Source organism: Eurosta solidaginis, chromosome 2 (genome assembly GCF_040869045.1).
Source record: "Eurosta solidaginis isolate ZX-2024a chromosome 2, ASM4086904v1, whole genome shotgun sequence".
Lineage (NCBI taxonomy): Eukaryota > Metazoa > Arthropoda > Insecta > Diptera > Tephritidae > Eurosta > Eurosta solidaginis.
Genome location: NC_090320.1, coordinates 33021871 through 33149682, shown reverse-complemented (window position 1 = coordinate 33149682; position 127812 = coordinate 33021871). Strand labels below are relative to the sequence as shown.

General features: G+C 35.6%; 6 protein-coding genes across 15 annotated transcripts; 4 read left to right on the top strand and 2 right to left on the bottom strand.

Annotated features, from left to right (window-relative positions):
- The first annotated feature begins 1231 nt into the window (after positions 1 to 1231).
- Positions 1232 to 3073, top strand: LOC137242044 (uncharacterized). Of its 2 annotated transcripts, none has more exons than XM_067769409.1 (4): positions 1232 to 1405; positions 1495 to 1702; positions 1771 to 2691; positions 2758 to 3073. In XM_067769409.1, the coding sequence occupies exons 1-3, from the start codon at positions 1382 to 1384 to the stop codon at positions 2460 to 2462; spliced, it is 924 nt and encodes a 307-aa protein (XP_067625510.1). In that variant the 5' UTR covers positions 1232 to 1381; the 3' UTR covers positions 2463 to 2691; positions 2758 to 3073. The 2 variants fall into 2 exon arrangements, with proteins under 2 accessions (XP_067625510.1, XP_067625509.1); XM_067769408.1 differs by having other exon boundaries at positions 1237 to 1405; positions 1468 to 1702.
- Positions 3074 to 4503: 1430 nt separating this feature from the next.
- Positions 4504 to 9672, bottom strand: LOC137242043 (protein transport protein Sec24C-like). Of its 7 annotated transcripts, none has more exons than XR_010950066.1 (7): positions 9426 to 9672; positions 9136 to 9357; positions 8786 to 9075; positions 8309 to 8732; positions 8070 to 8253; positions 7881 to 8015; positions 4504 to 5480 (listed from the first exon to the last, which is right to left on the bottom strand). XR_010950066.1 is itself a non-coding variant. In XM_067769407.1 (4 exons), exons 1-3 carry the CDS (start codon positions 9633 to 9635, stop codon positions 8823 to 8825), a joined length of 537 nt encoding a protein of 178 aa, XP_067625508.1. In that variant the 5' UTR covers positions 9636 to 9672; the 3' UTR covers positions 8267 to 8732; positions 8786 to 8822. The 7 variants fall into 7 exon arrangements, 1 of the variants encoding a protein (XP_067625508.1); XR_010950061.1 differs by having other exon boundaries at positions 9136 to 9209; XR_010950063.1 differs by having other exon boundaries at positions 8070 to 8243; positions 9136 to 9209.
- A 6573-nt stretch (positions 9673 to 16245) lies between these two features.
- eEF2 (eukaryotic translation elongation factor 2) lies at positions 16246 to 20611 on the top strand. The gene is made up of 6 exons (XM_067764898.1): positions 16246 to 16375; positions 16786 to 16899; positions 17039 to 17139; positions 17213 to 17740; positions 18473 to 19169; positions 19368 to 20611. The coding sequence occupies exons 1-6, from the start codon at positions 16373 to 16375 to the stop codon at positions 20457 to 20459; spliced, it is 2535 nt and encodes an 844-aa protein (XP_067620999.1). The 5' UTR covers positions 16246 to 16372; the 3' UTR covers positions 20460 to 20611.
- Positions 20612 to 30130: 9519 nt separating this feature from the next.
- Positions 30131 to 36642, top strand: TTLL3B (Tubulin tyrosine ligase-like 3B). The gene is made up of 3 exons (XM_067764900.1): positions 30131 to 31426; positions 34306 to 35087; positions 36401 to 36642. The coding sequence occupies exons 1-3, from the start codon at positions 30181 to 30183 to the stop codon at positions 36497 to 36499; spliced, it is 2127 nt and encodes a 708-aa protein (XP_067621001.1). The 5' UTR covers positions 30131 to 30180; the 3' UTR covers positions 36500 to 36642.
- On the bottom strand, positions 33699 to 44955 carry TTLL3A (Tubulin tyrosine ligase-like 3A). Of its 2 annotated transcripts, XR_010949401.1 has the most exons (4): positions 43598 to 44955; positions 39544 to 40056; positions 36393 to 37996; positions 33699 to 34142 (listed from the first exon to the last, which is right to left on the bottom strand). XR_010949401.1 is itself a non-coding variant. In XM_067764896.1 (3 exons), the coding sequence occupies exons 1-3, from the start codon at positions 44949 to 44951 to the stop codon at positions 36777 to 36779; spliced, it is 3087 nt and encodes a 1028-aa protein (XP_067620997.1). In that variant the 5' UTR covers positions 44952 to 44955; the 3' UTR covers positions 35393 to 36776. The 2 variants fall into 2 exon arrangements, 1 of the variants encoding a protein (XP_067620997.1); XM_067764896.1 differs by lacking the exon at positions 33699 to 34142 and having other exon boundaries at positions 35393 to 37996.
- A 7991-nt stretch (positions 44956 to 52946) lies between these two features.
- On the top strand, positions 52947 to 123470 carry meng (meng-po). Of its 2 annotated transcripts, none has more exons than XM_067764906.1 (2): positions 52947 to 54083; positions 116595 to 123470. In XM_067764906.1, the coding sequence occupies exons 1-2, from the start codon at positions 54071 to 54073 to the stop codon at positions 117929 to 117931; spliced, it is 1350 nt and encodes a 449-aa protein (XP_067621007.1). In that variant the 5' UTR covers positions 52947 to 54070; the 3' UTR covers positions 117932 to 123470. The 2 variants fall into 2 exon arrangements, with proteins under 2 accessions (XP_067621007.1, XP_067621006.1); XM_067764905.1 differs by lacking the exon at positions 52947 to 54083 and adding an exon at positions 66354 to 68313.
- The last annotated feature ends 4342 nt before the right edge of the window (positions 123471 to 127812 follow it).

Sequence of the window (127812 nt, the reverse complement as noted above, 5' to 3'; positions counted from 1 at the left end):
GTCACAGTCCGGGTGGTATTCTACTTTACCACCTGGGACGTGGGATGAGCTGGGGTTCTTTCAACACATACACACACGCACTCACACTGGACATCACAAATTCGGCAAAGAAAAAATTATATAAAACAAATTTAAAAATTACAAAAAAAACCTAATTAGCGGACATATATATACCTAGGCCGACTAACGGACAACTTGCGGTTACAAAAAAACCCCTTACAAAAAAAAATAAAGTGCGTGCAGCACTGCCTCACCGGGTGAATACAAAAATCCGGAGGACACGACGTTCAGTCTCGTGGATCCCTCAGCTACCGGAGAAGAAGATCATTCCGGACACCCTGATCCGTCCAACCATCCCACCACAACGCAGGTAGCAGCTCCTGCGGCTGTTCACCCCGGACTGGTGGGATGGTCAACAGCTTGACCAGGAGTGACCCTCGCACCCGGCGCCTCAGGCCCCACGTTGGGAGCCATCTGTTATGGAATCGCATTTTCGGTGGAAGCAGTAAGGAAGGCGGTCGGCATTATGTGGTGTTGTGCAATGGCTAGTCATTGTCGGCTTGGGCGGGTCCTTGCCAACCATACTGTTCCTGCGCCATATACAGAGAAAAGTTCTTATCATGCCTATTCAAAGCTCAACTGTCAAAATTCAAAAAAAAAAAACCGACAGAAGCGCAGAGACCGACTCAAAACGCTTATAAATTCAAACTAAAACAACATCCGGCCGAACCGGATGTCACGGACAGACCGTTAACATTAAAAAATTTAAAAATTTAAAAAAAACTAAACGCAAAAAAAAATTACCGAACCGGACATGGCCGGTTACCAACGCTGAAAATCAGAGAAAAAAATGCTGAAAATAAACACAAAAGGGTATAAACAAAAAGGGCCGAATATAACTTGGGGGCGCTGCGGGTGGTGTTGCGACGCCCGGTACTTATCTCACCCTCAAAAACCATGGCCACCGACGCACCTGAATTTCGGTGGCCCCTTACCTGGTAACCCTACGTGCCTTCTAAATGAGCCAGAACACCAGCATTCCCATTTTAATTACAAAGTTTATTCAAATTTCATTATTAGCCGCGTTCTATTCTAAGCGAGTGCGAAAAGAACGCCAAACTCGGTTAAAATTTCCCTGCATGTATTTAACAACACTGGTAACATTTCAGCTGTCAAAATCATCTGTTGTTTATTATTGACGTTTTCTTTGTTTAAGCACGAAAATTAAAACATTTTTGTAAATTATAATATTTGTTGTTTTGAACACCTATCTTGGCGCCTTTTTTATATTTTCGTTGCAAAACTCGTGAAATTTGCAATACAACGTTTTTGAAAACTTACTGGCAATAAATAAGCAAAATACTAATAAAAGAAAAGCAAAATGAGTGCTCCGGAAAACTATTTGGTAAATTACTAATTAATTAAAGAAATTAGAAAGAAATAAAATAAGGTGTAGTAATCTTTCAGATTGAATTTCTTCTCTTGGATGACCAGAGTGAATTGCGTGCCCGTAGGCAGGAAGAAGTTGTCGACGAAATCTTGGATGCTGTTTTCGCAAGTTCCAGCTCCTCTGAGGACTCTGACACCGAAAACGAAGATCATGTAAAGTGCGAAAATTTCGAAGCGACTCTTGATGCGATGAATCAGAAAGATTTTAAGATGCACATGAGACTGAAACGTGAAACTGTGGAATACCTTATTAGTAATATCCAATAGATTATTCATATAAGTTTGTAAATACTAAATCACTTAAATTATTTTTCCTTTTAGTGAGATATTCCAATTATGCCCCTGATCCATCTAGCGGTGGAAGGCCACCAGTTACGGCCAAAAAGTCTGTATATATGTATATTTGGTACGTGAGCAACACAGTGACCTTCAGACAACTAGGTAATTTGTTTGGGGTGGCTCAGTCGGCAGCGTGGTCAGTAGTGCAGCGAGTTGCTACTTTTTTGGTGTCCATAGCCGATGAACACATAAAGTGGCCACAAGGGGCTTATTTGCATGAAAATGCAGAAAAATTTCGTGAAAAGAAACGTACTCCTGGTGTAATTGGGGGAATCGATTGCACACACATTGCCATTAAGGGACCAAAGAATTGTAAGGAAATGTACTTTAATAGGAAGAAAGCATACAGCATAGTGGTTCAAGCCGTAGTCGATTGTAACAAAAAATTTATTGATATTACCTGTGGTGAACCAGGATCGCTTCACGATTATAGGGTACTAAGACGATCCAAACTCTTTGAAGACGCAGAAAGTCATTATGAGGAAATGTTTCCCAACTCGCATTTCATCATAGGAGATTCCGCATATCCTTCGAACAAGTGGATAGTATCACCGTTCAAAGACTATGGAAATTTAAATGATGCGCAAAGAAAGTTCAACGAAATACTTTCATCTACACGAATGGTAGTTGAAAACGCATTTGGTTTGTTGAAAGGCAGATTTCGGAGGCTTTAAATGTTTACAGAGCAAACTGACCTTAAGATGATAACTAACATAGTAGTCAGCGTATGCGTTTTGCATAACATTTGCATTTCTTTTGACGACTTGTATGACATGAACGAACAAAGTACAGACACCCTATTCGCTACTGAGGATGAAAGGGATGAATCCGGTATTGATGATGCACTTGACAGGAGGCAAAACCTTTTCAACTATTTGATACAGAATCACATCATTTAATGTCGTAAGTGGTTAGCATGAAAAAAATAAATATATACATTTTACTATCATATATATTTTAAAATTTAAGATCAAATCAATGTCAACTATGGCTAAAGGCACCAAACGCTTTTGTCAAATACAAATTGGTTATTTATTGAAAAAACTTTGCAGCACAAGCGACGATACCGATGATGATGGTGACGCTGGTACTACCATTAAGAAAGCCCCTATACGTGGCATGGATGTTGACTCCAGTGATTGTATGGTACTATGATTTTATAAAATATTATTATTTTTTTTTTAATAATATAACAATTTGTCAACCCTTGTTAAACTAATGAGTTATAAATCAAAAATGATAAGCAGAAAATAAAATTAAATAACATTATATAAACTGTAATAAATGCAGTCCCATATAATTATTTAAATAAGTGATTAGAATTAGTTAGCAACTACGTAAGTATATGTGGATTAGAGGTTTACGCCGATCCTTTTATCGGCGGCGGCAGCGGCGGCGTACTCCGGTATTTTTACTTTAAAAAGCTTGATCTTTCTATTTAAACAAATATTTAGGAAAGGTTTTGTTTGTATTTATTTAAGGAAATCAACGGTTTGACCATTTCGGAAGAGATACATAAAATGGTCACACTTTTGTCTGTATATTTCGGCGTAGTTTGTGCCTCCTTGGCGGTCACACACAAAGGCGACTTACGGTTGCTATTAGTGGTCTTTTAATACTCATGCTTCTAGTGGCACATGTAGCCTCCAGATTTTTCGGCTGTTTTTAGGAGCTACAATTCCCGATGTGCGAACAGTAGCAATCCCGACCACCAGTCGCTACCACACCTGACCCTCACACCATATGACAGCACGGAGGCTATAGGACTGCGACTTCCAACTCATACCTTCGTCGACGTCACTGTCCTATAAGCTCTTGGTGTAGCTCCGAAGACTTTCCAACGGATGCTTCTGTCGAGCTATACTTCCGAGCTACACCAGAGAAGCACCTTGAAACGTTAGGGAGTGACTATTCGGCCAAGGATGCCGCCCTCGAAATCATAAGCAGTCTAAGTGGATGTCATTGCGACATGGGTATCGTATAATCCTCGGCGCATCTACATAATTAAAATTTTACAAGGACCCTGGATCAAATTTTTAAAATGTAGACCAAAGTTTGCAGACGTTTGTGTTCACAACATTGATTTCAATAGTCTTCGTTAAATCAAAACGATATTTTAGAATGAAAGTTGAAAGATGTGAAATGTTGCTTTCCGGCCTTATGTTATAAGAGCCCATTATGGATGACCGCGTAGCTTCAGTTTTCGTACTAGTTCGACTGTCCACCACGGCGGCGGCGTTTATCGGCGGCGTATATCTCTAATGTGGATATAATATTTGAACCGTTTATTGAAATTGGCACAAGTACATTTTCGAAATCATTGAACTTATTGCAATTTTGGTAAGCTACAGTCATTTCCATTCAAGCAAGCATTCTTAAAACCGTATTCGAAAAAATTTAACTAAATCATTGGCAAAAATATGAAATGTCTTTTTTAGTTTTTTTGTTAATAATAATACTGACATATGAGTCCAGTTGATAATAAAATAATCGTAAAATTGAACATGATTATAATCCAGACTGAACTCTACATAGAGTAACCTAACTCTACCGGTTGTTTATAATCAATCTAAATAATTCGATACATAGAAAAGTGTACTTGTGACACTCTGCAAAGAAACGGTTCATCTGTATAGTTATGCACTATTATTAAAAATACTAAATGTTAATAGAATGTGTTTTTAAACAAAAAAAGTTAAAACTTTAAGGCAACTTTTCAATCGTTTTATTCACTTTCTTTCATAACAACATAACATAACAGCATAAACATTTCATACATTTAGTAATTTTTTAAATTAATTCGTTCATCAATTTCATAAAATATAAGGCAATTTACGGATCCTATCTTTTTTAAATTTTTTCAAAACCACCAATTTCATAAAAAACAACCGTTTAAACATATCATACTTCTAGTAGAAATTAAAATTAATTTGTACTTCAATTTCCTAACATATAAAGCAATTTAAAATGAAAGGCAGTGTTTTATGCACACGTTTTTAAGATGAATAAACATCAAACATTTTGATAATGAACTTACACCTGCGAACAGAAAAATAGCAGTCTCAATTCTTAATACATTTCGTCAGTTAAATACTTTTTTTATTTCCGATACTACACGAAAAAACTTCCATGATTTTTTTTAACTGAAGCTATGAAAAACAGTATCGAAAACGTTTTCGAAAAACGCAAAAATTTACCGAAATTTTGAACTTCTTATTTATGGTTCTATGCTTTTTTGGAGTATACAATTTTGTAGCAAAATCAATTTTAGTATAACAAAATTCTCGTTGATTTTTGAAGTTTTTTGAAGGGTGTTTGAGATTTTCTTCTATACAAATTGTGAAACAGTTTTTTTATGAAAGAAAATTTTAAAGACATTTCGGTAAAAAAAATACTCAAAAATCAATGCAATATAAAAATAAAACTTGTACTTTGTTATACTAAAATTGACAAAATTGTATACTCAAAAAAGTTTTAAGAACACCAAATAAAAAGTTCAAATTTAGGTAAAATATTTGATATTTTGATTCTTTTTGAAGTGTAACATTTGTAAACAGTTGGGTTTCTCTGCTGTCACCATCACCACTAGAGAGCTATTGAAGAGACGCTCCGAGTCACGCTGTGGCCACCTTGTCACACTTACTGACGGAGATAATGCGAAGCCATCTTTACCATCTAATAAGTAAATTGCACTGTAGAGGAAGAAACATTTTATAAAATTTAATAAAATCAAAAAATGATAATTGTTTTAAAATGGGATAAATTATTGTATGTTAAAGTATAGCGAAGTTTGAATAGGTCTCATTCTTCATTCTTAGAAACATGTACGAAGGTACCTCGTAAGATATTAAAAATCCTCAACGCTTTTTTGCAATAACTTAAAAAAAAACTCATATTCAAATTTCTGTTTAACTTCTTCATATCAATAGCTACCTTTACCACCAGGAGGAGTCACTATTGATCCTACGCCTATGCTATTGTTTCCTATATCGATGAGCTTTGTAATAAAATAAACCGCTATCTCCCCAATCTCTCCCTCACTAGGGTAGGCACCTTGTCGTTGGTGTGAGGGCTTAGCCGATCTCCATAGCGCCCGACTATGAGGCGGAGCTGTTTAGGACTGGCATCTACGCCGTTTCGCCTCACAGGAGGGCGGCGGGATGTCGGTGACCAAGAACTGTAAGTCGAAGGCAGTTCAAAAGGTTTGCTGCTAGAAACCCTCGGTTCTGCAACCGGTACGAGGAAGAAGCGTCGAATGGTAGAATGAAGAGGCAACGTTCGGCGGAAGGCGACAAGCCTGCTTTAAGAGGCAGAAATGACCCAGTCCCAGAGCCGAGAGGCAGGGCAGTCGCATAGACAAGACAAGTAGGCCCAAAGCTGTAAGACAGATGGGCCCCAATAGCCTCGAAGGCTGCGAGTCAGAGGGAAGTTCCAACTACGGAAGTAGGAGATAAGCCAAAGGGAGATAACGCTAAGACTCCGACTTTCTCGGAGGTGCTAAAGGGAGTTAAAGCTAAGACTCCGGCTTTCTCGGAGGTGCCAAAGGGAATTAACACTAAGACGCCGGCTTTTCCCGAGAAGATGAGTGATGTGGCAAAGCAGTCACTGACTGTGGCGCTGGTTGATCGTAGCAGTCCTTTCGAACAGATGACTAGTGAAAGGTGGAGATCTGTAGAAAGAGAGCTTATTAGCTTAATGCTTAAGATGATGCAGGGATAACCAAGTAAGCGCCTTCCAGCCTTTGATTGGGGAGATGGTATAATGGTGTGAAGATGATAGCGTGCTGTGAGTCGCACAAAGGAACACCCGGCACAACAGTTACAAGAGGCTGAATGGGGGCTTCGAACACTGTAAACCAAAAGGGCAAGGGGAGAACGACGACGTCACGATGAAGGTGCTGGAGGGGGACAAGCAGCCCATTGGTGCTGCGTGTCCTACAGATAAACCTCCAACACAGTAAAGTGGCGTCGAGCGAACTCCGGGGAAGATCGGTCACGTGTATCCCAAAGATTATAGACCCAATAGCTTAACATCATTTCTACTCAAAACCTTTGCTTATAGATGTGTACATAAAGTCCAACGTGGATGAAAGGCTGCTCTCCACACTACAGGCGTACACCAAAGGCAAGTCAGTAGACACCGCATTGCATAGGGTGGTAATGAGCATAGAAAAAGCCCTGGAATATAAGGAATATGCTCTAGAAGTCTTCTTAAGCATTGCCGGGGCTTTCAACAGTGTTTCTAAATGGGCGATTATGGGTGGTCTTAATTACGTTGAAGTAAATCCAGCCATACCCAGATGGATCGACTGCATGTTAAACTGCAGTAAGATTACATCGCAATGGGGATTGTACGCGGCCACGAAATTAGAGGACAGGGGCACTCAGGGAAGGGTGCTATCACCTCTGCTGTGGACTCTGGTCATTAACCAACTGCTCACGGGATTTTACGAGGGACCAGCAAAACTTACGGTTTACGCAGATGACGTTGCATATGGTCTTGTTTACAAAGAGGTACAAAGTCCCTAAGTTAGGAGGGGCGACCCTAAGGGAGAAATCGTGCACAAAATATCTAGGAATCATCCTAGACAGTAAGCTGTCATGGAAGCTCAACGTGGAGGAGAGGGTGAGGAAGGTTTCAACGGCACTTTATGCATGTAAGAGAATGCAAAAGAACCGGCATATACAATCAGAAGGCACTCAAAGACGATGCCTCAAAACTAACAACCAAAAGCAATAATTATCATTTCACTGACACAAATTTAATAGTTTTTTCTTCGAGAGTTGGAACAATCTTTTCATTATATTACTTAACAATTTAAAGGCTTCATTCTGTATTGCGAACGATAGCTCAGACAAACGATTCGCCTCCAAACGATTTCGTCTAGCAATGGTATTCTCTATCATTTTTGTTCGGTCTTTACGTTTCTAACTAACAGGAAGGCAAAAGTAATTGTCAAGTGATAAGTTGCCATTGTTTAACATAGTGCAAATACACTAGCAATTCGTCTCTGATCCGCAACGAAAGTTCGTTTCGTAATAGAGAATGAGGCCCTAAGATTAGACATTTTTTCAATTTGTATTTTGACTTACCAGCAACAACAGAATCATGTTTAATTGTACACCGCACAATCAATATAGCATCATGTAACGAAGCTCAGTTTCTTCCAAAAATTGTTCGGCACCGCCACGTAAAATCAATGTATATGTTCTAGCATTAACGCAAACCTTAAATAATTATAAACTATGAAAATAAAATCAATGTCAAACCCAAAATCAAACCTTGGAAAATGTTGAAGCGTTCACCACCAACTTGACGTTCTTCAAAGTAATCACAGTAACCCAAAACCCTTGAATTAATATCATTAGCTGTAGTCATAACAGCACCACCACACGCTTTCATTGTACGTTCCAAATCTTTTTCTGGTACACGAACAGCACAGAACACATCACAACCTGAAAAATACTGTGTACCAACATCACCAATTGGTAGTTTAGATAACACAACAATGGCGCCTTACTTAGCTAGTTTATTGTACAGAATACGCCATTCAGCATTCTTGAACATTATCAATACGTACTTCAGATTTATCACGCTCAGCCTTGAATTCCTATTCTATATTTAATAATGCGATTTAAATTTTTTGTATGACATTGGGTCCAACTAAGAAAAGTACAGCGTCCACAACTATTTTAGAAAAGAAATCTTTTTGTTGATGAATAAGTTTGGAGGACATTGCTGTGGCAGCGCATTTTTCCAATAAAGCACGTTGTTGTTCCTTTGATTGGCGCTTCGACATTTACAGCCATGTCATATTTTGGTCATGCATAATTGTAATGCTTTACGTATAGCTTTAATGCATGCACGCCTTCCTCCACATATGGCTTAACTTGTTTTAAGATTTCACCTGCTTCAAGTACTATTGAAGTGGTGCCATCGCCGACCTGATAAGAGAAACATTTTTATTCTACACATTCTAATATAACAAAAAACTTACCTCAGCATCTTGAGATTTGGCGATGTCGACTAGAGTTTTAGGGCTGGATATCCAATAGTTTCATAATGTTTGCACCATCATTTGAAATTGTGGCCTTACCACTGTCCATACTGCGTGGACCCAATGTAGTGCGTACAGCGTCCACAATTGATTGCGAGGCATTGATGTTGGACATGAGTGGCTCATATTCACCCTCAACCGTTCGTGCCATTGGTGAGATGGTAAGTGTAAAGGGCAAAGCTGTTGTTTTTAATAAATCAGCTGTTGCAAGTATGCAATACAAAGAGGACCTGCAAACGAGAAAGATCAATGTAATTGCCAAACAAAACATTAATTTCGAATATCAATACCTAACGTAACGTGGCGAGGAGTTACCCTGATCTTCTACCACATATTTTGTGGTCACCAGTGGTGGTAATAAACCCTGTTGATAAGTAATAAAAGCACAACCAGCGCCATTTTGATTTTCAAAGATAACCTTATCGGATTTGGCATCTGATCGGGATCTAAATGGCGTTGGGCTTCATCATACTGTAGCGGCTGTTGATATATACCAGTACCAGGTGCAGGTGCTGCTAAAGAAAATAATAGAAAAACAATCATCAGCAATATTTGAAATATATTAGTTGTATTAGCATACCTTATAACCAGGACGTCTGGGTATTGGGGGTTGACCCGGCATGGGTGGCTGCCTGGGCATTGGCGCCTTTCCAGGTTGTGTTGGTGGCATGATTTGACCCATGTAACCACCTGGTGCAGCTGGTTGTTGTAGAGGATGACCTGGCTGCTGAGGTTGTGGAGGATAACCAGGTGGACCAGGTTGTGGTGGATAGCCCGGCTGTTGCGGCATTATGCAGCATAAAATATATATGGAATGAAATGTAATAACAAAAGATTTATTTTCTTTTGTTTTGTTTTGCGCTTTTTGAGTGAAGTTGGCTGCGATAGTTCTATATGTCAAAAAATTTCCTTGGTGTATTTTAAACTTCATTCACAATAGAGCAATATTTTCTATTTTCAACACTACCTCTCAACTCGGTTATTGATTAGCCGACTACGCGAGGACTGGATAAAATAACCGAGTTAGTGTTGTTGCTTTGAATGTAATTCGATGAATAAGCGAGTGTTCTTTTCGTGCTCGCTTAGAATAGAAGGCGCCTATTATTAACGTATGTATGCTACAAAAAAAAATTTTACGGTAGTACAGGTTTCTTAACCAGGGCTACCGCCTAGGCTCCAAAGCCAAAACAAGGCTGCTTATAGCATCGTCCCAAGACAACTTCAGAACAAAAAATGTTGAACTACGAGCAGCTATTTACGGTATGAAAATGTATATAAGTGCGTGTAGTATATAAAGGAAGAGAAAAAAAATTATCCAACAGTTTCCACTTTATTGGGCCGAAATTGAAAACGAAATCTAATATGAATATTTAAGTCTGGCTAAGTTTGTCCTGTTGGAGGTTCCTTTCTTTTCTCTTACTTTTGCTCGTAATATTTCAAGCTATACCTATATTTATGTCACCCCCTTTTTATTTGATAAGGGTTATAAACGCTTGGTGTGAGAAAAAAAATGTAATTAAATGTGCTTATGGATAGTAAATATACTACATACAAAGTAAAAATTTGGTTTAATGCCCTTTTTTTTTGTTATTCACAAAACATATTTTAGGGCTATAAAGTTTGGATACAAATTCCGATAATTGGGCCCCCTTACAAAATTATTATGTTGTTGTAGTAGAACTTATTTTGAGTTTAACAAAATATCAAATTGGTATAACGCATAGTATAATGACACTAATATGTAACATGTACTAAGAAAATTTGTTATAAAAGCAATTAAGATTAAATTTGGGGTAAATCATACTCCTCGAAGAAATCGTTTCACATATTCAAGTAAAACGTAAACTTTTAAATTCATAGTAAATCATAATCATCAACGAAATCGTTTTACATATTCGAGTAAAACGTAAACTTTTAATTTTATAGTAAATTTAACGGAATCGTTTTACATGCTCAGGTAAAACATGAACTTTTAAATTTATAGTAAAATTAACGAAATCGTTTTACATGTTCAAGTAAAACGTGAACTTTTAAATTTATAGTAAAATTAACGAAATCGTTTTACATGTTCAAGTAAAACGTAAACTGTTTTGCATTTACCAGTCAGTGCTGGTATTGTTTTGTTTTTTTTTTCTTGCGTCTAAGTTAATTAAACCTCTTTAACTTAACTTTACGTTACGTCTAATTTTTTAACTTTACTACAAGTGGATGCTGCTTGCTCTCTTTAACTTAGGTATATGCATGTATGTATGTATTACATGTTAAGATTCTATACTAGGGTTATAACCTTAAATTTGAATATGTTTGTATATTAATACTATATGTTGTTGCAGAATCAAAAGAAAATGAAAGAACAAGGTTGAGGCTACAAATACGTATATTTAGTCAGTATCGGAACGAACTCACCGCTTTAACCGCTGATATTCGTTGTCGTAATCGGGATGGCCGGAGGCCTAGGTTCGCTGCCCTGCGGTTGTTGTTGTAGCTGGTATTGTTACGCTGGTATCGTTGTAGCCTGAATGGTCGTGGCTGATAAGGTTGCGGCTAGTATTGTTGTAGCCGGTATGGTCGTAGCCATGGTACAATTACCAGGTAGAAGCATTAGCTAAAATGCAACCCTCCCGTGTATTTTGTTGTTGCCGATTGTACATAAACTGTCAATCGTTCTTTTAGTTTCTTCTGTCAAAAGTGATGGAAGAAGAAAAATGTCACATGTAATTTTCGTCAACAAAGCCAAAACAAAAAAAAGAAAAAAGTTGGTTTGCTGATGAAGCTGGAGGAAACATGCATTTTAAATGGAAAATAAAGGTAATAAGCTGATTTTTAAATGATATATATTTAATTAATTGTTATTATTTATTTACATATAGCAGCTGAATCACTTCCTCAACGTTTCCAGCGCATCAACTCTTGGTAATTCTATACGACAGCATGACACTGATAATATGCTTCCATAAATATCGAGAGAGGTGTTAAAAGACGCGCATTGACCTCGACAACAATAATCAGAAGGCGGAGGTAAATTATTTTGTGTTGGACAAGAGATATTTGCAAAAGAAGTTGAAAATTTTCAATTGAAAATTTTCATGTGCGCGTTGTAATGTTGATGATATTTGTACCAACAAAAAAAATTGCGGACATAAGTGTTTTGCGCAGATATAGTTTTGGTCTCCAAACCGGTGTTGGACCCACCCAGATTAATTTTTTATAAGCGCAAAAATACTATGGATCCCACCCCGGTCACGAAGCACTCCGGGGTAATTTTCGTTTTTTTGGGAATATCTTTTGAACGAGCTAAATTTTTTCTTTTCCGCCTTCGGATTATTGTTATTGGATTTGGTGCTGCATGTTATCTTGCACTCAAAGAAATGGAATATGATAAGAAATTTATAGATTTTCTGTCGAAACGTTTATATGATCGCATCCCTTTAAGATTATCACATGGTATATGTAATGGTGAACCAGAGCAAAGGTATAGTGGTTTATTAAAGTTATCATTACTTAAATTAAATTTTTATAGATTTGGTATTAGTTGTTTTACCACCATTTAAGTGGTTGATTATATTACCGATACCTGCATCAAACATGTCGAACGTTTACGTGAAATGTCCCCATTATGGGAGAACCAATTGATTTGAAAAATATCCAATGGTCGCAACATTCATTTTGTTTATGATATATAAATAAGGGACCGTTTTGTATTGTATGCATCTTTTAGTGTATGTATTTATATTCCAAAGCAGTTTAATGTAAAGTAAGTGTATTTTGTAAAGTAAAAATTAAGTAATTTAGTAATCTAATAAATATCGAAGATACATATATACATAATAACGTTTAAAGTTGGAAACTCGTCGTGCCGGTATTTGAGGTGCAGATTTCTTTGAAGGATATGTACTCCATGTCTTTAGATGTAATCTTTTTTAATTAAAAAAGCACGGTTGTGTTGGATACTAGTTCGGTTGTAGTACTGACTTCAATTACGGTTCCGGGTTTTCCTTCTGGCTCTAGCCAGGAGGCTTTTGTAGCAATTTCGGCTTTAGGTTGGATCTGGTATCGGTATCGGTAAAAGTTCGGCGTGGAATATTTCCGTTTTCATCTCCAGTATTGGTTATACTCCAGTTTTTTTCTTGTCATCATATGGATGATATAAATAATCCAAAAATAAATCTATAGCATGTAAAACATAATTGTCTAGCAATATTTTCTCTTCGCAAACTGTTTGTGGCCCTGATAAGGGCAGCTTTTCGTAGGTATAATTGTTTAGCATTTTTTTCTCTTTGTTGACTAGTGGTGGCCCTGATAAGGGCCATTTTGCGTATACTTGTATAGCACATTTTCGCTCTTTGTAAACTAATGGTGGCGGGGGGGAGGTTACTGCGTCTGGGATTCACGGCTTATTCGTGGTACATCATGCATATCCGTTTGTGTGCTGCAGCTGTTCCGTGCGAAGTATTGACCTTTCGCTCCAACGGTGACACGTAAAAAAAAGCGTACATGTAGAGGGGACTTTATTATCTATCCTTCGTCCTTCCTTCACGTTGTAGCGGCGAAAGTATTGTCTGATATTTTGGTAGATAACTTCCGTTTTTTGCAAACACTTGATTAGCACTGCTAAGTTATACATAAAATTATATTATATTTTTTATCTTACAACATTCGGGAAACAATATTTACATCAAAGACGGTAAATATAGCGATGGAGTGAAGTTGGGCATCAAATTTACTCTCTGAGCTCCCACAATCAGGTCACAGGCCTGCAAATGGAGCGAAAAAATTAAGCCACTTTAGGGAAGCTAACGCCACAAGCTTTTTCCCAATTTTTCCTCTTCCTTGTTCTTGCGGGGTAATTCTTTACTTTAGCTCACAACTGCAAAAACTCGTGCAAAAATATCGGGAGGTGTCAGAAAAATGCGTTTTGGACTCAGGACGACGAATCCGAAAGCGAAAATTAAAAATTTTATTTCTGTCAAAAAATATTCCCAAAAAACTGAAAAATGGCACCGGAGCGCTCCGAAACCGGGGGTGGAATCCATAGTATTTTTGCGCAGGTAATAGTCTAGTTGAGGGGTCGACTGCTAATACGCTACCAAAAATATCGAGAGAGGTGTTAAACGACGCGTCTTGACATCAGTATTAATAATCCCGCGGGTACCTCCGAAACCGGGGTGGGATCCATAGTAATTTTGCGCAGAACACCTTTCTGCGTTGGCGGCCTTCGGCCGCGCTTATAAAAAATTACCATGCGAGACCAAATCTATATCCACGCAAAACACTTTTACCCACAGTTTTTTTTTGTGGGTACCCAACACCATCAAAATTACAACAACCACATGAAAATTTCCAACTTTGTAAATATATCTGGAAAGAAATAAAATTTTCAATTTCCGTTTTCGGATTCGTGGTCCTGGGTCCAAAGCGCGTCTTTTGACACATCTTCCGATATTTTTGGACGAGTTTTAGTAGTTGTGAGCTAAAGTAAAGAATTACCTAATAAATTTTCACATCAAAAGTAAATAAACAAAAAATGTAAACATAAACAAAGTTTTACATTTTATAACCACCTTCGAATGAAAAAACATGTAAAATGCAACTCTGATGCTTTTACCTGGTTACTGTACCATGGTCGTAGCTGATAATGTTGCGGCTAGTATTGGTGTAGCCGGTATGGTCGTATCTGATAAGGTTGCGGCTAGTATTGTTGTAGCCGGTATGGTCGTAGCTAATAAGATTGCGGCTAGTATTGTTGTCGGTGGTACCGTCTGCTGTTGGTGTTAACATTAGTGGCCGCAGGCCTATGGTCGCGGCCCCGCTACGTGCGTTGCAACTGGTGGTGGCGGTACGTCTGGTGGTTGTTGCGCCCGTGGCTGGCACTAATGAAGGGGTTGGGGGAGGTACTACCGATGGTGATGCCCGTGGTAACAGTAGGCGCCGTTGGTGGTGGTTGGCGCTTTGGTCCGAGGTAACCGAATGACCCGGGTGGCGATAAAGCTTCGTGCTGGCCTTTACGAGCCGGATGACTTGGCCATTTTGACGTTAGTTGTATTACGCGGCAGCGTACTGCTGGCCCTGGAGGCGGAGGTGGTGTCGGACGCTTTTCCGCAGGTGGTGGTGTTCTTCGTAAACGTAGAGGAAGGGGTTTATCTCACTAGGTGTGACTATTAACGCCGACCTACTTCAACTGGATCTTGGGTCAACACAACACAACCGGTGTAAGGTTTATTACCACCCAAAATTAGACGCGTAGAAGCGAGGTTTGTCGGAATGAACGGTTTCGGTACTTTGCGCTATCGACTCTTTCCTAGTTTCTGGGCATTTACCTGTTTACGCGCACAGCCGGCGAGGGTGTTTTGTGATTAGTTGAGTATCGTTGGGGAGGCGCAGTTGAAGTGAGCAATAAAGTTACTGAAACAGTATATTAACTGAGCTTGACGCCTTTGCTGTTGAAGTTGTGTCCCTAAGTGTTATATGATCCCTTATATATAATTGCAGGGCCGCCAAAAATTTTGCTCAAGCAATTTACCAACCTTCCTCCTTTTTTTCTTGCCGGAAACTCTTGGCAATTTTCGCTAGTGATGGCCGGTCTGTTTTTTTCCTTGTTTTTCCATACTTTTTATCGCAACTTTCGCCCCATCACTAGGTGTGCTCGCGCGAACACGCTCCCAAGTGGACCGTAACCGTAGACCGTAGCAGCAGACCCTAACAAATTAGAACATAAATACAAAAAAACTTACATTTTAAACAATTCTTTTTCTGTTCGATACAGCGTCGACAACAAATTTCTATTCGCTACAAAATTCGGTACACAACGAAAATTTCGACAGAGATGAGGTGTCATAATACCAACTTCTAATTCGATTTTCGATGTTCGATAGCCAACGAAGATCGAAGATCGAAAGATGCTCATAATATGGGCCTATGAATATAACCTATGACCGTCAAATGACGTGGAATGACGAGGGCGTTTTTGCAGGGTGGTTAGTAAGCGTTTATAATTTGTAAAAAAGTCACACGTGCATAGCATTGTGAATGATGACAAAGTGTGATCTATTCTGCATAAACGTCAAAATTCCAAAGTGATTGGATCACCTGATTCGTATTTGACTATCGCTGTCTCATTCTGTATCTCTTTCTATCACCCGCTGAAGATAGGCGCCGACATATTGAACATCCTGTCAAAACGCTGAAAATTAGCCATATTGAACAGCCTGTCAGGCAGTTGACAGATAAGAGATCACACTTTGTCATCATTCACAATGGTGCATAGTTCCTTACATCACAGGGTGCTGATCGTCAGGTTGACAAAGGATAGTCAGTGCTCTTGTGTGGTAAATAAACTTTTGACATAAGTATATCAACCCTGTGTTCAAATTATTTTGGCAGCTCCCGAATTCGGACCGAAACGTGTTGAATTGCGTAGGGCACCGAGTAGTAGGTGGTGAATTCGTCTGTCGTTCTTTTTGCCAAGTACACGATTCGAAGCGTGTAGTGTTTAAAAAAGTTGGTCAGAAGAATCTTAAAACATCCAAAATGGTATGTAAAAAATATTAAAAAAGCTTTGGAAAAACGCAACCTAGAGCATTAAAGTTTTGAATGAATTGTGTATTTTGAGAAAAGTCCAGCAACAAATTATGTTAATTGGTTTGTGAAAATTTTAAATGAAATATATCATAATGGCGAAGGTCGAGAAATGCTCGTTTGTCACAACGATATGCTATCTCGATTTCTTCGTGCAACGTATGACGTATGCACTTTTATACAAGGGAATCTCTCAAGGCTAACGTTTTTGATTTTAATGCAGAAAATGCAGTTTTCCCAAAGCGAAAATTTGAAAACTTAAGGTTAAATCAATATTTGTTCACTCGTTCGTCTCATTTTCTACTATGTAATAATGCTGCTGCTCCTACAATGGCTACTGCTTGGGTGTTGGTGTGTATATGCAGGTCAACTTTACTGTCGACGAAATTCGTACCTTGATGGACAAGAAGCGGAATATCCGTAATATGTCGGTCATTGCTCACGTCGATCATGGCAAATCCACCTTGACGGATTCCTTGGTAAGTATAATACATACATATATACCATACTAACTAACCTCGTAACTTTAATCACACTGTCTCATGACGTCATCTACAACGTATTTCACATTGCAATCAATTTCTTTGTTCCGTTTCTTTTGTTTCATGCGCGCAATAGGTATCGAAGGCTGGTATCATTGCTGGTGCAAAAGCCGGTGAGACCCGTTTCACAGATACCCGTAAAGATGAACAGGAACGTTGTATCACAATCAAGTCGACGTAAGTTTCCAAAGCTTGCTTCTCTGTCCGTTTTCATAGTTTAAATGCATTTACCCTTTTGATATTTCTCCAGCGCCATCTCTATGTACTTTGAAGTAGAAGACAAGGATACAGTCTTCATTACTCATCCCGATCAGCGTGAAAAGGACTGCAAGGGTTTCTTGATCAATTTGATTGATTCACCCGGTCACGTTGATTTCTCATCTGAAGTAACAGCTGCTCTGCGTGTAACAGATGGTGCTTTGGTTGTTGTCGATTGTGTGTCTGGTGTGTGTGTGCAAACTGAAACTGTATTGCGTCAAGCTATTGCCGAACGTATTAAGCCAATATTGTTCATGAACAAAATGGATCGCGCTTTGCTTGAATTGCAATTAGAAGCTGAAGAGTTGTATCAAACTTTCCAGCGTATTGTTGAAAATGTGAACGTTATTATTGCTACGTACAACGATGATGGTGGTCCCATGGGTGAAGTACGTGTTGACCCCTCGAAGGGTTCCGTCGGTTTTGGCTCAGGTCTGCACGGTTGGGCTTTCACTCTTAAGCAGTTCTCCGAAATGTACTCTGAAAAATTCAAGATCGATGTTGTAAAGCTAATGAACCGGTGAGTTGATCTTACAATATATACCCGAAATATTTCAGAATCTTAAATTTTTATATAGTTGGTAATTACGTATGTTAGCATTATGCTTTTAGCACAATTCGTGTTTCACGCAAGAGATATGCTTAATTTGGATTAATCCAAATAGGTATATTTCTGTTGACCGTGCGACAAGTGCATATACAATAAAAGCAGATCAAAAATGGGCTGCTCTTTTAAGTGGCCCTACTCTCGACGCTTTGTAACGCTGTTCTGGAACCTCTTTCTAAATGTTCAAACGGAATATGCTGAAGATTTGTCGAAACATTTATATAATATACAGTATTGTTTTTGTAGAAATGCCCACTAAACCTCTCATTTACATTTACATTAACAATTTGTGGTATTATTAGGGTGTTGTAGTTATAACATATCTAAAAGCCATACATGTACATGTCTTCGGTAATTCTTTACTTTAGATCACAACTGCAAAATTTCCTCCAAAAATATCAGTATAGGTATTGAACCCACCCAGGTTAATTTTTTATGATCGCGGCCGAAGAAGCGCTCGCGGCCATTTTTGAGTTTTATGGAAATATCTTTTGACATGGGTCCAAAACGCGTCTTTTGAAGCCTCTCTATATTTTTGGTCGAGTTTTAGCTGTTGTGAGCTAAAGTAAAGAATTACCATGTCTCTATCTGCAAAAAATGTACATGTACTTGATTCATATTTCTTACTTTCTCTTTATATTTTAGTTTGTGGGGTGAGAACTTCTTCAACGCTAAGACCAAGAAATGGCAAAAACAAAAGGAAGCCGACAACAAGCGTTCTTTCTGCATGTATATTTTGGATCCCATTTACAAGGTGTTCGATGCAATTATGAACTACAAAAAGGAAGAGATTGGGGCTCTATTGGAAAAGATTGGAGTTGCCATTAAGCACGAAGACAAGGACAAAGACGGAAAAGCTTTGTTGAAGGTTGTTATGCGCACCTGGTTGCCAGCTGGTGAAGCTTTACTTCAGATGATTGCCATTCATTTGCCTTCACCTGTAGTTGCACAAAAGTATCGTATGGAAATGTTATACGAGGGTCCACATGACGATGAAGCTGCCATTGCGGTTAAGAACTGTGATCCTGAAGGCCCACTGATGATGTACATCTCAAAAATGGTACCGACTTCCGATAAGGGGCGTTTCTATGCCTTCGGCCGTGTGTTTTCCGGTAAAGTTGCCACTGGTCAGAAGTGCCGAATTATGGGTCCCAACTATACGCCCGGCAAGAAAGAAGATTTGTACGAAAAGGCTATTCAGCGTACTATTTTGATGATGGGTCGTTATGTTGAAGCTATTGAAGATGTGCCTTCCGGTAACATTTGTGGTTTGGTCGGTGTAGATCAATTCTTGGTAAAAACTGGTACTATTACCACATTTAAGGATGCCCATAACATGAAGGTAAGTGGTATATGGACGGCTATATGTATTTCTTATTGATTGCATGAGTATTTTGTGATGAATAATTTAACACAGACCTGTACTGAAACAAAATATTGAATGATATCTGTCTTCTGAACTTTTTTTTTTTTAAGTAGTTGTTTACTAAGCCAAGAAACTTATAATTGATTGTTTTGCACTTTTCTTTTCTTTCCTCAGGTGATGAAATTCTCCGTATCCCCCGTCGTACGTGTTGCCGTTGAACCCAAAAATCCAGCTGATTTGCCCAAATTGGTTGAGGGTCTTAAGCGTTTGGCCAAATCCGATCCTATGGTGCAATGTATTATAGAAGAATCTGGTGAGCATATCATTGCTGGTGCCGGTGAATTGCATTTGGAAATTTGCTTGAAGGATTTGGAAGAAGATCACGCTTGCATTCCATTGAAGAAATCTGACCCCGTTGTATCGTATCGTGAAACTGTGTTCGAGGAATCCAACCAAATGTGCTTGTCCAAATCGCCCAACAAGCATAATCGTCTGATGATGAAAGCTCTGCCCATGCCCGATGGTTTACCCGAAGATATTGATAATGGTGATGTTAGCTCAAAACAAGATTTCAAATTGCGTGCACGTTACTTGGCTGAGAAATACGATTATGATGTGACAGAAGCACGTAAAATCTGGTGTTTCGGTCCTGATGGCACTGGTCCCAATTTCATTTTGGATTGTACCAAATCTGTGCAATACTTGAATGAAATTAAGGATTCCGTTGTTGCTGGTTTCCAATGGGCCACAAAGGAAGGTATCATGGCTGAAGAGAATATGCGTGGTGTGCGTTTCAACATTTATGATGTGACATTGCACGCTGATGCTATCCATCGTGGAGGTGGTCAAATTATTCCAACAACGCGTCGGTGCTTGTACGCTGCAGCTATTACAGCTGGACCACGTTTGATGGAACCCGTTTACTTGTGCGAAATTCAGTGCCCTGAGGTTGCTGTCGGTGGTATTTATGGTGTATTGAATAGACGCCGTGGTCACGTATTTGAGGAGACACAAGTTGTAGGCACACCTATGTTCGTTGTTAAGGCTTTCTTGCCTGTAAATGAATCGTTCGGCTTCACCGCTGATTTACGTTCCAATACCGGTGGTCAAGCTTTCCCACAATGTGTGTTCGATCATTGGCAAGTGTTGCCTGGTGATCCGTGCGAACTTAGCAGTAAACCATACCAGATTGTGCAAGATACACGTAAACGTAAGGGTTTGAAGGAAGGCCTCCCAGATTTGGCCCAATACCTCGATAAATTGTAAGGCGCTGGTATCAGTTTACCGTGTGTTTATTGTAGAGAAAGGAGCAACGCTTTGGTGGAAATCAAGCAGGAGAAATTATAAAAATGATTAAAAACGATAATTACATAATTAAAATAATATAAACAATTAAAAAAAAAAAAAAAGAAAACAAATATATATTTCGTAGTATGAATTTGAGGCACATATTTACATAAATGTACTATTAGCTAATCGTAACGCAATTTATATTTTGTGTAAACGATTCATTTCATTGTACTGCATATTTTTTACTTTATTTTAATTAATTTTTTATTATTGTGACTCAAAAATGTGTTTGTTTTTCTTTTATTTCTGAAGTCATTGCATTTATTATGCAAATTTTGAGTCTTTATTAGATTTGTGGTTGTATTTGTTCTCTCTTGGCACTAATGCAATTAATGGGCGATTTTTCTTATCAAATAGTTGCTGAGATGGAAGGGTTAGTACCTTTGGTGCTTGTCACCGGAACGTACAGGATCTGTGTGCATGGGGCCATCAGTATGAATAACACTTTCCAAAACCTTCGGTGAGTGTATGAGCACAAGAAAAAAGGGAGGGGGGGGGGGGGGGGGTATGCCTGCGCGTGAAGTGTAGAGTAGACGAAATAATAAACTGGCGCCTACACCATTACGGTAGCACTGTCCGAAGGACGGAGAAGTTTTAACGTTGTAGTGTCAAATCGGTCCGGAACTTAAACGCTTTAAAAATAAGAGGCCGTGGATAAAAGTGCTCCCCTGTGACCTCATGCTCATGTGTGGCACACGGTGTTCCGTGCGGTAGTAACCTGAAAGAACCTGCCTCTTAAGCATCTCGTTATGCTGTTTATCATCAGTCGTCACTTGGCAGTGATATTTTAGACTTTCAATTTCTGTATATGTATTAAATATGTGTATATTACATATGGGGTATTCCATCCCATTTCGACCAATTTTGAACCCGACCCCTTTAGAATTGGCTGAAAGTTTTTCTTCTTTTTCTAGCTTACGAAAGACGTTTTTCAGAATTTTTTCAAATTTTTTCATCCAACTCCAAAGTTATGAATTTTTAAAAAAACACCGTTTTTGTTTTCAAAATGCTATAACTTTTTCAACAATTGACCGTTTGGGATCTTTTTTTTTTTACAAAAATTTGTTTTTAAATGTACTTTTCGGAAAAAATACAAAAAAATTTTTCTAAAGTTTTTTTTTCAGTTTTTCGAGTTTTTTCGAATTTCGCCATTTTTTTTTTTTTCTCATAAAAAACTTCAATCAATTCTGCATCATCCCCACTAATCCCGGAGTGGGCCGATTTTTTTTATATTTTTTTTATTTAATTGAAAAAAAAAATTTCAAAAATAAAAAAAACATGCCATCATGGCAAACGTCGGATGGGTTGCGGCGGGAGTTAAATCGATCCGCACTCGATTCACTTTCTTGCTAAAATCATTGTACAGGTTTACAAGTATGATATGTATGAGAGGGAAACAATTTCTTTCCCTTTCTAACACACGGCAGTTTGACACTTCGGTCAGTGTCAAACTAGCGTGGAACCCAGTGGAACCTGCGTGGAACATGAGTTTTGACACTGAACGAAGTGTCAAAATTACCGGGGTTGCTTCGTCGAAAGCGACACAGGGAAGCAAAAAAGGGATCGGAATATCAGATATGGGTTGCTGTGATGGTAAATTTCTTTTAACGAATTTAGTAGGAAATTTTAAGTGCACCCATGTGGGTCCTTCAGAAAATTATAAAAAAGTCTTCAATTGGGGTATCTGAGGACGCGTAGTTATTTCAGTATTAAGAATACAAACACGGGAGTTAAGTTTTTCTACCCGTTCAAAAGTTCTCCGCGAAAAACAGTTTGAAACCGAGGTCGACTGCAATAACCCGTCCAAAAAAGCGGAAAGAAAAATGAATAGCCCGTTTTGTCCTGTTGTCAATAGTCCGAAGAGAAAAAGTATTCGAATTATTGGAAGCGAGGCAAAAACGCGTCTATTAATACCTCCCCCGACGGTTTTGGTCGTGTTTTAGCAATCGTCCCCGTAAAAAAGTATCACAATTTGTTAATTAAAATTGTCCAAAATATATGGTTATTAAAGAGAGATGTAATTAAGTGCTCGTTTGAAAGGAAATAAGTATATTTCTTTGTAATATAAGAAAAAAAATTTTAAGCAGTTTTCGATAGCAGCTACTAAACTTTGTTTGGTCCTAAGAAGTACAACAGTGCCAAATAGCATCCACAAAACAAACGAACAAGAACAAGCATTTTATCAGGTGAGCGTGGCTGTGTATGTGCGTGCTGCTACATATCCTACTTGTAGACCTGTACAATGGCTAAAATGCTATCATTGAATCCGACGGATGCACTGCATTACAATCCGTAAACTGTATTATCAACATAATCAGCTGTGCAATAATTTCAAAACACAAATAAATATTTTTTCAATGTGTAATATGGATTCAATAGCGTTTTATTTAGATTTTGATGAAAACACAAGGATGCAAGACGAACCCGGAAGCAAGTAAGAGATAAAGCTGTTGAGGTGCTCCGGTTACCTGATGATGTGTAAGTTCACGGAGAATATGTATTTAGAACAGTTGACGTTGTCAATTTATGTGTACTCCTTAGATTTGTTAAACAGTTCCGGCTCAATAAGTTAGCCTTTCAATATGTTCTGGATATATTAAAGCGGGAAATGCCTCCCGCTCGAAACTCATGGTCAATATCACCAGAGCTTAAACTAGAATCCTGTCTAAGATTTTTTGCTGAAGGTGGCTATCAAAATGGTACTGGACAAGATTTTAATATTGGCATGGCGCAATCCACAGTTTCCACAGCACTGTCCGACATTCTCAATATTTTAGAAGCAACACTATGCCCTAGATGGATAAGCCTGACAATGACGGAGACTGAAAAGCTTGAAGCCAAAAGGTATTTTTTTCGGAAAAACAAGAATTCCTGGTATAGTTATGTGTGTAGATGGCACCCATATAAAAATTTTAAAACCTGCTGGGGACAATGCACACCTTTATTATAATAGGAAAGGGTATTACAGTATTAATGCCATGATTGTAAGTTAATTTCCACAAAATAATTTACTACGAAAATCATTTCCTTCCTTAAGATATGTGACCATAAGTTGCGAATAAGATATGTGAATAGCAAATATGCAGGTGCTAGTCACGATTCCTTTATTTGGGACAATAGCGATGCTTCAACATATTTCCAAGCCTTGTACGAAAATGGAGACAGAAGCACCAGATTGTTGGGTATGTATTTAAGAAAAAAAAATTAACCATACATTAGGTGACTCTGGATACCCACTTTTACCCTGGCTGATAACACCCTTTCGAAATACTGGAGTTAATACACCCCAAAGCCGATTCAATAAAAGTCATAGCTCGGGTCGCAATATTGTTGAACGCACTATAGGTGTCTGGAAGAATTGGTGTCGATGCCTGCTTTCCGCTCGGCAACTTCATTATTCTCCAGAAAAAGTGGCTCAAATTGTAAACGTTGCGGCGGCACTTCATAACATTCGAATCCATTACAATATTTCAGAGGAATATTTAGACGGGGTTTATGAAAACGATGATTATGAAATAGCTGAACCTGTACAACACCAAAGATATACAAATGAAGCATTGCGAATTTGCAATGAAATGTTACAGAACTTTTTGTGAAAGAAAATTTATTTTCTCTAAACATATGTATATGTATATTTGTTAAAATTAAATTAAAAAAAGCCTTCCTGGCAAATTTTGCACTTTACAAACTAAAGCTAAAAAAATTTAATTATTCACACAGGTACTTAGTTTCGTTTAGATTTAAATACTCATACTTATATATACATTTAACATATGTATATATTTGTTAAAATTAAATAAAAAAGCCTTCCTGGCAAATGTTGCACTTTAAAAACTAAAGCTAAAAAAAAAATCACTAATTCAGTCAGATTTGAATACTTATACTTATTTTTTAGGTGTCTGTTGTTTGTTGATCCCTCCTAGCTCAATACTTAAAAGTTCTTTTTTTACCCTCAATTTTTCAACAGCATTCGTCTCCATAGCGATATTGTGCCTTTTTGTCTCTTCAAGAAAACTTGGATAATTTCATTATTTTTTTTTCTGGTAATCACCCAGCCTTTCTACCGATCTAGTCAGTCGTTTTATATCATCTTTAACATTTCTAAATTGCAGTTCTTGCGCACCAACACCTTCGCTAATTTTTGAATATAAGCTCTCCTGCACACCTATTTGCTTTTCTAATAAATCAAATTGCTCTGGTCTCTTTTTTTTTGCGTGCATTGCAAATATTTTGCTGATTTTCTACATTTTCATTTCTTAAGAACTCATGGTCCATGGCATCTCGTGAAGTATATAGATTGCTACCCTCACGAGTTCTCTTCGATGTAGATGGAGTAATGTCATCAACCGTCAGCTCTAAATTTATGGGGGTGGTATTCTCAGTTATTTTCTTCTGAGGAACTCCAAACTGCTTTGCATTTCTAATGCCACCGACACAGTCATTTAGACCTACTAAATCAGCAACATCTTCTTCCAAACTAGTTAGCGGTTGTTGCCTATTTTCTCCTCCACAAGTTGCTTGCATTTCTCTTTTGTTGTGTGCCAACTTTTTCTTAACTGCATACATAAAGTCTTACCAAACCTAAAATTAATACGTAATTAAGTATATTTTCAATTAACTATTGTATTATCTACAAACCTTTTCCATTCTGCAATGGTTTTCGATGGAGGTCCTAGAGAGTTGAGATCATCACTCACGCCTTCCCAAAATTGTTCTACATCTTTTGGAGCATTTCTTGTAAAATTTTTGGCTATATCGGGATGCTCCTTCATTTTAGATACCAAGCATTTAAACTGGTCCCTGCTGGTTGTGCGATTCCTAAAAAAATGGAATTTTTAATATATATTACTCAAAAAAGATATATAAAAATATTTTCCCTTACATTTTATTGCTCTCCATCTTTATTTTAATAAGATCCGCAACACAATGAACTACGGATGAGAAACGAGTAAATTTGTTTGAAACGCGGATCGAATGCGTTATCGGTGATACCATTTATTTAATCGATCCGCGCACTACATTATCGATCCGCACACTGCTTTAAGGGTGAATTAATGGTGACTTATAACCATAAAGCCATAACCATATAAAACAGCTGATCACATCTATATTATGGAAATCAATGTAATCGAGTTAGCGTTATGGTATGGAACCATTAATCGATTACATTGATTTCCATACGGTAGGTTCGATCAGCTGTTTTATCTGGTTATGGATTTATGGTTATAAGTCACCATTAATTCGCCCTTTATCATGCGTTTATTATCAATTTTTGTTGTTATATCGGCCTACTGATTTTAAGATCGCGGGTTCGAATCGAGCTCAAGGCCTAACAATAATTTTTTTGTTTTTTTTATCATTATTATTGTTATGATAAATTTTTTCTTAATTGAAAAAATTTTTAAATTAGAATAGAAGAAAGAAAAAATTTAGACAACTGCCAAAGCTCGTTGTATAGATCCATTTCGGGAACTGCTAAATTCCTTCATCGGCAACGTTTAGCAGCGGAGCCTAAACGTTGCCGATGAAGGAATTTAGCAGTTCCCGAAATGGATCTATACAACGAGCTTTGGCAGTTGTCTAAATTTTTTCTTTCTTGTATTCTAATTTAAAAATTTTTTCAATTAAGAAAAAATTTATCATAACAATAATAATGATAAAAAAAAAAAAAAAATTATTGTTAGGCCTTGAGCTCGATTCGAACCCGCGATGCGTTTATTATGATACCGAATACCGTCGGATCGAGTATAATTCCCTCCGCAACCATCCGGCGGATACCATGATAGGCATGAACATTTTTTTTTTATCAATTTTATTTATATAACAAAAAAATGTAAGAAAATGATTTTTAAGTATTCTTTTCTTTATATATTATGGTAATCTACGATTAAAATAACCAGGATTAATGACTGACACAGTAAACATGTATATGGATATAAAAGAGCCGTCGTTACTTCTCGCTTAGAGCAAGTCCAAATTTCTCCGGTAAGCATTCCACGAACTGAGCTCCACATTATCGATTCACAGCTGTTTGGAAGTTCTTCTTCAAGGAGCCTACTTGTTGTTGTTGTTGTTGTAGCGATAAAGACACTCCCCGAAGGCCTTGGGGAGTGTTATCGAGTTGATGGTCCTTTGCCGGATGCAGATCCGGTACGTTCCGGTATCAAGCCCGACCATCTCGGTAACGATTTGTTATGACCACATGTGACTTTCTAGGCCATCCCGCCCTCCGACACCCTAGATCCATGAGGAGTTCGGGGTCGCCAGAGCCTCGGCTGTTAATGAAACACGATTCGCCACGGATATGTGGGGTTGACAATTGGGTTTGGAGAAGCTATGTATTGCGCTGGCAACCTGAAAGGGCTGCGCTACACAGACCCCTTGAATCCGATATTTTAGTCGCCTCTTACGACAGCCATACCTACCGCGGGTATATTCTAACCCCCTAACCCGCTGGGGGGTCAAGGAACCTACTCTTGTTGTTGTTTTAGCAGTGGTTCACTCTTGTGTGCTAGTAATCCTCCACCATAGTGTGTACCATACCACAGTACCTTACCACAATGTACTTCGCTTATTTTATAACAACAACAAAACTTTCTGCGATGATTTTGAAGGGAGCTTCTGCAGTGACATCCTTGGATATGAAATAGGGTCGCCCGATGCTTGGCGTATGCTTCGATAGATCGAGATTAACTGGTAAGATCACGGAGATAGTCGATTTCATGAAGCGGCACAACATCCGCATTGCTGCGATTCAAGAGACTAAACTCACAGCAAGATCTGCTCTGCAGACCTGTTCTGGGTACAATGTCCACAGAAAAGATCGTGAGAGCGGGAATGGAGGCGGTCTCGCGTTTATTATACACCTCTCAGTGCAATATCATATATTTGATCCCGACATCGGCCGCAGGGACAATGTCCTGGAACGTCATCAACATCCCTCCTGCCACATGCTGCCCCAGTGGATACCGCCCTAATATTAGTGCGTTACTCTCTGCGACAATCGCATTATCTTAGGCGATTTCAATGCCCATCACGACCTTTGGCATTCAAACTTGCAGGCGAACAGCGGAGGTTGTTGGCGGATCAAATAGAAGAAACGACGTTCTGCACAGTAAACGGAGACGCCCCCACTCGTATGGTAGGAAGCTGTCACAGTTCGGCAGATATATCAATCGTGAGCGCAGGACTCGTAAACTGCGTCAACTGGCAGCCGATGGTAACATTGGCATCCGACCACCTCCCAATACTCATCTCGCTCGAGCGTACCGCCGACTTCATCGTCTCTGAAAAACACACTTTCATAAACTGTAAAAAAGGAAAGTGGGAAGAATATAAATCCTTTACAGACAGCCGCTTTGCTGTCCTCCATATCCCGACTGATGCTCGCCAAGGGGAACGTGCTTTCCGCAAGGCCATTGAATCCGCCGCGTTCGCCTTATTCCCGCCGGAAGAATTCCCGAAATTCGGCCTCAATTTCCGGCGGATGCCGCAAATTTAGCGATAACGTGACCTTATAAGACAGCTCGATCCCGGCGACCCCCAAATAAGGGACATAAACCAATACATCAGATTGCTTGTGGATGAACACAAGCGGGCGAAATGGGAGGAGCACCTAAGCGGTTGTAACCTCTCTGCCGGTGTAGGTAAACTTTGGTCCACCGTAAAGTCCCTATCGAATCCGTCCAAGCACAACGACAAAATTTCCATCGCCTTTGGAGATAAAGTGCTGTCGGATGGGAAAAAATGCGGGAGCGCCTTTTGCCGACAATATATAATGCATTCTACGGTTGACAAAGCTAGACGGAGGGCCAACAGGCACGCATACAACTAGCCTCTCATCAGCATGGCTTTAGAAAACTACACAGCACTACCACCGCGCTAAATGCCATCAGCACCCAAATAAATTGCGGTTTAAATCAAAACCCCCACCATAGAACAGTACTCATTGCGCTAGACCTATCAAAAGCTTTTCATACGGTTAACTATGGCTCGTTGCTGCAAGACCTGTAAGGGTCTACCCTTCCCCCAAGTCTTAAAAGGTGGACCGCAAATTATCTGGGTGGACGGCAGGCATCGGTGCAATTTCGAAACGAAACATATAAACCAAGGAGAGTTAAACAAGGGGTGCCACAGGGTGGTGTCCTATCCCCACTCTTGTTTAACTTCTACATATCAAAGCTAACTTCACCACCAGAAGGAGTTACTATCGTTTCCTACAGCGATGACTGCACATTAATGGCCACAGGCCCAGGCCCACAGATCGATAGCTATGTAACAAAATAAACGGCTACCTCCCTGATCTCTCCAGTTTCTTCACCTCGCGAAACATGACATTATCACCGACTAAATCATCGGCGACCTTATTTACAACATGGACGTCCCAAATGTCGACCATTTTGAACGTCCACGTCAATGGCACTACGCTACCGACTCTCTTACACCCTAACATTTTGGGTGTGACGTTCGATCAGGATCTACATTTTGGTGAGCATGCAGCCGCAATTGTACCGAAAATCCAGAGCCGTAATAAAATCCTCAAATCTCTTGCTGGCAGTACTTGGGGAAAAGATAAAGAAACGCTCATTACCACTTACAAAGCAATTGGCCAGCCGATTGCATGCTATGCGTCCCCGATATGGTCACCAAGCCTAAAGATTACCCACTGGAAGAAGCTACAGGCCTGCCAAAATACTGCCCTCAGAACCGCCACGGGTTGTCTCCTTATGTCCCCAGAACTCCATCCACACAATGAGGCGAGAATACTCCCAATAGGGGAAAGAAATGAAATGCTAACCAAACAGTTTCTGTTAAATACCCAGAAATCTGGGCATCCCAACAGACATCTGATTGATGAGCCAACACCGCCCAGGGGCTTAAAGAGTTACCACCATAAGCATTATGAGGAAATACGGCACCTAAGAACTCAGCCGTATGAAGCCAAAAAACACAAGCAGGTCCTCAGTGAACTCCACAAACAGGCGTCGGACCTTTGTGGCGGGAATTGCCCGGTGAATCCAGTACTCAAAGAGCAATACCCTAAATTTGCGGAAGAGGAACGCACACTCCCTAGGGAAACGCGAGTCACTCTAGCCCAACTTCGATCTGGATACTGTACCAGGTTAAACTCTTACCTATCCAGAATCAACCCCGACATACAAAATGTATGCCCTGCTTGCAATGTGTCCCCACATGATACCAACCATCTCTTCAATTGTAATGTGGAACCAACGCCTCTAACACCTCTCTCATTATGGTCCACCCCTGTTGAAACAGCAAATTTCCTCGGACTCCCGTTAGAGGACATTGATGACAATTTGTGATTGCTCAGACCTATTGGATGGGGCGAAGCACTGCTACAACAACAACAACATAGATCGAGAGAAGTTTCACAGTTTTCTTCTAATTTTTCCAAATTGATTAACTTCTAGATCCTTGGTGAACAACGATTTGGGATGTCCTTGGTTTGTTTTTTAAATATTTCGAAACCGATTCTTTTTCCACCACAGATCGAGTCTTAAAAACAAACCAAAGCAAAGGTGATCTTTTTTCAAAATTTCGGTAAAAAAAAATTATAAAAGAAAAAATCTCCAAAAAAATAATTTCGGCTTCTGCTTCAAAATTCGTTGTAAACAGAATGCAACGTTCCTCAACGTCTTGGCCAAATTATCGAACTCAGTACTACAATCCGGTCTACAAAATCCGTACATTAATACAAACTTTGGATGCTGAACTGGCCGCTTTATCACAACGTTGCGCAATAGCGAAAGTGAACGTACTCAATCCAGCCAAACCGAAAGTGGAATACATTCTGGGCCATACTGGTAGCGGTACCAAATACAGCCAAGCAACGGATTTATGTAAAAGTATGGCTGTGATGGGCGATTTAACGCCAGCAAACTCTGTGGCGACGCGCACCCTTTCCAGCATTTACCGATCGCGTGTTATCGATGCATTTCGTAATCGACGTATATTTACCGTTTATGGTAATTATCATACAATACGACGTGCACTACTCAATCGTGGCTGGTTAGAGAAGTTGGCACCAAATCGCTATCCAAAATTGCAGGCTCTACCCGAGGAGGTGCTGCTCCAACATGCGAAACGTGGCAACGATTATGAAGCGGTTGCGATCTCGAAAATCATTAGCCACTTTCCGGCCTTCTTTATTTGGCAACCCAAGGCACTACGCGACGAGCATTCGGATGTATTGCCTCTGCGTAATCGTGTAAGACGTGGACGTAATTTGGATTTCTCTACCAAAGTTGGTTTGATTGGGTGCGCTGAGCAGCAGCAATGGTTTCACGAGAAGGGCGTTTGTGGTATGAGTCATCCGCGTTTTTATCGCCTCGGCGGCTCTTCGGAAGAGCGTATGGCTTTTATTGAGGATTTCCGTCAGACTCAATGTCGTAGCTTGTTAAAATATCTGCTAGATAATGTGCAGCGCTTAGCGGAGTTGGCTGATCCTGACGCGGGGACAATCTCCATTTCGGTAGTACAATTTGCTATGACGAATGTAAAAAAACATTTCGATGAGTTGGAGCATCGCACTTTGGATGATACCAATGAAACAAATACGGACTCAGAAAATGTGGAGTGGAAGAATTTTATTACAAGCTCAAATGAGGTTATACGAAACAATGCAAAGATTAAAGCGAGTGTCGCCTTGTTGCAGGACGTGTCCAAGTTGAGTGGTATTTATTTGACGAAATTGGAAGATAGACGCAGGGATTACAAATGGGACGGTTGCCGTAATTTGTGGATACTTAAGCCGGGTTATCAATGTCGTGGATTGGGTATTGTCATACGAAGTTCGATTGAAGAGATTTTACAATGGGCGACAAATAACCCACAAAGAAGATACATCGCACAAAAGTATTTGGGTGAGCTTATACTGAGTATTTTGTTTGTTTGTTGTTTCACTGTTGTAGTCCCAATAACTTTCAGATGGAATTAAATCCATCTTGATCCATTCGCATTGCCGCTGATGCGTTAGCGCGGCGAACGTAACTATGCCAGAGAGTCGCGCTTGTTCTCCGCTAACCGACATCATAAACATTGTAGAATAGGATAATATGCAATGAGCTATCAAATCATTCGAACCTTTCAAATCGGCTGGACCGGAGGGGGCAATACCGTCCACGTTGCAGGTCGCATTTACTCGAGATCTTTTCTAGGCAGATCAGCCTATCAGCCACGCTTCCCAAGGCATTCGGTTCTATGTACCGGAGGGACTCGGGATTTTTCCCGACCAAGGGCTGTCATTTCAGGGTAACCCCATTTAATTTGTTGCGTCCTTGGTCGTACCTATTGGATGGGGCGAAGCACTGCTACAGCAATAACATCTTTTCTAGGCTAACGTAGGTGCTCTTCTATAGTGGAAGTCGCTAGATAAAAAGAGAACTCAACTGAAGGTAGGGAAGGCGCAAAGGCTATCATGTCTGGCTCCTGTGAGCAGCACACCTCAGGAGGTTTTAAATGTCATCTTTCTTCTGGTTCCATGTGTTCGTAAAGGGTTTGACCTCAAACGCTCGTACCTTTTCATCAGTATGAAAACCAAATGGAATAGGGAGCTTGATTTACCGACTTCCTTCTTATTGATTTACCAACTCTTGCAGTGCCTTCCAAACAAAGTTCTATGCGATAAAAAGATCGGCTAGGCTACTCCACGACAGTGCCGAGCTTCGCTAACATGCAAGCGGTTTCTCAATGCCTCCATTCATTGGGCCCGGCAAAGCAATATTATAGAGAGTGATTTTGCTGAAGAGATGGTCATGAAATATACCTGATTTAAAGGAGTCGTTCTGCTCCGACTCAGGAAAATAGAGGAATGCGCTAGTAGGGCAACGAAGCTTGCTAAGAACCATCCGCGAGCTTCCTTCTCAAACTGAAAAAATCTGCAGTGAGAGTTCTTACGGATGTTATTGCAAGTCACCGCGCTTTCGCACCGATGCCTCTACAATGACGTACACCAACAAGCTCACTCTGAAGAAACTGTCAGGTTGAGGACAAGTCGATCCATAACTTTATCTGTCAATGTCCAGGGCTGCAAAAAAGACATATATGCCAGGTTTTTCGATAGTATGTCGAATGTAGGGAATGTGGACTTGCCGCTCCCACTTAAGTTCATATGGTAAAGTAAGTGGTTCAATGAGGACTAATAAGGAAGTATCTAGGTGGTGAGCGATTGTGAGAGATCAACGATGCCTAATAAGGTATGGGCGTTGTCAAAAGTAAAAATCCTTCGTCCTTGGAATAAGCCATGAACAAATCACCCGATAGATATGACGAGATCAGAAACTGAGTTCTGAGAAATTTGAGTCATTCCATATCAAGATATTTGAAGGGTTACAAATATCGTATTATTTGATTGGTGCATGACATCACATAATCACTAAGTGATCTAGTGACTAAGTGACCACATATCTTTTGACATTGGACGTTTCGTATGTTAAGTGAAAATGATTTTACCTAAGAAATCGTCAAACGGTTTACGGTACAAAAACTTTATGTGATAGGGGGGAGGTATGAAGACATCACGTGATAGCACGGCGATCATATATTGGCTTTAGAAACAGTTTATTGTATACCATACTGTGAATCGCTTGAAACATGACATGATGTTATGATGTCACGTGGTCCCAAGACGATCTTAAGATATTATCGTGCTATAAAATTATCGAGACATTAAAAGTGGAAAAATATTCTTGAGATTGCAATATGAAGAGATCACCAATCTAAAAAGAGAAATCAGTCTTTAAAATTTTAATTTTTTCTCTGCCAACTGGCGACTCGTCTGCCTGAGCATCAAAAGATATGTACGAGATATTAAAACAGCAAAAATCTTCATGTGATTTGATTGTAGTATGAGGAGATCACATCACGAAATCACTAAGTGATCAGATATAAGACCACAAGATCACAAGGTGATCTCAAATCATTTTTTTTACTATGGAAATATCATTATATTTTTAGTAAAACAATCTTAGTGTGAATTTATTGAAGCCATGATGTTAGGAAGTAGCAGAGAAATTTGATTTTAGACTTTGGAAGTTTATTATTATTGTAACGAATTTTCGGAAATTCCGCTTATTTGAAACCTTCTACTAACGTTCGAATCGCTAAACTGTTGAATAAATCACTCGAATATTCTGCATTGCAAAATGGTCTTTATTAGACTACTTTGGGTGTAGTACAATTATACTTCACTTCGCAACTGATAGCGTGTTTAAATCAAACTGATTAATCATTCCTCAGCTTGCGCTGCTTTTATACTCTCTGTTGCCTCGTCCGCATATTTCTTTAAAGGTCTAGACGTTTCACCTTCTAGAACTTTTGTATCTCCTTCTTGCTAATTGAGCTACATATATTCGTGTGTATGTGTGAGTAAAAACTTCGGCTGATGACTACATCTGTGTGTGTGAGGTATCTCTTCGTTGCCTTGTACATAAGAGTGGCTGCTTCATGTTTTTATTGCTGCGTGATTATTAACTTGCCTAGTGATGTCAACATTCGCCACATTAACCTCTTCTGCCGAGTGAACATGACGTGGCCGACTGAAGCGATCACACGACGTCATGAAGTGTGAGCATTGATCAGCTATTAGAAAGTGGAGTTACCAAAGAGGGTATGTTTTTTCGAGAGCTTCTGTATTAGTTTGCTATGTTTTTCTTAATTATTTCATCTTCCCGAGCCACTATCTATACTAGGATCCTTAAAATCCGTTCCAGCATTTTCTAATCAAATTATATTTCATTCACAGAACGTCCACTATTGATACACAAAACAAAATTTGACATACGTCAGTATATGTTACTAACCATTGGTGAAACCACTTTAACCATCTGGTTATATAAGGATTGCTACTTGCGTTTTAGCTCGCAGGAGTTCACCATTGATGATCTACGTGAATCCATACATTTAACAAATAATTCTGTGCAGAAGCGTTATAAGAATAAGGCCAATCGTGATACACGTTTACCGAAGAATAATATGTGGACGTTGGAACAATTTAAACTCTATCTGAAACATTCAAAGGCACCCGACAATATATGGGAAGATCATATATTTCCAGGTTTCAAAGAGAATCTTGTAGCCGTTGTTATGGCAAGTCTCGAAGAGACACAATTTATCGAGAATTCGTTTGAGTTGTATGGTTGTGACTTAATGTTAGACGAACAATATAATCCGATTTTAATTGAAATAAATTCAACACCGGATCTAACGCCCTCAACTGAGGTTACTGCGCGCATTTGTCCGTTGACTTTGAAAGATTTGGTAAAAGTTGTGGTTGATTTGCCGCGTAATTCACATTCACCAACGGGTAACTTTGAACGCGTCTTTGAAGTTAATTATAAGATTAAAAGGGATTATGATCCGGAAGTTGGTTTGGATGTTTGTGGCAAAGCAATGACTTTGTTCAAGCCGTCATACACGACGCCATCGGCGAAGAGGCCACTTCCTACACCAGCAAAAATCCTCAAGAGAACAGAACATGCTATTAAATTGCCGTTGAAAAGGCTGAGAAAACAGTCCACATTGATGGTGAGTTTCTTTAATACTAAAAAATCTTCAAATTTCTTCTGTAGGAAGTACCGAGCCTTCTCTTCATTGCGCTAAATGGCGACGTTGTATTTCGAGCAAAGACGTCGCCTTACTATGCTAGCATCAGACACACCCTACCAGGATCAGACAGCCACTTCAAAGCGCTAGCATATAAAGATCTATAATCTTACAATGACGTTGAACAACGCCATCAGGTCCGCAAGAATTGGGAAGGCCTCTCCGAGCCAATCGAATCCAAATCCAACCAGATAACTGCTTAGTGTGTCTCGACAAACCACTTGCTTTCTCTGATAAACTTAAGTAGGAGCGAAAGACCCACCTTCCCAACCTTTACCAGACTGCCGAGAAACCGCGCGCCTAGAAATTTGGGTCATCTTATCTGCAGTTCTACACCCCAGCAGAGTATCAACTCCTCTTTCTCCTTATTCTTACAGCTTCTTCAGAGGGAGTGTGTTGGTATGCTCCACCGTCGGACCATCGGTGCAATATCGCAATGATATGTGATGTCAACCGTAAGTACTCTCACTGCCGATGCGTGCAAAGAGGCTAAGAATATTCCGCGGTACGGAATGTATGTCATAAAAGGCTAATAAAATCTACAGGTCCAATGCTTCAAGGGGTTAAAAAATGGGTTTCGTGGTAGTAGAACTAATATCAGTAGGTGCTGGTACCGAACAAAGAACTGCCTTTTCATTCTCATTCTTCATTCATCTAATCGCTCTTTTTTCTGTTTCATCCACATCATCCGTCATCGCTTCCTCCTTGTCCTTTAGTCTTATGGTTCGCTTCCCAAACCTTCAACGTAGTCGTTACGTTCACATTTCAGTTATCATCATCATATAAATTTGGGAGACCGACATAGACCGACATTACCGCCTATTTTCTACCAGTTGCCTACAAATTGCGCTCGATGCTGATCTGTTGGCAAAGAACTGTTAAGAGCTATGACGACGGTGTGCCAACTGGGAGGGTGCACTCCCTAAAAATAAAGAGGTAATTTTGCCTTAACCTAAAGAGGGCGGTTCAGCAATTGTGATAGGCTTCAAACAAAATTTATGTTCCAAGCAACTACATTAACTTTTTACCTACCGCTGGAAAATAGCTGGCATGAGAGGAGGCACAGCATTTCGGAAGCTCTAAAGCTGAAATTACGGGAGATATTCCCGAAATGTTCTTGCTGCCCATATTTTTAGATACGTGGTAAAGAGCTAGCATGCTGGCCTGGGATAATGAAATCTCCCTAAGCTCGGCAGACCTTTCATAACGTATTTTTCTTCTTCTCACCTTTTCAGAAGTCTAAAGCCCAAACAGCTGGTTGTAGTACCGAACCGAAAATTCTCAAATCCGCTACCAAAGAAGCACTTGCAATACGTTACACTACTCCAAAGTAACAAGAGGAGGTGGAAGACTCTTAAATCTCCGAGTTCAATGTCTAATGCTCAACAGTTTAATAAGAAAATCTTGTCCTTTTGTAACAATTAAGAACAAATTATCTAAGTGGAATATAAATAAAATTTGTACAGCGAAACAAAAATTTGAAAGTTTGTCTAACTTTTAGTTATGGACGATGGCCTGCCGACACATCTGAATTTGCCTTCAATGTAATATTAGTGCTCGTGGTGCTCGTAAGATAACAGTGATTGGAAGTGTTACATGGACGCTCTGCGACTATTGAGGATGATTTGATGGCGTAGCAGCCACCATGGACATTGGCGTTTGTTTGCAAGCGTAAACACTGACTGTCTTCGGCGCAACGTTTGTGGATGCACCAAAACGGCTGCAGGAACGTCTGGAACGACGCCAAGTCACCAAACTATGCCCAACTGTGCGCATGTTAGCTGAATTTGTACCTTTAGGCGTTGGTGGTGTACCTGAGTCCGTGGCGTGGTGTGATTTTATACGTTTGCTAAACAAGTGCCGGAGTGACTGCTCGCATGCAGCTGCTGCTGACTCATTTGCTATGCTACGACTGCGGCCAGATTGTTTAACATGCATTTGCTCTTGTTGTTGGTTTGGCAGTGATTGCTGTTGTTGTTGGTGCCGCACGCGGCGAAATATTTCGACAATGTTATCTACGCTTTTACTTTTGGCCGCCTGCGCAGATATAGTTTCAGTTGACATTTGCTCATTTGAAGCTGTCAATGAACTCTTAACCTCAGGAGTCTGTGGTACAGCACACTTCTTAATAATAAATTTTAAATCTTTATCAGCTTCAAGTTGTGTGGTTTTGGTATTATCGGTGTTCGCGTTAGATGCCGTCGAGCTAAGCCGCGCACCACAGCTGCGATAACGTTTAATAAGCGGCCCTTTGTGATCCTCATCCTTTACGCCTACCGGCATTGTATTCGCTTTATTCGTGAGGTTTGTAAATGACTTACGACGTATGCCAGTCGGAGCACGTGGTGTTTTAAGTAAGTTTGGACAGATCATAATGGCTGGTTGAGGTTGTGCTGTTGTGTGATATTTACGACGTACACTCTGTAACATTTGCATGGGTGTGGTTGTAGTGTTTATAACAGCACCGCAAGTTGTTATGCCGCTAACGCCAACACCGCCACTTACACTACTACGACTACTGTTGCCCATTTCCAAGATATGTTTTTCCACATACTCGGTGGCGTTGAAAGTGGGCATTGCTTTATGTACATTTGATATGGCTGGTGTAATGGTAGTACGTTGCTGACGATAGCTATGTGCTGAACGATCACGTGATATGCTTGCGTGTGAGTGATGTTGATTATGGTGATGTGGCAGTTTTGTTGGAACTTGTTTGCCCTTCACGAAGAGATTGAGACCCATATAGGCTGGTGTGGGTGGCACCACTTGACGATATATGAGCTCAAATTTTCCCATATCCGCCTTGGGATCCATGCGACGATCAATGACAACTGCAAAAGAAAAGTGAGTTAGCAAATGATTGAATGATTAGAGGGCATTGCCAGTAGCAGAGTTTAGAGTTGAAAAGAATATGAAATACATAAGTTTGTATAAGTAAAACAGGTTCGCTATCATACAAGAAGAGCCGTGTGTATGAATTTGTCATGGTGATGGAAAGGGGAGCAATAGATAGCTAAGTCCCAGAATGGTGTTGAAAGGGAAAGCGAACATATAGTCGGTAGACGTGTGAACTATGAATAGGCTGACGGATTCCCCAGTACTATCGGTTGTTGTTGTTGTATTAACAATAATACACTCCCCGAAGGTTTTAAGTAGTGTTGTCGATGTTGATAGTTCTTTGCCGTATATATATCCGGCACGTTCCGGTAACAAGCACCTTTAATGTACTAGCCCGAACATTTCGGGAACGATTAATATGACCACATTACACCTAGGTCATTGCGCTTATCAACCTCTTTGAATCCCTTAACGATGGAAACCGTGAACGGTGACTAGGAGGGTGGTTGGCTGTTGTGCAACCAAGTGGTGGGGCATGTGGAGCCGGAACAGGTAACTAGAGGATGGTTATAAATGCCCCAGCGGCGGGTGGGTTGGTAGACGATTAGCGAAGATGGAAAGGTTTGGAGAATAGGCGAACTTAAAGCCGATGTTGAATTGCCGGAGGAAAAGCGAGTTGATTTAGTTGCTACAGTTATGAGCAGTCCTTGGCTATGGTCTCTCCGGTCTCTCTGGTACATTTTGAATATAGCACCTTCCGACAGTAGATCTACTTGCACGAAAATTATTTTTGTGGCCCACCAGTTGTCTAGACGTGGTCACCTGGGCATCCCAACAGACATCTGATTGATGAGCCAACACCGCCCAGGGGCTTAAGGAGTCATTTTCGTAATCATTATGAGGAAATACGGCACCTGAGAACTCAGGCGTTTGAAGCCAAAAAACACAAGCAGGTCCTCAGTGAACTCCACAAACAGGCGTCGGACCTTTATGCCAGGAATTGCCCGGTGAATCCAGTACTCAAAGAAAAATACCCAAAATTAGCAGAAGAGGAACATACGCTCCCAGGGAAACGCGCGTCACTCTAGCTCAACTTCGATCTGGATACTGTAACAGGTTATACTCTTAGCTATCCAGAATCAACCCCGACATACAAAACATATGTCCTGCTTGTAACGTGTCCCCACATGACACCAACCATCTCTTCAATTGTATTGTGGAACCAACGCCTCTAATACCCCTCTCATTATGGTCCACCCCTGTTGAAATAGCAAGTTTCCTTGGACTCCCGTTAGAGTATATTGATGACAATTTGTGATCGGTCGGTCGCACCTATTGAATGCGCCGAAGCACTGCTACAACAACAACAACAACAACAACGTGGTGACCTCCCAGTAGATAGGTACGAATCATGTATTTAATTCATTCGCACTCAACATCACATCACATAGCACGTATCGTATCACCAATATCTGATCAGCAGTATAACTAGCAAACCTTACCTATTATCAGATCATCAGCAAAACTATACAAATCTTACCTTTTATCACATCCTCCAAACACTGCGGACACATGCGCGCAGTTACACTCGTCGTAGCACCCAAATCAGGACTTGAATTGATCTCAATCAACCATGGATAATAATCTTCACATATCATAAAATCTGCACCAAATAATTCAAACGTATTCGCACGCCGATCCATATTTTCTTGCGATGACAGCATAGTGCCGACAATAGCTTTCTTCATGCCCGGATAAATGCGTTCTTGCCACATATCCTGCTTACCGATTTGACGTAGATAAGCTTGAAATGAATAACAATCCCACATATTCTCGATGGGCAAACGCTTATCACGCCTACCATTATTGTATTTCTTTTGTATCGCATGATTTGTCAAATGCACCGATTCATGATGATTCGTCAGACTATACTCCTGTGAGCTAAAACGCAGATAGCTTTCCTTATACATCCAAACGACAAGTGGTTGAACATTGGTTATGAGAAACCACTGACGTATATCAAATTTAGTGTGGTGAATAGTTAAAGGTCGTTCTGCAAGAAAAGGAAAACAGGCAGTTGAGGAGTAGTAGAAAAAGGTATGCGAGTTTTCAAAAGTAGTTGTTAGAGTTTGAAAATTTTGTGTTGATTTGTGCTTGGTAAATGGGTGTGTTTGTGCTAAGAAAATGCCAAGGACATTGCTAACAAGGTTGCGTTGTTATTTGTCATTGTTGTTGTAAGTAAAACTTGCGCCTCAATTGCGACCCCTGGCATAATTCTTGTTGTTGATAGCTCACGCAACTTAATGGTGTCGTGCCAGGAAATTAGGCTTTATTGCCAACCTGTTGAGGTCGTCCCATTAAAACTGAAAGTTCATTGAGTTTTGTGCGCTCAAGAACAACAACAACAACGCACAAACATTGCACGCTGACAACGGCGCCATGCGAAAGACAAATCGTATTGTGTAGGGTCGGGTTGATGGCGATGTGATGTGAAGCGCGTTTTTTAGTGTATTGTCTTTGAGCGTATTTTTAAACCTTCGCATATGACGTATGCATGTTGTGTGTATGTATGTGTTTGTCTTGCGAATATAACTTACAATATTGCATGCGCGATGTGTTGAATACAATTTTTTTGCCTATATTGTTTTGCTTTTAATGCTTAGGGTCTCATTGAATTCACGTGCGAAGAGGTGATGTGATATAAACATGTGCATGTGTGTACGTAAGCATGCGCGTATTTTTGCCACAAAAGAGCATGTATTTTTTGGGCTATTTTTAGTCAATTTAATTTTATTTTAGTTCAACTGCAAACTGAAGACATGTGTGCTCTGTACAGCTGCAATAAATTAAAAAGACAAATGTGGATTCATGCAACATTTATTTGGGTACTTATATATGATGTGATGTGATGTTATTTTTGCTGCAATTTTTCATTTCACGGTGTAGGTAATGTATATGACCTACATTTTTTACTTTGCTAGTTCGAAATTTTTAGTTCCTACAGCTTAATTTTCGGACGGCAACACAAATGAAAGTGAAAGGTTAAACCATTTTTCATTAGGTTACCACGTCTCTATACTCAGTAGCTGCTTGAGTATCAGCTCTAATTTGAAGCCTACTCCTTTTTTTGCACTCGTTGAAGTACTTTAATTATTTTGAAGCTGAGCGTAAAAAGTTTCTTAAATATAAATAAATAAATGTAAGGCGCGATAACCTCCGAAGAGATCTAAGGCCGAGCTTCTCTTCCAATTTGCGTCGTGCTCCTCTTGATTTTCCCTACAAATTGGCCGGACGGGACCTACATGTTTTATGCCGACTCCGAACGGCATCTGCAAAGTAGATGAGTTTTCACTGAGAGCTTTTCATGGCAGAAATACACCCGGAGTGCTTGCCAAACACTGCCGAGGGGCGACCCCGCTTAGAAAAATTTTCTTCTAATTGAAAAATCTTATTTCTAAAATTTTGATGTTGCTTTGCCCGGGAGTTGAACCCAGGGCATACGGTGTGATAGGCGGAGCACGCTACCATCACACCACGATGGCCGCAAAAAAAAAGTTTCTTAGATTGAGCTTTTTGTCGGTTGTTTACTTTTTAAGGGATCTTCAGTAGCAAAATGTCAGTATGAAACATCACATCACATCATAATCTTTGATAGCATCTAAGAATAAAAGGTTCAATATATATATATATATGTATAAAATATTAGTATTCGATCATCACATTATAAAATTAAATCGTCATAATCGGGGAATAATGTGATAAGTATCCGATCCACACTATCCCATCACCAGTAACAAAATACCAGTATAAAATCATCGCATCACACTATGAGTTAAGATCATTGATATAATATCATAAACAGTTGATCTTTGTCACTCACTAGAACACTAATATCATAATATCAGTATTAGATACACGTATCATACAATCAGTTCAAGTCATGAAAGTGGAGAATAATACCGTAAGTGTTCGATCTTCCCTAACAGATCGCCAGTAGGAAAAACCATCATCGTATCACAATATCAGTTGGGGTCATTGTTATAAAAAGTATCAGATGTTTTCTCAACGGATCAAAAGTATCGCAATGTAAGTATTTGATGATAATATCAAATTTTCACTTAAGACTATAATTGTAAGAGAGTAATGCAAACGGGAATCGGATCTTCACTATTTGATCACCAGTAGCAGAAAACCACTCTCATAATATCAATGCAAGATAATCGTGTGATGGACTCAGCTGAGAACTTCAACAACCAATTGGAGATATAAAGCCTTGTTCCTCCAGGAGTAGCAGTGAATTTGAAGGCAAAGAGCTCTTTGGATCGAAAGAAGTCGGTCCCATGAAGAAAATATAGGATTACTGTTTCGATTTATATAATAACGATTTCGTTTGGAGACAAACCTGTTCGGCGTTGTGCCATCTGCAGTGTAAATTTTCAGTTCGAAGACGTATAGGTAGTGGTAGAGGGAAGAGTAGAATTGGAGGTAGAGGTATAGGTAGACGTACGGATAAGAGTAGTGATAGAGGTACCAACGTAAAGGCGGCAGAGATAGCGGTAGAGGAACAGGTAGAGTTGGAGATAGAGGCGGTGATGGAGGTAGAGACAAAGATAGGTATAGATATAGTGATTGAGAAAACTGAAACTGCTGGATATGAAATGAAAACTTACACTGAAGTTGGCAAAACTGTCAACAGGTTTTCTTTCAGACCGAAATTGATAAGAGAAGACGTAAAATCGATCTGATAATCATCAACTTTCCACCCTGCCGGAAAATCACAAACAAATCATGGTTGAGGTTGGGTTTAACTTGTTGGTTCGCGAGAACTTCACATAGACTGAATGAGTCCATAGTGTATATAGACGTTTACTCAACGACGATTCTGAAAAGCTCTTGACTTGATCTCTGATGCTCTAGAGAAGAAGACAACTTATGGAACAAGAACGGCCTGTTGATATATGCTTGAATTTGATACCGTCCTGGTGCTTTATGTATATTGAAAACCTCCCGAAGTTTGAATAGTACTCACAGAGGCTAACAGCATCTTTATTTTTTGAACCCTCAAGTTTTGCCTCCATGAGATATTTATTTCGGGACCTAAAATGGGTAATTGCAGAATCATCGGGTTTACAAGAAAATTTAGTAGTAACTGAATGTGTCAGCTTGCAACACTTGGAACAGGGAAGTAAAAGATGTTAGAGTCAAAGTTTATTAGTGATCGCTTGGGATTATAGCGCTTGGGCTTTAATTGAGAACCGATGGATGAATATATACGGATATTGAGTTGTTTTATTGAAAGCCTGACGTTTTATTTGGTATAAAGTTGGGTCGTTATCGCCGTAGAAACGTGCTCCTTCCCAGCTTTGCGAGGAATTGTGTCACATATTTTGCACAATACAAGCGGGATTGTGAGCAGGCCGATCACCTTTACATGTGAGGAGTTTTATTCTTTCGCAGGAGAGAGATATTTTGAAGGGAACGAGCTTGACAAGTTCCAGCCCTATAGAGCGATGTCTACAAATAGTTTTTAATGGACTCAACTCTGCACGCCACATTTTGGAACTTTGATGTCTTAGAGCACAACAAACACTTACCTATATACTTCTGCACCACATAACGACTTTTCGAGCCGATGGATGGATTCACAAGCACCAATATCTTCTTTAAATTATCCATCAACTGTATGCCACGCCCACGACATTTATTCGCCGGTTTCACAATCCAAAAATTCTGATAACCATCCAAGGTGTATTGCGGCCAAAAAGTTTGTACACTTTCCAAAAGTTGTATGCTTGCTTTGATCGTATATTCTGGAGCGCGTGTTGGCTCCGTGAAGATCTTTGCTTCCTCCAGCACAACCTGCTGATGCTGATGGAAAAATACATCCCACTCATGTTCCCACACGCGCGTCAGCTCATCCAAATCGATATCTTTGTGCTGACAACTATCCAAATACTCGCCACAGCGCTTTAGCGCAAAATCAATGCTGTTATAGGGCACGGTGCCCATTGTCGAGAAGATGGCATCCAGCCCTTTGCGCCGATAACGATCCACAACCAAACGTACAAAAGCAATGCAGGCAGTAAGTTTAAAATTATCAATAAACTCAGATAGCTCCTCTAGACTCCAAACATTGTAACAGCGCGGAAAATATAGCTCGGACATGCCTTCCTCATAAAACCAATGAAAATCTTTCAATTGGGCGCACAATCCTTCTTTGGAAGTGAATGGCGCACGATGGAATTTATTTATAATCATACCGGGATTTTTCGCTTGATCTATGTAATCGCACTTCTCTTTGCGATTAGTCCACAGAAAATCGATTGGCATGTGCTCAAGAAAACGCGACATAATATTACGTTCACACTTGGTAACATACTGACGACGCGTCTCGCCCGGTTTACGTTTGGGCAAACCTTGTGCAAGATCATCATAAGTCACTTGACAAACACCGTTGGGTATTTGTTTGCGATGCAGATCCAATTTTTCGATCCAACCGCGTGAAACGAGCGCATTACGTACAGAATGAAATGAGCCGCGTATCGTAAAAGTTTTATTCTGTTTCACGGCCTCTTGTGCGCGCCGACGTAGCTCATTGAGGCGCTCCGTTGTGATCCAAGTGCGACGGTTGCAATAATCGCTGGGCGGTGCGGTTGGGATGATCTCTTTGCCGGTGGCGGTTGTGGTTGGTTTTGTTGCCGTTAGAGTTATAAATGCTGTAGTGCTGATCGTAGTTGATGTAATGACAGCTATAGCTGCATCAAGTTTATTGCTTGTTGTTGCTGCTTTGTTGGGAGTCTCTTCTTTTTGTAACGGTTGCACTTCCTTTGTACGTGTTGGCGCTCTGCTTGGTGCACTTTTTAACTTTGCATCCACTTCCGGCTCCGTCTCTTTTCCTGCATCCTTTTTTCCACTTTCCTTAACAATTTCACATGGTTTTTCATGCATTTTGCATGCCCCGCCCCATCCCAATCAAGTTGTTCTTGCTCCTTGCGTCTTAGCCAGCTAATTAGCTAACTGAGACCGCAAAGACTGTTTACGTGAACTGCGCTTCTAAGCAAGTCAATCACAACTAAATGATGGGATTTTGGTAGGAAATAAATTTAACTCGGTTCGCGGCGTACGCTGTTAGCATTCGCCGCCTTATTCATATGGCGCGCATTATGTGGAGCAAAATTGTCTACTTGTTGCCATGGCGTCCACAACCTATCGGGTAGGCTTAGGCTTATTGGAGCAATGATTTAATACGGTACAATTTGGAACGGAGTCTACTGTCTGCTGTGGGCGTGCGAAAGCTTGTTTCGTGCTCAGGTGAATGTGAGTCGTGAGTGGCTCACCCCGCTGTGGTATACGATTACTATGCAATTTTACGAAAGTGGAGTTGGCAACCTAGTTTTCGCAGCGCTTCACAAGGATTTCTCAAGTTCTTTTGTTTTGGTAAGGCATTACATAGTTTTGCATAAGTTTACTTTTGTTGTAGTTTTTTGTGTTGTTGTTTCTGTTTCTAGCTATATGTTGTGTACTGGAGTTTCTTGGATATTCTTCATGATTTCGTGTCGTTCTTGCGTTTGGTGCATCCGTTTTTAGGTGAAGGTAGAAAACTTTTTAAAATAATTTTATTTTTTTTTTTGAATTAAGTTGTTTTTCTTTAAATATAAACTAATTAAAGCGATATAATCAGGCAGGTAATTATTATTAATATCGCTACTCATAAATCGTCCTTGTTGAGTATGGTGCTGAGGCTCAGTGGAATATGCGTGCTAATACGTAATATATTTACCGCATAAGAAGAGCCCGTCACGTCTCGTACTTTTCAATCTTCTGTATTGCTGTCCTTCTATACCGAGGGACTCATATGGCGTACCAATGAGTTAGCTCGCAGGCTTTTCCGACCAGCCTATCCACAGAAAATAATGACGTAACACCGATCGGTTTTAGTTCGTCGATTCTCCAAACCTTTCCCTCTTCGCTAATGCCCCACCGATTGGTTGCACAACAGCCAACCACTCTCCTAGTCACCGTTCACGGTCTCCATCGATAAGAGATTCAAAGCGGTTGATAAGCGCAATGATCTAGAAGGTTTCATGTGGTTATACCAAATCGTTCCCGAGATGGTCGGGCTAGTACCTTAATGGTGCTTGTTACCGGAACGTACCGGATCTGCATCCGGAATAGAACCATCAACATCGATAACACTCCCCAAGGCCTTCGGGGAGTGTCCTTATCGCTACAGCAACAACAACAACAACAGTTCGGAGGTAGTCATTCAACCTGTAATGCCAAATTGTCGCCTTGCATGACTGTCATTTTATCTGTAGGGAGGTTGAAGATATTTCAATTACTAAACTTTGTATTTGGTCTATAAATAAAGGTAAGAATATAATCAAACTTTGCAACATCTGACACTGTAGCGCAAAAGAGGCTTCATCGTAAAATATTACAAACTACAGTACTACAGTCGGAAAATTCAGATTCGACGGTGTAATATTTCTCAAGGGGTTGAGGTTGATTGCCTTTTTATTGCTGATTGCCGCAGATCGAAATATGGACATCTTTACAAGGTTTCAGTTTCTGGCTGTATGCAAATCAAAGAATATTAAACCAAATTGACATCGTCTTAAACGACGATAGCTTTAGCACCACTAACCTGGGTATGCATACTAGACACGGACCATTGCCTAGTGGCAGCCAAGGTACGCACATGTCTCTGTACAGCGAAGAAAGTGCAAAGAAAGTGCATGCGTTGGTTGATCCAAGGACAGCGGTTGTCACATCTACTCACTGAGAGAAATTTGAATCTTCTAACTGTTAAAATGGTGTCGAAATTGCGATTCGTTTCTTATCTGAATAATCGGTTGTAGGGGACATATGCTATATATACGACCAATCTCTTCGAATTTATAAGACAACAATACATGCTATATAGGTAAGCATTTGGTGAAATTTGAAGCTTCTAGCTGTTAAAATGGGGCAGAAATTATGAAAAGTTTCTTATGTGAACAAGCGGTTGTATGGGATACATTCCATACAAATGACCGATATATGCTATATACGTAGGCATTTAGTGAAATTTGAAGCTTTTAGCTGTTAAAATGTGGCAGTAACTACGAAAAGTTTCTTATCTGCATAATCGGTTGTATGGGATATATACTATATATGCCGCCGATCTATACAATTTTTTCAGACAACAATATGTGCAATATACGAAAGCATATGGTGGAGTTTGAAGCTTCAATTTGATCAATTGAGGAAGATATGAAAAAAATCCTCTTCTCTGAAAAATCGGTTGTATGGGGGACATATGCTATAGTGGTCCGATCCGGCCGGTTCGGACAAATGTCTAATCGGACACCTAGATATAACCGCTTACCAAATCAAGATATCTCAAAAATTGAGGTCCTAGTTTGCATACAAACAGACAGACGGACATGGCTAAATCAACTCAACTCTTCATCGTGAGCATTTCGGTATACTTATTGGTGGGTCTATATATTTTCCTTTAACGGCGTAAAATGTTGAGATTCGTGACAAACTTAATATACCGTTTCATTTTCATGAACGCTATTAAATTGTATAAAAGTTTTCACTGCTATTTTCGTGTTCGCTACTGTATATACTCAATATTTAGTGGCAGTGGCATTAAAAAATTTAGTGCCACTTACCCTTCACTCTTCAAGCAACACGTAGTAAATTCCTGTTAGGAGAATCCATAAATCATTTATATTATAATCCATTCGATAATATGTCCTAATTCGAGGCATTCCACATAAATTAAGTATCCAGCAATTTTCTTTTTTTGGAAATATGCCGCAATAGACCGCAGTAATATTTAATGAATATTTATTCTGATGCTAATTTTGGCGGCCCAGTTTAATTTCATATGTCTTAATATCAAAGGTGTCTACATTATTTACGTCGTTGCGTTGTTATTATTAATTTTTGAACAACACGTTTTGGATTATAAAATATTTTCATAAGATTTATTGCAATTTTTTTCTCTACAGAGATAATTTGATAATAATGTCAGCATCTTTATACAAATACACAAACAATCATATACTATGCTAGAAGGAATTTATTTGTCAAATTACTTTTCTATGGATTATATAAAATGCCGGCTTATCTACGCACCAGAGAAGAAGTAATTGAATTAGAATGTAGAAAAAGTTTTATCTTTGGCTATGCCGAACGTCTTCCACCATTGAATAAGACGGAACTATAAAACGACTGAATTTTTGCACGTACGTATAAATACAATCAATTACACTGTACAACAATAATTTTGCATTGTAGTGATTTCTGCCTTGCTAGATTCTCCTGGTTGAGAGCCCATGCAGAATTTGTTCTTGCTATTGAACTCGCTCACTAAAATGGGTCGTTTGGTTATTCGGTTCCAAGTTATATTCCTGATATTCTTATACGGATTTCCTTTTTTTACTCTTTCTAGATCACCTCTCTAGAGTATACTCCGGTATGATGATTTCCTGTACTTTATCCTATTGTGGCGAATATTAGCATTACTATGCTGTTAGTAAATAATCACAACAACAAAAACAGCAAGCAGCCACACTTATGTACATGTACACATTAAAGCAAGCAACCACACTTACATAGAAGGCGACGAATAATATTTCACACACATAACTAGCAGCATAAAGCAAAGAGATTATCTCACATGCACATATGTAGTAATCAGCTAAGGGCAGAAGTTGCTACTCACACATACACACGCATATAGCTAAATAACCAAATAAGCGATATAATTGTTCAGTGTTCGTGAAAAGTCTAGACCTTAGGAGAAAAATGCGAACGAAGTAACAGAGTAATCAATTTGATTTAAACACGCTATTAGTTGAGAAGTACAATTGTGAAGTACTACTCCCAAAGTAGTCTAAATAAAGACCACTTTGCAATACTGAATATTGGAGTTATTTATTCGACAGTTCAGCGATTCGAACGTCAACCCAATGTGCAAAATAATCGGAATCCCCTAAAATTCGTTACACTATTGTAAATAAAGCAAGTGCCATCAGATTCTTCATTTTGCATCCTCTCAAGGTCACCAGGCCCGGCCCACTCGAACGCGGCAGATGCCTAGCTATGCTGTGATTCGTTTACCTATCAGTTTACAACTTTTCTTAATGAGAGCGCCTGCACCTTTGTGGCTGCTTGCATTGCTTCTCATGCACGTTATTCTGTTTCTTTACTACTTATCAATTGCCAGCCAACGCCGTTTTTTGATGGGTTGTTGCCTACACCCTCTCGCCACCTCGTTTCATTCTCTGTGCGCTAGCTATTATCTTTGGTAGTTCACCGTTCCTCAGGTATGTGGATATACGTGATGCTTTTGAATTCTATTCTTTCGGGTGATGGTGCCTTTTTCTGCTTGCACGTTGGTTCGATCCTTCTGCTCACTCTCATTTCCAATGAGTTATGACCCACCAGGGTCTTCGTTGCATTTGTTAGCAGTGACTAGTTAAATAAAGATAGCTTATCACAGTGTACAACATTATGCCTCCAACCCTCGGGTGTTGAAAATCTTCAGGCAAAAAACTAGTCCAATCACATCAGTGACGTTTAACACGCTGTATAAAAAGGTGTCAGTTCCTGATTGCCGCTTATATGCGGCACAGATCATGCAAATTAAATAAGCAGTGGCTACCTGCATCAGCGGCTAGAAGAGCTATGTGGTCAAGCCGATTCTTTTCTAAGGAGATCTGGTCTGGTGAACAGCGCAAGACACCAGATTTGTCACTGATATTCAACCAAAGGACGATTGTGGTTTGGAATAATGTATGGATTCATGTATGGTAGGGTTTGGTGTGTGGTATTTGCAAGGAGCTTGACATCAACAAAAAATTTACACTTACACCGATGAAAGTTGCAGTGTTGATATCTGGTCATTTCTTTTTTGCTCCTCAACCTAAGGATGCCGAATGATCTAAGCATTGGCAGACACCATCTCTTGTTAGGTGTTGCGGCATTTCTGGCCAGATGTTAAACCAAACGCTTGGAGGAACTGTTACAATTAAATTGTTAAAATATCCCAGATGAAGTCTCTGTTGTTGTTGTTGTTGTTGTTGTAGCGATAAGGATTTTCCCCGAAGGCCTTGGGGAGTGTTATCGATATTGACGGATGCAGTTACGGTACGTTCCGGTAACAAGCAGCATTAAGGTACTAGCCCGATCATCTCGGGAATCATTTGGTATGACTACACGAAACCTTCTAGAACATACCGTCCTCCCACCCATAGGTCCATAAGGAACTTGGGGTCGCCAGAGCCTCGGCTGTTTAAAAAATAGGATTCGCCACAGGTAGGTGAGGCTGAAAATTGGGTTGGAGAACCTATATATTGAGCTGGCAACCCCTTGAAAGGGGCTTTATTCTAAGCCCCCTAACCCGCTGAGGCTAGTCTCTCTTATCCATAAGTCTATCGTTGTCATGCAGAGACACGCCAATTAGTTGAAATGTTGTATCAACGTTAGGTAATGTGGTAACAAAACGGATTGTCTCTTAACTGGTAATTGGCGACGCAACCTAACACAGCCTGGTCTCTCCATATATTTCCCAACAGATATTTAAACTTTCGCTTGAAAAAACTTTAGTCTTCCTAAAAAAAAAATACCGCACATTGAATAAGTGAAGTGAATATGATTATGCAATTAAAAGACATTGACAGAGAGATTTATGATCAGTGATTGCAAACATTTCATAATTTAAAGGCTGTGATATTTTTGCTTAGCCTTTAATTTTGCACTAAAATTATAAAATGTTCATCATACGCCCCGTACATCAAATGATTGCATTCGACTTGAAGCTTGCAGCAGTTGCTTTGCGCTGCCGATGCAAAATACAACCAGCAAAGCTCCCTGCTTAGGCATGAGCTTTGCATGTGGAGTTTCGTTGCGCAAATGCTTCGTATTTTTTGTTTGTTTGGTTTTCTCACATTTGCCGGCTGTGATGATGATGAGATGCTTTAGAATAAGTAAATTGTCGTTTGGGTTTGTTCTATATGTCTCTTGTAGTTAGCTGTCGATATGTTTTTTGCTACCCGCATTGCTCTATCTTTGTTTTTGTTTTGAATTTGTTATGATTTTATATTTGTGGATATTTTGTTGTTACATTTAAGCCTCCAATGCGGTGGGAAAGAGCGTCGCCAGAGGTGTGTTGCTTAGGGTTTGCTGGTCGGTGCTTTCGTGTCATTGTGTTGTTACTCGTATAGTCAGAGTTGCCGTTTTTGCAAAAATTTAATTCTCGATTTAGTTTTTCCCAAGTTTACTTTTCAGAGTATATGGAACATTATTTCTTTGCCATTAGTATTTGTAGCTTGAATAATTATGACTATCAAATCACACCATGTTTGAATACATCAGTTAGGGTTACGACTGCCGCATCATATCAGAATTTCAATATTAAAGTCATGCAATCTCGTATTATACCACCTGCTAATAGTTCAATTAAGCTAATACCATATAACACTATATGGATGAAATGGATGTCAAATAAAGATCGCACATAGATTAAACGATTATACAGTGTTAGCATGATATATTTCCTAAGCTTTGTCTGCCAAATGATATGCAAATTTATAAAATTCAATTCACGCGATTTCACATCACATTACGTTCAAATCGACAAACTTACATCACAAGGATGGTCAATAAAGGTTTAACATAGAATGAATATGTACACAGTGTTATCATCTTACGATTGTTAAGCTATGACAACTATATCATATAAAATTTATCCAACTAAAGTTATGAAATTTCATATCACATCAAACGAAGTCCTAATAGAAACATATAACATTATAAGGCTGGTCAATTAAGGCTTAACACCGTATGATGTTTAAGTTATGACTAAGATTACTTACGAAAACTTTAGTCAAAAAAGCTCTTGCCACATCAAATAATAACAGTTAGAAGTCACCATCCCTCGTATAATCAAAAAACCTCTGCTAAATAAAATAAGGTCACAACAGAGCATACGCATAACAGCTACCCTGATTATTTTTGAGTTCTGAAATCGTGCTGAGTGCACTGTGTAGACATGAAGAATACATTGATTGACATCGCATCATAAAGCCTTCATTACACTACATCCGTACATATTATATCATGTTAACTTGTCTAAATAAGGTCAGATTAAGGCATAAAGAGTCATGCTATCCTGATTATTTTCGAGAACTGACTTCGTGTTAAGTCTACTGTGCAGACAGGATCTAGGCATCGATTGATATCGCATCATGCAGTCTTAATTATATCACATAAGTCCATATCATATAATGTAATACCAGGGCCTAGTTTGTAAAATCAGATCATATCACACCACATCGTACCAAATCAAATTTTTACAATATCTTACCAACTCAAATAAGCTCACATCATATCACAAAATACAGATATCGGATAAGATTAAGTTCATAGTCATAGCAAAAGGAGTCATGCTTCCCTGATTATTTTTGACTACTGACTTCGTCTTAGATCTACTGTATATGCACAAAAAACATCTTGATTGATATCGCATCATGAAGCCTCAATTAGATAACATCTTTATGGATCATATAACGTGCTAGTAGGGCCTGGTATGTAAATCACACAGCATCATATCAAATGAAATTCTTACAATATGACATCATATTCTCTTAATTAAAATGAGGTCATATCATCATATCATATCACAAAATATGCATAATATCTGACATGATTAGGTTACACCGTGCCACAATACAAGGTTCAAGTAAAAGTTACTTAAAATTGTTTACTCTTATTTGGTCAAATTAGATGACATCAGCTAAAACATATCAAATCACATCAATGAAGAAGGCATGTTTGATTGGAATTTGTACCATAAAAAAATTACTATACGGCAACCCTGCCTATAGTACATGAATTCGACTTGTCTATACTTCGTTTCCTTGCTGTTTGCTGTTGTTGTTGGTGTGATAAACACTTGCTGAGCGCATATAAAATCAAATCATTTGGAGGAAACCAAATCATAACGTGCGTGCAACAATGCCAGCAAAGACGTAGCAATAGAAAAAAAAAAAAACAAATTATTGAAAAATCAAAAAAATACGCACACAGTGAATTTGGCTTTCCAAAAAAAAAAGCGAGCAGCTTGTGGCTGATATAAAAGTTTATGCACACATTGATTTTAGCACATTTAACATTCGAAGACCGTGTTGCGAACACGAAGAAAGTTGAAAGCTTGTAAACAACGAAAAGTGAAAGTTATTTTGACATATCGCAAAAACGTGTAGAACTTGAAAACGATTTGCAATTTTATAAAAAAAAATTTATATTAAATTTAAGTGCGATTTCGAACTACGCATACAAAAAGCGAAAATTTAGCAAATGCATAAATTAGCTAGAAAAACTGAGAAAAATTTGTAAGAATTTTAATAAAATTTTAACTGAAAGCTTTTACTTTCAAAAATTATAATAAATCATTTCAAAGAACAAATACATATATCAATTAACACCAAATAAATTTAAAAATTAAAAAACCACAAAGAAAATATCAACGAAAAGTAAAAAAAAAACCATATTTTCACTGTGCAAAACGACAAATATTTTTTTGTTTTCTTTTAAAATTGCGCACAACTTTTCTTTTTTCTGCGGTTTCTTGTGCGGTTTTTGGAAAATATCTTATTTTGGCGTGAAAATATAAAACACATATAAATATACAAATGTAAATTTGAGTATACAATATTCTGTTAAACTGATATCGTCTATATAATAACCGACTTGTTTATATTAAAAGTGCCAAAAATTGTGTCTGCCTACAAACCTACTACATAGAAAATTAAAAAGAATTTTGTTGAACTTTGTGAAAATTGAAAAGTGTTTATTGAAATTTTTCCACATCTTTGTCAAGTTCATTGCCAAATTGACTAACGTACGATTTAAGCCACAATTGTTGTGGTATACGTATATTTGTAAAACGTCTAACATTAAGCGCTGCTTGAGTGACGTATTTCAAAAACTGCAATCTCGTTGCTCTACAAAATATTTGGAATCATCATATCGCTTTATAAGTAAACTGGAGCAGTGTGGCGGCTAAAATGGGCACTATTGGTGAGTAAAAAAATAAGTAAATAATATTTATATGTAGTTTGTGACAACATACATACATAAGTGTTTTTTAAAAAATTTGATTTCCAAAATTAGGATGGAGATGAAATGAAAATAAAAAATATATAAAAACGTACCAATTACATACATGCAAACTTATCAGTGCCAACTGAAAACTGAAAAGACGGGTACCGGTGCGTATGCGTAACATATTTTTTTAAATTATTTGGCATAAAACGGTTACATACATACAAACATACAAGTAAAAAAAAAATTCTCTGCTCTTACTCTATTTTTTTTACTTGTGATTTCCGGCGACAAATCGTTAGGTGCGAAATTCCTTTCTTTCTAAAGTTTTTTTGCTGTTTTATTTGATTTGTTGCGGTAGAAATGTTTTGTCAAAAAAAAAAAAAAAATTAAATAATAATTTTTATTTAGTTCGAAAATTAAGACAGAGTGAAATAGAAAAGATATCTTGCTAAAATTTGCGAACTTTTTGGCAACATATGTATGCGTGAGCAATTCCTTTTGGCCAGTAGATAAAACGCTTCGTATTCACTACCTTCTGCCTTAACAGTTTTCTTTCACTTCACGTTGGCATTCTGCTCTTCTTCTTGCATGTGGCTGTATAGGCAGCGTTTTTTCCGTCGGTCATAAAGCAGAATTCTTCAAAATCGTACGTATATTGCAAAACTTGATCAATCTATCTGATTGCCTATTTTTCGATCGGGTGACAGCCATGTAGCTTGATTTGATAGTGATGACGAAATTTCTCTCTCCCCAGCTCCTCTTTTACTCTCCTCGGCTTTAGCCTTCACAAAGACATCAAAAAAACCGGACAGCGGCACCATCCCCAATAAGAGTACGAGTGCTACATGGCAGGTTAAAATTTCAGTGCATAACGCACACTACAAACCAATTTAGTCAGAGTTGTCTTATCAGGCTGTCGCCGTCTCACAAAATTGTTCACCACCAAATAAAGATTCGGTAGCTACCCAGAGGATAGTTGGGTGCAAGAACCAAGAAATAGTGGGCTGCCTGCAACGCATGTGAAAGAATCACCGTGGTCATCCCCGAGAGCGGCATTCGGCTTGTCTCTCCGCTTGCGTGCCTTCTACATATGGCGTCTTCGTACACGTGGTAAAATGTAAAAAAAGGAAAGTGAAAGAGCTAGGAAGACAGAGGCAACGCGCAGAGCTTTCTACGTAAAAAAAATAGTAAATAAATGCAAGGCGCGATAACCTCCGAAGATATTTTAGGATGAGCTTCACTTCAAATTTGCTACCCTTTTTTTTAATTTTTCCTAGAAATCGGCGGGACTGGACCTATACCGTCGACTCCGAACGTCGGCAGATGAGTTTTCACAGAGTAGCTTTTCATGGCAGAAATATACTCGGAGTGCCTTACCAAACTCAGACTGCCGAGCGTGGCTCAATTTCCAGTAGATCTTGCGACACTTGAAACAAAGATTCCGAAGTAATCACGAATATAACCTGGTACAGTGCTAAAGCGATACCGAAATTAGCTGAAAAGAGTAACGCATTAATCAGGAAAAAATACTGAAATAGTTTCAAAAATTATCCCCCAATGGTTTAGAAATAATCTCGAATAAAATATTTGAATTATCAAAAAAAAAAAAAAAAAAAGACTCGAAATTATTTTGAACTCAACCATGAACAAAGTTCAAAGTTCATACAGTGTTTGCAATAATCACGGTAATAATCACCAAACAAACATGAATGTGAAACAATCGTCTGTTTTTTGGAACCCTCTGAGATTATTTATTTTTTTTATTATGTCACTTGAGGATTAAAAAAAGTTTTTTTTTGTTGTTTTTTTTTTATTACATTTATCATTTCCATTGAAAGAGAGTGAATTTCACAAACAAAAATTTCAAAAATATTGTAACACTGAGAAAAAATTTTATTCAAAATTTATTCATTAAGGGGACCATCAAAACTCTTTAAACATTTAAAATAATTTTTTTTTTTCAATTTAAAAGTTTCAGTGTACATATAATTTTGTATATGTATTGTGATTTGCACTTCAGTATACAAATTTTTGAACAGCCCTGTCCATTAGAAAAAAAAAAAAAATTTACCCACAAATTACATATCTTGTTAAGATATTTTTTTTTTGTCAATAATAGATGCGAATGAGCAATTATAGTTAAACAATAAAATAATCAATACCATATTGAACCGAAACCAATTTCCAGAGTATATATTTAAATACATATGTATGTATTAGCCCACTTGCACAATTTACACACTTACCCATAAAAATGGTAATTTAATTCGATTAAGTTTTTGTAACAAATCATTATCATCATTGCATGTTGTTGGTAGCAGAGTACTTTAACCAGTGGCTGACTAAATAAATTGCATATAGATGTAGATGTGAAATATATTATTATTTTTGATTAAAGAACAGCTGCATATGTATGTGTGTATGTATTATACTCTCACTTACGAACACACATACAAATGTCACTTGCACAAGTTGCCCCACAAATAGCGCTTGTATGTATGTGTGTTACAGTGTCGTGGGCTCCACAGGTAGCAATTATTTTAACAACACTAACACCAACAACATGGCGACAGGATAATTTGAATTTTTTCCTTTCATGCTGTTATTTTTATATTGAAATTCTAAGAAAATTAATAACAACGAGGAATAAATGAGAATAAATGGCATAAATTCAAGTGAAATGATAAATGGGAAATACAAAAACATTACTTTCAAAAAAAAAAAAAATATCAATTCCTTAGAAAATTTTACGGTATTCCGGAAAGTTAACTTAAAGAAAATAATATTAAGAATTCATGAGCTTAACACCGGCTTATAATAATTGAATATTCAATTATTATGTCTTTCTAAGAGAAACTGAAAAGAAAGAAAGAAACATTTACTGGTGTTTAAGCGACTTAAACTATGAGTTTTTTTCTTTCGTTTGTTTCATAAGCGCTAGTAGCTAAGGCAACTGCAGTTTCACCGTGTGATTCGCGGTTCCAATCTCGGCGAAACCTTTGATAACATTACGAAATTGTCTGATGATGATTACGTGGCGGTTTTCGAAATGGTACCATCGCAATATGCCACTAAATTTTTCTTTCGTTCTTTTCAGTTTCTCTTAGAAAGACATAATAATTGAATATTCAATTATTATAAGCCGGTGTTAAGCTCACGAATTCTTAATAATAAGTATAAATTGAACACACCATTAAAACAAACTAATAAAAATATTAAAGAAATTAATTATTTACTCGGTTTAAAAGACGTGCAGCATTGCCTTACCAACTATTGTATCTGTGAAATTGTTAAAAAAAGCAAATGGAAATCGGAAAAAACAAGGCGAATTCAGTTGGCTGCAGTTGTTATCCCAGCAGTTGATTGGTTCTTCTCGTTTATTTTCCATACAACGCCTTGTACACCAATATATCAGCTAATCGAAGTCAATGAATTTTTTCTTTTGACTTGACATTATTCTGCACTGCGAATTGATTGAATTTGCCTTGTATAAATTCGCCTTGCCTTATATAGAATCTCCTTGCAACTCCTTGTACAACAATATGTCTGTCAGTTAGTTGAAATCAACGGTAATTTTCTTTTGACTTATTCTACACGGCGAATTGATTGAATTCGTTTTGCCATCACCTGGTATGGATTCTCCTTGGAAAAAAGTTATTTTCGTAGAATTTGAGTTTCTAAAAAAAGAAAATGTAAAGTTTGCATTGACATCACCTTGTATCAAGGCGAATTCAGTATTAAGTTGAAGTTAAACCACAACAAATGTAACTCAACCAAAATCAAAAGATGTGTTATCGATTTGGTATTGAAATTTTATCGGTATCTGCTTCAACGAATCAATGAGTTGTCAACAAAAAATCTATGATATGCCTATAACAAATTGGTAACACTCCGTTAAGAAATATATAGTTTTACGATATAAAACTCGTAACCTTTTTATAATATACCAATCACTTTTCGTTAAATAATATTTTTTGGTAATAAATCGATAACCTAACGATAACTTTTCGATAAGAAATCGATCTGTTTAAGATAAATTCTCGATAATAAAAAAGTGACCGATTTTCGATAACACATCAAACGTTTTTCAATAAATAATCGATAATAAATAGATAACTTTTCGACAACATACCGTTAACCCGTAAATCATTGATAACTTTGTTATCTATATCAAATTTATATCACTTCTATAAAAAATCGATAACACGTCGGCAAGAAATGGATAACACCCATTAATAACAAACCATCAACTCATCGATACCAAACCGCTAACACTTCGATAACAAATTGATAAAACGCCATCGGATTTTAGTTTCGGCGTTCGTTTTGATTGCCAATATTTCCTTATTCTCCCCTTTTATCTTTTTGTAACAGTTACAAAGAAAACGTGGTCGAAATCTGCAAGATCACTAAACGTGGCCTGGTTACGATTACATTTTAGAACGGGGCATTTACGAACTAGACCAGCGAAAAAAATATTTAGAATCATAGCCGCAATTTCGGAACACTAGCCATTGGGCCTAAACGCGGGAGAAATGGGTATCCAAAGAAGTTTGTAGGAGTTGCGGCCAAGGGAGATGGAACGAAATAATCGCCCACCTCCTCTGCGGCTATCCAGCGCTGCAGTTATGTATCAAACTTTAGTCCATCTTGTGCTGATCATTCTAAGGACGGTATCAATATGCTCCATGAAGAACAGCAGCAGATATATCGACCTAATCAAGTGTTTTGAGTAAATATACGTACAGAATACAAAAATTTAAATAGGAAACGTAGTGATCGCAGTGTCTCAAGTACCAATAACTGTATGTATCAGAAAAAAAGTGTGTTACTTAGGCCCGGAAATGTGTTTGCCTTTCATCCAAATACGGAACTGTACTAGTATTTCCCACAAACGAATTAAATGTTTTATTGTCGTATCAGCAAAGTGTGACCGAGATTGGCTAGAGTCCGCGTAGAAAATACGATGACGCGACTTTTTTTGAATATCTTTTTCTTACTTATAATATTTGCATAATTTTATTCAAGCTCACATAAAATACATTGTATAATATATGTAGATCCTTATATCGTGTCATTAGTCCAAATTACGAATGTCTGTACATGACAGCTGCAATTTGCTGTAACATTTTCCATGCTGTGATTTACGTCGTCGCATTTATGCAAATTTACACATACACACACATATGTAAATATATCTACTTCCAGTATGCGGCATTTCAATACTCATTTGTGAAATGTGTACCTAATGTTTCCTAAGACTGGACTCTAAGAGCATAAGTTAGCGGTTCTTTCCCTATATGAATACAGTTCTTAAAAGCCTCCTTAAGAGCGATCTGAAGTCTCGTATAGGTACATCGGATATTGCCTTGTAAGTGTGGCTTTGATTTAAAAGATTACTTTCCTTGACTTGATGGCTTGGGTTGTTCTACATGCTTTTGTAAGAAAGCTAAATTTCATCCTCCTCCATGTTAGTGAAAGATATGTGTTAGAGTGATACTCGTATAACCTCTAAAGCCACTTTCCAGCCGCAGGATCGTTAGGCAGGATCGTTAGGCTACCAGCATTTGTAGCATAAGGTGACGTCGGCTGAGCCCATTTATTTATATAGACAGGACCAATGCGAATATTATCTATTACCGACTCTCGGGGAGTGGGAGTGACTCAAAATGTTGTCATTATTTGATGTGCAGTCCCATCCAGAGAATTGCGTATCCACGAGAACGTCCTGGGAGTCCTCTGCTGGTTCCTTTTACTAGAATCTAGCTTAGTCTGGAGGAGTTTGGTTCATCCTTATAAACCCATGTTTTTTGTGATTTTTGATTGAACCTATGTACGACATTTTGGTTGTGCAATACTCATTGAATATCTTTCAGCCTCCGTCCTAAGCACCCTAGGTTTCCAGTTACTCCATGAAGGAAGTATCTTCGTAACGTTGCTAGAGCATGTTCCATAAGGGAGGGATGTCCTGAAAGTTTAATCGTTCCCGAGATGGTCGGGTTAGTATATTTATGGAGCTCTGTTACCGGAGCGTACCGGATCTGTATCCGGCAAAGGACCATCACATCGATAACACTTCCCAAAGCCTTCGGGGAGTAACCTTATCGCTACAACAACAACAACAACAACAACAACAACAACAACAGCATGTGCCAATATTGTCACTGTAAAATTTGGCCTTTGATATTGATACAGACAATTTGTTAGTCTATCGAACTTTTCCCAATTAGTTCTTCTCGAGTTCCTATAGTGAAGACGTTGAACGGATCTGGCCTTTATGATGAAGGAAATCTAGTGATGGTGCTGGATAATATACCGTGTGTGCGGTGAGATCTAGTACTTTTCCCCAGTCTTGAATCCTTATCGAGTTGGGAAGCTTAAAAATTCTTAATGTCAGTCTACAAACCCAAAAACATACTATTTTTGAAAAGTTGCCCTGAAGATCGCTCAACACTGAAATTAGTTTGTTTCGGAGTCAAATTTCGACAAGGGATACAGATTTGCGTAAGGTGGGGGATGTTTAATGAAATCCAAGTAAGTACCCACAAAAGGTTTTTACTAAGCATATTTAACTTAAAAAATAGTTACATAAATTATGAAGTAAAATTTACTCTTTTACCTTGTTTAATGCGAACCTATTACACATTTATTTTTTAATCCCCACATAAGCCTTTTCTTTCATGGGTAATTTCCTATACCATAGAAATGTATTTACCATATAAATTAGATTGAAGTACTAAACTTTATATAATTTCGGTATTCTTCTACGTTCACCTTTTACATTAACTTTTTATATAAATATGTCCTTTAAATAGCAACATACTAATACATACGCATAAATACCATTTAATGAGTGTGCGGACTTAGAAGGAGCCTGCCAAGCAACACCCACCAGCAGCTTAATTAGAGGACAACCATACATAAGCTTAAAATGAGTATATGACGAGTACTTTCTAACTGGTTCCAAGTTCATGAAAGATTCAACCCAAAAAGCCTATAATTTCAAAATTTTCATTTCCAAAAAAAAAGCCCGCTATCAGCTGACGGCCACCGTGGTGTGATGGTAGCGTGCTCCGCCTACCACACCGTATCCCCTGGGTTCACACACCGGGCAAGCAACATCAAAATTTTAGAAATAATGTTTTTCAATTAGAAGAAAATTTTTCTAAGCGGGGTCGCCCCTCGGCAGTGTTTGGCAAGCTCTCCGGGTGTATTTCTGCCATGAAAAGCTCTCAGTGAAAACTCATCTGCCTTGCAGATGCCGTTCGAAGTCGGTATGAAACATGTAGGTCCCGTCCGGCCAATTTTTAGGGGAAATTAAGAGGAGCACGACGCAAATTGGAAGAGAAGCTAGGCCTTAAATCTCTTCGGAGGTTAACGCGCCTTACATTTATTTTTTTATTTATTTATCAGTTGACTAATTACAAATCAGCCTTTAAATAACTAGTTACAAATTAGTTGAAAATAAACTTGCATGTAGTCAGTTGCAAAGGAGGCAGTTCAATTAAGGTCACACCTAGTTTAAAATTATTGACTTAAGGAACCAACTCTACAGACTATTTGTAAACTATACTACTTTCAAAGTACTAAAGCCTCATTGACAGACTCGCTGCATGCCCCGGAGCAAATATATGTCCGGAAATACCATATATATATTCACCCGGTGTTTCAACACCAAAATGCCAAGTTAGGTTAGGTTGAACTAGCCAGTTAATAAAGATCTCACATAAATTGAATCAGTACATAGTGCTGTATGAACTTGTTTGACCAGCAAGCGGAAAGCGCCCAGTTAAGTGCGCCTTGTGAACGGTTTGGAATAAATCGCTATAACCATATCGAAGTCGCGATATTGTTGCACCCTATCAACCAAATTATTTCAATGTGTCACCCCGGTGAATCAAAGGATGGAAGTCGTACATTCGGCTCATCTTGCAACATCCTGATCATGGCATTACTAAGCTCCCTTTCTACAGATGACAAACTTTTAGGAGGCATCCACCTTGAGAGACTTCATCAATCACTTAGTTTATTCACGTCCTTTATCCTTTATCCAAATTTTTTAAAAATAGGCGTCTTTACGTTAGCCTCGTTTTCGTGGCCCTCCTGTCCCAAAAATTTTGTCCTTCATGAGTTGTAAATGGGCCTAGCTTACTTCACTGCCTTGGGACGGGGCTATTTCAATACCTTAAATACAGGCTAATCGCCTTCTACTATTAGATGCCTCTTACTTTTGCCGAAACCCTCTTCCCCATACCACTTTCTGCAACGAGGTTTTCCGCGGCAAGGTTCTTGTTGCCTAACTAACTTCTACCTGCGTCTTGCAAATCCATCTCTGTCGCCAGGGTCAATCACAGCTTCCAAGCGGTGAACAATTCTTAACGTTGCCCTGTACCGAGAGAACGTGATCTTACTTGCCCTGCTCGCAGCCACACTTCTTCTCTGTTCTGACTTACCTTTAACTCCGTCATAGCGTTCATTGACATCTCCATACGTAGGACCTGTTTCCCGACAAAGCCAGCTTCAGAGGTCCAATATTAAATATGGCGAAGAAAAACCATGCTGTGGTATGCCTACCGTGACTTACGATGTGCCCGGGAAAGTTTCGTTCAAATACAGTCGTATATAGCTCGTGGCAGCAAATGATCAAATAGATGCGGACCGCAAAACACTACGTATTTGGAACCCATAATTCAGTTCTTGGTCGTTGAAACCAAATTTCCGGTGCCCGAAACATGGTCATATCCAGCATCACCGATCCATCAAGTGATATACGGACGACATGCCTCCAATGTTTAAGAAGTGCGCACATTAGAGGCTCGAATATTGACCGTCGAAGTCTGAAACTGCGATATTATTTTTCAGCTTCAGCTGCTGGGACTGGAAATGGGAGTTGAAGCGGGACTGAACGTGGGAGTTGAAGTGATACTTGGAGTAGAAAAAATTGGAGTAGGAGTGGTAGTTGGAGTAGAAGTGAAGTAGGAGCAGAAGTGGAAGTGGGAGTGATAGTGATGTGATTGTGGGAGGGAGAGTGGGAGAAAAAAATTGAGGGAATTGAAGGACTTGGGGGAAATTAAAAATGGAAAAGAAGAGGGAATGAGGGCGATATAATGGGAAGAAACACACGTTGTAAAAAGTTTGCAAGCCTTCTTCGGGGAAGAGAACTTCAGTATAATATCCAGCAGTTTTTCGTATTCAGTTTTAAAATTCATCAGTCCTGCGACTAGTTGTAAACAAATTAGTTTATTGTGGTACTCCTGCGCTCTAGATTTTCTACATGAAAAAAAAACTTGCAAAACCACTGAATTAACCGAAATTTTGGTGAATAAATCGAAAATTTGGTGCTTATCTAATATTATCTCAGAACAATGGCAACAATCAAGAGGACAAAGAAAAGCAAATCAACGAGCCTTTTTGACTGCCAAAAGGACGTCAATTCGTGCTTGGTGGTACACGAGCTGGTATAGCCTGATACCAATGGACGGCAATAATAAAATAAAAAGCGCAACACAACCGAGCGCTCAACCATACAAAATGACGCGCATACACGATTACCAAACGACGAACAACAACGAGAGCTGCAAAAGGACAACCAAGCTACAACATTGCTTGTTTTTATCTCCAATCCTAAATTTATATTGGTGTATGTAGGTGTGTGGCATAGTAATGACGTCAATCGAAGTTCGTTTCCAACCGAATGACTGCATTTCCTTTATACATATATACATACATGTTTATTTTCGTCATCAAATGGCGCCCATGGCGTTAATGGAGTCGAGAGCGCTGTTAGTGTACTTTTTGACGTAGTTGATGTGTACGCTGCCTCAGTAATGGTTTACCGTTAGTTGTGTGTTTGGGTATTTATGCAGTTATTTTTGGTACATTTTATACCCAGTTTACAAAGGTTATATCTTTCTAAGTAGAGTTACAACCTTTTTAAACATAGAACAATTTAATCGTTTTGAAATAAGTAAATATTTCGAAATAAATAATACGAAAATTTTGTAATTGTGATTTGTGTTAAAGTTTAAAAAATTTATTGCAAATCAATGTGGGATAGATAGGAGGAAACTTTTGTGAAAGTGATTTTAAAAATTGTGGCAAGGCCATTTCATATTGTCTTAAAAAAATTTAAAAAGGGTTGACATTGTTTCAGTTTATAAGGCTAACAGAAAAATTATTTAATTTTAAATTAAAACTTGTCTGAAAAAATGCTTTGCAAAGATTAACTTAAAAACTGTTTAGAAATGGCGTTGCCACCTGTTTTAAAAAGTTTAATCAGAATTAGACAAAAGATTACTTAGATTGAGAAGTTGATTTCAAATCAGTATGATTTTCGACGACGGTTTTAGTACGAAAATTCATTTGAAAAATTTATCAGAAGAGAGATGCCACCTTTTTAAAAAGCATAAATAAAACAATATTAATATGATAGATTAGCTCAAACTTTAGTTAGCGTGCGCTAAATTAAGATATTTAAAGTCGGAACTATATTTGTATAATATGTTCAAAGAGAGATGCCACTTATTTAGAAATTTAGATAAACTGAATGCACGATTTTTTAAGTTTTGCGCTTTGAAAAAAATTTATTTAAATATAATATTTTGCACATCAAACAAACAATTTTCACAAAAGTTTCAATCCAAATATTATCCAATATAGAGTTGCCAGCTATTAAAAAGTTTTATCTAAACTGAGCCAAAAATATACAACACATTATTTTGAGCACGGCGAAGATTGCAATTTATCACGATTTGCAATTAAAATGTTAAATACAGTTTTACTTCAAAAATATTGTAAAGGAGAGTTGCAACCTTATTTAGAAATGTAAATGAAGTTAAATAGTTAGTTAAGCTGACAAGTAAAAGTGTGTTCGCTAATGTAGGTAGCTGAAAAAGGCTAACATTTTAGAGTTTCCTAGAATATTTTAAAATAGCGTTGCCAGTAGTTCGAACATTTTTTTAAACTAAATGGACAATTTGTCAAGTAAAGGATTCTGGATATCAAATTCATAGGGTTCTCTAAAAAAATATTCCTGAAGTGTACGTAATGCGATAAAGTAAGCTACATCAATATCAAACAAATTGAAATAGGGTTGCCACCTTATTTTCTCTTTAAAAGGTAAAAACAGAGTTTATTTAACTATTAAAGCTTGTCTTGAAATCAAAAAAGGTTTATGAAGGTTTCGTTTAAAAATGGTTTTAAAATGGGGTTGCCACCTGTTAAAAAAGCCCAAACAATATATTGACACAAAAGGACGAAAATATAAATTTAGCTATGTGGTTTGTTCTTTTCATTATTATTTTCAACGAAAAGTTTTTGTAGGAGGCTTTGTATAATAAGCCCTTTAAAAAAGTATGGCCACCTTTTTAAAAAAAATGAAATTAATTAAGTAAACTGAATATTTATATTGTGTGCAACAAATAGAAATAAAAAGAAAATGTTTGATCCTTTGGCTATTTTAAAATTTATCCAAATTAATACTGAGTACAATTATTTAAAAAGTGAGCTACCGACTGAAAAAAGCTATTTAAAAATTGAGCTACCACCTGAAAAAATTTTAAACTATATTTTGCATACATTTAAATGAAAGGAATTCATATCTAAAAGATTTGCAGAGTGAAATTAAAAATTTGAAAACTATAGTAAAATATTGCTGCACTATGAGAGGTCAATTTTGCGAAAGGTTAAAACAATGTTGCCACATTTTTAAGAAAGTAAATAACATGAATTAAGTTTGCTCGTTCAACGTCAAGCGTCTTGGAAATAAGATTTGACAGACAGGTGAACACACAAAAATATTGCTGAACAGCATTCACAGCTATTATGAAGCAAAAGCTAAAACATGGTTGCCACTTGTTAAAAAAAATTACTTAAATACGTAATAGAAACAAATTTTTTATTAATATTTTGTTCTTGACCGCCATGTATCTATAAAAAAATAATAATTCTTTATAAACGACCCAGATTTTCCTTTCAAAATAGTGATTTACTCTTAAAACCTGCCGTTGGGTATATAATATGCTCTGCCGCTTGAAAATAAATATTTGCATTTTTTATACTTGCTGCTTTTTATGCTGTTGCTACTAGTTACTCCTGTATCACCCTACCCGAATGCGTTCTTGTGAAGGGAAAGTGGAATATTGTGAGGTATTTGGAGCCCTACTAGTCACCTGCAGGCAACTCTTGTGAAGATGGGTTTCGGCGGACTAAAAAAAATGGGGGGGGGGGGGGGGGTGGCGACGAATTGTGAGTTATATGGAGCTCCACTGGCCATATGCAGGCGCCCTAAGAAAAGCTGAATTTCAGTCAATTGAAAAAAGACCTTCTGGCCGGGAGGTGGTAGCGGTCGCTTGGTCATCGTTGGATGAATTAAGGCTCATATATTTATGGTGATTCATATTTTGATGGTGCAACGACTGTGAGGATATTTAGCAGAGCTGTGAAATTACTAGAAAATCCTTCTTTTTAAAAAGTTTAGGGCCACTTAAATTTTAACTGATCAGCTTTTGGTAGAACAAGTCGAAAGTACTTTGGTATCGGTCGTCTCGTGGCACCATATAGTTTTTGCAAAGTCTAAGCTAGTCTTATCAACATTGATATCGATGTAACGTAGGAAGTCCTTAAGTGATTAAGGCTCGAGTTATAGCTATTTCAAGTCTTATCAGAGCCGATCTCTATGCTGCTCAAGTGAGCTTTTCCAATACGGAAACCCGGCTATATACTCGAAGTTTATCTTAATTAACATTTATTCAGAAATATCGAAGTGATTACTTCAAGATTATTTTTTAAATAAACTAACTACAACTTAGCTAAAACACAACTAGCTTCTAGTTAGTTGAAACACTAAAAACTAAAAGTAAATTTAAACTGAATTAAAACACACTTTAATTTCTACCAAAAAACGAGACTTGCATTTTGTAGAAAAAACCAACTGAGAACATTTGATATTTTGTAAACTAACTGACTACAAGTTAGCTTAAAAGAAACTAGTTTGTAGTTAGTTGAAAACTAGTTAGCACTGCTCTTTATGAACTCCAAATACAAATACAACAAATGTAGACTTTTGTAGATTGGATAAAATAAAATATATTGAGAGCAATAAACACATATATACTGTTCCTAGTTTCCTACAGGGCACAAAAGTAATCGAATACACGTCCATGAACAATATACTACTCGGATATGCGTGTGTGTGTGGCTGGATAATAATACCTACACACCTACATAGCATTAACACATTCTCCTTGCTACTGCACACTGAGGCATGTGACGTGAGCTTATGCCACAATTTGATTATTATCCTCAGCACAGTCCTCATTCATAGTGCTTGCATTGCAGTAGTGCTTTTGAGGCTTTGTGGCTCGTCTTTGAAATTTAATAAAACATTTTTAGTAGTGGACGCAACTAATCTTTGTTTGTAATTTTCTTTCATTCAATGAAAGTTTTTTGTTTTTTTTTTTTTTTTGGTGTGCGCGGAAGTCCTTGCTGCAACTAAGTTTCTTTCAATGTCAAGTAGTGCGTTTAAGTGCATATGCGTTTAAATCCTTGCAACTACATACTATAACAAATACGTGTTGTGTGTGCGTGCTTAAGTGGCGTGTCATGGGTGCGTGCTTTTTGTCACGTTTGTGTGTTTATCCTGTTGTACGTATGATTGCAACAGTAACAATCAAATTGTCCATCAAAACTTGTGGCTGATTGTGTGACCACAACGCAAGTAAACAATAACAATAACAATAAGTGGTGTGGTGCAAAAAAAAACCTTGTGACATTTACTTTTTCCTGTCTTCCGCTTTACATACACTTCGACTCACAAACATGTAGCGACATTCATTCTAGCTCGCACATGACGTGAAGACTCGGCGGTTAGTAATTTTTTTTCCAAAATTTTGAAAATTACTACTGTGGCTTTAAAATTTTATTTTTATTGCGCGCATATTTCAAATTGAATTACCCAATTATTATGTGTGTAGTTTATGAATTTGACTGGTTTATGTTGTTGTAAATATTCGGTGGCAAATACACTTGTGTCGTAAAAAATATTTGTTGTGTACGACAGCCACAAAACCGGAGGAAAAAAAAAAACAATTAAATGTCTACTTTGTTGCTGCGGAAGCGTGAGTGTGCCAAAACGACACAAAAATGCATTGGATGGTAATGAAAAATATTGGAAAGACTGTGGCTTACTTGAAGAAGCTGAAAGGTGAGGAGCAGTTCGTTGTTGAATATTTAAATTTTATGAGAATTTTTATTTTTTATGTAGTACTTCTATGAATTATAAGATTTAATAAGTCCAGAATTTTTTCAATTTATTGCTGGCGATAAATAAAATAATTTTTTGTTCATACAAAACAGAAATGTTAACAATTTTTTTATTTACATTTTTGTAACTCGCCAATCTATGTAAATTGATCTCTACATAGAAACAGAATAATTTTTACTCATCAGAAATTTGTATTGCTAGCAATTCATTTTTATTTCTATTCATTTTTAAATCTATTTAATTAAGGTAAATATAAAATAATAATAAAGAACCAAAAAAAAAAAAACTATGTAGGCGAGAAATAACATTTTTTGTAATAATATTTTTTTCAATATAATAAGTTAAAAAAAAAAAGAAATATAACAATTAAAAAAAATTAAAAAAAAAAACATTTAAAAAACTGAACATTTAAAAATATATGAAAAACTAACTAAACATTAAAAAATAGGCAAACTAAAATTAATATGTACAAAGCTCAATTCAAATTTTTTTTACCTAAGCTGTTCATTGAACACTAAGAAAAATGCCAAAAAATTTGGAAAAATTGGTAAAAAAAATTTTTTTTTTAAAGTAAAATTTATAAAAAAAAAAAATGAAAAAACCTTTAAGATAACTAAACAAAAAAAAAAAAAATTAACTAACACACTAAACAACTTATTAAATTTCTAAATAATTATTGAACTATTAAAAATGTTTGTTGAAAATTTAATTAAAAAATTGTTGAAAAAAGGTTGATTGAGTATAAAAAAAAATTTAAAACAACTTTTTACACATTCTTTGAGATTAAATAAAAGTTAAAAAAATCAGAAATTTCAATAAAAAAAGTTAAAAAAAAATTTCGCAATAAACGAAAGAAAAGGAAACATTAAAAAAATTAAATAAGAAAAGTTTTCAACAAAATTTTACAAACAAAAAATAAATATATAAAACATTAAAAAAATAATTGTAAACAAATTTCTGCAATAAACGAAAGAAAATTAGACATTAAAAAATTTAAAAAAGAAAAATTTTTTAACAAAATTTTACAAATAAAACAATCAAAAACTAATTGTAAAAAAGTTCCGAAAGAGAAATTTATAGATAATTTCAATGAAATCTTTCTTTAAAAAAAAATTTTTTGTTTGAAGTAAAATTTATAAAAAAAAAATTTTGTGCAATTAAAAAAAACTCATAATACCAGTAATAATGATACAAAAATTATTGAAAATTATTGTTGCGCCTTGAGTTCGATTCGAACCCGCAGTCCTACAAATTAGTAGGCCGATAAAACAACAAAAATTTAAAACAAGAATAAAATAAGTTATTCCGACTTTGAGATAAAGTAAAATTTCAATGAACAAAAAAAGAAAAAGGGAAACATTAAAAAAATTTGAATATAAAAGCTTCGAAAACAATTTTACAAACATTCAAAAAGTAAGTCTACAAAAAAAATTTCCGAAAGAGAAATTTACAGCCAATTTCAACGAATCCAAGGAATACAAAAAAGTTCTTGTGGAAAACAGTTTTTTTGAGGCAAAATTCATAGAAAATTTTATACATTATTTGAATAGAAATAAACAATATTTCTGGATTAAACTACAAATTTATTTGTTTGCAAGTTAAATTATTCCAACACCAAAATTTTTACTTTATACATATAAGATATATAATAATAAAATAAAGTTTTATATAAATATTTATTTTAGGCCTACACAAAAATTTTTGGAAGCCCGTTTTTGTTAGGCTTCTTCAATTTGCTTTAGAGGTTCAGTAAATTTTGGTTGATTGTATAAAAAAGGAGTGGAAATGGTCATTTATGCAAAATTTTTGAGCATGAATTGATTCGTGTTGATATGTCGAGAGAAATTTTGGTCTAACCGCCCAAAAGATTGCGTATGCTATGTTATTTAATTAATATTGCCTTCATCTTTTTAGGTACAATTTTTTCACAAAAGCTAGGCTTTGCGATTGAAATGAAGCAGTTGAAGCATTTTTAAGCTAATGGACACCACTGCGTATGAGCGATTTTCAGCATGCCTACAACGTTGGAGTTGTGCACATGCATGTCTATAGCAAAAATATTAAAATTTGACAAAATCCAAATAAAATGCTAATAAAATTACAATTTTATGAAATGCACTCAAATATGCTCCAGCTATTAAAGCAAACGACGCACGCGACTCAACCTTCAAGCGAAAATTATAAAGCGGTTAATAACGAAATACGCGCTTTGTCCACTGAAATATCAAACAAAATATCATTACATACTTAATCATAATTTTTTATTACTAAAGCTGTACAAACAAACAAAAAAAATTTTATTTATGGTGCTCTTAAACTGTGTGATATTTTTCTTTATTTTTTTTACATAAACTATTGCTGACGTTGATTTTTTGCTCTTTAAAATTTTTTACTTGTAAATTGTAAAAGTGTCAAAAAAAATGTCAAGTGAGATATACAAACAAACAAACAAACAAAAAATCAAAAGCATCAACAAAGTAGCTGTAATACAATGTGATTTTAATGGGCCACTTGTGACGCACATGATAGCCTTTGACAAACCAAAATAAGTATTACAAGATAAAAAAAAAAATAATTACATACATACAAAACAAAACAAAGAAATAAATATAAAAAACAAAATAAATCTTAAAAAAAATACTTGAGAAAAAAACTGAAAATTATGGCACTTAAAATGAGCGGCATTTCGAGCAGCAGACGGCCGATGGCCAGCGCTTTGGAGTCGGCAACTTTTTAATGTGTCTGCGGTTGTTGTTCATTGCTTGCAATGCAGTCTTGTGATGCGTTAAATGTTGACCTTTTGAGAGAATTTTCTTTTTTTTCACTTAGCGCTTTCCAAACAATTTATTTTATATTTAATAATATTCAATATAATTTGCACTAGAAGTGAAGTTCGCTTGAGAATATTTCATTTATTTTTTTTAACTTGAATTTTAAATTTTTTTTTTGTAAACACTCTTTTTCACACCTCATGCGTATGTGACAACTGTCAGGTACATTGTTTTTGTTTTGCGTATTTTTAAAAATAAGCATCTGTCTTTGCCAGGGTTGTGCGTCGCTACGTCAGTATGTCCGTCCGTATGCGGTTCGTTTAAATTGATCATTAGGTGGGCCATTGGGCACGTTAAGGTAGCGAGATTGTTGGCTCAAAATATGAAAATTAAAAATAAACATATGAATTTGAACAAAGTGAAAGCGTAAAGGCATGGGTTGATAAACGTAAAATTACAAAAAAAAAATTTAAATAAATATTTTTTTTTATTTGAAAATAATTGCTAAAAACGAGACAGAAGAAACGATAATGCGCATTAAATCAAAAAAATTAATTTGATAATTAGCGGCCGCCCATCACAAATATAGCCAGTAGTTAGCTCTCAAGATGGCTCTTCTGCCCAAAATCCATTTTGGTATCTGCAGAGTAATTAAAAAGTTAAGCTCAAAACTAAACAAATGGAAAATAATGGCGAATTAACTAGTTACTAAATAAGATAATTAGCGACTTGTTATTACCATAACATCACCACTTAACTTCAATTATAAGAGCTAACAAAAGCCCGTATCTTAGTTAGCAAACACAAAATGCACAACAGAAGTAAGAGAACAAGTTTTTAAATAATGACTGAAAACTAAACAGACGAAGCTTTAATTGCAATTAGCTAGCTGTTTCGCATTAACGCTGTTTCGCATAAACCTAGTTTATTCTTTAAAGTTCTTTAAAGGCAACACATCCGTTTTTCACTTACTATACATTTTAAATTTGCATTATATATAGTTAAAATCGTGACGGACTGTACGTTAATTTGAATGAATTTGATAATTTTGGAAATGGAGATATATTCAGAGGTCGGTAGTACCCGTCAAGTTCAATATATTACAACCCAGAATAGCTTAGTTGTAACCTAATAACATTGATAGATATCATTCAAATCCCCATTACCGAGCTTATTTCAGATCAGTAGTAAAATTAGAGCTCACTAGCTCCGATGAAGTTCTTTAAATTTATTTATCTCTATGCCATAGAGAGAGCAGCCAGACTGCTGCAGGATAGCATGGTTTCAGACACCAATGTAAAGATCTTTGTCGATAGTCAGGCTTTAAATTCATTACAACCTAACTAGAGAGGACCAACTGGGATAATTCCGAGATCACAAGATACTTATAGCCGTGTTTGGATAGGAAAGAAATCAGCTTTCTTTTCAAGCTTAACATATCTGCAGTACTTACGAGTGTCATAGCAGGTTATTATGCTTTGTATCGATGATCCGAAAGTAGTGGATACCAATAAGTTCCTTCTGCAAAAGCTGTTGGGATGAAGAGAAGTCGATTCATCACTTTTTCTGCCAAGAACTGCATACAAGGCGACTCAGACTTCTGGGTGAACGCGTTTTCGACAGTCTGGCAATGTTTAGAAAATTGATCTTTCGCTGCTACTTAAGTTCAATAGAGAAAGTAAGTGGTTCTTTGAAGTCTGCTAGGAATTAATCTATTTGGATGGATGTATCGCAACCCGGCATTCACAATTGATAAAAATTAATCTGTGTGGAAGTGTGGGAAGTTTTTATGCACAGCCTCTCACCCTAACCTAACCCAACTTTACAATACGTCTTTATACAGTTGACATAAAGTATTTTAATCCCCATTAACTAGATAATTGGGAATGAACAATATAATAAGGAGTCGGTCGTCTCAATGAAGATACAAAAGATTTAAGATTCATTTAACTTTACTTTAAAGTAAGTTCCGTTTACCTTAGCAACTAGCAACTAACATAGACTATCCCAAAGTTCAAATAATCGGGAGAGACATGGCAGTTGTAATTCCTATACTTTATCGAGCGACCATATTTATGGCGATTGCCGCGGTGTAGTGGTAGCGTGCTCGGTCGAAACAACGAAGCTCTCATCTTCAACGGGAAAGAAAAATTAAAATATTTTAGAAAAACGATTTCACTTAGAAAATAATAACATTAAAACATAAAATGGCACAAAAAACATATGATAACTATAACATATCATGACGTTTAAAAAATAAAGAAACACAAAAGGCATGAAACTTTCTAATATCTGTAATAAAAAAGTATGTAACAGAGCATACAACTACATATCGTAACACGAAACGCATAATCCAACATTATGATAAAAATCTTAAAATTACATAACACAACATAAAGTAGCGTAAACTTACTCCACCCAACAAAATATGACACAGCTTAACATAACATGACATAAAATATTATACCATAAGATACGATACCATAATATAACATAATATAAAACAAAACAGAATAATATAACTTAACATAACATAACATAACATAACATAACATAGCATAACATAACATAACATAACATAACATAATATATCAACACATATAAAAAAGCAACTAGTACCCGAACATAATATCACAAAACATAAAACAACAAAAGGCGCCGATGGCAGCCAGTGGTGCCTTTCGCCTTACACAGTGTAGTAATTATTAAGAGTTTTTTCTCTATAAATAAATAAAAAACAATAGAGCAAAAAAGATTTAAATAAATACAATTCTATGAAGTGGCATAACATAACAGAACGTAAAAATTACTTTTTTGATTACTTATTTTTTTGTAAATAAATTTTCTTTTCACACGTTCTCTACCTGTACGAAGTATACGATTGTACATAAATGCGCAAGATGCTAATATTAATAATTTTTTTTTTGTTGTGTCCAAAGTAGCAATCACGATGTTCGTGTCTGAACATTAAATATTGTCAAGTTCATAAAGTTTTTTTCGTGCTTTCAAAAAAGGTGTTGCAAGAAAATAGCAAGAAACACACATATTAAGAAATTATTGGCTAGCTGTAGCGGTATGTGTGTGTGTGTCCTTCGATTGATGGGCGTGTTCTTTGTTAATATTCGTTGTATTAACCATTTCTTTCTATTCCGTATATACATATGTATATACATATCAACAAATATATACATAAGAGTTCATATTTATAAGTATAAGCGTGTTTGACACATGTTTATTTCTATTTTGCAAAATATTGCAAGAATTTCACCAATATTTGCTAGCCTTGATTGGTATGATTCGTGTGATTGGCAGTGTTGTGGCGCACTATTTTAATTGCCCAAATTGACATGTTAGTGAGGTGGAAGCAGTATTGAATAGTGATTTATGAACAATGACGTTGAGCGCTTGTTTGATGTGCATCACAAGCGTGACAGCGCTCAACGATTGGCTTGAGATCGATAGTGACATATAGAGAGATCAAAGATGCCGCAGCTTTATTTTACATAATGGACTTTTAGTTTATATATCAAGATTTCGTCTTCATATACATATGTATATTGGAAAGATTTTCCGATATTCCTTGTCAAATTTGGTTTCGAGACAAACCAGTTTCGGCGTTATGCCATCATCAGTGTCGATTTTCGTTCTTTTCTGTTGTTGTCGTTTGTCTTGTATTTATATTTCGTAGGTACATGAACAGGTATTGTCAAAATGTATGCTTGTGTATATTTATGTGTATGTGTTCATTCAGAACCGAGAGTGGTTTTTACTGATCGATTTGCGTGGCTGACTGAGGCAGGTAAAAGTCAGTAATTCTAGTATTATGTCAGAAATTGTGTTTATCTGTTCGTTTATTACTCTACCGTCGAATGTTTTCTGTTTATAGATTTCCATTTTCAATTTCCTATGTTTTTTAACATTAAGGGCCAGATTATGTATGATGCCATGATACTTTCCGTTGCAGTAACTCACATTTGTAGACCACTATATAATAACAAAAATTGCATAAAGGCATTCAGGTTTACAGTCACTTACTGAAATGAATGAATGCTGTTATATGATAACAATTTTGGTTCACACGAAAAAAATTACTCGTTGCGTTACACATAATTTGCCCTTAAAGTTCTAACTTTAAATAGAAGCTTCGATGACATATTTATTTTTATATTGTTACGAATTTAGGGAATTCTGCTTATTTTGCACTTTCTGCTAACGTTCGAATCGCTGATCTGTTAAATAAGCAACTCCAATATACAGTATTGCAAAATGGTCTTTATTTAGCCTACTTTGGGAATAGTACAATTATACCCCACTAATAGCGTGTTTAAATCAATCTGATTAGTTATTCCTCAGCTTGCGCAGCTTCTACTCTCTTTTGCCTCGTTCGCATATTTCTCCTAAGGTCTAGACCTTTCACGAAAATGCCTTCTGAAATAGCTGTATCTTATACTTCGTTATTTAGCTATATGCGTGTGTATGTGTGAGTAACAACTTCTGCTCTTATCTGCTGACTACATATGTGTATGTGAAATAATCTCTTCACTTCGAGCTGCTGGTAATATGTGTGTGGAAAATTCTTCGTTGCCTTGTACATAAGTGTGGCTGCTTGCTTTTTTTGTTGTTGTGATTATATACTAACATCATAGTGATGCTAATATTCGCCACAATATTATGACTCGTTTTTATAAATGAGGGGGGTATTTTTTATTGATATACACCGTCGGCAGAATTTTTAATATAGAACAGGTTACACAAAGTATTTTTTGTCCCCTTTCTATTGAATCTAAGTTTCGCAGGATCTTAGTATTTGACGAAAAAGTCAAAAGTCCGTGAAAAGTTACGAATGCAATAGACTAATCTCAAATCGTGCTCTAATTAAGACTTAGCTGCGCAAATCCGACTGTGAAACATAAATTTTACGATTATCATGTATGGGAGCCTCATTTATCATTGGCAGAGCCTACTGTCATAGGTGAATACCAACCCTTGACCAATTCCTGGTTGAACGCGCTTCATAGTCACAACTAAGATATTGAGTCACTAAGCTAAACTGGCTGAACTTCCTTAGATGCCATTCATCTGCAGAGCTGACTTTCCTGGAGGTATCTACTTCGATTTAACTTTTAAAGGAGTATTGGTAGGTCTCGTTCCTTAGATGCCATTCATCCGTTATCTGCAGAACTCACTTTCCTGGAGGTATCCACTTGAAATTAGCTTTTGACCGAATATTGGTAGGTCGGTCTTCATTTATAAAGAGTTCTTAGATTTTGCAATATATTCCAAATTTTTTACAGACCACTGGAAGTAAAATGATTTAAAACTAGGCACTTCATCCAACATCTGCAATGCTCATTACCTTAGAGATATTTACTTGCGTAAACCATCATTTGTCTAAGCGGGGTCTCCCCTATGCAGTGATTTGGAGTTTATTTCTGCCATGAAAAGCTTCTCAGTGAAAACTCATCCGCCTTGCAGATGCCGTACGGAGTCGGCGTAAAACACGTAGGTCCTGCCCTACCAAATGTAGAAAAACCATAAGAAATACGATGCAATAAAAGAGAAACTCGTGCCTTACATTATTTTTACCATCTTGATCATCTTCAAGTCTCAATATCAAAGTACTTCAAATGATATCGCCATTTGAAAGCAGAGGAGTTGGGTATACCTCCGTTGAGCTAGGAGAAGCTGGTGGAAGAAGAGTTGACTTCACTTCATGCTCCCAAATTGGCGTCAGTTATAGCGGAACAGAGATAAATGTTGGGTGGATTTTCGTTGTTTTTGATGTTGTGGTGAGGGAAAAACTCTTTAAATGTCTGGCATAGTGTCATCCAGGAGCGGAGTCCTGTGCTAAATATGAGCCTGATGCACTTCGGCACTAGAGGCTTTCTGATAGCAGCCGGACTACCGCGGATTGTCTTCTTTGATCTCTGTATTGTTGCAAGGAAGAAAACTCTTGCCTTAAGTTAGCTCACCTTGCTAATCTGGTCTCCAAACGGTGTTCAGAGTTAAAAGTGCCAAACAACGTGAAAAGTCCGAAAGATGGGAAGCGAGCAATGAGATGAAATAAATTTCGTTTGACAACAGCTCGATGCTGAATATTAATAGGCAAAATTCAACTAAAATCGTATGGCACTGAGGAAGTATTGAACTTTGAACCGTGTGTAGCGCAACCCTTTCAATGGATTGCTAGCGCAATTTAAAGCTGCTGCAACCCAATTGCCAACCTCACATACCCGTGGAGTATCCTGTTAATTTAGCAAGCGAGATTGCTCACCGAAGGAGACGGTTGGATGACTGAGAGGGTTCAACGAGGTCATATCAAATCGTTCCCATGTTGATGCTTTTTTACGGAACTCATCGGAACACTCCAAAACATTCGGGGTCTCCTTGTCGCTACAAGAAAAAGAAGATTCGATTTATTTGTATGGCTGTTGAAAGGGTTTTTTGCAGCACTGGAATAAAGAGACCGTTAAGGATACTGCTTAAATGTTTCCTTGGTCAGCAATAAGGCTGATTGGCTCAAAGCAATGTTCATGCATGTAAAGGTCATGCTGCATTGTTTGCGCTTGTATGTGTTAGTACATTTCTAATATTTGGATAAGATTCCTGCAAAAAATCGTGCGATTAATCCCTAAAGAGACTGGCCTCCGATTGATCAATTTTGTCTACATTTGGGCATAATTGATGCCATTTAGTCCCTTTCGGGTGTAGTTGGGATTAGTTAGTTTGAAATCTATGTAGACCATTTTAAGAAATATTAAAAAACAAACTAGGCCTTAACGACTACATGGAGTTATGATTAAATTTTCGGAGAATATTTTTTATTCTTTTTTGAAAAGCGATCGAACAACTAAAATCAAATATATTTGGTGCCATGGCAAACCCTTCGATTATGTTTCTGCCGTGAAAAATGCGACTGGTCCCTATTTGAGTCCTTATTGAAGCAAAAAGGGCCTAGCTTCATATATTCCCATATGGCTACAAAGGGGACGTCCTATCGATCCCTTTCGGGTATAAATGGGTACAATTAGTCCCTTCATATGACATGCTCAAACAAAATTTGACAGTTCAACGCATACAAAGAGCTCAAAACTGGCATTAGTCCCATACTCCTTTGTGACTCATCCAGGACTGGCCTAGACTAATCGCATTTTTGCAGGGATAGGTTATCACAGTTGATTTGCTGGAGTAGTCGCGGGCGATTTATATGCTGATAGCTTTTTACAGAGGAGTTTGTGTAAGGATGTAAGCACTACAATGCTGATGAATGCCTTTAAAACAAAATAATAAAATGGAAAGGAAAGCCCAGAAAAAATATCTATTAAGGGGGGAAAACTATTCAATTCTTCTAACGCATTAGCACTATAGCAAATAATCTAATTTTTTTGCACGCAATAAAAAAATTTTTATTGAAAAATCAATTAAACGCTTAAAAAAAAAATAAAAAAAAATAAATGTAAGGCGCGATAACCTCCGAAGAGATCTAAGGCCGAGCTTCTCTTCCAATTTGCGTCGTGCTCCTCTTGATTTTCCCTACAAATTGGCCGGACGGGACCTACATGTTTTATGCCGACTCCGAACGGCATCTGCAAAGCAGATGAGTTTTCACTGAGAGCTTTTCATGGCAGAAATACACCCGGAGTGCTTGCCAAACACTGCCGAGGGGCGACCCCGCTTAGAAAATGTTTCTTCTAATTGAAAAATCTTATTTCTAAAATTTTGATGTTGCTTTGCCCGGGAGTTGAACCCAGGGCATACGGTGTGATAGGCGGAGCACGCTACCATCACACCACGGTGGCCGCCAATTAAACGCTTATTCAACTTTAAATTTAGCGTAAATTCCCTGGTAAACACAGCACATTTAGCTCGCTAAGTCATCCTCGCCTAATTTCGCATTATATTCAAATTACAACCCACCTTCTATGCTAAAAATAAAGCAAATGCGAAAATAGTGTAATTAAAATCTGCAAAATTTACCTGTAAATATTTTTTAGTTTTGTTTATTTTACTACATTTAAAGTAAACTTTCTATTTATTTACTTTCACTTTTTTTTTTTGTGAAATTTTGTCTGTTTAATACACAGATTTGTGGGTGGCTATGCTAATAATCATTCACACATATGTCGATTGCGTAGCTTTTGTGTAAATATTTTTTAAGAAAATGGTTTATCCTTCTCACCTTTGCTAAGGTGAAATTTATTTATTGCTTCATTTCATTTGCGTGTTTTATTTCAATTAGTCAACATTTTGTTAATAAAATAATTTATCATTTATTCGGAAGTAATTAATGCCAATAACATTTTTGTAAATAAAGCAAATATTTAACATTGAATTAGTTGTTATTAAACCTGTTGACTAATTCATTAACAAAACAAAAGATTTTTCTCAAATTTATTGAATTATTCGAGTTCACATTGTTTACTTTAATTCTGTGACTCAGTGCATATCGTTTGAAATTGCATGCTTTAGACATACCTTACGGCTTATATTGATAAACTTTTAAAAAAATTTTTTGTTGATTCTGAAAATTGATTAATAAAAATTTGTTGTTCAACAAAATAGGTAGGAAGTCGGATTATTTATGAAACTCCTTGTTTCTTCACTTTTGATGAAAACAAAACCATTGATAATTTATAGAAACATTTTAGGAAAAAAATGTATTACGAAAATTTGTGAGTAAACTTTTTGAAAACAATTTGTAAACCAAAAACTGAACAGTCTCAAACTCTTTTAAGGGCCCATTCTACAAAATTTGGTTTTTAAAAAAATTATTCCCAAAATATGGTAGTAGACCCCATGAAATGAAACAATTGTTATGTAAATTATAAAAAAAAATATTAAAATATTTTTTTGAGATCAAAAAAAAAAAAAAAACACAAATTTAAATAAAAAAATAGTAAAAAAAACAAAGAAATTCGAAGAAGCCATTTTGTAGAATACCAAAAAATATCATTTCGTTGGTTACCAAAAAAATAATTTCGAATTATTAAAAAAAAAAAACCTCAAAAATGTCGCAATTAGCAAAAAAAAATATACATATACAAAGTATTTTTGTGGAATAAAAAGAAGTGTTTTTTGATTTATTTATTCGAGCTTATTTGGTCGTTCAATTTAAAGCGCAAACATTAGTTTTTCTTTTCTTCTCCGACGCGTTTCGACACGTTATTGTGTCTTCTTCAGGGAGACTATGTATTAAAAAAAAAAAAAAAAATTGAAAATATTTTCTAAATTATAGTACATACAGACCTTAATATAAATTGCAGACTTCGAATAAATTATACATTTTTATAAGTGTTTTTTATTTTGTTTATTACCAAAAAGCAATTCAAACAAAAATTATTTCCAACGTTAAAAAAAAACTCATTCTAAAATTTCTGAAACTCACAATTTGTAAAAAAGTTACAAAACTATTTATAAAACAATAATCAAAAAAAAAAAAAAAAAAACAAAAACAAAAGCGTCTCACAATTATTAGTCTATGGTCTGGACTGTGTTTTACAAAATGAAAAAAAGTTAATAAATTAAAAATATCATTTCGTTAATTGCTAAAATTTTATTATTAGTATTAAAACATAAAATGTGTTTTGCAACGCAATAAGTAAACTAAAAATAAAGTCGCTTTGGGGAAAAAAATTATTTATTTTCAATGACTAAACACATTATTTTTAAAACACAGAAAATATCAACCCATATCAATGCTTTTAACATTTATTGTTGTTTTTGTATTAACGATAAAGACACTCCCCGAAGGTTTTGGGGAGTGTTATCGATGGTGAGAGTGTTTGCCGGATATAAATCGGGTACGTTCCGTTAACAAAGCACTATTAAGATACTAGCCCGACCATCTCGGGAATGATTTATATGACCACATTAAACCTTCGAGGCCTAGAAAGTTTACTTGTCGTCCTGCAAGTAGGCCAGAGTATTTTTTAATATTGTGAAGTTGAATAAATTATTGCTCTTTTGTTTAAATACGATTTTAAATACTACAAAACTAATATAAAATATATACCAAAAATGTTAGCCATTTCTGGTTCACAAATTAGCTTGATATGTCATTTCTATTAATATAGATTACATATTTAAAAAAAAAAAAACGTCAATAATTGACGTCATTAATACTACATATGTTTAGCTCCGTGCTGGTGATTTTGAGTAAATAATTAAAAATACAGGTATTCTACATACCATCTGCTTGTTGGATGCAGCAAGTTGCAAGGCGTACTTAATGCCAACAACACCTTTAACTGCAAATCAAAGAACAGGTTATAAGATTGCTTCCCTACAGCAAGTCCACCCTACTTCAGAAGTATCACAGAACTAACTTAAATGAAAAGTTCGAAATTTCCTTAAACTTTTTAGAAAACGTCTTTGAGGCTGTAAATTATTTACGAAATTCATAGCAGTTTTGTTTTAAAATTTCAAGAATAAAAACAACAAAAAAAATTTAGTTGACAAAATTTGATAAAAATTGCAACTACTGTTAGTATATAAGAAATGCATTATTTTGAAGGGAGGGTGGATGAATGATGGGTCAGTGTGCGCTATTTGTAATTTTTGGAGAAATAAACATTAAATATGGTAGTTGTAAATATTATCGCCATATGGTGCGTTGATGGCGGCCACCGTGGTGTGATGGTAGCGTGCTCCGCCTACCACACCGTATGCCCTGGGTTCGCACCCCGGGCAAAGCAACATCAAAATTTTAGAAATAAGGTTTTTAAATTAGAAGACAATTTTTCTAAGCGGGGTCGCCCCTCGGCAGTGTTTGGCAAGCGCTCCGGGTGTATTTCTGCCATGAAAAGCTCTCCGTGAAAACTCATCTGCCTTGTAGATGCCTTTCGGAGTCGGCATAAAACATGTAGGTCCCGTCCGGCCAATTTGTAGGGAAAATCAAGAGGAGCACGACTCAAATTGGAAGAGAAGCTCGGCCTTAGATCTCTTCGGAGGTTATCGCGCCTTACATTTATTTTTTTTTATTTATGGTGCGTTGATGCAAACCAAGTTGCATACGTACAATACATACTAGAGGTTTACGCCGATCACTTTATCGGCGGCGGCGGCGTAGGCTCTATTATATACCGGCGGCGGCGGCGTGGGCGGCGCGCCGGCATACGCCGGTGTTCTTACTTTAAAAAGCTTGATTTTTCTATTTAAAAAAAAAAGTATTTAGGAAAGGTTTTATTTGGATGTATTTAAGGAAATCAAAGTTTTGGGCATTTCGCAAAGATCCGGGATTTTTACCTCAAAAACTCGCAGGTCGTTCAAAAATTCTCAGTAGTAGCTCTTATCGGAGGGATTGTCCCTCGTTCACTTACTCCAGGGAGGCTTCGAACCTAACCCCGGTCTTTGGAATTGGTACTGCTGCGTCTGCTGAAAAGAAATAGAGATACGTAAAATGGTCATACTTTTGTCTGTATAACTCGTGCAAAGCGTAGTTTCACCTGGGGTTAACTCCTAATAATCGTCGCGAGCACAATTTCTTTAAATCATTTGTGGCTCCTTGGCGGTCACGCACAAATGCGATTTACGGTTGCTATTCATGGTCTATTAATACTCATGCCTCTCGTGGTACATGGCGCATCCAGTTTTTCCGAGCTACTATTCCCGATGATTAGGAGCTATAATTCCCGATGTGCGAACAGTAGCAATCCCGACCACCAGTCGCTACCATGCCTCCTGGCCCTTACACCATATGCCAGCACAGAAGCTATAGCACTGCGACTTTGAACACATATGTACCTTCGTCGACGTCACTTTCCTAGAAACTCTAGGCATAGTTCCGAAGTCTTTCTAACAGATGTTTTTGTCGCGCTATGCTGCCGAACTACACCAGAGAAACACCTTGAAACTTTAGGGAGTAACTAATCGGCCAAGGATGCCGCCCTCGAAATCATAAGCGGTAAGTGGATGTAATTGCGAACTCATGGGTGAAAATCGTATAATCCTCGGCGCATCTACATAATTAAAATTTTACAAGGACCTGGATACAATTTTTAAAATGTAGATAAAATTTTGCAGACGTCTGTGTTCACAACATTGATTTCAATAGTATTCGTTAAATGACAACGATATTTTAGAATGGATGACCGCGTAGCTTCAGTTTTTAGACTAGTTCGACTGTCCACACGGTCTTTAGTTCGACTATCTTGGAAAAGCTTTTGCCTCACCACTTTGAGTATTCTTGCGAAGGACAAAGCCTCACCTGGTAAATATATGTGCCTACGTATTCACATTTGTAAAAGGAGCCGTAACGCGTAGGTTATATTTAATCTTGGTTGGTAGGCTATAAACAATGTTATTCACTCCAAGGGACTAGTTTTGCATAAGGGCCGCCAACTTTAGGAAATGTTAAACCGGGAGACTTGGGTGTTGAAGATTAAGTGTGAAAATAAAAATTAACATTTCAGACTCTATTGTATAGTTTCGAAAATAAACAACAGGTGTTTAAATGTAAGCCCAAGTGATCTTTCAAACCCTTCTCATACGTACATATATCCTCAACTTAAGTATGAGGTAAGAATCATTTCAAAGGAGTGTTTATGCCCCTAGAACCTACTAAAGGATTTTGCAACTGATTTCGCTTATTCCTTTAGCCAAACGCAATGTAAATTTTTTTTTAAAAATCGGCACCTTTTTTAGGAATTTTGCTTTTTTTAACAACTTGAGGCCCATTTGAAAACGTGTTCGCCTTGGGTCATTTTATTTGCATTCAATGTTCATTATTCATTTTTTAAAAAAATAAGCAAAGTGGGCATATAAATTTATTATAAAACTTTTCTTTTAGTGTTTTGTTTTATTGGGCGATGCAAAGTCCGTGTTAAGCTGACATCAAAAGCGCTTGGTTTTTTTTTTTTAATAACTTATGAACAGTTAGAAAGAGTTAAATTTCGCAATTAGTTTCTTATAACTGGCAGTGATGCGCATCCGTTGATACCACTTTCGACCATATCCGACCAATTTTTGACATGAACAATAAATGGCATAAACAGTGTTAAATGAGTAGAGAATATAGTACTGCGCCGGACGCCGCCGCGCCGATATTTTTGACATTCGGCGGCGGCGTGCGAAAAACGACTAAAATCGGCGGCGGCGACGGCGTATTTCGGCGGCGTATATCTCTAATACATACATAAATACACATACATACCTATCTATTTTTGTATAAAGATTTGTAACTGTAATAAAATTAATTTTCAATATCCGCAATAATTCAATAACGCAACCAATGCATTTGATTTGTATGTGGCATTTGTATTGCTGTTTACAACACTATAATATTGTAAGCAATTTATATTTGACAATTCCACCATTTCCTGTTGTAAAACATAAAAAATAAAATAAAAAAAATGTAAACACTTCCTTTATATAAATGGACAAAAATCAGCGAAAAATGTCTCCTTATATAAAGGCATATTCTTGCTAAACTTTGATTTTTAAATTTTGACATAGAAATTGCAAAAATATTTATGAGAAGTAAAATATAAAAGTGGAGCGCACATTACTTGGATTGGAAAGTTGCTAGGAAACGAGATATTATTAGTCAATCAATTGCGCTCCGCCTTTATATTTTTACTTCTCATAATTATTTTAGCAATTTCTATGTCAAAATTTAAAAATCAAAGTTTAGCAAGAATATGTCTTTAAAGAAGAATACATTTTTCGCTGATTTTTGTTCATTTATATAAAGGAAGTGCTTAAAATTTTTTATTTTATTTTTATTTTCTCTTTCCCTTAAATTTTCTCGGTGTCTTAACTTAACTGTTAAATTTCAAGCTTGTAGCTCAATGAGAACTTACATAAAAATCAATCCCAAAATTCCCTCATTTCCGTTTGATTTTTCTAAATATCTCAGTCCGTGGGCCCCCTAGCGAAACTTTTTGTATTGTGTCATCGGCTGTCATCGACCTCTGAATTAAGCTCTAAATTTTTAGCCTCTAGGTCATCAAGAAGTTACTTAAAACGCGGTTTCAAATTTCCAAATTATTATCTAATTTTTTCGATCTGTGCGCCACCTAAAGGAATTTTTTCTCCTTTTTGTTCCTTTGTCACGGTGTCTTACTTAACCTGTCTCTGTGGTTTCATGTTTGTAGCTCAATGAGAAGTTACTTTAAAATCTATCTCAAAACACCAAATTTCCAAATTCTTATCTAAATATTTCGATCCGTGCGCCACCTAACGGAATTTGTTCTCCTTTTCTTAAATTTTCTCGGCGCCTTATCCTATCTGTGAAGTTTTACAGTTGTAGCTCAATGAGAACTTACATAAAAATCAATCCCAAAACTCCATCTGTTTCGTACGATTTTTCTAAATATCTCATCCCGTGCGCCTCCTAGCGAAACTTTTTGTATCGTGTCATCGGCTGTCATCGACCTCTGAATTAAGTTTGAAATTTCAAGTCTCTAGCGAGACTTACTTAAAAGCTTGTTTGAAAATTTTCAAATTCTTGTCTAATTATTTCGATCCGTGCGCCACCTAATGGATTTCTTCCTTTTGTTGCATTGTCGCGGTATTCTAACCTATGTGTAAAGTTCCACGTTTGTAGCTCAATAAAATTTCGTACCCAGTAGGAATAGTACAGGTTAATTCATAAGTTTAAAAACTGATACACTTGACTGTAACCTTGGTTAGGAGCCATACGGCAGATTTGGTTAATTTTGTGAGAAGTTCGGGCAAAATATAAGCACCTCCGCAAAGAGAGCGCGCTCTCTCATTATTTGCGATGTTTTCTCTCATTCCCACATCGGGTATGCTCGTTCTGCATTTCTCTGCTCTCAAATTTATAAAATCTACATAAGTTGATTTAGAAAAAGGTGAATACTTAAAAAAAAACATTTTAGTAAGTTTCAACTTAATTGTATTCGTTTTATCATCCGTTTATACAAAATACACAATTAACGCTGCAATTTGCAAAACCACACTTTTTTTATGCGCTGTCACTTGTCACACTGTTAATGGCCATGATCCAAAAAAGTGAGTGCATTTTATTCGTTTGTTTATTTTGATTCAGAACCATTTTTATAGTGCAAAAGTTGACTATTTTGGGGCGCCAATGATTTTTAAAATAAGCAAATATAGCTTTTGTAGGCAAATTTAGATTTCGAAAAGCATGTCAAAGACATAAATAATTTTATACACAAATACACTTTGCAATAAATTTTAATGGATTGGACATAGATCTTAAATACATATACGATAAAAATTAAGTGCCTACTATTACTAAAGCAGTGTGATATCAAGAGATCAAAAACAATTTTTTTATAGAAAGTAAAAAAAAAAACATTATGCGTAAACAAAATCTAAGCATCGTTACTCAAAGCACAGATGAAAGAAAATGAATCTGACAGTATTTGTTTACGCTTTACAGCAAAGGGAGGGGGCTGGTATAATTTACGCGCTGAAAAGTGCGAATGATTGCGAAAGCGCCAAGCCTACAAATGTGTTGTTAGGCAGAGTTGAAAGCACTAGGGCCTAACCAATTTCTTTCCAATACACCTCAGATGAAGTTAAATATATATTTGTCCGTATGTTAGTATGGATGTGTGTTTAAAAAACTATACAAGAAAAAAATTTCGAAAAACTGCCAGCTCATCATAAATAAAATAATTAAAAAAATTTTTTAAGTTTAACGGTTTTATTTAAAATAATACTTACATGAAATAATAAAAATACGAAAAGCTAGAAAATAATTAGGTAGGTCCTAGGTACTAGTCATCACACTCCTTATCAATCTAGGGCGTTGATCAGACAATTAAATAAAAGCGTTGGGCGCGTGAAATTTCTAAAAATGTGAGGCGTAGCATAACCTGATTAAGGTTCAGTTGGTTTTACTTATGACTATCAATAGAAATATGAAGCGTCCAATGCTTTTATTTAATTGTCTGATCAACGCCCTAGATTGATAAGGAGTGTGATGACTAGTACCTAGGACCTACCTAATTATTTTCTAGCTTTTCGTATTTTTATTATTTCATGTAAGTATTGATTTCAATAAAACCGTTTAACCTAAAAAATTTTTTTTTAATTATTTTATTTTCAAGTTGTTAGTCTTTATTTAATTGCCTATTATTTCTCATTCTATTTAGTTCATTTAGTGACTCATTATTACAAGGACTCTTTCCTGACAATTTGTAGCAACCTAAGTCCTCAATACATAATCCTTCCAAAGACTTTACTCGACTCTGCGCCACGTATGCTTGTCCCTCCTCCAACTCCAAAATATTTTGATGTCACTTCTACTGGACTGTATGCAATATTTGTTCCAAATATGAGCCAAATCGGGCAAATTTTAAAAAGCCCTCTTTGGAAGCTAAACAAGATACAGCGGATAGCATGCGCGGGTGTAACAGGAGCACTAAGGTCGAGTCTAAAGTAGGCGCTTAATATTATCATTAACTATGTGCTATTAGACCTCCACATATGTTTGACAGCTATTAACTCAACGAACAGACTTAGGGAGTCTAGAAGCTGGAACGAAGTACTGTATGCCCACAGCAGTATCCTTAGGATGCACCACAACGTATGTAGATGCGACAAAAAATTACCTATTATCCAAATTAAACTTTGACAAGAATTTCTAGATGAGGTTTTCCACAATAACGGATTGGTCAGCCGAAAAATTGTACAAGGAGAGCGTAAACTCACTCTACATTTACAATTCCAAAATGGCCCTCGGTTTTGGTGTTTTCTCCGAACAGCTGAAAGCCGCAATGTCTATTCATTTTCCAAACTCAGCTAGTATCTTCCAAGCAGTGATACTAAGTATAGAGAGGGTCTGTTTTTTCCAGTAATAAAATCGGGTAAGCGACGGTGGGATACGTACACCTGGTACAGCCAAGCAGTGCTCAAAAGCATGAGATTCACTATTAAGTTCACTTGGGTAGCCGCTCACACGAACATTGACGGCAATGGAAAAGCGGATGAATTGGAACAGGCCGGTGCATCGCTTAACACCTCTAACACCGTACACCAGCCACTTTTATCAATAAAGGGAGCAATTCGTATCAATCTCAAGAAAATCGCAATTCGCAATTGGTTCACTACGGATACCTGAAAAATCACCAAGCAAACATGGTCTGATTACAGCCAGAGAAGAACAAGGTCTTTACTGAATTTGTATAAAAAGGAATATTTAGGATCACATCCATCATTACGGGATACTGGTCATTTAACTCACATGCAGAGAGAATGGATATCTTCTATAACAACGACGAGTGCAGCAGCTGTATTGTGGATGGTTGAGAGGAGATTGTTATACATTTCCTATGTAAGTGCCCGTGGCGAACATGAGGTGCCGAACTCTAGGCAGTTTTGTGCTGTCCGACCTCTAGGGGCGGTGTCAAAATGCTTCATCAAGAACATCTAAAGGTTCGAGTAAACACACAATGTACATTAGGCAATTGGTTACAGGAGAATGTGCATCGAAATGGAGCTTTGAGCGTTACTTGAGTCCGATCTCTTTGGCCGAGCAGCCAACGAACCAACAGTTGAGTTAGTATTGAAATTGGGAACCCGGTATTCACAACGTCAAAGCTTCAGATTTTTGACTCAGCTTCCTATGGATCTAGGTGTGTGATATAAACTTAATAAGAGTACTATTAGTGTTGAACGAACTTAATATATAATGAAATTAATACAACTTGATTATTTACAAAGCATTTGAGTTGAACTGATCACATGCCTTACTTCAACGCCGCTTTTTTAGCCTGCCAGTGTGCTGTAGCTCCCTCACTTGGTAAACCCTTCGCAGCTCTTGATTATTCGTGTATCACATTCTTGAATAGTTCTCTGAAGTGTCGCCATATTCTCTTTAGATTATATTTATTGGGATTATCGCTGTTGTTCTCTTCGCAGCATACATTTGTATGTGTAGCTCTCGTTATCTATTGTTTTTGTTGTTGTTGCTATGCCAGCATTTGTTTACTATGTAGTGGCAGGAGTTGGATTGAATAACAATGTTCGACATTTGAAAAAAAAAAAATTTGAATATTTTTTATAGATTTGGGTTAGTTTACTCGGTATACGCCCTTTTTTGGTAAAAAAAAATTTAAAAAATTTTATTAAAACAGTTTGCGCTTTAAAAACGTTTTATTTTTAGGTTTTTAAGCATTTGGATTTTCTATTTTTTTTCCATATTCCACATCCCACATATTTGTGAATCCAACCCCTAATCACGCATTTAACATGCCGATTATCACACACAATTTCGCTTTCGTCTGTTAATGGCCGCCATTAAACGATTTTAATTAAAATTCTATTAATTTAAAATGAAATCTGAAGCTTGCCACATGTTGAATAACACATTTGCCAGACGATATTATTGTTATTAAAATAAATACATTTGTATGATCGTGTTTATTGCTATTGTTTTCCACACACCACCACCTGCCAACATATTTATTTAATCAATTAAAAATTGTGAATAATTTCATTTTGAACTTCGCAAGCAACGCAGCAGCGAATGCTAAATTGAAAATTTAAAATATCGATTATTCGCTTATAATTGTGTTTTGCAGCTTTTAAAAACACAGAATTCGATGCGTGTGGCAGTCAACCAATTAATAACTAATTAGATGTGTTGTTGTTGTTATATATTAGCGATACTTAAAAATAAATCTTTCAAATATGAAAAATGTTAAAAATTTTCACGCGCCTTAGAAATTTTAGTGTTTTTACTATACAATTTTTGCGCAATATACATATAAGTAGTTGTAGTGGTGTTTGGCGCCGCCTGATTATATGTTTGAATTTATAATTTTTTAATTTAGCATTTAATAATTTTTTATAGCTTTTGAAACTTTAGTGAAATGTAGTTTTCGAAAAAATATTTCAAACTCTTTTAAATATCAAAATTTTGTTAAAATACAAAGCATAATCCATATTTAAACAAAAAAGCTTTTGACTTTAAAATGAATTTTCGAACTTGCTTTTAGTTCATTTGATTTTCTATTTTTTTGATTTTTGTTTATCAAAATTATCCATAGATTTTTTCTCTAGCATACCAAACTCTGGAATCGTTCAAAATACATTTTTTTTTAAAATAAATGCTTTTAAAAATTACTTAATAATTTTTATATTTTTCATAGGTTCTTATAGATAAATTTTTTTGATTAAATATGTTTTTTTTTTTTTTGTTTTCATTTGCGTATGCATTTTTTATTTTTGTCGAAGCTTTTTAAAATTGTTTTTTCGAACTTTTTTGAATTTTTTACCAGCACTCTCACTTGTTTTATAGGAATAGTTTAAAAATAAAATTTTTTTATTTTTTAAAAATTTCAAAGTTTTTTTTATATTAGTTTTTTTAGATTTATTTTAGTGATTAACTTTTTTTTATTTTCTTGTTTTCATTTGCCTTTGCAATTTTTCCCCCCTTTTAAATTTCAAATTTTTGCATCAAAATTTTTTTCATTTTTGTGTAACATTACCCGTTTTTGAGTGTTTTTCAAAAATTTACAAACCTTTTTTCAAAATATATTTTTTTCTCCGTTTTGTTTTTAGTTGACCTTACTTTATTGTTTCTTTAATCTTTTAGTTGTCATTTGACTAGCATTTTTTTCTTTAACCACCCTCCAATATTTTTTAAGTTCGAAATATTTTTGTATCTTTTTTAACATTGCGTACTTTTCACAGGAATCGTTCAAAAATTACTAATTTTTTTTCAAATAAACTCTTTTACAAATTCTTTTGATATTATTAGAATTTTTTTCATTTTCTTTTCGATTCTTTTAATGTATTTTTTTTATACTCAGAGTGCTTTGCACACAGAGTATATTAACTTTGATTGGGTAACGGTTGGTTGTACAGGTATAAAGGAATCGAGATAGATATAGACTTACATATATCAAAATTATCAGTATCGAAAAAAAATTTGATTGAGCCATGTCCGTCCGTCCGTCCGTCTGCCCGTTAACACGATAACTTGAGTAAATATTGCGATATCTTCACCAAATTCGGTACACGAGCTTATCTGGACCTAGAATAGATTGGTATTGAAAATTAGCGAAATCGCAAGATAACCACGCCCACTTTTTATATATATAACATTTTGGAAAACAGAAAAATCTGATTATTTAGTATATAATACACCTAGAATGTCGAAATTTGACGTGTGGACTGATATTGAGACTCTTGATAAAAATTTGAAAACAATTTTTAAAATGGGCGTGGCACCGCCCACTTGTGATAAAATCAATTTTACAAATATTATTAATCATAAATCAAAAATCGTTAAACCTATCGTAACAAAATTCGGCAGAGAGGTTTCCTTTACTTTAAGGAATGCTTTGAAGAAAAATTAACGAAATAATATAATATAAAAGAATTTTAGAAGAGTCGTGGACGAATAAAATAAGCTATATCTTTACAAAAAGGGCTTTATATCAATGGTATTTCATTTCCCAAGTGTATTTATAAAAATAAATAGGAAAAACTTCAAATTTTAAAAAATGGGCGCGGCACCGCCCCTTTTATGGCTAAAATTTTTCTATATTTCGGAAACCATAACTCGAAGAAAAATTAACAGATCGTAATAAAATTGGGTACACAAATTTTCCCTATAATAGAAAATATTCCTGGTAAAAATGGACGGGATTGGTTAAAGACCACGACATCTTAGATATAAAACAAGTTTAAAAGGGTCGTAGACTAGAATAATAAGCTATAACATAGCAAAAAATAGTTTCGAATCAATGATAATTCACTTATCAAGTTTTATTGTAAAAGGAAATGTGGAGAAATTTTTTTTAAACGGGCCGTGCCACGTGCTATGTAGAAAAGTAATTTATCTGAAATGAAATGAACAATTGAAGCTCACGCTGAGTATATGATGTTCGGTTACACCCGAACTTAGACACCTTTGCTTGTTTTTTATAAAATTGTTTGTCTTCATTTATTTTTGCAATTTTTCTTTGTTTATTATTTTCCTAAATTTTTTAGGTTTTTTTCAAAAACTCTTAACTTTTCTTTCCTCTCTTGAACATTTTAATTTTTAAAGTTTATTTAATACTTTTAAAAATTTGTTAGAATTTTTATTTTAAATTTTTTTAAAAAATTTCTTTTGTTTTTAGATAAATTTGATTTCCTTATAAAACACATTTTAATCAATTTTTTTTCTTAAAGTATTTTAAATTTTCTTTAAGTTTTTCAATATCTCTTGATGTGTTTTATTTCTTATTAAATATTTTCGAAACATTGAATTTTCTGCTAAAAGTTGGATACAAGTTTTTTTTAGTTTTTAAATTAATTAATTTTTATTATGATTTTTCTTATGCAATTTTCCTTTACATTTACAAAATATTGATAATTTGGTTAACTACATTTTTTAAAAATCATTTCAAATACGCTTTTGTCAAATCCATATTTTAATTCGTTTTTATTGTTTATCGATTTTTTACAATTTTAGGATTGCAATTTTTTCGTTTCTTTTGCATTTTCTTTACACTTTTAAAAGATTTTAAATTTTTTAAATGTGTTGCAAGGAGTATATTGTGCAAATGTGAAAATCTTTTTGAAATAATTTTTTTTAAACTACTTTGTGAATTTTTATGAAATTTTTGCAAAATTTCTTTTGAATATTTTTTTTTTAATTTACAAGTTTTAAGATATATGTTTTGAAGTTTTCATTGTAGTTTTTTTGTTATTCAGAATTTGTAAAATTGTTGGTGGAAATTTTTTTTTTAAAAACTGAAAAATTTTTCAAAAATCTTCAAATAAGCTTTTCCAAAAATATTATAAAAATTTTTATAGGTTTTTAGAAAAAATTGCTTAGTTTATGAATTTTTTAAGATTTGGTTTACATCCTTTTTGAAATTTTTTTTGGTTTCAAAAACTGTTGATTTGTGTTCCAATTTCTCTTGTAAGATTTCTATTTGGTAGCCTAACCATTTTTTTTTTTTAATTTTTAAATTTAAATCGAATACAAATTTTCAGTTTTTCAAATATTTATTTTAAAATTTTGTTTCTAAAATTTTTTTTTTATTCATAATTTATAAAATTCCTCGAAATTTTTTAAAAATTTGCTTAAAAAACAGTTTCTATAATTATTCTCAAAATAAAAAATAGAAACTTTTGAAAAATTTTTTAGTTTCTGAGTATTTTCGATTTAATCTCATTCTAATTATTATTTACCTTTTGTAGTTTTAGTAATTGATATTAGAGAAAAATTGTAAGTTTACAAACGGCGATGGTTACTAGGACATGTTTCTGAATTTCACTTCTTCATCAGCTAGCTCTTCGGGAGCTAAGCGTTGAACTCGAATCTCCAACATTCATATCAGTGCAAGCCTTTAGCTGCTAAGCCATATGAATGTCCCGTTGTTCGCTGTACAATTGGTCTCTAAGAGTTGCCTTTTTGTTTATATTGCTTTTGATCACCATGTAGGCACATACACTCTGTAGGTAGTTTATTCCTAATGGTGTGGATATGATTTTTAGGTACGCTTTTTGAAAGCTTAGTAACATTTGTTCGGATTTTTACAGTATTTGTTTTTAATACTTCCGCTGTTACTATTATATCAATATGATCATATGTATTTAATTAGCGAGCTTTGCTCATATTGCTTTATAAAATGGTTTTTGTAATTGATATTAGAGAAAAATTGTAAGTTTACAAACGGCGATGGTTACTAGGACATGTTTCTGAATTTCACTTCTTCATCAGCTAGCTCTTCGGGAGCTAAGCGTTGAACTCGAATCTCCAACATTCATATCAGTGCAAGCCTTTAGCTGCTAAGCCATATGAATGTCCCGTTGTTCGCTGTACAATTGGTCTCTAAGAGTTGCCTTTTTGTTTATATTGCTTTTGATCACCATGTAGGCACATACACTCTGTAGGTAGTTTATTCCTAATGGTGTGGATATGATTTTTAGGTGCGCTTTTTGAAAGCTTAGTAACATTTGTTCGGATTTTTACAGTATTTGTTTTTAATACTTCCGCTGTTACTATTATATCAATATGATCATATGTATTTAATTAGCGAGCTTTGCTCATATTGCTTTATACAATGGTTTTTGTAATTGATATTAGAGAAAAATTGTAAGTTTACAAACGGCGATGGTTACTAGGACATGTTTCTGAATTTCACTTCTTCATCAGCTAGCTCTTCGGGAGCTAAGCGTTGAACTCCAATCTCCAACATTCATATCAGTGCAAGCCTTTAGCTGCTAAGCCATATGAATGTCCCGTTGTTCGCTGTACAATTGGTCTCTAAGAGTTGCCTTTTTGTTTATATTGCTTTTGATCACCATGTAGGCACATACACTCTGTAGGTAGTTTATTCCTAATGGTGTGGATATGATTTTTAGGCGCGCTTTTTGAAAGCTTAGTAACATTTGTTCGGATTTTTACAGTATTTGTTTTTAATACTTCCGCTGTTACTATTATATCAATATGATCATATGCATTTAATTAGCGAGCTTTGCTCATATTGCTTTATACAATGGTTTTTGTAATTGATATTAGAGAAAAATTGTAAGTTTACAAACGGCGATGGTTACTAGGACATGTTTCTGAATTTCACTTCTTCATCAGCTAGCTTTTCGGGAGCTGAGCGTTGAACTCGAATCTCCAACATTCATATCAGTGCAAAGGCTGATGCCTTTAGCTGCTAAGCCATATGAGTGTCCCGTTGTTCGCTGTACAATTGGTCTCTAAGAGTTGCCTTTTTGTTTATATTCCTTTTGATCACCATGTAGGCACATACACTCTGTATGTAGTTTATTCCTAATGGTGTGGATATGATTTTTAGGTGCGCTTTTTGAAAGCTTAGTAACATTTGTTCGGATTTTTACAGTATTTGTTTTTAATACTTCCGCTGTTACTATTATATCAATATGATCATATGTGTTTAATTAGCGAGCTTTGCTCATATTGCTTTATACAATGGTTTTTGTAATTGATATTAGAGAAAAATTGTAAGTTTACAAACGGCGATGGTTACTAGGACATGTTTCTGAATTTCACTTCTTCATCAGCTAGCTTTTCGGGAGCTAAGCGTTGAACTCGAATCTCCAACATTCATATCAGTGCAAAGGCTGATGCCTTTAGCTGCTGAGCCATATGAATGTCCCGTTGTAAAATTTTTTCTTTTGGTATAGTAAAAATGTTGTTGAGAACAACGAAAAAGATAGACCTTAAAAATTGCAGCTTTTAATTTTTATGTTAAGAAGTGCCTCATCGCGATTTTAGTTTCTCCATACAAAATTATATGGGAAGGTTTTGATTTTTTATTTGAAGTGTACCTGCGCTTTAACGACCAATTGTACAGCGAACAATATATAATATCTAATATATAAAATTAATCTGTCACGGTTTTAGAGGCTGAACTCCTCCGAAACGGCTGAACCGATTCTCATGAAATTTTGTGAGCATATTGGGTAGGTCTGAGAATCGGCCAACGTCTACCTTTTTTTCGCTACATGTATAGGGTCTTGAGATCAAAACGGGGACCCGGGTATCCCTAGAATGTGTTTATACAATATGGATATCAAATGAAAGCTGTTTATGAGTGCTATAGTACAGGATAATTTTCATACAACTGGGAGGCTAGGGTCTCGAGATATAGCCCAAAACGTGGACCCGGGTACCCCTAGAATGTGTTTATACAATATGGATATCAAATGAAAGTTGTTGATGAGTGCTATAGTAAGGGATAATTTGCATACCCCTGGTTGACTAGGGTCTCGAGATATAGGCCAAAATGTGAACCCGGATACCCCTAGAATGTGTTTATACAATATGGATGTCAAATGAAAGCTGTTGATGAGTGCTATAGTACAGGATAATTTTCATACAACTGGGAGGTTAGGCTCTCAAGATATAGCCCAAAACGTGGACCCGGGTACCCCTAGAATGTGTTTATACAATATGGATATCAAATGAAAGTTGTTGATGAGTGCTATAGTAAGGGATAATTTTCATACAACTGGGAGGCTAGGGTCTGTAGATATACCCCAAAACGTGGACCCGGGTACCCCTAGAATGTGTTTGCACAATATGGATATCATATGAAAGCTGTTGATGAGTGCTATAGTACAGGATAATTTTCATACAACTCGAGATATAGCCCAAAACGTGGACCCGGGTACCCCTAGAATGTGTTATACAATATGGATATCAAATGAAAACTGTTGATGAGTGCTATAGTACAGAATAATTTTCGTACATCTGGGAGGCTAGGGTCTCGAGATATATCCCAAAACGTCGACCCGGGTACCCCTAGAATGTGTTTGTACAGTATGGATATCAAATGAAAACTGTTGATGAGTGCTATAGTACAGGATAATTTTCATACAACTGGGATGCTAGGGTCTCGTGATATAGCCCAAAACATGGACCCGGGTGCCCCTAGAATGTGTTTATACAATATGGATATGAAATGAACGCTGTTGATGGCTGATATAGTACAGGATAATTTTCATACAACTGGGAGGCTAAGGTCTCGAGATATAGCCCAAAACGTGGACCCGGATACACGTAGAATGTGTTTTTACATTATGGGTTTCAAATTGAAGCTGTTGATCTATGTTTTAGTACAGAGTAAGTTTTACACCGCTGGGTGACTACGGTCTCGAGACATAGGCCAAAACATGGACCCGGATACACCTAGAATGTGTTTTTATATTATGGGTATCAAATTGAAGCTGTTGATGTGTGCTATAATACAGAGTAAGTTTTACACCGCTGAGTGACTAGGGTTTCGAGATATAGGCCAAAACATGGACCCGGATACCCCTAGAATGTATGTGTATTATGCATATCAAAGGAAAGCTGTTGCTGAGAGCTTTAAAGTAATTTTCATTGCGATATTCGATTTAGTCGCATCAACCTGGCAAAATAGATAAATATACATGCGAAGCCGAAATAAAGACATGAATTAATAATACTTACATACCTAAGTATTTACATACGTCCTATTCGATTTGACTGAAATTTGGTATATAAATTTGCCTATATTAGTATTTACGATGCTTTTTTTCCGGGAAGTATACCAGAGACGGGAGAAGAGAAAAGAGATAAGAAGACTGAGAAAAAGATAGAATGAGACGAAGATGGAGATGAAGCGAAAAAGACGGAGGAAGGAGTGAATAAAAAGATTAGGAAAAAGAGTAGAGGGGTAAGGCAGAGTTTGACGGAAAAAGCTTATTAAAATGTATGCAGATAGGCCACATTTAGGGCAGAACAACGTCTGCGGGGTCTGCTAGTATTGGTATAATAGTAACAGCGGAAGGATTAAAAACAGATACTGTAAAAATCCGAACAAATTTTACTAAGCTTTCAAAAAGCGCGCCTAAAAATCATATCTACACCATTAGGAATAAACTACATACAGAGTGTATGTGCCTACATGGTGATCAAAAGGAATATAAACAAAAAGGCAACTCTTTGAGACCAATTGTACAGCGAACAACGGGACATTCATATGGCTTAGCAGCTAAAGGCATCAGCCTTTGCACTGATATGAATGTTGGAGATTCGAGTTCAACGCTCAGCTCCCGAAAAGCTAGCTGATGAAGAAGTGAAATTCAGAAACATGTCCTAGTAACCATCGCCGTTTGTAAACTTACAATTTTTCTCTAATATCAATTAAAAAAACCATTGTATAAAGCAATATGAGCAAAGCTCGCTAATTAAATACATATGATCATTTTGTAGTTTTATTTTTTCCGTTTTTCAAATTTTTTTTGAATTTTTTTAATTTTATTTAGTTTTTTCATATGTATTAAATTCTACTATTGGCACATGTTTATGAGTATCTCTTGTATACATAAATTAGTTTTAGTGCAAATACTTTGTGAGTAATTGCCTATTCTTTTGTGATTGAATATTGATGAACTTCGCAGTTGATTGTCTTATACCTCCCATTGGCCATACATTTATTTTATTTATGTCTTTTTAGCTCATCAATTTTCACTGATCTGTGCAATTTTCTTTTTTCGAAATTGGCAGACTCATTACTATAAATTAATGGATTTATAAAGCGCAAAATATTTGATTGATTTATTAGTCATAAATAAATCGCTTGAGCAGTTGAATAACAGCAATACATAAAAATAAATATACTTAAGTAAGAAAAAGAACATACATACACAGATATGTTCATAGATAGGTACGTTTATAAACCTATCAATGTGAAACGTGTAAACGATTTTTAAAAAGTTTAATTTAAGATTGTTATATCCAAATCGTAATCGAAGTCCTTTCCCAGTTAAACATTGTAGAGAGGCAAAGGCCTTATTCTTCAATGCCAATACCACAACATAACTTGCTCCCTTTCACACAATACTATCTCGGCGAGAGACAAGCCCTCAATATCTTACCTGGTTTGATATTATTGAGCCAATATCCTGGCGAGAAGCCTGTTTATACGCGTGTACGGCTATGTTAGCCAGATTTCCCTAAATTTTGGACTCATAAAACTTGTTTAGTTAAAAAGCGCACAGATATAAAAATTACTGGAACTGATGTCTATTAGAACGATTTTCCGTCATCTCTTGTCAAATTTGTTTTGGAGACAAACCGTTTTCGGTTGAAGATGGCACAATACCGAAAGCGCTTTGTTTCCAAGGTGAGAAAGAAGTTCTGAAAGAGTCAGAGGAGAAAGTGAGCAATTCGGAAAGATGGAATTGGAAAAGAGATGGAGAGATATGGTAGCGTATTGGAGAAGGTGAAGATGAGAGACAGGAATATAAGCAAAGAGAAAGGGAGACAAGGGAGTTAAGGACAGGGCGAAAGCAATGAATGATGATGAGAACTTAGAAATAGTGAGATGGAGAGGGGATGCCGAAAAGCAATAAGGCGTCGAAAGAGGACGGGAAATCAGGAGGAGAGTCCTGAAAAGGGAGGGTAAGAGGAGTGGAAGATTAGGAGAACAAAGAGATTGAAGGAGATGATACGAAAAATTAAAGGAAAGATTGAATGGCCAAGAGCAAAAAGATGAGTAAAAAGAACATAAAGCAATGCAAAGAAGTGATGAGCGAAAAGCAATAGAACTAATAAAAAAACATAAAGAAAGAGAAAGGAAGTAGGAGGGGCGTGAAAGAGAATGGTGAGAGGAATAGAAAAACGAAAAGATAAGAGATCAAAGCGGGTGGGCGAAAAGAAAAAAAGTTCAGGAAAATGAAAAGGAGAGTTTGTTAGACGGAAAGGAAGAAGTAGAGGAAGAAAAGGGTCATTGGATAGAAGAATGGAAGCCAAATTAAAAAGAAAGAGAGTGATGTAAAGGGAAATGGATGATGGTAAAGTCGGAACTGCTATAAGCAAGCAGAAGGTCGATGCGAAATGAAGACGTGAAGGTAGAAAAGGCAGAGAAGTAATGGAAAATTAAGGGGATAGTTAAATGGGTGGAGAAAGCGAGAAGGGCCGGATATTGAAGAAAATAAATAGAAGAAGAAGAAGTGAGGACATGGAGAGCGGGCTAGGAAAATAGAGAGAAGAGTTATGTTTGAGAGCAACATTTTTTTTTAAATTTTCTTCGACATGTATTAACCTTAATTAAATTTTGTGTTAAGATTGCGACTTGAGTTTTGATTACGTGAACATGACATAAGCCTTAGCAATATACGAGTATATCACACTTGCAAGTTATTATATAATGCGCTCATATATTTCTGTAAATTAATATGCTTTCTCTATTGTTTCAAACAAGCTGAATTAATTTTAATAAAATGGAATTTTCCTAACAACCACTTGCCATTTGCAACACTTGGTGTCAAGGTCACCTTTTCAAGCGCTTCAGGTAAAAATTAAAAACGCCTGCATTATGAGATCTAAATTAATATATATCTCATGAATTAAATGTAATATTCATAGTTGATAATTCACATATGCATATAAATATATGTACAGTAGCGAACAGAAAAATAATATTTTTTTTTAAATTTTGTCAATAAAATTTTTATTTTTTTATTTGAAATATTTTAAGAAATTTGAAACTATGCAAACCAATCTCAAAAATGTTTTCGAGAAAATTCGAAAATTCGGAGTTATCTGAATTTTTCGCAGTTTTATGGTACAATCAATTTTAGTTTAACAAAGTACCAGCTATAGGTCTCTCCGAATTGGTTCCCCCCATAAATTCAGAAACACATTTTTTCAGAAAACATTAGTCAGAACCCTTTTTTCAGAAAGCCAAAATTCAGAAGTCAAAATTCAGAAACAAAAATTCGTAAAACAAATTTCAGAAGTCAAAAATCAGAAGTGAAATTTCAGAGGTAAAATTCGGAAATCAAATTTCAGAAGTCAAAATTCAGAAAGTAATTAGACAGCAAAAAAACATTAAACTTTGCGCAAAAATTTTTTTTGGACTTTTTTCGAAGGTGTTTTTGACATTGGCTTCAATTTTTAAGTTACAAAATTGGTTGAAGTTTTTTCTTAAAATATCGAAAAAGAGAGCAAAAAGTTTTTCTTTACGAAATTTGGAAAAAAAAAAAATGATATGGAAATTACTTGAGGATGTTTCTCGTCGTTTTTAGAAACTGTCACTGTTTGTATGGCAAGAAATGTTTTTCATCTCAATGGCTTGATTTTGTAAATAATTTTTATACATCAAGAGCATGTTAAAGGTGGATGTTGAATAACTATATAAACCCAGTAGGAAATTTCTTACAAAGTGTGTTAATTGAGTTCGAAAGCTGAACAAAATGCCGAAAAAATAAATAATATTTAATAAGAGGAGTATCGTGTTTTCTGATATTCTAGGGAAATGAAATTGAGAGCTATTCGATTCAGATATATATTAAAACAAGTAAGGACGGGTCTGTCTTCGGCTGTACCGAAGACTTCATACCTTTCATGAATGGGGCTGAACAATAATCTTATCCCGTTCGTAATCTCCAAATAATCGGATGTATAAGATAAGATATATATAGTGAACAGATGTACATACCTAAACGATTTTTAGGATAAATATAAAATAAAAAATGGCAAAAAACCCCCTTATCTGAACGATCGGTTGTATGGGATATATATTAATATAGCTCTGATCAAAGTGATTTTTTTAGGATATCTTCTATGATATATTAGTTTATATATCGCCGTGTTTCACGTTTATACTTTCTAAATTGTGGCAGGAATGACCAAAATCGTCTTATCTGAACGATCGGTTGTATGGGAGATATATGTTATAGTGGTCCGATCCTACCGGATCCGACAAATGTCTAATATAATACAAAAATACATCCTTGTGCCAAATTCCATTGAGATATCTCAAAATTTGAGGGACTAGTTTGCATTCAAACAGACAGACGGACGGACGGACAGACGGATATGGCTATATCAACTCAGTTCGTCGCCCTGATCAATTTGGTATAATTAATGGTGAGTCTATCTTCTATATTTCTCAACGTTACAAACATCGGACCAAAGTTAATATACAATTTCAGGATCATGAAAGGTATAAAAAGAAAAATAAAAATAATTTTTCGGATTAATAAGTAGACAATTTTGAACTGGAACCTTGTTTGCCCAATATTGTAGCACGTACATATATCGAATGTAATATATTGTTTTTGTGGTATACATAAAGTTGGCATACAAAAGGTTGTTCGTTTTTCCAATAAATTTATGCTCTCATTATAAAAATCATAGCCACCTTGAGCTTGAGAGATCGAGGGGCGGTGCCAAAGCAAACGTCACAAAAGTACTTGAACATAATGTCGCAAAGGTATTGTGATTTGATGACAACAGGTGCTCTACCCAGTGAAAACATAATACATACAAGACATATTCACATACTTGTAAGTATTAAAGGGTAATCTGATTATCATATATGAGTATATATGTACATGTGTGCATAAATTACTTACACATATGTAAGTACACTTAATACCTGCAGCAAGTAAATGAATTTATGGAGACTGTCATTTAGGGACAGTTGACAAGTTTTCTCAAGTCTAGTGTCAACCCATGGAACTGACATTTAATTTTGTAACAATTCTAAGTATTTGCAGCCTTGGTATAAGGGGAAACACAAATATGCTTTTTGATGTGCATCGTTGCTCGCGGTATGGGAAATGAAGTCCGAAGCCGGACGGCGTGTTATCAACTTGTTATCGAGTTGCTAACGGTTTGTTGTCCATGAGTTATCGGTTTGTTATGTACTGCCTAAAAGCATCTTTTCCCTTTTTTATCGATGAGTTGTTCGCTTGCTATCGAAAAGTTAACAAATATGTATCGATTTGCTATCGAAAACTTCAATACTAATTTTCTGACACATATACCCGTCGTTAGCAAGCCGATAAGACACTAACAAGAAGCCAATGATGCATCAAAAAAAAAAGCCGATAACAAACCGATAACTCGACAATAAAAGTTCGTTATCAATAAAACAGATAATAAAACAATAGCTTGCCGTTATCGGTAGTTGCTAATAAGAAGCCGGCGTGGTTTTTCTCAAAAATTCTGAAATTATTTGTTTCTCATAAAGCTGCCTCTGTTTTTCAATTCAATTGTATTGGTTTAAGCAGTTTTGCCACTCTCTGGGGATATATTTTTAAATTGTTATAACTTTGAGGCGATTTAATGTTAATGCATGATGATGTCCATTGGCCCATAATTAATACACAATTTGGGAGAAGCGGGTAATATTACCCTATGGGAACAGTTTTTCTCCATGTCACAATGGCCCTAAGTCGATATGATCCATATAATTTATTTTCGTTATATGAGTCCTGGGTCTAAGCAATCTTAAAATTGTGGGAATTACACCCCTGGGAACAATTTTTTTTAAATCGTTACAAATCTGAGGTATTTGACGTAGACTAATAACATTTCGTATATGGGCTAAGCACTGAAATGAGAAATACCAGCCTCTGGGAACAGTTTTTTTCTAAATATATCTACACATATACATACATCTATATTAGGCCAGTTCGATTTGTGGGGAGGCAAAAAAATCGCCCATTGCTCTGTGAAAATCATATTCTAGGGATCAAAATAAGAAACTTTGCCGAAGGAACCATACCTCTAAAATGAATTCTGATGTCCCCCCCTTTGGGTCGTAGGGGCAAATTTTGAAAAATCCCACTTTGAAATGCCTATGTTTTTTCTTTTTGGAGTTTATTTTTCTCTTTAGAAATTTATTTAGTCAGAACATATGTAAATGAAAAAATGAATTTAACTTAGACATAATTGTGTGGGTTTTTTATTCAACCGTTTTAAAACATGAAGTTATCACTGTGACACAATTGCAGATCGTAAAATTGCTTGTGTTGTTTTTTTTAAGCCACCACAAGACACAGCAGGCAGAATTGAAATTGCCCCTACCCAAAAGTTCGACCCAAAGGGGGGGGGGGACATCAGAATTCGTTTTAGAGGTATGGTTCCTTCGGCAAAGTTTCTTATTTTGATCCCTAGAATACGATTTTCACAGAGCAATGAGCGATTTTTAAATCGACCCGCCCTAATATATATACATAGCTCTGAGGCGAATAGATTTAGAGGAATTATATTTGGCCAATATTCACTGGTCTAAAATTATTTAGTACTTGGTTATTGGTGTTAGAAATTAGAACCTCAAGTTATTTAAATCGTTATATCTATGAAAGCGATTTGACCCAAATAAGTGAAAATTGGGAATAAGCTTTTAATCCATTGCTATAGCGCTGAGTAGATTTGGTATAAACTATGATATTCGGTCAATGTTCATTAATTTTACGATGTTGTGTTATTGATGTAAACAATTTCGGAAGGTGACAGTCGTACAACCTGGGAACAGTTTTTTCAAAATCGTTGCAGCTCTGAGTCGACTTGCCTGATATATGGCATAAATCGCAAAGATCTACTTTTTCAATAATTTGTGAAAAATGGGTAGTGTCACGCCCTGGGAACAGTCTTTTTAATCGGTGAAACTCTGAGCAGATTTTTAAGTGACAAGTGTCATTTTGCATATGGGCCACAAAGATTGAGTGTTGAGAAAATCTTCTAAAAGTCAGCAGTTTTACCTCCCTGGGAACAGTTTTATTTTAAATCGTTGTAGGTCTGAGTCGACTTGGCCTGAAAAAATGTGATTCGATATATGGCATATATTGCATAGATCGACTTTTAAATATTTTGTGAAAAGTTGGTGGTGCCATCGCCTGGGAACAGTTTTTTTAACAGGTGAAACTTCGAGTCGATTTGGTCGTGGCTAATTCTATTTTATACGTGGGCTACTAAGACTGAACTTTGAGCAAATATTTTAAAGTCGGCGATGTTATCGCCCTGGGAACAGTTTTTTTAAATAGTTGCAATTCGAAATTGATTTTATCTTGACTGAGACAATTGATATATAACATACATACATCACATAGATCGAGTTTTTTATAAATTATGAAAAGTTGCTAATTTCAAAGTTGGTGGTGCCATCGCCTGGGAACAGTTTGTTTAAGCGATGAAACTCTGAGACCTTGTCCGTAACTAGTGTTTATTGATTTATGAGCCGTATAAATTGAATTTCGAGCACATTCTCTAAAAGTTGATAGTGTGCTGGGAACAATTCTTTTAAACCGTTGTAATTCGGAGTCGATTTGACCTGGGCAAATGATATTTGGTAACAAACGGACATTCCCACGTGAAGTTACCCTCAAACGCACATCACTTAACCACTTTCAGTCAAATAGGAAAGGAAAGGATTTGTCGCGGATTTTGGAAAATATCACCTGGCAGTGACTAAGTGAATAATTATTATTTGATTTTCTTTTAAATTCTTTGGTGCTACTAAAGGCAATGATTTTTTTTTTAATTTTTTGCTGAACTTGACACATAAAATGTATATAATCCACGCGGAATCTAAGACATTTTTCTTAAGATAACTTCTGTTGGCCTCAGCGTTTATTTGCAAGGCGGATAATGCGCTTTATTTTTCAGTAAGCTGCCGCAAACTGCGTAGTCTTCGAGTCACGCGCAAGGCATCTGCATTTCTTCTATGAATTAGCACAGATTAAATGCGAGTAAAACAGAAAAGCGATTCACAAGTCATAAATAAAAAAGTTAAGCACAAACAAATTAAAATAATAAATAAATAGAATTAGTGCGAAATTTTTTTCCTAGTAAGTGATTTTCAAATAAACTCAAAATTTGACGCAGCTGTTAGAGAAGAAAGTGCTGCATTTAAAAAAATTACAATTATTTTTTATGTTTCTATAAAAATTGTATCTTTATTGTAATGTCTAATCGTTACTTATCAAGATAAAAATGGTTTTATCAATATTTGAAAAAATTGAATGGCCGCTGTAGCTTTTGGCACGCACACACTATGGACGAGCTCGTCGCTTTGAGATTTGCTCGCACGTAGACAGCTCGTCCACAAAATGAACAGCTGCGTAAGTGGCGTAAAAAGAGATTAAACAAACAACAACAGAAAGCAGTTGTAGTAACTAGCAGCGAAACAAAAAAAAAACGCTCATGTAAAATTAAAAATAAAACACCAAGATACACCAACAACAACCGAAAAAACAGCAGAGAAAAAAGATAATTTTGATATGCAGCGCTTCCAGGGTATTTCCCCGTACGCAAGGGGACAACACATACAATATAAATAGTTACAAGCGTGCGGTCGGTGTATGCGGTGTGGAAACTTGGCTGCGATATTGGTCCATTGACGTCAGCACTGCCCCCAAAGCAAAAGAAGTAGGCAGCCAGCAGTGGGTTGGCGTGGCATGTAAGATCATTTGTATGGCTGGTCGCTCGGTCATTATGCATGTATGCAATATGTGTGTGTTTGTGTGCTTGTTTATGTATAGATTTTATTTCTGCTGCTGGTCATTGCTGATCGTCGCGCCGTACCGCGCGCACGGCTGATTTAGTCATGCATAAGTGTTTTGGCTAACAGATTAAAACCAAATGTAACAAAAGTATGGACACAGACAAGACAAGGTCTATACATACATACATATGTACAAATAAAGAGTCAACAACAACAATAATAAAAACTAAGTAAGCAATAGTGTTAATAGAGGGAAAAAAGAACAATTGGAGATTTAGTCATTACAGACTAAGAAAAAAGACTTATTTTAACAACTTTCTGCTTCAATACAGATGATAAATCTAAAACAAAGAGCATGCAAAAAAAAAACTATAATTACTTGAAACAAGTAAGGAAGTCTAAGTTCGGGTGAACCCGAACATTACATACCCAGCTGTACACTTGAAATGCTGTTGCTGGTTGTTTTGTGTGCTTGATAGTGTTAAAAGGCTGCGCAATAATACATATGGGGTATTCCATCCCATTTCGACCAATTTTAAACCCGACCCCTTTAGAATTGGCTGAAAGTTTTTCTTCTTTTTCTAGCTTACGAAAGACGTTTTTCAGAAGTTTTTCAAATTTTTTTCATCCAACTCAAAAAAAGTTATGAATTTAAAAAAAAAACACCGTTTTTGTTTTCAAATGCTATAACTTTTTCAAAAATTGACCGTTTGGAATCTCTTTTTTTTTTTAAATTTGTTTTTAAATGTACTTTTCGGAAAAAATTTAAAAAAATTTTTAAAGTTTTTTTTTGCAATTTTTCAGTTTTTCGAGATTTTTCGAATTTCGCCCTTTTTTTCTACTTCAATCAATTCTGCAATCATCCCCACTAATCCCGGAGTGGGCCAAGAATTTTTTTTTTAATTGAAAAAAAAAACTTTAAAATTTTTTTGTATTTTTTCCGAAAAGTACATTTAAAAACAAATTAAAAAAAAAAGATCCCAAACGGTCAATTTTTGAAAAAGTTATAGCATTTTGAAAACAAAAACGGTGTTTTTTTAAAAATTCATAACTTTTTTTGAGTTGGATGAAAAAATTTGAAAAACTTCTGAAAAACGTCTTTCGTAAGCTAGAAAAAGAAGAAAAACTTTCAGCCAACTCTAAAGCGGTCGGGTTCAAAATTGGTCGAAATGGGATGGAATACTCCATATATATGTTTCTATTATGAACTAATTTTTCTTCGGGTTATGGCTCCCGAAACAAAAAATTGCTTAGTCATAAAAGAGGTGGTGCCACGCCCATTTTTTAAATTTGAAGTTTTTCCTATTTATTGTTATAAATCCATTTGGGAAATGAAATACCCTTGATATATAGCCCCTTTTTGGCAAAGATATAGCTTATTTTATTCGTCCAGGAACCTTTTAAAAATATTTTATATAAAAGTGGGCGTGGTCCTTAACCGATTTCGTTAATTTTTCTTCAAAGCATTCCTTATAGTAAATGCAACCCTTCTGCCGAATTTTGTTACGATAGGTTTAACGATTTTTGATTTATGATTAATAGTATTTGTAAAATTGATTTTATCACAAGTGGGCGGTGCCACGCCCATTAAAATTTTATTTTTTTTTTCAAATTTGTATCAAGAGTCTCAATATCAGTCCACACGTCAAATTTCAACATTCTAGGTGTATTATTTACTAAATAATCAGGTTTTTTGTGTTTTCAAAAATGTTATACATATAAAAATTGGGCGTGGTTATCATCCGATTTCGCTCATTTTCAATACCAATCTATTCTGGGTCCAGGTAAGCTCGTGTACTAAATTTGGTGAAAATACCCCAATATTTACTTAAGTTATCGTGTTAAGGGACAGACGGACGGACGGACGGACATGGCTCAATCAAATTTTTTTTCGATACTGATGATTTTGATATATGGAAGTCTATATTTATCTCGATTCCTTTATACCTGTACAACCAACCGTTATCCAATCAAAGTTATAATACCCTGTGTACAAGTACAGCTGGCTATAAAAAGGGCCAATCGCATCTATTAAGAACATTCAATGAATCAACAACAAAAAATGCATTGCAGTTGCCTAGCATTGCTAGTTCGTGCTTACAAATTAGCACAGCAGGCCACAATGCAGGGCTATAAGAGTGATTATACCAAACAAAAAAAAAAAAAGAAAGAAAATCAATTTGGAGCATCTATGGCGAATGTGCGTCATTGCGTTGCTTGCCAGAACTTAAAAAACAGCGAAAAATACAAATGCTTCAAATCCATACATTACAAAAGAATCGTTTGGGATATTGCATGAGAAAAATTGGCTCAACTTAGCCTACTTCCAGGCTAAGGCATGCCTGTTATAAGAGGCGACTTAACTCCACAGCGTTGAACTTTCGATGGATAAAATAATCGTTTTAGCGGCAGTGCCAGAAATATCAGAGATTCGGCCAGGTTAGGTTGAATGACTGCTCAATTAAAGGACAGCGTGCTTGAACACATATATGTTGATATAAAGCTACTGACAAGGCACATTTGAAAGTTGAACATTTCATCCGCAAAGTCGTATACGTTCTGATCGAGGTATTTATGCCTCGTCTAGTCAGTGCACCGTTGACACTCAAATTAACATGAATGGATGACCTTTAGTAATCCCTTGTAGTACGGTCCAGCGTTTCAAGTGCACAACTGTATTTAAAAGACTTCAAATCCTTGCTAGGGTTGTTGGTGTAAGCGCAGCAGTGTACGCAAGTCTCCAATGGCAAACACACCAACTTTGCACGTTCGCACTAAGTCGAAAGGTCAATGCGACATTGTCAGGGGTAACTTGAAGCGCTGGAGCACCGATAATTTTGTATCAAAAAGTGGTTCGCGCAAGTTCTAACAGCTCTCGACTTCACAGTGGCATAGTTTTGCGCCTTAAAAATCATCTAACTGTCTGAGGAAATATTAAATTGCCTAACTATTAAGCAGGCGGCTTGCATCTCATTTACCGTCCCCTTTTTACTAGTGACCTTTTTCTGGCAAATTCTGCACAGCCTGAACTTCCGCTGGTGCCGACCTCCTGGCAGTATAGTTCCAGCAACTCACGCGTTTAATTTGGATACTTCCATGAACAAGTTCACCACATTCTCGCTCCATATTAATTACCCACTCCAACCCTAGCTTGGGCTAATATGAGTGTGCATTAAGTTACATAGGCGGATGCCGACACAAAGTAGTTAATTCTGCTAAGGCCAAATTAAGTTCGGTCAGCATTCTGGAGTGCCCATTATTTACAAGATTAAATCATGTGCCTCAAGCTCTTATTGCTGTCTGAGCTGTGGCTATTTACCTCTGTAGTTGATTTCCTGCCTCCCTTAAGATCGCCCAGTATTTTTTCTAAGACTCAAATGCACGCGCAAAAAAAGCAAAGGATTAAGTTTTTTAACAAACATTCATCATTTTTTTAATTGCCACACGAGTTCTTAGTTTATTGTGCTTTGAAAAAGATGTATGCATATACATACATATGTTTCTTAAATAAATATAAAATTTTTCTTAATAAAAAATGGCATAAATCAAATAAATTATATAGATACAACTATCAGAGACGTTTGGACGCCCCATTTTTTAATATTGCAGAAAAGCAACAAAAAAAATATTTTATGTTTTGCTTGTCACCTTTGGCATTAACAGCGCACATTTAATGTGAAAGGCTTACATATAAATGAACAATGTGGCATATTTTATTTTAAATATTATTTAGCTTAACTATAACAATAAAAATATATATAAATTTTCTACACTCTCGCTTTTTACGATGTTTTGCTTTGTGTTGTTATGGAAAATGCCCATTCAGAGACCAAAGTAATTCAAAGCAGCCATAAATCATATGAATCAATGTGAGTATACGTATAAATATTAGTTTTGTCTCTTTTCAACATTTTTCTCTTTTTTCTTCTTAAACACGTTATCTACTTATTTTTGGTTTATGATACAATTCGTACAAATACACAAATAAATTTTTTTAAAATTTTTTCTCCAATTTTTTTTTTTTTATTATTTTTTCTTAGTTTTTGCAAAAATAAATTTTTAAATAAAATTTGCTGACGTTTTTCCAAAGAAAAGGCTAGAACATGTTTGAAAAATAAAATTGTCAGGTGGATGCGAATAAGATTAGCTACTTTTGCCATATGTGTACTAAAGCACGAGTCATTCGCCGTCGGCAAAATAAAAACATTTTAGTATATACATAACGTTTTTTTTATTATTTTTTAAACTTAACATAATTTTTAATAAAATAGATACTAAATTGCAAACATTTTGGCTAGCTAAAATATTTATCTACGTTTTCTAGAAGAAAACAAAAATTTAAAATGAATTATGATTTGTTGTACAGAAAGGGGTCACAATGCAGCCATTATAGTGGAAGCATCGTAAGCCTCAAAGTCAGTGTGGGACTAAAACTGCACTAAACCTTTTACCATCTACATAAGTACCGTTTTCCGCCCGTACTACAATGAAGTCGGGAGACAAATATATAGCGTAAAAGTTCCCCAAGTTATTTCCGATGTTTTCATTTCATAATAATATACATATCATTGGAAAGGTAGAAGGATAAGATTCCTTTTGAGCAAATAAAAAAATGTTAAGTTTGCGTTTTTCAAAAAAAAAAAAATATGAAATAAAAAAATATAAAATGAAATTCTTTTTCCGATCATAACTAATGCTCATTTAAAAGTATGCATGGAAAAGTACTGCAGAAAATACTTAAAAAAACTTTGCAATATTATAAAAAAATAAAAAACCATGCGTCTGTCCTATAGCAATAAAAATTTTAGCGATGACGATCCGGAGATCCCGCTCTTTTTTTTAGCACCAAAAATCCCATAATTATTGAACCTTAGTCCCGTCATTGTTGAAAATAGCATTTCAATATCTATTTAAATAATTTAGCACTTTTTGTAACCAGAAAAATGGATTTTACATTCTCTAAGGTTTCGACGCGTTGAGCACGAGTCGGAGTCAAAACTGTCCCGGCACTTAAATTTTTTGAGATATTCGCACACAAAAGCGCAAGAAACACATTTTAGTTAAATACACTTAAGGAGTGTTTTAAGATTATTATTTCTCTTGAAAGAGCCACTCTTACTTTTCAAAATCGAGCTTTTCGAAAACCTAATTTTACAGCCCGGGATGCCGCGATTGAATTTTCAGATCCCGAAAGTCAAAAAATCGTCATCCCTAATACATACATACATATATAACATCGGAATGGTATAAATTTAGCTAGACTTTAACCTAAGGTAAAGAAAAATTATTGCTTTTTTCGAAAAACAAAAAAACAATAGTATTTTAAGTTTTTCATTGAAAATTTATTTCTTCGTGCATTATTCATTAAAAACTCTGGGAAGTGCATTTGATGTTGATGGTCCTTTGCCGGATAATGATCCGATGGAGTACTAGAGAATGATAAGTGGAGGCGAAGTATGTGGTATTGCTGTATGGAGTAATAAAGGATTAGAGCGTCTGTATAATTACAGTCAATCCACTCTAGCGTAATGTGGGAGCAAGGTACGTGGTAGAGTTGATATGAGCGAAGTCACACAGCAACTCAAAGTAAACATTTCACTTACATATGTATGTACGTGTATATTAAAGCCTCTGAGCATATATTAATTGTGCATGCATGTACAGGAGATGTATACACTGCTGTTTGTTGTAAACGAAATGTTTACAAAGAAGAAGGCACTTGCTTAGGTAATTAGGTTTAAGTTGAAATTTGTTTTTTTAGGGTTTCGTTGCTTGTAATATATTTGTATAGTATTTGGTTGGATTTATATGAAATAATAATTGCACAAAGCAAAGAGAATATAATTAAAAATAAATAAAATTAAATTAAACGAAATAAAAAAAATCAAAACGTATAAAAATAAAAGAAAAAAGCGATAGAAAAATAAAATAAAAATAAATTAAATATAAATAATTAACAAATTAAACAAAATAAAATAAAATAAAAAAAATGAAATAAAACTAAACAATATAAAATAAAATAAAATAAATTAAAATAAAATAGAATAAAATAAATTAAATTAAAGTAAAGTAAAACAAATAGAAAAAGGTGGATTTTGAAGAAATAAAATAAAATAAAATAATAAAATAAAGTAAAATAAAATAAAATATTAAAAAATAAAATTAAGTAAAGTATAAAATAAAATAAAGTAAAATAAAATAAAATAAAACAAAAAGTGTATTTAACGAAGAAATTAAATAAACTAAAGTAAGGTAAAATGAAATAAAATAAATAAAATAAAATAAAATAAATTAAAATAAAATAATATAAAATAAAATAAAATTTAATAAAATAAAATACAATAAAATCAAATAAAATATAATAAAATAAAATAAAATGAAATAAAATAAAATAACATAAAATAAAACAATATAATCTAAATTAAATAAAATTAAATAAAATAAAATGAAATAATATAAAATAAAATAATATAAAATAAAATAAAAGAAAATAAACTAAAAAAATAAAATAAAATAAAATAGTATAAAATAAAATAAAATAAAATAAAATAAAATAGAATAAAATAAAATAAAGTAAAGTAAAATAATATAAAATAAAAAGTGGAGCTTAATGAAGAAATACAACAAAATAAAATAAGTAACATAAAATAAATAAGATCGCGGGTTCGAACCGAGCTCAAGGCCTAACAATAATTTTTTATCATTATTATTGTTATGATAAATTTTTTCTTAATTGAAAAAATTTTTAAATTAGAATAGAAGAAAGAAAAAATTTAGACAACTGCCAAAGCTCGTTGTATAGATCCATTTCGGGAACTGCTAAATTCCTTCATCGGCAACGTTTAGGCGCCGCTGCTATAACCATTCAGCCATCACAGCGGTTTTTTGTTTGTCTTCATTATTCCTACTTCTATTCAGGTTCTTGCCAATTGATATTCACAACACTGCGACATCTGTTGCAGAATGAATGTGAAAATTGGACTTGTTTGATGGCAATGCTGCCATAGTGTCATATTTTATTGACACTTTTTCCCCGTGCTCTGGGATGTATAACAACAAAAATAAAATAAATAAAATAAAAAAAATTTAATAAAAAGAAAAAATAAAAAGAAAATAAAATATAATAAAATAATTAAAATAAAATAAAATAAAATAAAATAAAATAAAATAAAATAAAATAAAATAAAACAAAATAAAATAAAATAAAATAAATTAAAATAAAATAAAATAAAATAAAGCAAAGTAAAATAATATAAAATAAAAAGTCGAGCTTAATGAAGAAATACAACAAAATAAAATAAGGTAAAATAAAATAAATAAAATAAAAAAAAATAAAATAAAATAAATTAAATTCAAAATTAAAAAATAAATTAAATTAAAAAAAAAATAAATAAATAAAATAAAATAAAAAATAAATTAAATTAACTAATTGATATTATAGAAAATTGCAAAGTTTACAAACGGCGATGATTACTAGGACATGTTTCTGAATTTCATCAGCTACGATGAAGAAGTGTAATTCAACAAACATGTCCTAGTAACCATTGCCGTTTGTAAACTTTGCAATTTCTCTCTAATATCAATAACAGAAACCATTGTTTAAAGCAATGTGAGCAATTAAATACATATGAAATTAAATTGAAAAAAAAAAAATAAAAAAAAATAAAAAAAAATAAAAAAAAATAAAAAAAAAAATAAAAAATAAAAAATAAAATAAAAAATAATACAAAAAAAAAATAAAATAAATAAATAAAATAAAATAAAAGCACCAAAAATGAAATCGAGGAAAGTAATATAATATTTTATTAGATTCAATTTCGATACTATCTAATACATTTTTCTTCCTAAATTTATTTAGTTACAAGAAAAATGTATGAAACTTATTTGTGACTATATATGCATGTAATTAAATATAATTTTTTTCTCTCCTTGAGAATCGACGCACGCATACATACACACATATTATATTAAGGAACCTGTCGAAATGAAAAGTATGGTCCGTCTTTAGAAAAATCGTTTGTTTTGATAAGCCGCTTAAGCTTGTGTGCACTTAGAGGGCATTCGCAACTTTTCAAAACTAACAAGTATACTTACATACAAACACATATATAGATATGTACACGAAATAACAAGGAAATAAATTAACAACAATAGAAAATGCTAATGACTTGCTATTAGCTGCGATAAATAATTTGTACAACTTTGCATTTATGGCAAAAATACGCGCAATCACGTTTGTAGACATAATTACGTTTAAGTATGTATGTGCGTATGTATATATGTTGGTATACATATTAAGAATAATTATTAATTTGGAATGGTTATAATTGTTGCTAAAAATATATTCATTGTTTGCAAAAATAACACTTTCACAGTTGAATACATGAACTTTACTACAAAGGAAACAATTTTAAAGCAAAATACGAAAAAAAAAAAAACTTTGAAGGCTTGCCTTTTAATATTTCACACATAATTTAATATTTATTTAATAGCTTAGCTACGGGTCAATGCCAAAAATATGCAGGTACGGCTACGTTAAAGTGGGTGGTGGTCGTAAAAAAAAACCAATAAAAAAATAAAATTTTAGACAAAGGAAAATTTAGGTAAAATCTAACCATCAGAGAATCTTTTTATGATGTACTTAAAATTAATAATTAGAAAAACAAAAATTACAAAAAAATGTTAAAAAAATTGTTAACATGTCTTACCAAAACATCAAATTTATGACACACTTGAACTTAAGTATCTAAAACTCTTGCACAAAAGTAAAATTGAAAGTCTGTACAAAATAGGTCGTTAAAGGGTTAAGCACTGTTATGTCCCTTTCAGGGGGCAATTCGCGGGTCTCGCACAGTGGTCAAAATTAGGCCGGCTCTATGGAGATTCATAAAACTTAAATTGAATTTTTTGATTTTCAGTATCCAAAATTGTACTGTTGGACCGGCACTTGGGAAATTCGTGGAACAGTTTCTTACAAAAAGAACTATCCTATCATGTCTAGAAGATTGCTTCATAGCACAGCAATCATCCTGGAGCACTCTCCAAGGAGGTAAATTATCCCCTCTGCTATGCAACGCCACGCTGAACACCTTGTTATTGAAGATACCGAAAGAACCGACAACCGGAAAATATTTTCAGATTCTAAACGATCAGCCCGCGTTTATCTTCGTAGATAACTGATCCCGTGTAAGCGGCCTCAAAGTGAATCCTGCGAAGACTGAAATCGTGCTATTTGCCAGACGCTACAAAATACCACCTTTCAAACCACCGAAATTAAACGGGGTACTCTCACAAGAGGGTAAATACCTCGGAGTTATTTTAGACAGTAAATTGAGCTGGAACAAGCGGTCCGAGGACAGATCCAGTAAGGCCATAACGACCCTCTACACCTCAAAAGCAGCCATGAGCAAAATGTAGAGCTTAAAACCACACATTTCGCATTGGTCCATCTTATTCTATGCCATTACGGTTTGGTGAGCGGCACTTGAAAGGAACAGCACAGTCAGTAGATTGTCTAGGATGCACCGATCAGCCCCAATACTTTAATTAGGGCCCGCTACCATCCACACCAACAACTGCTGTAGAGGCTATGCTCAACCTACTCCCAATAGGCTTGTATGGTAAGCTCCAGGCGAGTTGTAATGATATGGCCATACCACAATTCTGAAAACCAATTCGAAAAACTTTCGCCATATTGATCATACTACTCCAAACCTTCCTGTAGAAACCAATTTTTTTAACAGAACCCATGAGCAACACGAATGGTATGATATCTCATATCCATGCCTAGAACTCACACCCGTATTCGCGGATTGTAGCATTACTCAGAATGCTCTTTACTTTCAATACATTTTTTATGCATATAAACATATTGACCACACACACATTCAAGTCATAGCGACCTATATAAGTTACTTTGAACCCACCAAGAGTTCAACATCATATAAAAATGCCGACACACAAGGCACATATCTGTTTACGTTTATCAACCCTATTTGTCAACCCGTCACATTGACCAATACACTTATCGATCAGCGTGACTGATCAACATTGTCGGTTACTTTGAACCCAGCAGGAGTTCAACATCATATAAACATGCCGACACACAAGGCACATATCTGTTTACATTTATCAACCCTATTTGTCAACCCTTCACATTGACCAATACAGTCACGCTGATCGACATTGTCGGTTTGTCAATGTGAATGCCAAAATATTTATATGTATATAATTACATTATATCCATAAATAGGTCAATGTAATAATATGCTGACTTGGCATACATGCATTAGGAATGTAGATACTTTTAGTTTGTAGGTATTAGTGTAATTACGTATATGTAAAGTAAGAAATTTGTATAAAAGAGAAACCAGTTTTCAATAAAGAACAATTATTGTGAGACGCCGACCAACTACGTTTGTCTTCAATTTATTTACATCTTTCAGGATGTCTCCAAACAGAACGACAATGTGTGCGATGGTATCAACTCAAAATATATTTCGCTCTCCTTAATTATTAGGCTACTGACCCATTTCAGCCGCAGTACCAAAAATATTTGGGTCACGACATATCATCTCAATAAGAAGTTCGTTTCTCTGCTACAGTGACAGATCTTTTGAGGAAAGCTTTTCATACATACATACATAGATAAACTCAATAGGAGAGAGAAAGATAGCATGAGTGATAAATTTATTACATTGAAAATATATTTCTAAATAAGTTTTTAACATATTTGTTCTCACACTTTTTTTTCTCTTCCTGTTCCTTACAGAGAAACGCTCATTCTCTTTCCGTTTGCGGCGCTCATTTGGCGATGGCGGCAGCACAAAAAGCAGAAACAGCAACAACAATAGCAGCACTGGCAGAAACAATAACAACTCGCTGCTCTCACCTGTTACAACTGTCAAATTGGAGATACCTAATTCAAGCGCCTCGGTAAGTCGACGCAGTAGCATTTATAAGAAACCCGATAAGGATGATAGCGGCGTTATACACATTGTACCCGATATTGAATTACTCATGATGGATTTCGACGAACAATATGATATTGAAAAAACGTTAGCTGAAGGTTGTTTTGCGCGCATTTTACTTACGCATCATCGACCCACCAACACGACGGTCGTGCTGAAGGCGGTTCATGCTGAGTTGGCTACATTGAGAGATTTCCAAAAAGAATTTCACCTCAACTATCAACTCTCTCATCACCGCAACATATTGAGCGCCTATAATGTAGCCTTTCAAACAAAAGATTATTATGTATTTGCTATGGAGCATGCGCCTTACGGTGATCTGGCGGCTAATCTGGGACCGCATGGTCTGCATGAGTCTGCTTGTAAATCGATTAGTGAACAATTGAGCTCAGCGTTGGGTTTTATGCATTCAAAGAATTTGGTTCATCGTGACTTGAAATTGGAGAATGTATTAGTCTTCGCGCCAGATTTCTCACGCGTCAAATTGTGTGACTTTGGTGCGACAACCAAGAAGGGTTTGCTCGTTAATAAAGTTAAGCATACGTGGACTAGTTGCGTGCCGCCTGAAGTGTTGGAGATTGTCAAAAATGAGCGCTTCCTGTGCATGCCCTCAAGCGATTCGTGGCAGTTCGGTATTTTGCTGTATAACATTTTGACTGGTAGTCCGCCATGGACTATGGCTGATTGGGTGAAAGATAATCAATACGCGAATTTCATGAAATACGAACAACGTAAAACTACAAAAATGCCTGATGGCTTCCGGCGCTTTTCACCACGTCTCATGCGTTGTTTCCGCAAGTATTTAACACATGATCCCGACGATCGTTGCAAGGTAACCGAGGTGATAAAGTACATGAAAGATCGTTGGGTAGAATGCCGCATAGCGGCGTCGAAATCAGCAACGCTTATCTCACCAAATCCCGATCAAGATTCATGCATCTATTTGAATAAGCGTGAGGGACGTTTATCAGGCGATGAGAATAAGTTGAAATTGAAGCGCATGATGTCTAGTTATGGTTTAGATATCTCTATCGATCAAACAGTGGTGCGTAAGCGTGTCATCGAATGGCTGTCGAAATGTGACTCGAATTTTGATTCAGAGATAGAAAGTTTAAAGCAGCTGGAGGTAGCCAACTAGATTGGCTGAGGCGCGTGGAAGGCAATGAGAAGCGCGCTAAAAATTGGTTTAAGTTTTTTTGAATACGAGCCGAATGACGTTGGCGAGTGGCAGCAGGCGCTGAAAGATATTTTGAAGACCGTACAACGGTTAAATCAGCATTTTTGAATGCAAAGCAAAAGCTATGTGGTGAAGAAACAAGAAAGGGATATTAAACTCAAAAACAAATACAGGTCATATCGACAATAAGTCACACGCAAGAGAGAGATAGAAAGATAGAAACGTATACATGATATGCGCTTACTGAATTGCATATTTTTAATTTGATATATGTACTCTTAGGATCTACTTATAAAATAATATAAAAAAATGAAATAAAAAACAAAAATTTAAAAAAATTTTAATAAAAAAGTGGAAAGAAATAATACAAAAATTTTTACGATTGCAGTAAGGATAGATAAATAATGTTCATAAATGCATCTATGGTGACCATACTTTGTTTTCGGAGTTGTTTTTACAAAATTGTTTCATATGTATTGTGGAGTTTTCATGTTTTTCGTATATTCTAATGTACATGTGTAGATTATCAGAGTATTTAAGATTATGGTTTATAAAACCATAAAAAAAAACTTAAAATTAAAAAAAAGGGGGAAAAAAATTATAATTTTGAAATTATTGGAAATTAAAATAATAAAAAGAAATGTTTTGCTACAACTATTGGAAAAATATGGGAAGTTAAAATATATTTTTTTTTTCAATATTTGTTACAAATAAAGTTTATTATAAATTTCATAAATTAGAAGAAAAAAACAACTTTATTTCTAAATTAAATAAAAATCATATTTAGAACAAATTTCTCAACCAAATATATAGTTTTTATTATTATTTGGACGTTTTTCCGTAATCCCTTGCCAAATTTAAATTGAAAACAAATCGATTTCGGCATTATGCTATCTTCATTGTCATTTTTCCTTCTTGAAAGAGAAAGGAGCTAAAAACTACACTGAAGATGACACAACGCCGAAACCGGCTTGTCTCAAAACCAAATTTGACAAAACAAAATTAATCAGTTTTAAGTTTCATATTGAGCTTCTGTTTTAAGCGCTAGAGTGGATCGAAAAAAAAATGTAGAATTTGGAAAAAATTTATATTTACCAATACAAAAACAGATTTATCAAAAATTGATGAAGTTATTTTTGTAGAAATTAGCAATGATGATTAATTTTCAAAGTCACGCCAAGATATTTAATATAAAATATTCAAGGCCTTATATTTCATACATGTATCGGAATAAAAAAAAAACTGCAAAAAACGAGAAATAGTAAAATTATAGAAAAAAAATTTCAGAAATAAAATTTTTTTATAACAAAATTAAGTTTTTAAATTGAAAAAGAATTAAGAAGATATATGAAAACGTTTACAGAATTGATGACGTAAAAATCTTAAAAAAAAAATAAAAAACAGCATTTCTACACAAAATGAGAGAAAACATATAATAAAACATACAGAAAAAAATTCCAAACGCATTATTTTTTTTTTCAAATTTGAAAAATTTAGAAAATGTACGGAAAATTTTACAATATTAATGATGCTTTTTGCACCTTAAAAGAAACAAAAATTTTATTTAAAAAATTTATAATTAGAACAAACTCCTCGTCAACAATTGCATACAAACAATATGGTAAGCAGCTCGTGCCCAAAAATTTAACAATTCAAAAACATGTCGATTTCGCAAATGTGATTTCAAAACAATGTAATTAAATATTTTAGCATTTTTATATCAAAATTGTAAATACTCAAAATTTGTACTTACATATAACGTGCAAAAATATCGTAAACGAAAAGAGCCGTCTGTGTTCGTGGAGCGTTAAAAGAGAATGATAATAAAAAAAACCATCTCAGGCATTTAAACCAAAGTCGTAGTCATAATAGAAATGTTAATATGTAAACAGAGGAATTTATGTATATTCATAGATGGGTCATTTCATGTATAATTGAACAATGGAAATATACTTTCACTGAGCGATCCTCTCTTTTAAAACATCGAGCGAGCCTCCTATAAAACTAGAATTTAAATATTTCTTAAAAAAATCATTTCGGAAAAATATGTGTTTAAAAAAAAATTTTAAACCCCTATACATTACATTTTTGTTGAAAATGAAAATAGTTGAAAAAAAAAGAAAAACTAAATAAATTTATCTCTTAAATATAAATTTTATTTTTGAGTTTTGGAAAAATAAATAACCAACGTAAATATGAAGAAATATTAATTTAGAACCAAAAAATTAATTAAAAAAAAATTTGATTTAAAAATCACATAAACTGAAAGAAAATTTTTAAAAATTATTTTCAAAATTTTTGTTGCAGAACTTTTTTTTTAAGCTAAGTTGGCTTCGAATTTATTACAAAAGTTTATTTGAAAAAATGGGCAAACACTTCTAGAAATGCTTAATTCAAAAAACAATGAAGTTTTAAAATTAAAAATTTTATTTGTAGTAATTTTTTTTATATTTTTATTTAAAACCAAATGTCGCGAAAAGAAAATTAAAAAAAAAATTATGTAAAATAAAAACTTTTTAAAATAAAAACTTTTCAATATTTCTAAAGCTCTCCAACCTGTGAAAAATTTTGGAAACCAATTAACCCCAAAAAAAATTGGTTTTAAAAATATTACAAATATCACGTTGGCAAAGTGTAAGAAATTTTAAAAATTTTATTTTAAATTTAGCTAAATTTTTTTTATAAATTTGATATTGATAAAATTTTATTATACTAAAAAAACTCTAAATATTAAATATTAACAAAATTTTTATTTCACAAGAAAATAAAATAAATAAAATAAAGAAAATATGTAAAAACAAAAATTGAAAAAAAAAAATTTCACACTTTGTTTTCAAATTGTTTAAAAGATATTGTTGTAGGATATAATGCAAATTATTTTCTTATGCTTAAAAAGTTTTATAAATAAAACAGTCGTAAAAAGGACGAAGAAATACTTAACAAATAAATTAAACATCTTTTAATTTGTTTTTTTATTCTGTTTGTTAACACTTTCAGGACTGTAAGAAAACTATAAGTAAATTTTGTTGTACGACTGTTTTATTTAGTTGATTTGAAAGCAAAATACATAAAAAGCAATTCGACTTTTAAATTAATTTCACGGTTTCTTTGTAATTTCATGGGAAAAATATTTCCCTATGGACCTCAATGGGAATTTCGCAACAGCAGAGAACATTTATTTTCTAATAATGCAAACTTTAAAAATTTGTCGTGAAAATATATAGATTTTGGAAAATAAATCATTTATGGAAATCTGCAAAGCAGTTTATTTTGCTAGTATAGCAGAGGTGAACGTTGCACATTACAAGTATGTTTTGCGTCCTATTTTCAATCCGCTTCATAGTGCAATTTACACACCTCTTCATGTTATTTACTTTTTTGCATATTGTGTATTGGTAAACTTCGTTTCACACTGACTTGACTCTTCGGTTTATTCACTACGGACGGCCTGGCTCTTTGCCTACATGAAAATTCATTTATAAGATTTCGAGCAATAGTTTGACGAAATTCTAGATTGCTCAAAAGCGGTTCCTCTACAAGTTTCTTCGCATGTAACTTTTTATACACCAAATATGAGTTGTTCATAGCAATATCCATTATATCGAAAAAAAGGCGTAAGTAGTATTTTATCTTTGCTTTGCGATCAACTTCATAGCAGACTTTTCGCAGAATATATTTATGCTACCGAACTCATAGTCACTTTCTCGAAAGTTACTCGGCGCATATGAATCCTTTCTCCCTCTGAAAACAGGAGCTTCTTCATCAGAGGTTTGGACAGGATTCTCATCCGATTTGTCTTCTTGAACTTCCTGGACTAAATTTGTTATTTCTACAACACCTACATCATTTTCCATATCCTGAGCAAGATATTCTTGATCTTCTTCGTCTAGTTGTAGTTCATCTTCTCCATCACTATTGTCAGCTATGAGTCATTGTAAAATCTCATCTTCTTTCAGATGCAATTCCCTGCATCTTTTTCCAGCCATTTTGTCTGTAGTGAATTCGAAAAACATGAATAAATGAGTAAATCGCATCATAAAACAATAATAAAAATAGTACTTAAAAATTTCTTTTGTGTTAAACAGGGAAACATGTTTCCTTTATAATAATTCTTTGTTTTTAGATAGCTTTTCCCATTTAATTACATAAAATTGATCATTGTTTAGTTTCGTACTTACCATTCAACAAATAAAAAGCTTTCAAAAACAATTTGAAACACAAAATTCTAAATAATTTAAATAAATATGAACACACTTCACTCCTCGAAAGTTTGCCGACTTTACTTAATAAAGAATATTTGAAAATACTGGCAATCTGCTTAACTTGATTACGGGGACTCCCCTTTTTATATTTAAACACACTCGCTTGAACAGAATTACCATATGAGAAAATATAAAAATTCCATAATTTATTCATGGGAAATATATTTCCCCAAGACCTGAAAGGGTTAATATTTTACAAATGACTTTCAAAATATTTCAAAAATTGAAAAAACTATATAAGTGAAAAAATTTTAATTTGATGACAATTTTTATGACAAAAAATATAAGTTTTGTTTTCACTTACGTTCTTAAAATTTCGTTAATATTTCTTTTGCAATAAAAGTTCTTCCATGATGGGAGAAAATTACTGATCATTGGTCGCTTTGGGATGGAATGACCCACATATGTATACACCTATGAACTTATATGTAAACATGCAATTTAGTTGATATAAAGAAATTTTCCAAGCAACAATTGCATAGGTAAAAATGCCTGTTAACGTAAGAAAAATAAATGTTTGAATGTGTGTACTTTATTTGTTTATATAATTTGTTTATGAAATTTAGCGTGGGAATGCTACATGAAATTAATGAAGCAGACAAGTATACTTAATGCGTAAAATTTTAGAAAATGCATATTTATAAAATGTATGTTAGGCGAATGCAATATTGGCACTTGTAAATAAATAAAGTAAATTTTATAAAACATATTTGAAAATTTTTTTGTTTAAAATGTTTTTAGCATTGTTTTCTATTTTAGTTATACCCAGCAAATTATTTTGTTACTTTGATTCAACTAAGAAAAATAGTAATAAAAAAAAAAATGTATAATAAAATAAAAAATTAAAAAAAAAATCTGAAAAATATTTACAAAAATTTATAAGGAATCGTATGCCACAAAGTATAAGTTATCGTTTATTATATAAAGTGTAGTACAAAAATTAAAAAAAAAAAAATGTCAAAACAAAAACACAGAATTATCCTAAACCAACTCAAACCACGAATTTGCACATAAAATTTATTAAAAAAATAAAATAAATAAATATACAACTTGTAGCAGAGGGCCCATAGTGAAACAGCAAACTAATTATCGCGTTTATTGCGAATATATTTACACAAAAATAGCCATGCACATATATATAATATATACGTAGGTAAGTATAATAAAACAAACTTCTTGCATACTTAAATATTGGCTAAGAAGATAATAAAAAATATATATAATATTAAATAAACAAATTTCTATGAGTTTTTTTTTATATCTTTCGGCACTACCGGCAAGTAATCATCATCTGCTTATTTATGTATTATTAGGGTGGGTAAGTTTTATTGAAATTTTTTTTTCGAGGATGTGTTTCAGATGTTTTCGTTTCTAATAGACTTTTAAAATAAAAAGTCAACGATAATATGACTATGAACTACATTTGGAGCCTTTTACGGATGCCAGCTATTTGGATTCTAATATATTTATGGAAGACGACATCTCGAAAACCTTTTGATTATTTGAAATTGTAAGACGATTTTTTCGAATAATTTCGTTTAAAGAAGAAGTCTGTTCGCAACGATGACGCGAAACAAGTGACCCATCTTAATAAACATATACGTATATCGAAATAAATATTTATTTTTCGATAGGAAAGCGCGTGGTATAGATTTTTTAGCTGAGTCAAAACACACACCTACCCCGTACAATTTATTTATATTTTTTTTTTCAACATGCGATAGTTGGCGAAATTTTATATAAGAAAATTACGTAATTCAAAGCTGAAGAGAATATGGAGCTTGTTGAGAACGGTTTTCCGTTATTCGTTTCTCAATTTGTATTGATAATATTACGGTTTCGACGCTGTGCCATCTTCAGTGCTATTTTCGGTGCGAAACAATAAAATAACCCTACCAGGCAAAGAAACTTACGACTTTTCCACTAAACAAGGGATTTGTAACACTTTAGGAAGATATCCAGAAAATTATATCACTGAATCTTGAGAGAGAGGGAACTTCTTTGAAGTGCTATGATAACTTACTCTGATGGGGCGACAGCTGCCCTTGTACCAAACGCTATACAATTTTTCTTTTACCAAGACCAATTTTTCTTCTTGCTAAAAACAAAAATGTGAAGAAAATAGTTCCCATTGTACCGCTTTCGCGTTATTCAAACATTAAGTAAGGCGAGACAGCTACGCAGAAAATGTTCTGCCACCACATCCTGCTCTACTAAATAGTATCAGACTGGCCAGAGTGTGCCAGGACTCCTGAGGAAGCTCTTTACCAGGCTGTATACGAGGATGTGTTTACCCCAAATGGGGTCGAGTATTGTGTGTCGACAACTGGATAACTTTTTCATCAGGCATTCTCAAAAGAAAGGCTAGTCCTGTCAGGTGATTGATGTATGCCATCCAATGATACTACGGTAAGATAATTTACCATCTACTTGTATATTCAAGCCCTATGCTCAACTTTGATGAGATCGATGGTGTTCTGGGATTGCTTGGGCTTTCTTGCAAGTCGTTTCATGCTTTTATCATGTTTATCTACGTTATTATTTAGCCGCTGTTTCCAAACCCGAAAGAGAGCTCGCAATGCAGCACCTGCCATAGTGGTCAGCTATCCCATTCCGGCGGCTTTCGATGCCTTAAGAGGGTGGACTTTTTGTGACGAAAGATTTATAATTTCTGATACCGGGCGAGTGCGGAGTGTGTTTCTGATAAGGTAAAAGGCAGTATTTGCTAAATGAAAATATCCATGCCCTTTGTGAGTTTGTAGCTTCGTTGGTTTCATAATGTTACTTTCAGCTGGGTAAACTAGCGTAGCAATATAGTAGCGGAACCACGGGCATAACCATAACTGAACTTACAACCATAAAAATAATCGTAAATATAACTGCTACAGTAATTATACCATAGCCGTAGTCGTAACAAGGAGATCACATAGAAAGTGTGCTCGAAACACCTCACCGTTGAAAAAACGTTAAGGATTGCGGAAGAGTTATTAAACTTCAATTATCTTAATCACTTTTCTTCCAATAAACTGAGCTGGGCAGTTTACTTCTCTTTGTGGTAACTTTGGTCCAGGGTAATATCATGGGTAAAAACTTAGAGCTTCAACTGAATATGCAAATTTACGATCTACAACCGAATGGTTGTTTGGAAACAGTCGATTCTAAAAAAACAAAAAATATGCATAAATTAGACTTTAGCCTGTGAGTTCTGGAATCCTCGCTGTATATGTTGTATCATATGGTATATACATACATACGAACGTATGTACATATACTTGTTTCATCACTGTGCGAAATTTCTTTAAACATCGTAAATCAGCGAAATGTCGTTTGGCACATTTGTTTTTTTGCATTTCATATAGAAAGTATGAAAAATTGTTATAAAAACTTTGCAATAATAAATAAATATAAGCAACACATGTACATATATGTCCATGAGTCTCGCTCATGCTTTGAGGTGCCACCTTATTTATAGGTTGTTCGGATTATAAATAATTCCAAAGCAATGGATAATATTTTTCGATCAACAAAATTTAATTTGTCTGATCCTTTTCCTATCTACTCTACGATTGTAGAAGTTTTAGCGGTGTGCAAAGCCACAGGGAAACAAATGAGGAGAGGTAGGAATTCCACATGTAATTACGGCCTTTGGTTTAGCCACCCCTACATTTTCGGCTTTTGATAAAATTTTGAAACCGGCGAAAAAGGTTCTAATTTCACTGAAGTACTTACAGCCCAGCTTAGCAAGGGGGAATATGCAGTATGATGAATCAGTATTATGGGACATACATGTCCAAGCATGTGACGTCTGATTGATCCCGAATGCGGAGAAAACGGTCTTTCTAACTAGCAGCTTTAAGGCCACGAATTGGACTAGGCCTAAGCTAGGACGAGTACGCTGTAAGAGAAACACAATGCAAACTATTTAGGAATCATTCTATAAAGAAATTAAGAAACCAGAGAGAGTACTACTAGAAATACCACAGAGATTGTGCATAAATTGCAGCCGCTTCAACTTTTACATTGAAAGTAAAGCTGCCATTCAGGCGATTATTTTGCGCAAAATCTAGAAACAAGTGCAAGAAAGAATAGGGTAAAAAAGAAACTCACAACTTTATTGGATCGTCAGTCATGAGGAATAGATTTGAGCAAGAAATGGAAGTGTAGGCTCTAGACGTCCGAATAAAATGGGGAATGATAACAGGAGGTGAGATATGCACATGATAGACCAAGCACGAAGAGCGTGCATTGAGGCGGGACTGAAAAATTTCGAAGATCATGCGAAAGTTTTGAAAATAAGACAAATAAAATTACTTTAAGTGCTGATGCTTATAAATTACATCTTAAGATAGTGCCAGTTGCCGTAAGAAACGGCCGGCCACATTCTGTGTTTGTGCCCTGCACTCGCATAGTTACGACCCTTATTTTAATACAATGAACACTGGTGTTATAAGGTGAGGTTCCTTTCGACTTCTGTGTAGAGAATCTGTACGCTTCACTCGGAGTACTAGGTGAGAGGGCGCGAATCATGCATTTACTCAGATAGGCAAGCAAAGCTCATGGCGCGTATCTTTCCGTCGGAGGCCATCCGCAGCTGCAAGAGGTTACTTAAACTTCGCAAGCATAACGCTTATACGAGTTTTTGGTTACAGGAACATTGAGGCCATGATAAGGCAGACGAACTTTAAAGTGCAGGAGTACTGCTGGATCTGAGATGCATCATTCACTCACATCAATTAAAAGTGACACGCATTGCAAAGCTAGCGCCTCCAGCTGTTACTTCTCGAACACCTGCAAGATAACCAAGCAAACTTGGCTCCTTCATAATTCGACGACGACTTAATAGAAGTGAGCGGTAATTTAAGGGCTTATTTCTTCTTATTGGTTTATTTGTTGTTTATATCCATTCTTTAACAGTCCGATGACGGACTTGTGTTATTCATTCAATCAATTTGTTTAGATTACAATGTTTATGATTTCAGGATAAATAATAAAAATTCGCAACGAATGAATGAAATCGACTAATTTTGAATTTTTTTTGTTGGAATACGTCAAGCGATAAAACAGTAAAATGCACAGTCAGTACATGTGTACCGTATGTACCATAATTATGAATATTTATCAATAAATACTAAAAAATATTAAACAATGCAAGTTATTCACCGTTAAGCGCGTAGACAATCGATTACGCATATCGAAATTTTCCAAAAATTTCGTGAGAAAACAGAGTTTCATATTTAGCAAAACAGCAGCGAAATTTCAAGAATAAAAACATATATAAAAAAATTTGTTCATGTTGACCTTTTAATGAGGTTATTAATCGACAGCAGTCATTCAGCTTCCGGCATTTTCCATTTGTTATGCTTCTAACCTCAATTAGCTCTTCTAATTGGTTTATGTTGATATAATGGCGAAGAAAAAAAAGAAAACTTTGTTGTTTCGTGTGTTCATTTGCTTTGTGTTTCGTCGACGCCAATAAAAAAAGAAACCCTTTCAAACTACCAAAAAAAAAAATATATATTAATGACCTGTGAAAGCAATTATGAGTGCGGTTAATAGAGAGCCGCCGAAAGGAAGCGACTT

Excerpts from the sequence above, each read along its gene's own strand:
- LOC137242043 (XM_067769407.1), bottom strand. The coding sequence starts at position 9,635 with ATGCCGCAACAGCCGGGCTATCCACCACAACCTGGTCCACCTGGTTAT. Across the intron at positions 9,210-9,425 it reads CCAGACGTCCTGGTTATAAG|GGTTTATTACCACCACTGGT; the intron begins GTATGCTAATAC and ends ACTTATCAACAG. Across the intron at positions 9,076-9,135 it reads TCCTCGCCACGTTACGTTAG|GTCCTCTTTGTATTGCATAC; the intron begins GTATTGATATTC and ends TCTCGTTTGCAG.
- TTLL3B (XM_067764900.1), top strand. The coding sequence starts at position 30,181 with ATGCAACGTTCCTCAACGTCTTGGCCAAATTATCGAACTCAGTACTAC. Across the intron at positions 31,427-34,305 it reads CATCGCACAAAAGTATTTGG|AACGTCCACTATTGATACAC; the intron begins GTGAGCTTATAC and ends TTTCATTCACAG. Across the intron at positions 35,088-36,400 it reads GAAAACAGTCCACATTGATG|AAGTCTAAAGCCCAAACAGC; the intron begins GTGAGTTTCTTT and ends TCACCTTTTCAG.
- TTLL3A (XM_067764896.1), bottom strand. The coding sequence starts at position 44,951 with ATGCATGAAAAACCATGTGAAATTGTTAAGGAAAGTGGAAAAAAGGAT. Across the intron at positions 40,057-43,597 it reads TGTGGTGCAGAAGTATATAG|AACGACCTTTAACTATTCAC; the intron begins GTAAGTGTTTGT and ends CTTTTCTTGCAG. Across the intron at positions 37,997-39,543 it reads TTTGGAGGATGTGATAAAAG|TTGTCATTGATCGTCGCATG; the intron begins GTAAGATTTGTA and ends TTTCTTTTGCAG.
- eEF2 (XM_067764898.1), top strand. Across the intron at positions 16,900-17,038 it reads CCACCTTGACGGATTCCTTG|GTATCGAAGGCTGGTATCAT; the intron begins GTAAGTATAATA and ends TGCGCGCAATAG. Across the intron at positions 19,170-19,367 it reads AGGATGCCCATAACATGAAG|GTGATGAAATTCTCCGTATC; the intron begins GTAAGTGGTATA and ends TTCTTTCCTCAG.
- LOC137242044 (XM_067769408.1), top strand. The coding sequence starts at position 1,382 with ATGAGTGCTCCGGAAAACTATTTG. Across the intron at positions 1,406-1,467 it reads GTGCTCCGGAAAACTATTTG|ATTGAATTTCTTCTCTTGGA; the intron begins GTAAATTACTAA and ends GTAATCTTTCAG. Across the intron at positions 1,703-1,770 it reads AACTGTGGAATACCTTATTA|TGAGATATTCCAATTATGCC; the intron begins GTAATATCCAAT and ends TTTTCCTTTTAG.
- meng (XM_067764905.1), top strand. The coding sequence starts at position 68,253 with ATGCATTGGATGGTAATGAAAAATATTGGAAAGACTGTGGCTTACTTG. Across the intron at positions 68,314-116,594 it reads TTACTTGAAGAAGCTGAAAG|AGAAACGCTCATTCTCTTTC; the intron begins GTGAGGAGCAGT and ends TGTTCCTTACAG.